This window comes from Pelobates fuscus, chromosome 4 (assembly GCF_036172605.1).
Source record: "Pelobates fuscus isolate aPelFus1 chromosome 4, aPelFus1.pri, whole genome shotgun sequence".
Classification (NCBI taxonomy): Eukaryota; Metazoa; Chordata; class Amphibia; order Anura; family Pelobatidae; genus Pelobates; species Pelobates fuscus.
Window position 1 is genome coordinate 322,393,196 of NC_086320.1, and position 144,179 is coordinate 322,537,374.

General features: G+C 42.0%; 1 protein-coding gene across 1 annotated transcript; it reads right to left on the reverse strand.

Moving 5' to 3' along the window:
- Window positions 1–6,521: 6,521 nt before the first annotated feature.
- On the reverse strand, window positions 6,522–110,356 carry STK31 (serine/threonine kinase 31). Its single transcript, XM_063453129.1, has 22 exons — window positions 110,312–110,356; window positions 110,062–110,213; window positions 99,904–99,978; window positions 78,641–78,790; window positions 74,679–75,043; window positions 71,562–71,685; window positions 65,021–65,136; window positions 62,286–62,445; window positions 56,483–56,605; window positions 55,185–55,364; window positions 49,973–50,089; window positions 48,762–48,881; window positions 46,525–46,656; window positions 45,227–45,328; window positions 44,628–44,708; window positions 33,438–33,563; window positions 31,561–31,686; window positions 30,499–30,585; window positions 15,599–15,748; window positions 15,165–15,284; window positions 8,694–8,762; window positions 6,522–6,880 (listed from the first exon to the last, which is right to left on the reverse strand). The coding sequence occupies exons 1-22, from the start codon at window positions 110,337–110,339 to the stop codon at window positions 6,713–6,715; spliced, it is 2,871 nt and encodes a 956-aa protein (XP_063309199.1). The 5' UTR covers window positions 110,340–110,356; the 3' UTR covers window positions 6,522–6,712.
- Window positions 110,357–144,179: the final 33,823 nt, after the last annotated feature.

A 144,179-nucleotide genomic window follows, 5' to 3' on the forward strand; every position in this document is an offset into this window, starting at 1 on the left:
CAGCGATGTCTCTGCAGTACAACAGTACACACGTACAAGTTTTATGGTGTTTTGGAAAGTCAAGAGATAAATACAGGCCTTGCAAATTAAATTCTCTGATATTTCTGCCTGGGTTGTCAGGCAGGTCCCTCACTATATAATCAATAAAATAATAAAACTACAAATAAACCATATATATATATATATATATATATATATAAAATCTTAGTAGTAGCTTGATGGGGTGAACATGAATAAAGGGTAGGGAGAGCAGGTCAGAGTGAATGGGAGAGATTCTAAGAAAAATAAAGATGGGATCTAATGGAAGCTGGCCAATAAGGTGACAGACGGCATTAAATGCCAATAGGGTGATAGACAGACATAGATAATGGCCAATAGGGCGAAGAAGAAACCAGGATAACCTGGGCTATCCCATGATGCACAAGTGAGAATGTGAATTAAAAGTTTGTTTATAGATTAAAATAAACAGTTCACTTTTATTACCTGTATTTTTCATTTTTCCTTACAAATATTTACACTCGAGCATTAAAGCCCTTGTCATACAGAGGACACTTTTGTTTAGCAATACTTATAGGATGGCAAAATTGTGATTTAATTATGTGCATATTATTCTGTGTGGGTATTTGTCCATGTGGGCATTTTTCTCGTAAGCATACATGATCATGGGTTTTTGCTGTAGGCAATTTTCATGTGCGCTTTTTTTTGGTCACCCTGTCTAAAATAATGCAAGGACCAGGCTTATGGTACAGTTCATGCATATATTGTCCTGTATATGCCTGAACTGCAACACTGTCTATTTTTCCCACTCTCTCTATTGGCTTCTCCCTATAAACGTTCCTCCCCTCACCCCCACTGAGCTCCTTTATAGCTGCCACCAACATGCTTGATGTCTCCTGATTTCAGAGCTTTCAATAATAGGTCCAATGATTAACCTATAGCACATCAACACCCTCGCAGTATTTAGAATGCCAATGTATGACTCAAACATACATTCACCATAACTGCTAAGGTGTAATCTTTTGAACAGGTATATATATATACAAAATACAGAATCCAGCGCACTTGCTTATTAACTAAACAGAGATTTCAAATCTTAGAGATTGTAATAGTTTTTTTAAAAACACCTCACCTAGGCAAAAAATGATGGGGGTTTAGTTACATTATATGATCATACATTGCATAAGCCTGCCAACTACGTCAAAGTACCCCATATTCGGCAGGTCCTATCCTAATAGCAGCCTAATGCTTGCTCTTATGAGATTAATCCACTTACTTGGGAAATACTTCCTTACTGGGACTCTCTGCAAGTCAAGGCTAAGTCCCAGTAAGGAAGTATTTCCCAAGTAAGTGGATTAATCTCATAAGAGCAAGCATTAGGCTGCTATTAGGATAGGACCTGCCGAATATGGGGTACTTTGACGTAGTTGGCAGGCTTATGCAATGTATGATCATATAATGTAACTAAACCCAGGGCCGGTGCTAGGATTTTTAGTTACACAGGCGAAGATGCATTTTGGCGCCCCCCAACCCTCATTAAAAAAAAAAAATGCATCTTCACCTGTGTGTCTTTCCTCCCAAGCCACAGGCACACAGGCATCATTTTTCAGTCACACAGTCAAAGTCATACAGGTACACTGTCATACAAAGACAGAAATAATCATACAGAGACATACAGACACATACAGTCAGAGACATACAAGCAGAGATATACATGCATATAAAGACATACATGCATACAGAGGCATACCGTCATACAGATACATACATACAGACAGGCATACAGAAACATACATACAAAGACATTCAGGCACATACATACAGACATACAGGCATAAAGAAACATACATACAGAGACATACAGGCATGCAGACACATACATACATACAGAGGCATACCGTCATACAGACACATACAGAGACATACCGTCATACAGACACATACATACATACAGAAACATGCATACAAAGACATACAGGCATACAGAGACACACACATACATACATACAGAGACATAAAGGCATACAGTTACATACATGCATACAGAGACATATATACAGACATTCAGAGACAAACATACATCCAGTTACATACATGCATACAGAGACATACAGAAACATACGTACAAGACATACAGACACATACATACATACAGAGGCATACCGTCATACAGATACATACATACAGACAGGCTTACAGAAAAATACATACTCACACACACACACAAACTCACAGACACATACTCGAACACACACACACACACTGACAGACACACTCACTGACAGACACACACACACTGACAGACACAGACACACACACACTGACAGACACACACACACACACACACTGACAGACACACACACACACAGTAATTAATTATCTAAATTAAATTTAAATTTCCCACCCAGCCTCCGTACCTGGAGTGCTGGCGTGGGTCTTTCATTGGTGGTCCAGTGGGGCTGCTGAAGTTGATTAGAAGGCGGCGAGGGAGCTCTCTGATCTCTCTGACCGGCTCCCTCGCAGGCTGTTTTCTGATGCCGCGGGAGCCGGAATATGACGTCATAAAGCAAAAGGCGCGCGAGGGAGCCGGTCAGAGAGATCAGAGCTCCCTCGCCGCCTCCTAATGAACTTCAGCGCCGCTCCGGGGATCCAGGAGGTGACCAGGCAGGAGGGAGCACTTCCCTCCTGCCGGTCACTGGAATTTTGCGCCCCCAGAGCCGGTGCGCCCTAAGGCGGCCGCCTGTGCCGCCTTATGGACGCGCCGGCCCTGACTAAACCCCCATCATTTTTTGCCTAGGTGAGGTGTTTTTAAAAAAAACTATTACAATCTCTAAGATTTGAAATCTCTGTTTAGTTAATAAGCGAGTGCGCTGGATTCTGTATTTTGTATATTTTGGCCCCAGCAGCACCCTATAATGTATGCATGTTTAGGTGAGTGCAGCCCTCTTGGTTTCATATATATATATATATATATATATATATATATATATACGCACACACACACATATATATATATACACACACTTATATACATATATATGTATTCTTATATTAGAAAATATTACCAATTACAGCGTACAGTCAATTGGCAAATCTCTAAGTATGAAGAAAAAAAAATTGTAGACAATCACAGATTTAAACGAAAAGAAAATGGGTATATATGGAATTGTAAAAAAGAATCCAGGTAGACGCTATTTTTATATTGGACTTATAAAAAAAAAATAATAGAAAGACCTGAAAATCCAATTTTTGACCATTCTGATTATTTGTTATAAAGTCATCAGAAGAACAGCAATTATGGGCAGGAAGCAAAACATGGTCCCCCATGGCACCACAACCGCTTCATTGGAATGTCGTTGATCTGTTGCCAGGACTTTTCTCACACCAGCTTACCTTTAGGGGTTAAACAGTTAACAAAACGGTCGAGCCCCAAAGTGTTGATTCTAGCACTGGTAAGCTCTGCCCCTCTGCTTCCACTTCTTGATTCAAGACTTGGATAGGGACACTGTTGGTTGGCTTAGAGCAGGCTGAACTACAACTCCCATAATTCTTTAAATGAAATAGATAGCCAGATAATCATGGGAGTTGCAGTCCAGCAACATTTGGAGAACCCTAAAGAGCATCAGTAGTTCCCCATTCACAAAACGGCTGGAAAATTTTTCATTTTTTTTCCCCCCCAAACAGTTTTGTAAAGGGGGAGTTACCAATTGGCTTACAGCATAGCTGACACCCCTGTCTGAGACTTCCTGACTCAAGAAATGAAAATGGAAGGAGAGGGGCAGAGCTATTTGGCACTAGATTTAACGGTTTTACTCCTAAAGGTAAGCTGGTACTAGGGACCTCCTGGCACCATAACATTTTAATTAGTTTGGTATGGTGCCTGGAGTTTCACTTTATCCTTTGTCATTAGTGCCCTTTAAACTCAGATTTATGTATATGTTACTCAAATTAATTTGAAATGTAATAACAAAAGCCAAAACTGCACAAGTAAATCTACAGATTTTCTCACACAGAATTCAATGTACTTATCTGTCTGCAATACTAAAACATACTTGAATATAGCACCACCAAGTGTCCAAACAACGCCTAGGATGTTAGATAAAAAACGCAGCATGCACTATGCGGTCATGAAGGAACAATATTTTAATGATTTTGTTTATATGTTCTCTACCAAAAAGGGGAATTAATCTTCCTTTTTAGAGTGGTTTAGACTGCACTTATTTTATTCTACTTTAACAAACATTACTCCAAATGTCTGAAATGGAAAATCCTTAGATTAATAAGACTGGTGCATATATATACATAAATTCAAAAGTACAATTTACGAATTTTAAGACCAGTCATTTATATCCAAGCTTGTTGAAAAATAAACAGGGTTATTCACAAAGTGAAACTTGCAGGGAAATCAAAGTGGATTACAAATTTAAGATTAAAAAAAGCTGAACTAGAAACATTCTCCCAGTCAGCGTTGCTTTCAGTTAGACTACTTTGGCATTCAATTTGAAATAATTTTGTATTCCCTAAAATGCTCACTTTGCTGAATAACCCAGTTTATCTTTATGACAAGCTTGGATATACAGGACCTGTCACAGTATCTTGCAGTGGCATAATGATGAAATAACACCGATAAGACCGTTTCAACAGCCCAAAGCACATATGACTTTTTTTTCTTTCAGCCAATTGCTTCTTACACCACTTTCACTCAAATATGGTATCCTTGCTAGTACAGGATATTGAAATAGGCAGATTATCTCAACGGGGTGGTGAGGGAAAGATTAGTGGAGAGTGTTGTAGTGCTTTCTATATTACTTTGTATACTGCCTAACTTCCACTCTTTTTTACTTATTAGATCTCAAACTGCTATTCTATGTGGATTTTTTTTCTGTCAGCAACATAATTATACTCTACAGTCTCATAGCACTGTTAGGCTGAATCTGTCTATTCTACAGCGCTCTAGCTTTATTGCCGTTCGGATTCTGCTTTGTGTCTAGGTTGGTATACTAGACAGCCACTAGAGGACACTTCCTGGTCCATAGCACAGAAAAACTGTGCTAGAGCGTCGCTGGACATCCTCACGCTGTGTGAGGACCTCCAGCGTAGCTCAATTCCCCATAGGAAAGCATCGAAAAGCATTTTCAATGCTTTACTATGGAGAGCTCTAATGCGCATGCGTGCTCATTAGGCCTCCACGGCCAGGATCAGTCTCACCCACCGGCCAACGTAATGAAGAGGAGGAGCGGCGGCGAGAAGAAACCCCCGCCGAGGGACATCGGCAGGGGTCTCAGGTAAGTGACTGAAGGGGTTTTCACCCTTTCAGCAACCGGGGATTGGGAGGTGGGAGGGGACCTGCAGTGCCAGGAAAACAGATTGTTTTCCTGACACTGGAGAGTCCCATTAAGACTGCAGGGACATGATTTATACACCAAACCTTCTTCGTTAAGTATACCTTTAAGCACCATTTAATGTGGAAATTAGTTTGCAGAAAGCAACAGGGTTGTTTCTGAAGTTTAAAAGGAACACTCCACTGCCCAAATTAAATAAAGATAAAATCAATATTTAGTAGATCTAATTAAAATGAAACCGCTTCCTGTATTCTAACAGTTTAGTACAGGAGTACAGATTTATATACCTAACACTATTTTAAGAGGACACTACGGGCACCAGTACAACTTTAAAGCATTTGATAGATTGCAAAACATTTCTTTATTTTATGTAAAAATTATTAAGCATGTAAATAATACAGCATATAATATGGGATAAAATCTATCAAAAATGCATTAAAGTTGTATAGTTAAGAAAATATTTTAGCGGTTCATGTAGGAATTCATTATTTACTTCCTTTCTGGTTTACAATGCTTTCATTGTAGAAGTAACTTTGGGCTAAACATTTTTGTTGATATAAGGATTGTGCATGACTCTTACTCCGATAATTTTAGGACATCAATATCAATATTGATTTTTAATTAATTTACATAAACAAAGCTAATGTTTTATCAATCTGTGCTGGGATTTGTTTTCTTTTGTCTATGTCTTTTTGTTTCTGTGTTTACCCCCTTATACCAGTTCCCAACACAGTATACAAGCCCATGTATAATGTTTCTCTATACACTCAAGGATTTGTGGGACGAAAGCAGTCCATGGAAATGAGATGTATGTTTAGCATAGTAATTAAGGCTAAGATGAATTGCTTGATTTTCGAGACAAGTGCACTTTGAGAAAAAAATAAAAATAAATAAACATTCTGTTTTCACAAAGACTGCCCACCTGAATTGGAAATAGCCCTCAGGTCAGCAAGTAGCTCCCCTATAAAGCATTGGACTAAATTTGCAGACAATAGCTTTTTTAATAGGATGTTGACGTAAGTGTAAACATAAATTGTCCACGCAAATAGGTTTTATTCTTAACTTTTCATGCGTGGTTACAAAGTTGTTTATGGTGTTTTTGCTGTCAATTGTTAAGTAAACTTCTCCCACCAATAAAAATTAAAAAAAAAAAAAAAAAAAGAGAGAGAGAGAGAGGGGAAATAAAAAAAAAGGAAACAAATACATCACAACACAAACATTTATAAACATTCATTGAAATGTACCAAAAGAAAAACATTTCAAAATTTTGACCAACATTAAATGTCACAGTGCGGAATGCCAAAGGTTTTTCATTCAGGTGACCAAACCAATGTGGAAAACATTAAATAAACTGTTTGTAAAGTGAACACATTTCAAGCAAAATCTGCAGGAGTATTTCTAGCAATGTCACTTTCTGTGTCGGGCAAAATGTTTAAAGTCTCTTCAGGTAACTGGAAGTATTCATGGGTTTTTACTTGCTCTGCTCGCATTCGTTCTTCCTTAGATAGAAGATTGGATAGAAGATCCTTCAGTTTCATATCCTAGAAAGGAGATTCAATTATACATGGTTAACAGTGTGTAGACACACATTCCTATAACATTTCACATGTGCTCTTGTGCATGAAGAAAACAAAGACTGACTTAATTTATATAGGCTGTGTAAATTATCTTCAAATATGATATGTTTAATTGTATATTTTGAGTACACTGTGTGACTCATGGATGAAACACAGTTACCACTACACATATGGCTTGCTTTAGCTTATATGCCTAATTTTTGTATTCATTTATTTTTAAACAGATTTTTGTAACTTAAAGAAAACTCTTAAATTTGAGGATTAAAGTACTACATCATATGTAGTGCAGTCAATAGAACTATAGGAACATAAATTGCAAGACAGGTTCCTTACAATTCATCATTAAAGGGTTACTCCAACCTCCATGACCACTTTTGCTTTTAGAAGCGGTTATGGTGACAGGAGTCTATGTGCAATGTTTTTCTAAAAACACCGCACATACTTACATATTTGCACTTTTGTGCAATGGGCTACTTGCACCCATGGCACAAGTGACCCAGGCAACCTGGAACTCTTTTACAGACTCTCTGTCAATTCTGTGCAAAATTTACATCCACTATCAGCTTGCAGGAAACAGTCATAATGAGCTTCTCCCTCGCAGGCAGTGCCTGCAAGAACCGTGCATCTCCCCTCCTTTAAACCCATTCCATCATCCCTGGCTCCCTATAATAAATGCATCTCCCCCCCCCCCCCCCCCTAATTTTAGGTATCCCTCTATGTCTACCCACACTGCCTCCCTTTCCTTACTGGTTCAGAACGGTTCAATCAAATGCATTTGACCACAGCATAGCAAACTACAGGCAGTCTCGGTGTAAATTTTAGGAATTAAAACATCCAATAAAATTATGATCAGATTACTTTGTTCTTGTCTTTAGTCAATGACATTTATTACTACCCCAAGTAGCCTTGGCTATGACAAAATGCAAGAAGTACAATTTCTTAACAGAACAGACTAATATCCATAAAAATTAAAGGTGCAAAGTCTACCAATGTCAAGGCTGCACTGTATAGCAGATGAATTAGCAGGATGGACCCCTCATCTGGTGTTCGCTTCAGAGAATACAATGGCAGAACATATCTACATAGAAGCAGACAACAGGCAGGGTACCAGTGCATAAATGTGTATTTAGTTTGGCAGAGTAGGCGAAGACTCTTCTTTTTAAAGAAGTATCATTCTACAAAATAAATATTTTTTTTAAAAGATGCTCATATTTGATGTTTTGCTATACAAATATGGTTCCTACTGCTCAAACTTTCTACCAGAGCAAACACCAAAATATTAGACATGCAGAAATCCAACTTCCATCTGAACAAATGATATACATGTAAAGGGTGATTTTCCAATTTTCATTTAAAAAAAGTGAATATACAATATAAGGTACAAACAAACTGTATTATGAAAGTGTAATAGATTTTCATGCAGCAATGCTTTAAATAACGTGGAGATTTTTGATTATATATATATATATATCTCTATCAGATTTGTTTTACACCCAGTTGTGACATCCCAGATCTCAAACCTTTTCCCACATTATTTTACGAGGCAAATGTAAACTATAAATGTAGATGAGAGACATTTGGAATAAAATTTGCAAAAAAATATATAGTCCATTCAAGAAAGGATGTATGGTCTTGCTACAGAAAAACATGAAGGCACACAGCATAGACTGTATTTTAAAGTATGCTACATATTTTTTGTGAAACATCCATTTGAAAAACACTGCACAGAAATGGAAAATGAAATCATAAAATCAGTACAGCATATGTGTACACATACCAAGTCCAGACCATTCAGATCAGGAGTCCCATCAGTTTTGACTGCAAAGTCTCGCTTTCTTATAGACAGCTAGAAATAACAAGAAAGTGTTAAACTTGTTTTTACTTCACCAGTACTGGAGTAATCCGAAAGCATAGAAGGTGTCAATATGGTGTGATTAAATATATTTATATTTTAATCTTATAACCAGTATTTCTCAAGACGTTTTCAGAAATGTAGAAATATATTGCTGACCAAAACATGGTGGTATTGACTATTGGGTAACTCATCCTTTCACAGCATAAAGGACAGGAAACAACTTTAAAATAAGTATAATGGATCCACCCCACCCATCAGATAGTCTCCTGTTGTTCACAGTAGTTAGAAATGAGCAGGGCAATAAAGTGTTTTAAAGTAACATGGACACTCATTTTGCAGGGTTCAGCCTGTTTTCTCAATGAAGACTCAATAACTTGCACATCTGAAAGAAGTTTTACTGTGTGTACCCATTTAGACTGAAAATACTAAGCAGGAAGGCAGTCTGTGTGTCATATTACCATTATCTGGTGGAACACAGGTCTGGCACAGACCATCTGCTCCTATCCCAACCACTTTGTTTTTTTCTGTCTCAAGGAAGTACATTATTAGTTTACTTGTTTAGCAGAGCTTAAAAGTGAAAGTCCTGTGCTACTAGCCAGGCCTTGAAAATTACTCTCCTCTGTAAGCCATACTGTACTAGCCAGGAATAAATATTTCAAGTCGCCAAATGATTTACTGGCCAATGGAAATTAGGAGCCCTGAGTTTAGTATGGGATGTTTTACAGGCATTTCCACAGCCTTATTTACTTCTATTAGGGCTTCCTTTAGACAAATTCATATACTTAAAGGGACACTAAGCACCATTTAAACTGCTTCATTAAGTTAAAACAACATTAGCTCAATGGAGCAGTTTTTGTTTATATAATAGATAATATAACTGCTGTCTCGCTGCTCAATTCTCCACCCCTTTGGAATCAAATCACATTATTTATACAGTTCTAGCTTCATCTAACCTGGCTGAGACTTAGCCTCCAGTGTGTTCACTTTTGGATGCCTTACCTCCTTGCTTTGGTAATTAAACTTTAAATAACACACACAGAAGGCAGATGTAGGCTCTGAAAGGGTAGCAAAAGAGTAAGAGCAGGTCATAAATTCTAAAGTAATCACACTGTGCAATAGGGAAAGACTCTTTTTCAGGACGTATGTAGGCAGGCTGTGTGAATCTTAGCCAGGATAGGTGTGGCTGTGGCTGCATAAACAAAGTGATTACAGCAGATTACATAGACTACATACACTTTCAAGCTCAGCTTTGCATGGTTGAGGGTTTTACTTTGTGCTCTGATTTCTGTTATGCCACTTCCTCAATTCTGACTGTTTCCATCCATAGAAGCCTTCTGGTCTACTGATTGGGGACGTTTTTGTGATCCAATTTTCTTTAGAATCTATACATTAGATAGTATAGTTACTTCCTATTATGCCCACTTTCTGTGTCAATTTGTGACTCCTCTTTTGACTAATTATAGGAGATTATTCGGTTTTCAGAAGTTTGGCTTGTGAATATCAAAGACTCAGGACAATTAAACGGTTTCTTAGACAAATAACTGACTAAATGACATGAGCAGCAGCATGCTTTTTTCCCCCCTACAAAGTTATAATGGAGATGTCCCATGGATTAAACCATTTTCATTCAAGCCATCCTGTTTAGGAATTTTAAATTTTTCTTCCCCACTGATATGGCACATTCTTGTTGCTTAATAAACTGGTACCTGGACATAGGGACTGTCTCCATACCACTGTAGACCTGGAATGTAAGCATGCGTGATTCGAATGCCACCGTGGAAGAGTCTCGCACAGCCACAAGTAGCACCATTTCATCGAGGTGAGTGACGGACTGGATGATCAGGTCCATAGAAGTGAGGTTTGGGCAGGTTTGCATATTCTTTAACCCCTTAACGCCGTTACGACGTTCTATGCCATCACGCTTTGAACGCCGTAACGGCTTTAAGTCCTGGAGCGCCCGGTATACTTACCTTACCGGCGCTCCACTTCGGGAGGACTGCCTCACAGCCCAGGCAGCCCTCCCACGGCAAGTCAGGCCCCCAGGGGCCATGGCCCCCTATAGCTGGCTGTGGATCTGCCAGCAGGGGGACTGTCTAAAATATCAGACAGTCCCCCTGCTGGTGGGATCTGTAAAAAAAAAAAAAAAATTAAACATGTTATAAAATTATTTATATATATATATATATATATATATATATATATATATATATATATAAAAATATTTATGTATATATATTATATATTATATATATATATATAATATATGTATATTATATATATTTAACGTCATACATAGTGTATTTTAATACTAATATAGGTACATATATTAGTATTAAAATACACTTAGAATGACGTTACATATATATATATATATATAATAGATATATACACATATATTATATATATAAATACGTATAATTACAATAATAAATAAATAAAATAATAAAATTAATAAAATATTAAAACAAAATGTAATATAAATTATATATACATATTTAATTTCATTCTAACTGTATTTTGTTAATATATATATGGGTAACAAAATACACTTCGAATGACATTCTATATATATCTATCTATATATAAAATGCAAATAACCGCAAATATATATATATATATATATATATATATAGAGATAAATACATATAATTACATAAAAGATTACATTAGTATACACGTAGAATTTAAATACCTATAAATGCATATATATTCAAATTCTACGTGTATATTTAAGTAATCTTTTAACATAATTAGGTGATTTGATTAATTAAAAATTGATTGACATACCTGACAACACAGGGAGAAAGTGCAGAGAATTTAATTCGCATGCACTATATTTGACCCTGTAACTCTCCAAGACAACATAAAACCTGTACATGGGGGGTACTGTTTTACTCGGGAGACTTCGCTGAACTCAAATATTCGTGTTTCAAACTGGTAAATTGTATTACAACGATGATATTTTAAGTAAAAGTGACGTTTTTTGCATTTTTTACAAACGAACGGCACTTTTATGGACTATATTATTGTTGTAATATGTTTTACCGTTTTAACACTAATATTTGTGTTTAGTGAAGTCTCCCGAGAATAACAGTACCCCCCATGTACAGGTTTCATGGTGTTTTGGAAAGTTAGAGAGTCACATATAAGGCTTGCATTTCATTTTTTTGACATTGAAATTTGCCAGATTGGTTATGTTGCCTTTGAGAGCGTATGGTAGCCCAGGAATGAGAATTACCCCCATGATGGCATACCATTTGCAAAAGTAGACAACCCAAGGTATTGCAAGTGGGGTATGTCCAGTCTTTCTTAGTAGCCACTTAGTCACAAACACTGGCCAAATATTTGTTTTTTGCTTTTTTAACACAAAAACAAATATGAACGCTAACTTTGGCCAGTGTTTGTGACTAAGTGGCTACTAAAAAAGACTAAACATACCCCACTTTCAATACCTTTGGTTGTCTACTTTTTCAAATGGCATGCCATTATGGGGGTAATTCTCATTGCTGGGCTACCACACCGTCTCAAAGGTAACATTACCAATCTGGCAAATTTCTATTTGAAAATGGAACGTTCTATATTTGACCCTGTAACTTTCCAAAACACCATAAAACCTGTTAATGGGGGATACTGTTGTACTCGTGAGACATCGCTGATTACAAATATGTGCATTTTTGTGCAGTAAAACCTAACAGTATTATGACATTCACAGCTAAAATGTCAGACGGAAATACAAATGTAAAAAAAAAAATCTTATTTTCTCACATTTTTTTTATTTTATTTTATTCATAATGAATTATGTTCCATATATGAATAGTTAATGATAAATTAAAGCCCTGTTTCTCCTGAACAAAATGATATATAATAAGTGTGGGTGCATATAATATGAAAGAGGGGAACTACGGGTGAACAGACATATAGCGCAAATTCTAGTTTTTGTTTACGTTTTGTTTTGATCAGAACGTGCACTATTGACTCCGTCCTGAAGGGGTTAATAGTATTACAGGAGAATGTTTTGGCCTGATGGGTAGCAAAAGGTGGTGGAATAAGGAGTGCAAGAAATGTGGGATATCAGCCATTTCCATAGAGCTGGCGATGCCCCAAATCTTAAAGCTTCTGCAGTGGCGCCTGTAGTCTTGTTTGGAATTTTAGATTTTTGATTGACTGTATAGCCTTGGGTTGCAACTCATTGTCAATGCGGTCATGGGCCAATCAGAAAAACAGGAAATATTTTCTATTCTTCTCAAAATTTTCTTTTTCCTGATAATTCACAATGGCAACATTATGTTCCCACCATTATTGTATAATGGATGTTGTGGAGTTTTGCTATAGACTGTTTGATAGGGTGAACTGGATTTTTCCGCAAATTCGCTCTCTAATCTTGCGCACTTGTGCTAGCTGACTGCTACAATAAGTTGGGCTGATTCTTGGAGACACCAGGGAGTTGCTAGGCTCTCTGGAGAAACTTGACCGTGACCTGCCCCAATTATTCTGAGGCCTACTGTGGGACACGCCGGGAGGGGCGGCTGACCTCTCTGGCAGGACCTTACGTGCCGATTCCGGGCAGAGTCCCGTATCCTCTCTCTTGGACCATGCTACTGCAACATCTAACTGCCGATACTGCCTTTTAAGCCCTACTTCTGAACCCGCTCGCATGCCCCAAAATAACGGATCCACTTGCAGGCACTACCACACAGCACAGGGGAGCTCTGCAAGACATAGTGGAACTCACCCTGCAACAGCTGGATGTCACTTTTGCACACTTCTGGGCAGAGCTGGAGAGCAGAGTAGCAACATCGCAACTGCTCCAGAGAGGAGATTGGCAAGCCAGGGGGTGAGTAGATCTCTTTGAGGCACAACCCCATCTGTCCATCCAAATTCTACTCTAGGCCACCTGGGCTACTTTAGGCATGATCCCAAGGTACCACCTGCATAGACTGAGTGTCGTCCACCACTGGCTGAGTAGGAACACCAAGGCCTTCCCCTACTGTGAAAAACACTGGGACTCTCAGAGCCACATGGTCCGCGGATCCACCTTGCTCCCACTATGCTTCTACCTTCACTACCCCCTCCGGGTTGCCAGTGCACATCTCAAGCTTGCGAATTGGCTGAAAGCTGAACAGCTACTTTCTCTGGCTATATAGCTTGAAAAGAGTGATCAAATTCTTGAAGGACGCTATCCTGTCCCCGTTGGACCTATTTAGCCTTGCTGTTTTATTGAATTTCCTTTGTCTTTTATTTTATGTTCTTCTATATTTACCACTCTCATCGTGTGTGCTATGCAGTTATTATAGTGACCCAAATATGCAAGATTAAATGCAATGTTGTGTAGCACTATCAATCAACAGTCACAAGTCTATTTTGTTTTATCACACACTTCATTTATTGAGCACTCCTAGTAAACGGAGTCATAATCGTGCAGGCGATATTGGTGCTCTTTCACGCTTTATGTTGTTGTATTGCATATGACCATTGCTTGCACCACAATAAAAACAAAAACAAAATACAAACAAAAAAACAGGTTGACAAAAATTAAATCTCAACTAAAACAAGTATTAAAACCAAGAAAATGTGCCACGGGTGGGAGGGGATTTGGAAGACATACATCTTTATAGCTCGTTCTACTATTCCCATTAAGCCCAAACTTTATGAAATGCAGCCAATGTGTTTCTGACATGTGCTGTGGGTTTGTCCATTAGGAATGCTTCTCATCTTTGAAATAGCCTGTGCTAGTGATGGGGCCTCCGATTTGAGCCATGGCTGGGCTTCTTTGTGGGAATTACCTTAATGGGTAGGATGGCTTTTTTAATACCAATTTCAAAGTTTTGTCCCAAGTCCTTTTTGCTATAAAGCAGTAACCAACGTAAAAGTCATGCTGTCATGGTAAATGATAAGGAATTTGAAAATTATGGAAGTATGGAAGCAACGTTTTGTGTGTATATCTGTTAAGAATATAAATCTGTAAACAAAACAGTACACACCACAACACAAGTCAGTTGGCAAATATAAGTAGGAAGCATGCAAGTGAAATATTTTATCTTGCAGAAAAGAAGTAAATAAATACAAAAAATAAAGTGTGCCAGTGTCGCTTCAGGGATTAACAGCAGGTCCTGGAACAGACATTTTTAGGCATCTGGTAATATTGTGTAATGTGTACACAGGAATACTAAGTTGACACCAGTGGACTGTCACATTTATTTTATAGTGACCCTTTTTCATTTTATCTATATGCCCTTGGATCAACTTAAACTGGCCAAGAATAAAGACAAACCAGACCAGTTCCATATATTGCTTAAACAGACTGCTATGGGGTAGTTTAAAAAAAAAAAACAAAAAAAAAAACATGCACAACCTATAGAGTCTTTATTTTAGCGTTTTAAAAATACAACATACCCACAAGAGGATGCAGCCGTAAGCATATAAATCTGAGGACTCTGAAGCTGGCAGCCCTAGCTTTAATTCAGGAGCTATCAAGTGTGGGAAGCAAGACCAGGTGACAGAACTCCGCTGCTCCTATAAAATTACGAATAAAAAATGATTACAGGTAATAATTAATTTTAACAAAATGTGCAAGCAAACTATACATATGGTACTACTGGAGAAAATAAATAATCTTTACCAGATACATTTAACCACAAAGCTTTCTCATTTAGTACTTGTTTTGGAAATAATTCCCCATTTACAGTATTTCTTATTTCTGGCAATAATGTCAATTCTAGGAGAGGAATGTATTTTCAATTTGATATTCTGATTCTATAAAGTGCATAGCAAAAAAAGTCCACTCAATATAAATGGGACTCTGTCAAACAGATTCTGATTTTACTTACAGCATCCTTGGTGAAGTCAAAATCCCCCACAATTCCTTTCTGCCGATTTACAACAAACACATTGTTTTCATGCAGGGAACCAATTATTATATTGGCAGCATGCAGCGTCTGCAGCCCTTGTGCTACTCCCCTCATCACTCTCACAATTTCCTGCAAATCATAAAATACATTCATTTAAAAGACATACATATGTCAAGAATAAAAAATAACGGTCAAAACCACTAATTTATTAATACTAAACCTCTATGAATACGGTCAATTCTGCTAACACATGTTAGCATCATTCAGTCAGAGGTCCTTGTAGGCACATCACCACCTTGGAAATATGCCAAAATGTATTCTTCAGATAAAATATTAGTTCAGAGATGCAATTACAGTATTCCAGACAGTAACCGTAAAAAAAGTGAAAAAAGGCAAATAAGCAAAATGCTATTGTATCTGTCATTTGCCCATCACAGGTCCCAACGAGAGCTAAATAAGTGAAAACAAAAAAATAAATTTTTACTTACCGTAAATTTCTTTTTCCTGAAGATTAGAGGCAGTGCTTTACCAATGGGGATTTCTAATCTGGAGGGAAAAATAGGCAGGCAATTCTCCAACTTTTTAAAGACCCTCCCCTTAATTAACTACATTCCTTTAAATAACATCTCACCTCAAACAACCCCAGAAAATACACAAGCAGATACATGCACAATGTATTATTGTGCATGTATCTGCACAATAAGAAAAAAAAAGGGGGGGGGGGGGGGAGAATTATAGCACTGCCTCTAATCTTCTGGAAAAAGAAAATTACGGTAAGTAAAAATTTATGTTTTTCCCTTCAGATTAGAGGCAGTGCTTTACCAATGGGATATGACAAAGCAATTCCAAAGGGCGGGATTTATTTCACCACTGCTTGTAGCACCTTTCGCCCAAAAGCTGCATCTTCTGAGGCCAGTATGTCTAACCTGTAATGCTTCGAGAACGTATGCAGAGAAGACCAAGTAGCCGCTGAACATATCTGAGAAGGAGTAGCTGCCGCACGCAGAGCCCAAAACGTAGATATAGCCCTAGTTGAATGGGCCTTTACGGGGCCTGAAATTTCCGCGTTGCTTGAGGAATAAGCCAAAAGAATACAATCCTTCAGCCATCTAGCCAGAGAACTCTTTGAAGCTTTCATACCTTTCCTTGTGCCATTGATCAAGACAAAAAGGCAGTTATCCTTTCTAAAAGATTCCGTAGATTCAAGATATTGCATAAGACATCTCTTCACGTCTAGGCAGTGAAACTTTCTTTCCAAGGCATCTGAAGGATTTTGGCAGAAAGTAGGCAATACCACTTCTTGGTTGATGTTAGAAGAATTCAAAACCTTAGGAATAAACGAAGGGTCGAGCTTTAAAACCACCTTGTCTTGATGAAAGACCAAAAACGGAAAATTCGCCCGTAGAGCTTGGATTTCTCCCACCCTCTTGGCCGATGTGATTGCCACCAAAAAAACGTTTTTTAAAGATAAAATCTTCAGAGATGCCTCTGCTAGAGGTTCAAAGGGCGGCTCACAAAGAGCGGATAAAACTAAATTTAGATCCCAGGGCAGACAGGTTTCTCTAATGTTGGGAACTAAACGGCCTAGAGCCCTGAACAATCTAGATATCAGAATGTTTGAGGCTAAACACCTGAAAGAAAAGAAACTGATAGCTGAAACTTGTAATTTTAAAGATGCTGGCTTCAAACCCTTTGCGAATACCATCTGAAGGAATTTGAGAATCTTTTGGAAACCGGGTCCTCTTTAAACCTACAACACCATTGACAAAAATTCTTCCAAATCTTGTAGTAAACCTTGGATGTAGACTCTTTGTTAGTAGCCAATACATTTTTTATGACCTCAGGATCTAGGCCTTTACTTTTTAAAATCTGGAGTTCAGACACCAAGCTGTCAACTGGAATCTCTAAAGGGTTGGAAGAGGAACCATGGAGGGATCTATAATTTCTTCTGACAGTGGAAGCTTCCAAAAAGTGGCCCCTGGAATATTTAGAAGAACCGAAAACCAACTTCTTCTTGGCCACCAGGGAAGGATTATGACAATTCTTACTTTTTCCAACTTGATCTTTTGAAGCACTTTGGGAATAAGAACTACTGGTAGGAATACATATGCAAGGTTGAACGTCCATGGTACTGACAGAGCATCTATGATATCGGGCTTGTCTGCGGGGTTCAGAGATGCAAACCGTCTTGTCTTCCTGTTTGTCCTGGAGGCCATAAGGTCTATTTCTGGACAACCAAAACGGTCTGAAATAAGCCTGAAAATTCTGCACGAAAGGAACCAATCTGTTTGTTTTAAGTGATGACGACTCAGGGCGTCTCCTAATACGTTGAATTTTCCCAGTATGTGAAACGCCGAGATCGATAGGAGGTGCACTTCCGACCACAGCATGATCTTTGAACAAAGATTTTCCAATTTTGTCGACCTTGTACCTCCTTGTTTGTTTAAAAACTCCACGGTCGTTCGATTGTCCGAACGTATCTGAAACTGAAAAGCCAGGAGAGCCATCCACACTGCCTTCAATTCTTTGAAATTTGAGGAAGTTCTCACATCCTTTTCTTGCCAAAGCCCCTGCTTCTTCAGGTCCCCCAAATGGGCACCCCAACCCAGTGCCGAGGCGTCTGTTAAAATTCTGAAGGATTTCATTTGGAATGAAAGCCCTACTTGCAGGAACCAAGACGAGGTCCACCAATGAAAACTCCTCAAAGTATGATTGTTGAATTTCATCATCCCGTCCAGGCTGTCTGTCCGTCGATTCCATACTTGTAGAATGTTTCTCTGAAGAGGCCTCATTCTGGCTTTTGCCCAACCGACGGCAGGGATAGAAGCCGTAAACAGACCCAGTAAACTTCTCGCTTCTCTGACTGAAAAAACACCTTTTTCTCTGAGTCTCTGAATTGAATGTTTTATCTTTAGCTTCTTCTCCTCTGGCAGGAAAATCTTCATAGAGATCAAGTCTAAGATTAGGCCCAAGAACTGAATCCTTTGAACCGGAACCAATTCCGACTTGCTGAAATTTATTAGCCAACCATGAGCTTGTAGAGCTTGTAAAGCTGTCAGAAGGTCTAGTTTTAGTTGCTCCTTTGACTCAGCAATCAATAGCCAGTCGTCCAAATAAGGGATGACATAAATCCCCAAACTTCTTAGATACGCTGAGATGACCACTAGCACTTTTGTGAACACCCTGGGCGCAGATGAAAGGCCGAATGGGAGGGCTTTGAAGGTAATGCTTGGTCACCGATTGGATGCAGATCGCAAATCTTAGTAGCCTTTTGCTGGATTCTGCCATGGGCACATGAAGATAAGCGTCCTTTAAATCCAGGGACGCAAACCAATTTCTTGGCTGAGCCAGAAGAGAAGCAGATTTTATTGATTCCATACGGAACCTCTGTTTTACAGTATACTTCACGGCCTTTAGGTCTAGTATGGGTCTGCAAGAACCATCTGGCTCTGGTACCAAAAATAGTCTTGAATTATGTCTTTCTCTTAGGGGTACTTCTTCCACAACTCTCTTCTGCAGGAGTTTTGACACTGCTTGCATCAAAGCTAACTCTGTTTCCTGTACCAAAAATAGTCTTGAATTATGTCTTTCTCTTAGGGGTACTTCTTCCACAACTCTCTTCTGCAGGAGTTTTGACACTGCTTGCATCAAAGCTAACTCTGTTTCCTGAGAATGAACTTTGGAACATAAAAAAAAAAAAAAATTCGGGGTATTTGTCAGTTCCAGACTGTACCTGTACTTTATTACTGAGAGAACCCAGCAATCCGATGTCGTACTTTCCCAGTGATTTAGGAAGTGAGACAATCTTCCTCCCACTGGCCTGGCGTCACAACATTTTATTTCTCTTGTCCGTGAGTCTTTTTTTCTTTCTATAATCGAAGACTTTCTTTTGTTGACCCCTATAGTAGTTCCTGCGAAAGGAACTTCTAAATGAGGGCTGAATCCCCACTTTACGGTTCCAAACTTGTCTCTTATGGGATTCAGGCAAGGCCTTCCTGCCTTCCTGCCTTCCTTCATCTGTTTTAACAGATCATCTAGTTTAGACCCGAATAATCACACAAATAATTTTTTGATGCCGCGTCAGCTGACCAGTTTCTAAACCAAAGTGCTCTTCTAGATACTGTCGATAGACCCAAATTCTTAGCAGACAATTTTAGACTTTCTGAGGAAGCATCTACCAAAAAATCTGCCGACATTTTGATATTTTTTAATAGCTTCACAGGATCTTCCTTTGACTCCCCTGCATAAACCTTCTCTAGTTCTTCTAGCCAATGTTTTTGGGCTTTAGCCACGGATGTTTCTGCGATAAGATCTTTCGCTTGGGCCGCTGAAGAAACAAACATCTTCTTTAAGGACGAGTCCATCCGCTTCTCCATCACATCCCTTAAACCACTTGAGTCACCAATAGGTAACGCCGTTTTCTTCCCAATCTGAGCTATAGGGACATCCACTACAGGGACTGTATCCAGCAGGCAGTCCTGGTCCGCTTCTATGGAAAAAAGAGTTTTAAAGTGTTTTGAAATAAAAGGTTTGTGACCTAGGTATTTCCATTCTCTTAAAACCCGCTACTTAAGTTGTGGATGTAAAGGGAAAACTTTAGTTCTTTTCCCAGACACTCCATTGTCCATAATGTTCTGCACTTCCTTTACTAATTTCCCTATGGCTTCTTCTGGAAAAGAAAATTCCTCCTCAGGTGAATCACTAGCTGAATCCTCTCCAGAATCAGAAGCACCAGTACCTGAGCTTGTATCTGAATCTTCCCAGGTTCTCTGCCTTTTCTTTGAATGTTTTACTACCTGTAAATCCTGAGAAACCGAAGCTTGGGCTGATTGCATAGCTGCCGTCTGCATATCCACAAATGTTTGCTGCATACTCTGCTGTAACCAGCTAAGAAATGTGGACATTTCAGATTTTTTAGCTTCCTCCGAAGCCTCTTTGGAACATATAGAGCAAAGTTTCTTTTTATATCCATCCGGCATAGGTTGGAAACATATTGAGCAACTTAAATGCTTGGATTTTGTAGAGCATTTCCCCTTTTTCTGTAACTTTCTCAGGAATCTCTGGATTAGACATACTGAGGAAAGAAAGAGAAAAAAATAAATGCATTTCCCCTTTAAGATTCAGGCTAGAGCCATTTAAAATAAAAGCTAAATGTCTTACCTTAAATGGCCTCACAGTGTGTTGGAGGGCAGTTGAGAAACACACTTGCAACAGATCTGATAGCTCCTGGCAAATAGAGGTTGCTGCAGGAAGTTGCTCCTTTAAGTCCTGTAGCCACTGAACGAAAAACGCCAAGTTCAGATTTGGCGCCTGAATCCAGGTTCGCATTGCGCATGTGCATAGCGCTCCGCGAATCCCTGGTGGAACGCAATGTAACCTGTACGTGCGTTCCACCGCAGGACCTCCCCAGCCGACGCACGCCTGCGTCCTTCGTCTGACCTGCACCTGGCGCAGATGATACGGCATAAAAAACGGCTGAACACGCCGTCCGGCGTTCCACACTATACTTACCTTGAAAGGAAGCAGAGCCTCCCGAGCCTCAGCCCTTCTCACCTGCTTCCTGTGGAGAAAAAACCTGCACACCTCCCCTGCCGATGGCAGGCAAAGAACTGGGGTTGTTTGAGGTGAGATGTTATTTAAAGGAATGTAGTTAATTAAAGGGAGGGTCTTAAAAAAGTTGGAGAATTGCCTGCCTATTTTTCCCTCCAGATTAGAAATCCCCATTGGTAAAGCACTGCCTCTAATCTGAAGGGAAAAACTGCAGTTTACACCTGGAATGTTATGTTGTGCAGTGCACATTGAAACAGGTTATGGCGACTGATTTTTGTCTGTTTATCTACCTGTATTGTTTGTATTGCATCCGTATAGCTAGATAATGAGATTACAAATACCCCACGTGCAATATTCGTGAGTCACAGGATCAAATGAGATGCTCTGCTGTTTCCAGTTTTGGGATAATATAAGGATTGATTTTTCCAGGCCCATTAATATAAAATAACCACCACCCTAAATTATATGTTTATTAAAAGCAGATAAAGGGACACCATAGCCACCAGCTTAATATAGGTGTTCTGGTGTTTTCCTGAAAATGTCTGCAGGGTCAGGGAGTAAACACTGCTTTTTCAGAGAAAAAGCCATCTATATACATATGCAGGCCACCTATACATTGTTTTTAACACTATAGGGTCTGGAATACGCATTTGTATTCCTGACCTATACAGTATACAGTGGGACCTCGGTTTATGAATTTAATGCGTTCTTCGGGACGTTTCTTATTGAGAAAAATGTGTAAACCTAAACGTGGTTTCCCATAGGAATGCATTGAAAACCAATTAATCCGTTCTGGAGGTCAGAAAAAAGTCAAAATGAGCTGGCATGGAAACCAACCCACAATGCAGAACACACAGTAAAAGGCATGCAAATGACGAAGCTCAGCTCCCTACATTTCCACCGATTGAGAAATGCACCAAATAATTTCCAGAATGGATCTAAAACGCGATGCAAAAGCTGCTTTAACATCTCCACACTTGACGTCACGTGCTACCCACAGACTCCAGCATGCACAGGGTGGTGCTATAAACCACCCAGGTGCAATGCATCCTGGGGAAACTTGCTTTGTTTTGCAAAAAAAAAAATATAAAAATATTGTAAACCCAGGCATTATTTTCAATGGATTTTCATTTGTAAACCGAAAATTATGTTAACCGAGGCGTTTGTAAACAGAGGTACCAGTGTAGTTTTATTTTAAGTATGCTTTCTGAAATACGTATATCTCCATGAGACTCACAAAATAGCAAACAGCAAACTGTAGAGCAGGGGTCGGCAACCTCTGGCACGCGTGACACTCGTGGCACGCGGGGTGCATATGAGCGGCACGCGAGGTTGCCGACCGATCTACACTGAGGGAAACCGGAAGGGAACTTGCGCGGCGGCGGAACTTCCAGCATCACAAGAACTTGCGATCTGGAGTTCCGCCACTCTTACCTCAGCTCCAATGATCTGTGCCTCGCCTCCAGCCCTCCCACTCTGTCAGCAGCATCCTCAGCCCTGCCTCCTGCCTAGTGATTAGCCCCGCCTCCTGCCTAGTCTTCAGTCCCGCCTCCTACTCTGTCAGCAGCATCCTCAGCCCCGCCTCCAGACCAAGCTTCAGCCCCGCCTCCTGTCCTACTCTGTCAGCAGCATCCTCAGACTGGATGATTTATTTACAGGTCTACAGCAAATCTGTGTGGGGCTTCTTGTTTATGGGAGCCAATCAGAAGCAGTAGTGATCACAGGAATCACTTCTGCTCCTGACTGTGTCACAAAATCAGAGATTGCCTTGTCCCTTGTGTCTGCTACTACCACTTCACTGTTTGCCTGTCAGTCCCTGACCCTGAATACTATCAGGTAAATTGCCTTAATTTACCTGGTGCCAGTGCCACATTATTTATGTTACAAATAAATCCTCATGAGGGCATACAGGAATGGTCCCCAAGAGCTGTCAATCTAACTCAAATTAACTTTAATGTGATACAAAAGTTTTATTATACTCATATATATATCACATAAATGTTAACTTGTGTTAGATTGTAAGCTGTACAGTCCATTCCCTGGGTGCCCTGGTCTCTATATGTAAAGGCTTAAGGGAATAGCCCCCAAAAGCTTGCAATCTAAGTCAAGTGAGCATTTCCTAATTATGTAAAAAATACAAACAGAAATACTAGCTTGAGTTAGATTGCAAGCTCTTGGAGCCATTCCTGCAATGTGAGAGACTAGGAGAGATCAGACATGAAGTGTGACCAGTACACTCGACTACAATGTGTCACATTACACTCCACCACTCACACACACACAAATCACACTCAGCCAACCATACGCACAACCGCTACCCTCCTCCACACACACACACACACACACACACACACATCACAATCAGCCGTTCAATACACAGACATCCCACACACAGTATTAGAACACTGATGCACTCTGAACCACATAACTGATTTTTATTGCTGCGGAGCTCTGTGATGAAATTATGCACTCACTTTGATGTGAGTTGTATCTCTGAGGGCTCTGATATATGTTCATACACTGCATTTATTACGTTCATATTATTGTGATTGTTTTTGCAGTTGAGCTGTGTGATACACTTCTCCTTACATACACGCGCATTTTATTGCTGTGGGGCTCTATAATACATTCAGCGATGCATTTACCGTGAGGCTAACAAGGTATTTGCGTTGGGCGGCACTTTCCAAAACACAGCTCCAAATGCCCATGCCTTGTTAGCCTTGTTTTATGGGGGCCCAAGAGCTGACCGGTTAGCCAGTTTTGGGCCCCCGTGGGGTGGACCACAGGTAAATTACCACAGGTAAATTATCCACCCAGCTTTCTCAACAGTAATGAGGCTGGGTAGATTTTTAATTTTTTTTTAAAGAAATAGCAAAAATTTGTGAGTGTTGGGGGAAAAATGTGTGTGTATGTGTTTGTCAGTGAATATATGTGTGTCTGTCTGTCAGTAAGTTTGTGTGTTGTCAGTGTGGGTCTTTGAGTGTGTGTATTTATATCTTTCAGTGTGTGAGTGTGTGTGTGTAAGTTTGTGTCTGTCAGTGAGTTTGTGTCAGTCTGTCAATGAATGTGTGAGTGTGTGTGCCTGTAAGTGAATGTGTGTGAGGGTCAGTGAATGTGGGTGGATGGGTGTGTGTGTCTGTGAGTGAGTTTGTGTATGTCTGTATGTGTGTCTGAGTGATTATACGTGTCTGTCAATGAATGTGTGAGTGTGCGTGTCTGTCAGTGCATGTGCGCTTCTGTCAGTGTGTGTCCGAGTTATTGTGTGTCTGTCAGATTGTGTCAATTCAATTTAAATGTCAATTCAGTGAGTGTGTGTGTGTGTGTGTGTCAGTCAAAATGTGAGTTAGTCTTTAACAGGAAAGGTGGGGCAAATTTAAATTAGAGGGTTCCCAAGTTCATCATGCCTTGGGCAGCACAAATCCAAAATACGTCACTGAATACATTAATACACTCCGTACATAGTTTGAACCTGTGATAAACTGTCAACTAAGCACTCTCAGTCAATCACTGTCCTAATCTCTGGTATGGCTTCAGGTGGAAGCATAGTTCTGTCTCCTCTGCATCATCATTTGAGGCCGGGTTACTGGGGACCAACCTGCACTGCTAAATGTTAGTGACGTGGATCCTGGCACCCACGGACTCCAGATAACATGACCACTTAAATACATTTAAGTAGTCATGGTTGTTTTTGGGGACCCTGCTGGGCCCTGCCACGCTCTAAATCAATATTGCAGTAGCTCTAACCTGGGCTTACCCGACTACTGGCGACAAGCTGTGATTGTGGCTGACAGTCCTGGAGGGGGCTCCGAGCATATTGCGGCCTGGTGTGAAGCATGGAAGGGAGGGGCGGCCAATCTCCCACCTGGAGCAGCCTGTGCTAAGCCAAACACCAGCTTGTGCCCTGTCCTCCCTCCTCAGTGAGCTAGGAGCACACAACACCACCACAAAGCCAACACCATGTGGCAACTAAAATTACAGCCACCGTGTGTGCTTCTGACCCAGGCAGTGGGAAATGGGATATGCAGGATCGGCTGAACCGGCTCGGACGCCTTTTGGGAGAAGCTGGCAGCTTGCCTGGAATCAGTGGCCCCAGCAGCAGCGATCCCACACCTAATGCCTATGGCTGAGGCCTTCTGGGTGTACCACTATTTTCTAGATCTAATTGACATTACATGTCTATTTTTGATTGCTCATCCACTACTACTGAAACAGACACAGACATGTAAACCTGGCCTGTTACTGCAAATAGTGCAGTATATAAAAATGGCATACAATCGTTTCATTATATGCCTTGTATGTGTTTTACTTCTCGCTGTTGTGGCAATAAAAGTTGAAATGTAATCTCATTCACAACAAAAATAAAGAATTATAAAAAATAAAAAAGGAAAGAGTATCTTTGTACTTATTTACCCTCTTATTGAAGCCCATTATGTCGCTGTGTCATTTGTTATATTCTGGTGTTATTAGACAGGGGCTGAACTCTACAGGCCTGTCTGTGGCATGTACACTGTACTAGTAATTTCTGACAAAATGGGACATTTACACCTCCTTTAATATTCCTTACTGCGCCTCTTGATTCATCTTATTTTTCTGTTCAATTTTTTTTTTGAGGGGATGGGAGATTGGTTCACAATTTTGTTGGTTCCAGTGTATAAAAGAGAGGTGCACAAATGCACCCAACAATATTTCCAACCACTGTCAGCGTGGCAGTTTTCGGAGAAAGAAAGGCAGCTTTTATGATGTTCATTTGTTTTGGGGATGTAATCAATGTTAAAAAAAAATAGAAGAACAAATACAAAATCCAAAAGAGGAATCAAAAGTATCAGAAATATGGATTATTGTGGCACATTATAGAAAATGGTTATTTTTGCTTATTTGCAGGATCCACAGGGAGCAATCACATTGTTTGAACGAACAGTTCTTCTCAGCCTTCTCAGGTTTAGATTGCAGATCCTACTTCCATTTGCTAAAATGTCTACCGCCAAAAAGCAAAAGCTTGACATCCGCACTTTTCAGCCTTCATGGACTGAGGAATATGGAGTTGTACAGCAGAAGGATCGTGCTGTGTGTGCATTATGCTGTGAAAGTATTGTTTGCCGAACATCAAGTGTCAAAAGACATTTTCAAACTAAACATGAATCGTCATTTAATAACATGGAGGACAAAATGGAAGCCATAAAAAGAGCAGTTTGTAGATATAAAAAACAAACCAGTATATTCAGCCAAGTAATTGGAGCAAAGAATAAAGCTACTGAATGTAGTTATAAAATTGCTCAGTGTGTAGCAAGAAAAGGGAAACCTTTCACAGATGGTGAATATATTAAAGAAGCCTTTATAAACGGTGCTGAAGTTTTATTTGGCGATTTGCCTAATAAAGATACAATATTATCACGGATAAAAGATATACCAGTATCGGCAAGAACAATAGAAAGACGAGTGACCGAAATGACAGACAATATACAAGATAAGCAAAGAAGAAGTTTAAAAGACGCTCTTGTCTTTAGTGTCGCTGTGGATGAAAGTGTTGATGTAAATGACATGGCTCGCCTCGCAGTAGTTGCTCGCTACTGTGAAAATGATCGCATTTATGAAGAATTGTGTTGTCTCAAATCACTTGAAGGAACAAAAGGAGAGGATATTATGTCTGCATTTGCCGATTATTTTGAAAAGCAGAGTATAGATATCAATAAAATATTCTGTATAACTACAGATGGTGCCCCTGCCATGGTTGGAAAAAACAAAGGATTTGTAAAACTTCTCCAAGAACGCATTGGTCGTCCTGCACTAAAATTCCATTGCATAATTCACCAAGAGAACTTGTGTGCAAAAATATCATCTTCATCCTTGAACTTTGTGATGGAAACAGTTGTAAAAATTGTAAATTTTTTAGTTAGCCGCTCTGCATTAACCCACAGACAGTTCAGGTCCTTACTGGAGGAACTGGAGAGTTCGTATTCTGATCTCCCTCTTTATAATAACGTTCGTTGGCTCAGTCGTGGCAAGGTATTGAGCAGATTTGTAGCATGCTTGGAGGAGATCAAGAATTTCACCAGTGAAAAAGGTCATAATTACCCAGAACTAAGTGATATTAACTGGCTTTGCAAGCTTATGTTCCTGGCTGATATAACTGCACACCTGAATGACCTGAATTTACAGTTACAGGGAGAAGGACAAACTGTTCTTCATCTTTATGAATACTGGAAAGGATTCATGGAAAAACTGAATGTGTATTGTCGGGATATCACTACTGAGACATACAAGTATTTTCCCAATGTAAAAGCACATTCGGCGCATTATCCAGTTGGCACAGAAGAACTGCAGAAGTACATTGGGGCGCTCAGAAAAGAGTTCACAGAACGATGTCAAGATTTTGAGATCCATGGGCCAACATTTTCATTCCTTATCAAGCCTGACTTAACCGAATCTACCTCATTTGGGTTAACTCTTTTTGAATGGATGAATGTTGATGATTTTGAAATCCAGCTTATTGAATTGAAGGCATCAGAATTATGGAGAACAAAATTTGAAGAACTGCGGAAAACTCTGGAGGGAAATTGCACAGATAGATCAGCTGCCATTGTGCAATGTTGGACCAGTCTACCTGAAAAATTCATCTGCTTAAAGAAAATTGCACTAGCGTTGCTTTCGGCCTTTGGGTCAACATATATATGTGAGCAAATCTTTTCACACATGAAGATCATTTTGAATCCGCATCGAAGCCGTCTCTCAACTGCTCATTCAGAAGCCTGTGTGAAGCTTAAAGTTACGCAGTATGTTCCTGACATAGAGGAACTAAGCAAGGAAAAGCAAGGACAGGGATCTCACTAAGTTTGTCCTGTAAAAAATAAAAAAATGCTGTTGTATGTTCTTTGTTATTACGTTCTAAAAATATTTTCAGCACGTGTAAATGTAATTAGAAATTACATTAAAAAGCAAAAGACAAATCAATATGATTAGTTGTTCTCTTAAAACAGACCTTCTTTATTTGTTGTCATCATTAATAAAATATTAAACTTTCTTAACCATGCATTCCTCATTGAATTTATTGCCGGCACACCAAGGGACGTCAAAGTTTTATTTTGGCACAGCACTACCAAAAGGTTGCCTACCCCTGCTGTAGAGAATTGAAAACTAAATACCATCATTCAGACCAAGATAACAATTGTTAAACCTTAACAACTCGGCAAAATTCAGGCTAAAGGCTTAGGAATATAGCAAATTATTTTTCACTAATAGTTAATTGAAAATAGAAGTCTTATTGCAAAGAAGATACCTTATTGAATTTTAGGCATTTAGTGTAATCTTTTCAACCAAGATAGAATGATCCTTCAAGGTTCTCCAATACATATTTAAATTCCAGAATACATGTGTTAGAGAGCAGGTAACTTGCAATAGCTTGGTACCACCGCATTTCACCACAGATGTTCAAATAAATCCGTGCTGTCAGACTTTCTTCAGTGAGGTGGGATGGTTTTTCCCTATTCACACTTTTAAATCCCTGCCTATATAGATTGCATTTCCGCTTTGATTATCTTTGGACAAATCCTTTAGACCCACAGGAAGAATTTAGCCCAGTGGGCCCATCTCTTATACCAAGTCACTGAATGGCTCCAGGGAGATGTACTATTTTTTTATTTTTTTTTGTGCATACGATTGACAGACATGCTTATTTTTTATACAGGCATTTCACAAGGTATAATACAGTGGCATACGAGAGAACTGCACATTTTTAAGTAACTAACATGTTAATATAGGTTGTGTCAGAGAATGGTAAGGCATTACGCACAGAATGTCATGACATTAGGTAAAACTGCACAATTTTGGTTAATAAAACATGGTCATACATTGTGTGTCAGTAGGTATGCTAGTGTGAGCGTTAATGCAAACAGGCTAGGTAACTGACCTATTGTTAGTCTTAATAGTATAGTATAGCATAGTATAGTATAACATGAGCACAATAGAGAACACGTCAGTAGTGAGTTAAGGGAAAACAAAATATGTCATGCTATGTTAACTGACAGTACTACTAGTAATGTTACCACTGGGTAGTAGATATTGGCTTTAGGGAAACACATTTGTGAACATAAATTAACACGAGACAGATTAGGCAAGTCGGAGGGCAGTGGACATGCTAGGTGAAACAAAAAAAGAAAGGCAAATGGAGAGCAGTATTATGAGGGAGAAGCCATGGGTTCCGGCATTGACAAATCTAGCGTCCCCTCACATATAGCCAACTCAACCTATGCCCGTGGCTGTTAGGCTAAGTTCAGATCGACCTGCATGGGGGCATTAGTCTTCAGGCGTCTCTCTCTGGTTCCTTGCGTCGACTTGCACTGGCATACCATACATGGGGTATGACAGGATAGTCGGGGTCTCTGTGGATTCTATATCCCACCTATATTGCCACCTGCCCTCTCCATCTTCCACTCGCTCTCTTTGCTGCATAAGGGTGCGTTCTCCGTGTTTCCGTGGGGCCCCTCTTCTCATGAAGGCTTGGGCTGCATGTGGCTTGGTGTTACCGTGGCTCCTTGCTAATCCGTGCCCTATGCGGGTTGTACCTTGCAGGGTGACCGGGATTTTGGCGATGTGGCTGTGTTCGAGGCCCCTGCCTCTGCTTTGCATTCCTTGGCTCTGCTTTAGTTTGCCCAGCGAGGGAAGGCCTCTGCATGGCCGCCATTTTTGATCCACCACGCGGTCTGAGACTCTGCCGATTTCGAGCTGTGCAGGTATGTATCGTCCCCAGTGAGGACCAGAATTACCCCCACTGGTCCAAAGGGGGGGGGAGGAGGGGGGAATAACAAGGTGTCTGTGTTGGTACCTCGAACCGCGTGGTCCCAAGCGGGAGACCAGCCGTGTCCCCATGCCGTTGGGTCTGCAATCCAGGTAGGCCGCAAGGCAAGACTGTAGCTTTTGGCTTTCAAGAGCAAGTAGTTTGGGATCCTTTGTGTCCCTGTTAGAGATGCCTGTTGTGTTAGATACTAAGCCTTCTGGCTGCTATTTTCGTGCAGATTTAATGGATTTAATGTTCGTGCTAGCAGGAGCTCACAGAAACACGTCTGGCCATCTTGCGAGTCAGGGCCCGCCCCCCCCCCGGGAGATGTACTATTTAATACTATAATTGTCCCTAATTTTCTTCTGACAATACCAATGGTTAAATATACTGTAAAGGGATACCCATCTAAAACGTGTTTAATGTTTTCAATCCCATCTTGGAAAAGGTATTCTTATACTATAACAGCATTTCACACAAAATAAAATCTTCACCTAGTAATAACACCAAGCAATTCCTTCATATATTTTGGAAGCAAATTGCAGTGGAATGTACTTACATTTGAGTCTAAAGATGAATTGGCTTGCACTGAACCAAGGCTTTCTCCAGGATAAAAAGGAAGCATTAAGTAAAGTAAGGGATCAGCCTGTATTAAATAAAAGATACATTTTCAAATTATAAATATAGATTTCACTAAATTTGCAAAAAGAGCTAAAAGTTGTCAAGAGGTGAGTGCACCATTATATAGGGTCACATTTTTAAATTAGTCAAACAGCTTCATCTGAACAGAACACAACACTTTAAAGAAAAGGAAAGAAATTACTTTATTAGTCATTTAATCTATCTGGTGATCTGGAGTCGAGATGTCATCATAAAGGGGTTTTATATGGTGGCTGAATAGCCTGACCAACATCCTGACTGGTCAGTGTTAATTTAATTAATAGCACTATAAAGGGATGCTCCATTTCACAAAAAAAAAAAAAAAAAAATACTAGTTGGTATATATACCTCCGGTGAAACACGCAAGCATTTAATTATGGATAATTTAATAGGGGGTATATCTAAAAACAAATTGCAAAAGCTACAGTTCTTGTCTGCAGCCTTTGCAAGCATTCCCGTTCTTCCCCAATTGTGACTTTCTGTGGCTGTCCAATCACAGACTTCCCACTGCAGCTCACAGAGACGCCTTTGCAAGGCTCTGAAAAATGTCAGGCTCTTGGTTTTAGCTCCAATTAGTTAAACTACCAGGAAGTAACAGGTCCACTAGTTTAAATGATAGCCAGGGTGTGTAACAAGGTTAAATTATAAAAGTGCCAATTTTTACTAAACTTTGAACTTTTTTATTTTTTTTATTTTACAAAGAGTACTCACTCTTCACACACTTTAGCAGATTGCTTTAGGTCATGGAGAGTTCCTTTAAACTGTGTATAATAATAACGGTGTATTGGGTACCTGTCGCCAGCATGCAAAGCATGGGTGGACCATCCCAGTAAATACTACTCTAATCAAAATCAGTGTTTTGAGGTTTTTTTTTGGTGGGAGTGATCCTTTAATGAAAATCAGTGGTGAAATAGGATGAATAAGAGTGCTAGTTGGTCATATTTAACCAAATAAAACTTACTTTGCAAAAAAATAGATTTAGCAATTCCATTATGCCAGATTCTTCCTTTTGTTTACACCATGCTGCACGATATTTTGAAGCTCTCTCTATTACTTTTTCTTCTGTATCCACGCCTACAGAATAACCCTAGGTATTTAAGGAAAGTTATTACCATTACAAAATTAAAATAAACCACAAAAATACAATACTACAAGCATCTTCCACCAACATCCCTTATATAACTTATGATGCAATCTGTAGCCTTGTATATTGTATTAACAGAATACATCAACAAATTCACAGTAAAAAATGTGAAGTCGAGCGAATAATATATTTAAAGGGAAATAGTTTTTTTTTTTTTCTCTTAACTGTAGAATCCACGTTTGCAGATAAGCTGAACTGCCTCTTTTTTGCCCAATGAATCAATTTAGAATCAGAAAGTGGAAAGTGCTCATGCCACTGTATCTCCAGAAAGATATTGATACTTTAGAGAGAGTTCAGAGAAGGGGGGATATGACAGAAATAATAATAACAAAGTATTTAACCAGGAAAGGTACATTCAGATTACTCTGGTTTCCAAGTACGTCCTGGGGTTGTTACTATCACCCAATTTAATGGTACTCATTTTATCTACCTCGGAAGGATGACTCATTTTATCTACCTCGGAGTCAACCCTGCTGTGATTTGAACCTGCCACCCAAGGGTTAGAACAGATTCTGCTGATGCATTAGCCCACTGAGCTATTTCACCAGCCTCATATTTAAATACATAAAGGGAATCAACACAGTAAAGGAGGACACTACCACAACAAGAGGATATAGTCTTAAATTAGAGGGGCAAAGGTTAAAAAAATAATATCAGGAAGTATTACTTTACTGAGAGGGTAGTGGATGCATGGAATAGCCTTCCAGCTGAAGTGGTAGAGGTTAACACAGTAAAGGAGTTTAAGCATGTGTGGGATAGGCATTAGGCTATCCTAACTATAAGATAAGGCCAGGGACTAATTAAAGTATTTAGAAAATTGGGCAGACTAGATGGGCCGAATGGTTCTTAGCTGCTGTCACATTCTATGTTTTTAAGTTTTTAATTATGACACAGCGAGCAAAATATAAGGATAAAAGTCAGTTTAGTCGATGAGCTCTAAACATTTGTAAACCATTAATGTGAAAATATACAGTAAATGCATTTTGCTGAATTTCTATCAATATCTAGATCTATATATTTCATAAGATCCTGTGGGACTGCAGTCGTGGTGAATATGGCAGTACCAACTGACTATAACATAAAGAAGAAGGAACATTACAATATGGACAAATATCAATGGATGTAGAAAGTGAAGGCAATAGTAGTCCCAGTTGTGATAGAAGCACTCGGGGCTGTGACCCCCAAGTTGGGGGAGTGGCTTCAACAGATTACAAGTGGAGCATCGGAGATCGCTGTCTAAAAAAGTGCAGTCCAAGATACTGCGTAGAACCATGCACAGAATATCTTACAAGTTAAATTAAACAAACAAAATACAATAATGTTGTGTTGTGAAGTCCTCTAACGCTTTGAATAAGAATTCTTTGTGTGAGATACTTACCTCACATTGGAGGCTTCTGGCAGGAACAATGCTTCCAGACAGCATGTGTAGGCAATAAGAGCTATGAACATTTACCACCACCGAGGGAAGTACTACCCAATTTTAAAAAAATATTCCAAAGATAGGGTCAAGACTGGTGCAAAACAGATATATTTTCAGGAATTGTATTGGGATGCAGTATGATTGACAGCAAGGGATGGTATGGCTATGGCTGAAGAAATAACAAAACTAAAATTTTAAGCACCAGACTACTGCAGTGATTGCCATCATATAATAATTCATACTTATACAACATTGATAGATCTTCGGTACAAACCTTCAACAACACCTGCTTATTCTTAATTTCGGACCTCACAAGGGGACGCTTGCTACTGAGCTCTTTCATTGGCTCACCATCTAGGAGGTCACGCTCCATACTATCTGAAAGAAGTCCTCCAGATTTCTAAAATAAATTAAAGAAAACCCATGAGTAGAACAACAAGTTATCTTGTTTTGTCACAGTTTTTATATTGTACTTTTATTTTCACATAAAAAAAATTATATATATACACACACACACACCAAGAATTTGAGCATATACTACATAATACAAAAGCAGAAACATTGCCTTTTAGAAATCAGTGAGGTACGAATGACAAGCAGTAAAACCATCGCTGCAGGAATCTGCGACAGATATATACAAAAACATGGATGTCCAACCTGGGCCACATTGAGCGAAGAGGAAAGGTCTTGAGCCAAACAACAAATATATATTATATAGTTAAAGGACCACTATAGGCACCCAGACCACTTCAGCTTTATGAGGTGGTCTGGGTGCCTGGTCCAGCTAGGATTAACCCTTTTTTTTTGAAATATAGCTGTTTCAGAGAAACTGCTATGTTTATAAATGGGTTAATCCAGCCTCTAGCAGCTGTCTCATTGACAGCCACTAGAGGGCTTCCGCGCTTCTCACTGTGAAAATCACAGTGAGAAGACGCCAGCGTCCATAGGAAAGCATTGTGAATGCTTTCCTATGGACTGGCTGAATGCGCGCGTGGCTCCTGCCGCGCATGCGCATTCAGCCGAAGAGGCGGAGAGGAGGCAGAGAGGAGGAGGAGAGCTCCCCGCCCGGCGCTGGAGAAAAAGGTAAGTTTAACCCCTTCCTCTCCCCAGAGCCCGGCGGGAGGGGGACCCTGAGGGTGGGGGCACCCTCAGGGCACTATAGTGCCAGGAAAACGAGTATGTTTTCCTGGCACTATAGTGGTCCTTTAACATACAAGTAATAAAACGTTAAAAAACCCTTTTCTTAATTTTCTATTTCAGTTGTTTAGTAGATAACTCCCTTATTACCCCTGTGGGATTGCCATATTTAAATATACCACATTAGGGAGCTATCTACTAAACACATGCACACAACCACAAACCCACACACATACAATCACAGATCCAAACAAAAATCACATTCGTACACATTTAGTACTTAAGAAGTCCACCCAACCTTGCTCTGGGAGGGCTATAGTGGAGCCTCGGTCCCTGGTGGCTAGGGGTTGCTGCTGTGCTGGGAACTCTGTGTTCTTCCAGCACAGGTCCCTGGTGTGCCCAGTAGTGATGCCGCTATGACGTAATTCCAGCTGCCTGCTCACTGCAGGGAGTTGTGCAGGAGGAGCACAGTAGATAAAGGGCTTCCTGCCTTCCTTGCCACCTAGCAGACCGAACGGTACACCGGGCCACAGGTTTGACTCACCTGTACTAAAAGTTTACCATCGTCTAAAGATATTATAGATTCTTTTTAAAAGCAATAAAGGATCACTATAGGGTCAGGAACACAAACAAGTATTCCTGACCCTATAGTGTTAAAACTACCATCTAGTCCCCCTGGGCCCCTGATGCCTCCAGCAATATAGCAACATCTTACTGTATTCAAGCTAGAAGATCTGCATGCTGTTTGCCTAAAACAAAAAACAAAAAAACAAGCAGTCTGCTGACATAATCAGAAGTGGTAGCCTGACCCAATCACAGTGCTTCCCCATAGAATTGGCTGAGACTGACAAAGAGGCAGAGCCAACATGATTCAAACACAGCCATGGCCAATCAGCATCTCCACATAGAGATGAATTGAATCAATGAATCTCTATGAGGGAAGTTCGGTGTCTGCATGCAGAGGGAGGAGATACTGAATGTTTGGATGCATTTTAGGCAGCCATGACCCAGGAAGGATACTACAGTAATGATACTACACACCAGAACAAATTCAATAAGCTGTAGTTGTTCTGGTGACTATAATGTCCCTTTAATATGTCAAACTATTCTGCAGAGCTATGTCAAAATAGCATGAGTGAAATTTCCACTTAAAGAAATATTAAAGGAAAACTATAGTGCCAGGAAAACAAACTTGTTTTCCTGGCTCTATAGGGTCTTTAGGTCCCCGTCCCCCGTCCCCCCACCCTCTGGGTCCCCCTCCCGCCGGGCTGAAGGGGGAGGAAGGGGGTAAACGCTTACCTTTCTCCAGCGCCGGGCTTCCTTGGCGCTGGGGACTCTCCTCCCTCTTCCGACGTCATCCGCTGAATGCGCACGCGCGCATATTCAGTCCATAGGAAAGCATTTCTCAATGCTTTCTTATGGACGCTGGCGTCTTCTCACTGTGAAAACCAGCGCCTCCACACCCTGTTCCAAATTATTATGCAAATGCTATTTAAGTGTCACAAAGATTAAATATTTTGTTTTTCAGTTTAACCCCTTAGCGACCGAGGACGGTTCAGGACCGTCATCGTCATTTTTGCATTGCCGACCGATGACGGTCCTGAACCATCCTAACGGTGCAATGTACTTACCCGATCGCCGTCGTTCCCCCGGCGGCGATCCCGGTGTGGGGAGACTGTCTGCAGCCCAGACAGTCTCCCCATGGCGAATTAGGACCCCTGGGGCCATGTGTTCACTCAACAGGGCGACCAAATGGTCACAATAGGTGTCCATGTGTCTGCCTGCAGGGGGACTGTCTGTGCTGACAGGCAGTCTCCCTGCTAGTGTAAAATCCTAAAAACTAAATAAAGTTAATGTTAATAATAAAAAAAAGTTATATATATATATATTATATTTATATAATATATGTCTATATATCATATATAATATCATACTAAGTGTATTTTTATATTAATATGTACATATATTAATATAAAAATACACTTGTAATTAAATTACACACGTATATAATAACTATATATATTGTATATATATTATTATAAAATACAAATAAGTAAATTCAATTAAAAAATTTAAAAATAATAAAGTACAAAAAATTACATATCTATATGAAATTTTATTCTAACTGTATTTTGATATTAAAATATATATATATTTATATCAAAATACACTTAGAATGAAATTGTATATATATCTATGTATATATAAATAAATAAAAATAATACGAAATATACATATGTCCATATACAAAATTACATAAATAATTATATAAATATACGTTGACTTCAAATATATAAATATGCATATATATTTAAATTCTACGTGCATATTTATGTAATATTTTTACATAATTAAGTAATTTTATTAATTGCAATTTGAGGGACCTGCCTGCCAACCCAGGACGAAATTCCAGAGAATTTAATTTGCTGGCACTGTATTTTACCCTGTAACTTTCTATGACACCCTAAAACCTGTACATGGGGGGGTACCGTTTTACTCGGGAGACTTCACTGAACACAAGTATTAGTGATTCAAAACAGTAAAACCTATCACAGCAATGATATTGTCAGTGAAAGTGACTTTGTTTCGCATTTTTCACACACAAACAGCACTTTTACTGATGATATAATTGTTGTGATATGTTTTCCTGTTTTGAAACACTAATATTTGTGTTCAAGAAAGTCTCCCGAGTATAACAGTACCCCCCATGTACAGATTTTATAGCGTTTTTGAAAGTTACAGGGTCAAATATATGGGTCAAATATTTTTACATTGAAAATGGCCAGGTTGGTTATGTTGCCTTTGAGAGCGTATGGTAGCCCAGGAATGAGAATTACCCCCATGATGGCATACCATTTGCAAAAGAAGACAACCCAAGGTATTGCAAATGGGGTATGTCTAGTCTTTTTTAGTAGCCACTTAGTCACAAACACTGGCCAAAATTAACGTTCAATTTAGTTTTTTCACACAGAAAACAAATATGAACGCTAACTTTGGCCAGTGTTTGCGACTAGGTGGATACTAAAAAAGACTGGACATACCCTATATTGAATACCCTGGTTTGTCTACTTTAAAAAAAATATGTACATGTGGGGTGTTATTCAGAGACTTTTGACAGATAATAGTGTTACAATGTCACTATTGATAAATTTGAAAAAATATATGTTTTGAAATCGCAATATCCTACTTGTACCTATAACCCTATAACTTGCAAAAAAAAAAGCAAAAAGCATGTAAACACTGGGTATTTTAAAACTCAGGACAATATTTGTAATCTATTTAGCAGTTTTTTTTTATTCGCTTTTGTAGATGAGTAAAAGATTTTTCAAGTAAAAGTCAAAAAACATGTATTTTTTTTTAAATTTTTCATCATATTTGTTTGTTTTTTAAAATAAATTACATGAGATTATATAAATAATGGTATGTAAAGAAAGCCTTTTTTGTCCTGAAAAAAACAATATATAATTTGTATAGGAACAGTAAATGAGAGAGCGGAAAATTACAGCTAAACACAAACAACACAAAAGTGTAAAAAGAGGCCTGGTCGCAAATGTACAACATCGCAAAAACTGTCCAGTCCTTAAGGGGTTAACTCCTGGATGGCATTGTGTCTCAGTGCTCTTTTGATCACTGAAAACAATCTCGGACACCTGTGATAATTAGATTGCCAGGTGAGCCCAATTTAAGGAAAAACTACTAAAGGAGGGTGTTCCACATTAGTAAGCAGAGCACCATTTTCATGCAATATGGGGAAGAAAAAGGATCTCTCTGCTGCCAAAAAGAGTGAAATTGTTCAATGCCTTGGACGAGGTATGAAAACATTAGATATTTCACGAAAACCTAAGCGTGATCATCGCACTATTAAGAGATTTGTGGCTGATTCAGAGCACAGACGGGTTTGTGCAGATAAAGGCACATTGAGGAAGATTTCGGCCAGATCCATGCATCGGATCTAGAGAGCAGCTGCTAAAATACCATTACATAGCAGAAAACAAATATTTGAAGCTGCTGGTGCCTCTGGAGTCCCAATGACATCAGTGGAGTCCTCCATAGTCTTGCAACTGTGCATAAACCTTCTATTCGGCCACCACTAACCAATGCTCACAAGCAGAAACGGCTGCATTGGGCAGAAAAATACATGAAGATTTATTTTCAAACAGTCTTGTTCACTGATGAGTGCCATGCAGATGGATGGAGTAGTGGATGGTTGGTGGACGGACACCCTGTTCCAACAAGACCTTTGGAGCATCCTCAAGCAAAAGATCTATGAGGGTGGGAGGCAGTTTACATCCAAACAGCAGCTCTGGATGGCTATTCTGACATCTTGCAAACAAAGTCAAGCAGAAACTGCCCAAACACTCACAAGTTCAATGGAACTTGTGAAGCTGCTATCAAATAAGGGGTCCTATGTTAAAATGTAACGTGACCTGTTAAAATGTTTAAAAAGTTAAAATGTTGTTATAAGTTTGATTGAAATAGCTTTTGATTTGCGTAAATATGCTGCAAACGCAACAAATTACAATTTTCAGTTCTTTACAACCTATAAAGTGTTTTGAAACTTACTGTGCGTAATAGTTATACAGCAATCTAACGAGTGTCATAAAAGGGCACTCAGAGTATCGTGTCCCAGTTTGACGAGTATATATAGAGAGCAACAAAGTTGGAAAGGTGCCTTCGAGGGCACCCGGGGATAGGAAAGGTAGTAACGTAGATAAAGGAGTACAGAGTTTGCTATAGGTATATTCACGTAAATCCACAAAATCCTGCTCATAGATAATAAATAAAAGGCTATTAGTTTGTCAACAAATGGACATGAAAGTCTATTTTGGTGCTAGATTGTTCATTAACACAGAGCTAGTGGTTCACTGGTACGTGTAATGGTGAACTGTAATGCATATTAGTGAGTAGCGGTAGGGAGCACCGTATGCCTAGGTCGGCTGGAGAGCTTGCGTGCCCCGGTTAGGTTATTGCCGTCCACTCTTGGTGCTTGACAATAGGTTACACAGCAATCTGACGAGTAGCATAGAGGAGCACTCAGAGTATCGCGATACTCTGAGTGCTCCTCTATGCTACTCGTCAGATTGCTGTGTAACCTATTGTTCAGCACCAAGAGTGGACGGCAATAACCTAACCGGGGCACGCAAGCTCTCCAGCCGACCTAGGCATACGGTGCTCCCTACCGCTACTCACTAATATGCAGGACGTTATTTAATCTTTCCCTGCACTTAGAGTAGACGGTACTTGCCATTTGGGGCACTTCAGACCTTACCGACCAGGGTATAACAGCGGGACGCGGGACAGATATATTTTTCCCGCATGTCCTGCAAATTGATGTAGACACAATTGATTGTCTCTTTGACGTGCCTTCTATAAGTTGTTCTGCTGTGTACACAGACTAGTCATTACAGTTCACCATTACACGTACCAGTGAACCACTAGCTCTGTGTTAATGAACAATCTAGCACCAAAATAGACTTTCATGTCCATTTGTTGACAAACTAATAGCCTTTTATTTATTATCTATGAGCAGGATTTTGTGGATTTACGTGAATATACCTATAGCAAACTCTGTACTCCTCCTTTATCTACGTTACTACCTTTCCTATCCCCGGGTGCCCTCGAAGGCACCTTTCCAACTTTGTTGCTCTCTATATATACTCGTCAAACTGGGACACGATACTCTGAGTGCCCTTTTATGACACTCGTTAGATTGCTGTATAACTTATATGTTAGCACTAAGAGTGGACGGCAACGACCTAACCGGGGCACGCAAGCTCTCCAGCCGACCTAGGTATACTGGGCTCCCTATGGCTACCCACTACTATGCAGGACTGAAGTTAATCTTCCCCTGCACTTAAAGTAGATGGTATTGGCCATTGGAGGCACCTCAGGTTCTATAGGAGACATCGGCTAAGGTAGACAGAGGGAACTGGCCACCCGCCCTACTACTTCACCAAATACGCAACCAGACATATGGTTTCCTTAAATCCGACTGCAGATTACAACGATAAAGTTGTCTGGGAACCACGACCAGGGTTGTGTTTTCATGTATGGGCATATGTCATATAGTATCAGACTGAGTCTCTTGATACATCCGACATTCTTAGTATCATATTTTGATTAATAGTGACATGTTGATATTAAGGGCCGTATCGCTATAATTACTAGGAGTTTCGCCCCCTGGTGGCCACAACAAGACTATATGGAAATTAACTTACTGCTCATTGAGCTGGGTTTTGGGTTTTAACCCACGGGTGACTGGTGGATTAGAATACTGAGAAAGTTTATTTACCCCAGTACCTGTCTACGGAAAATCCCCTACCGCCCCCTCTCTCATTAATTCCTACAGCGAGGGTCCGTCACCCAGCCCAGCACACCATACACTTGATATTTCAACCAGTGTATTTTTCCCCCTTACTTATGAATTTGTATTTCTTTACTGTATATTATGTTGTTGGTTCTCGGCTAGTTGACTGCGACTATTTGTTTTGTACCCAGTCAGACAACTATAGCCGGGATAGCTATTTTGATGTATATCTATAAATAAAGTATTTTCTTTTATCTGTAACTATTCTCTTTGAGATTTTGGTGCACACTCTAATTCAGGAACAGGTCTTTTTTCTCCCCTCCCCCTCCCCCTTTCTTTCTGTATATTCAACATATTGGGTTACCCCCATCTCTGTTCCCGGACCTCCTCTTTTTGCAAGACCTCCAACTTGGCCAATTCTTCATAATTACAGGTGGTTTCTGACATCGAGCAAACTCCACAACATATTCCTATCAGTGCCTGCAACCTGCTGGAGATGCAGTACTGCTGAGGGAACCATGACCAACATATGGTAGGAAAGCACAGCTTTTCAACCTTTATGGACAGAAGTGGAAAATATACTCTCCATATTGAACATCAAGGATATTCCCAAATCACCTTCCACATAAACTTTTTTTATTCCCCATGGGCCTTACAAAGGCTACCAAACTATAACAGCCATAATCATAATGGCAACTAGGAACCTTATAGCCCAGCACTGGAAGTAATAGGTTTGCCCCACTCAAAACATGCTACTATCAATTAGAGGAGGATAGACACAGAAACCAGAGGAACCATGACTACTCTACAGGATCATGATAAGACTGGTGGGATAGACTCACAATGGGTGGATATCAGCCACAGGCGACATATTGGGTTGCCCTACCTTGACTAACCAGCGGAACAGGTTGTGAGCTAGGGGTCGGTGTTTGGGCAGGAAAAACAATGTGCTGTATGTATGTTGATCACGGATGTCACTGTATGAACAAGATATACTGTGAACAACATTGTTACCCCTTTCTTTTTCTGAACCCCTACGCAACATATTTTCTCTATATACTATTGCGAACTGTATCTTATGTAATTGAAAAAAGCAAAAAACTTTCATTAACAGCAACAACAACAAAAAAAGCTACAAAATGTTTCAGAATTTTGTAATAAAAATAATGAATTAAAGCCTGCTTGCAGACCTAACCAGACGCCATTTCCTTAAAGGACCACTATAGGCACCCACACCACTTCAGCTCAATGAAGTGGTCTGGGTGCCAGGTCCCCCTAGTTTTAACCCTGCAGCTGTAAACATTGCAGTTTCAGAGAAACTGCTATGTTTACATTGAGGGTTAATCCTGCCTCTAGTGGCTGTCTCCCTGACAGCCACTAGAGGCCGCTTCATGTTGGACGTCCATAAGAAAGCATTGAGTAATGCTTTGCTATAGGCGGTTGGAATGCGCGTGCGCGTCTCTGACTGCGCATGCGGAGCCGACGTAGGCAGGGGGAGGAGAGGTCACCAGCACCGAGGGAGCCTGGCACTGGAATAAGGCGAGTGGCTGAAGGGGGGCCCTGAGGGACCTAATAACCCTATAGTGCCAGGAAAATTAGTTTGTTTTCCTGGCACTCTAGTGCTCCTTTAAGCTCCTCAAGGAAAACCTACAAACTGCTTCACATCGGCAAACCAGATGCCGATCCAGCCTTACAAACCCCACCACCGAATTATCCTGCCCAGGCTGCATCAATTGATGCCTTTCTTCCAGACCCAAAAGCAGCCTAAACGGCAACAGAGGTCTGGGGTCATCCACATACTGCCAATCCCTGGCCTCTAGGCCCTCCTTAGCAAAGACCCTGCTGACAGCAGGAGAGCCGCGCCACCTCGCCCCTCACGCTGCTCCCTGTACAAGTCTGCATGCCGGCAATGGGTTGCAGATCACAAAAACTTGCCCCCAGATCATAGACACATCTGGGCAATGCTGCAAAGGCCTGCACAGCCCAGACTCACTCTGGCGGAAGATTGGCATGAGGCGGACACCATATTGTGTGCCCAGGAACTGGAGGTACCGCTGAACACTCAAGCCCTCGACACCATACCCTCGGAACCCTCCAATGACTCGGACCCAACCACAATACAAGACCTGAGGTCCTTCTAACAGACATCCATAAGCTCCTGTCTGACTCCGCCATGTTTAAAACTGAGTCAGTGAAAGAGTAAGGCAACGGAAGAAGACATTGTGGAAACACAAACTAAGATGACTGCAGTACAGGACTCCAACTGTACAGTGCACCAACTCCAGACACACTAGAGGGTCATGTCTGCTAGAATCATGGCCATAGAAGACCGACAACATCGCACACATGTCAAAATCAGGGGGGTCCCTGCTCCGGTAAGCGCAGAGGAACTGCCACACTACATAAGGCATCTTTTAGCCACCCTACTACCTCCCACAGTGGCACGGAAAATGGCCATAGATAGACTCTACAGTATCCCCAGTAGAGCCCACACTAAATCAAACATGAACCGGGATGTCATCCTACGTTGTCTCACAGTCTAGGACAAAATACAAATAATGTCAAATCTAAAAAGCAAAACAGCTCTGGCCTTTGATAGATCCACCTTGACCCTTTTTCAAGACTTAACCAGAGCCACACTACTATGGAGAAACTCCTATGGATACGTTTCCTGCCATGTACGATCGGCAGGATTGACCTACAGGTGGAGGGACTGATAACTCTCTGGTGGTAACTCACTCTGGAAACATCCATGTTTTCTCAAATCCATGACTGATGCACCAACATTCAAGGAGAAATTGGGACTGCCTGGTCCAACCATGACCCTGACCACAGGACCACCCGGGAAATTCTTGGGATACGGATAATATCACCCCCTTTGTCCGATGTGCCAGAGGTGCACCAGTACCATGATGGTAAAAGAAGATAGTCTGTGAACCACCATAACCATTATCAACAGTAGATCCAGTATCACATGACCCAAATGGGCCACTGTTAATAGACTATAGCTCCACAGGTGGTTCTATTTGTTTTCTTTTGTTTTACTGTTCCATTATGTTTTGTTTACTTCCTCTCACATGTCGCATGACAATTGTATTACCTGTACCTTACCTATAAATCATAGGGAGCATAACTGATTAGAGCATAGCTGCTCTACAGGAAGCATCTGCGATTCGGGACTCAAAAAAAATGGCAAAAAATTTACCGACCCCAATTAACGCCTGGTTAGGGGTATTACACCCAATTGCATTTCCTTTTACCACACTATCCCAAATCTGGGGTAGTTTACCCTCTAGCATCTTGCCTAGGCCCTCTAGGTAACCTGCCCTTAATAATTTCATTATATATGCAATAACAGCCCTACCTGGATGCTAACATGATTTTACACTCCTGTATACGTCACTGACCACTTGATCTGCTATCTCTACCCTTATAATGCCCTCCATTACATATCAACAGCATTACTAATAGGACCTCACGTAAAATAATGGTTCTACTACTTTCTCTTCCCACGACGATGTTCTAAATAACTAGTTACCTTGTTACATTTAAAAAAATGAAAAGTGCATAACGCTAGATATGTATGTATTTTCAACACTGTCTATTGTGCAAATATGTCGTCGATTTGGTGTTGACCCTGCACTACCAACATAAAAAATTAAAAAAAAAAAATGTAAATGCATTAGGTTACGAATCTTTATGCATACATTTTTCCTCTTTTTTTTTTTTATTCATCAGAAAATTTTTGTACTGTGACTTTAATGGAACCTTATAAATGTGGATTTCTTTATTTTTTTTTTTTTTACAAATCTGAAACTTTTAAGGGCTATAGCTGTAGCTCCCCGCTGCACTGATGCTGTGCACACCCACCCAAACATTCATTGGAAACTGTCCTGTATATAAAACATTTACAAATGAGCATTGTTAAGTGTTAAGAGTGAGACATAACTTTGTTAGGTCTATAACAATACCAATTTGGACAGAGTCACAAACACACAAATAATGTATACAATTTCTCACCATGTATCTTAATATTCCTGCTTCTGGGTGAATAAGAGGAAGCTCAGGAAACCATTTCTGAACTAGTATACTCAATGTCCCCTATAAGAGATAAATTAGATTATCCAAGTGTGTATGTATATATGTTCTAGCAAAATGTAAATAAGTAATAATACATAATATATATATATATATATTATATAAATATATATGTGTTACATAGATTTGTGGTGCCAGGAATGCCCATTAACCCCCTCCCCCTAATAAGTCAAGCAGTTTAACAGTTGACAACTTACCTGGGGTCACCTCCTTAATGAATAGTGAAGCTCTCTGCTTTAAGCTAATGTCAGTGGTGCAGGGCTTAGCTCAGGAGAGCTAATGGAAACTCTGTGCAGGAGTATTAATGGAGGAAGTGACCAGCAAGTAAGTGGTGAAACAGTCATCAGCATGCTGTAGTGTTAATAGTGCTTGGAGTATTCCTTTAAATTAGAGACGGCAAAAAAAAAAACTTTTTTTAAACTAAATTCCTTATTTTAATTTAATACAGATTTTTTTATTCATATAAACGTGTTCAAGATTTTAAATATAAGAAATTATAGTAATTCAGTGTTTTTACTCACATATTCTTCTTGCTCTTGACTGATTTCAGAAAATATATTGTTCCTTAGCACTGCTATGTCATGACTTATCTCCGCAATTATTGTTTCACTGTATTCATCTGCCTGTAAAATCATAAAGGGGGCAAACATAACTAATGCTGTTTAGATGAAAACCTTTTCTTACCCGGATATGGTTTTTATTCGTAAACCGAAAGGAACATAATTATATGGGCTTCATGGTTGTGGGGATAATTTTTTTAATGAATGCACATTAATAAAAAAAAAAAACTTAACATTTCTTTTTTCTGCAGAAATAGGCATGAACGGATTAAATTTTTAACAAAATCAAAAAACAAATTGTTTGATGGATGAAATTAGTCCATGAAATGGCTAAATGTTTATGGAATTATATGGATAGAGCACCCGCTTTGTAATTTAATAACTTGAAAATGGAGGTGGCCGGCAGCTGACCTGTCTGCCATTCCCTTTCCCCAATCCTATGGATCAGTTTTTCCCAGTATCTCCATTTGAATAAAACAGGGAAATACATACATTCTAGATTGTTGGTGGTCCATGAGGACTTGTTTTTGAACCGCTGCTCTGGACAATATAATGTTGGGTATACTTAATGAGTGAGACCAGGTGCAGGCTCCCATCCCACAGATTAGTGTAATTTTTCAGCCAGGTCCCTCTCTCACTCTGTAACAGTTTATGACAGAAGTGCAAAACCCATTATGCTGAGCCAGCACTCCATGGAAATTTCACATCTGTCACATTAAACAGACCATTTCAGCTCAACAGACCTGTCCTTTTACATTGGTTTACATTGCATTGTAGGGTTAGGTCCACTATAGCCCATAGAAAAGCATTAAGTGCAGTCTTTTCCAATGGGGGAGCTTGAAGGCACTCAACGCGCATGCACATTAGGTCACCATTACTCCTCTATGAAGTTTAGGCAAGCAGTTCCGATGGAGCCTAGGTGGTGTAAATAGTAAGGTAAAAACTTTTTTTTTTTTTTATCTTTATTGTGATAAAAAAAAAAAAAAAAGAGGGGGGGGGGCTGGTGGAGAGAGAACATTACAGAATTAGTAATACAGGTTTGTACTCGTAGCGCTATAGTTTCCTTTAAAATAACAAAGATTTTTTTTCAAAATTATAATTCGATACTGCACTGTTTTTTTTCTTTTTTGTAAAAACACACACGACTATAAGGCAATCACGATTGCATGTAATTTAAAACATAACTAGACCATTCTAATCTGACTTACTGAATACTAAAGATTAGTTGAAGAAAAATTGTTAACCTAGAAGATGAATACCTCTTCCAAAGTGGTTCTCTCAACAATTTTCCATCTCAGCTGAGCTTTCAGTCGTTTGATATTCTTCTTGACTGACATTAAGTGGTCAACATTGGGGCTTTTATCAAGCCATTCAACAATGTTCTTTTTAAACTGTAATACAAAGCTTTATATTACAAATTTTGACAAAATAAAACAAATGTACAACATAATAGGAAAATTGCTTATTTTGAAAATAAAAAGAACAGAAAAAAGGAAGAATGACTCTAGAGTGACTGCATACAATTGCCTAGTTAGGACCATCCTGAACATGGCAAAATATTACTGTAAACAGCCAAATAGGTAGCCAGACAATCAAAGCCTAAACATTCTGTCAAGAGAAGAGCAGGGGGAGGAGCCACTATGTTGTCAGTAAAAGTGACAGATTCCTAAGTTATCTCCCAAGGTTCATAAAAGCTCTGTGCTCCCCAAATCTCTAGTCTCTGAAGTAGAGAGGTTCCTAAACATTTAGCAATTAAGCATAAATGTGCACTCATCCCTTTAATTTAAGTAATTTCAAGTAAAGACTCTTTGTGCATACAAAAGGAGGAGGGAATGATGAGTACGTATTAGTCTATACTCATAGCAAAAACACCCTTGGTTCACGTTAATAGGCTTGCTATAGAGATTTTTATTTCTGGTTATCGCCTTAAAGTTTATATCACACACTTTGGGCAAACACTTTAACATGTTGACTAGGAGCGAGATACCATCTTCTGTATGCCCACAGGTAAAATAGAATACCTGCAGAAAGGGAAATTCGCTTTATTCTGAGTAACTCCGTTTATGATAAAAGGCAAAAACTCATCTAGGAGATTCAACACCAAAAAACACTTTACTTGATCATAAGAAAGTGTAGACATGGATAGGCAATAGCTTTGAATGTGTGATAAAATTTTGCATTCCAATAATTAAAGGGACACTATAGTCACCAGAACAACTACAACTTATTTAATTTGTTCTGGTGGGTAGACTCCTTACCTTAGGGCTTTTTGCTGTAAACACTGTCTTTTTAGAGAAAATGCAGTATTTACATTACAGCCTAGTGATAACTTCACTGGCCACTCCTGAGATAGCAGTTAGAGATCCTTCCTGGGTCATGGCTGCCTAAAATGCATCCAACATTCAGTATGTCCTCCCTCTGCATGCAGACACTGAACTTTCCTCATAGAGATTCATTGATTCAATTCATCTCTATGAGGAGATGCTGATTGGCCAGGGCTGTGTTTGAATCATGCTGGCTCTGCCCCTGATCTGCCTCCTTGTCAGTCTCAGCCAATCCTATGGGGAAGCACTGTGATTGGATCAGGTTACCACTTCTGATGAGGTCAGCAGACTGCTTATTTTTTTTTTTAGGCAAACATCATGCAGATCTACAGCTTCTGGCTTGAATACAGTAAGATTTTGCTATATTTATGGAGGCATGAGGGGCACAGGGGGGCAAGATGGTGGTTTTAACACTATAGGGTCAGGAATACAGGTTTGTGTTCCTGACCCTATAGTGATCCTTTAACCATTGATTGATTAACCATCAATAATTTGACAATTGACAATAGATTGTAAAGGGTGTCCAGCAATGAACACTGAGTGGGCAAACTGTGAGACAGCTTTTAAATCACATCACAATATGAGTTAGCAGCTGAGAAGAGAGGAAAAAAAACAAGAAAAAACAAAACATACCCTCTAATGCTACCATAGTACAGTGCTGAACACTACAGAGAAATCCATCTGCTGATCACAGTGAGGCTTTAAATCTGCCTTATTCGAGCAATATTGTCTTCCCCAGAGTTTTGTTGGGACGGTTAAGCCTCAATAGTGTTTATACTGTGTGCCACAAAATAAAACAATATGTTGGTGTGGGCGCCATCTTAAGAAAAGCTGCTGCACTTTGTGAATATGGTCTGCGATATCTTAGGAAATAGGCGCAATCAGTGCTTTGTTTTTGAATTAATGGCAACCAAAGTTCCAATAATATATGTTACCGAAAGGAAGAATGTATTTAATTTTAATAAAGGTAGACGGTTAAGAATAATGTCTATCTCCCTCAGGTTCTAGCACTGCTCCTTAAATTAAAATATGCAGTTTCTAAAGTAAAATTTTTTTGAGAGAGGAGTACTATAATCATTCTTTTTCCATCATCTTGTATAGGAGGATGAAGATGTCAGGTATGTATATCTTCTTCTACACATTAAACAAAAATATTCTAGACCAACGCTTACCTCAACACTATATGAATATTTCGACTGAATAACTGAGATGAGTGCAAGTTCCTGATGAATCAATTCCACAACCCTGTTGTATGCATTTCTTATTATTTTCTCGTCTTCTTCATTTTGCTCCTGCATCACATTAAAACTAAGGTTACAATTTTTTTAAATTACATCATAATATATATTACTACATACAGGAATTGGATTTGAATTTGAAATTTTAGGCCAAAATTAACATAAAGTTGCTGGCTTTTTTCCAGATCAGACATTTTGTCCTAAAAATTTGAAATTCTCTTTTCATAACCTTTACATTAAATATCAAAATGGGCACATTTGTTTTAACATCTCTTCTCAAAGTAAGCTCAGCTAATTATAAGCCAAGTTCTAAATAAATGTTTGGTGTGATTTTTTGGGAAATTTGTCTATGTTGCTAAAGTTGAAGTAGATTACATTAATTACACAAATGCTTAATCAGAGGAAAGACTGTTCTTTTCTAGAGTTGAAGTTGTATTTGTGGGGGAAGGAGGGGTTGGCACTTGGCATGTTTTTGATTTTTAATTCAGCATAGCTTTTAGATGTACCTCAGAAAATAGATACTACTGAAAAGAAGCCACTGAAAGGAAAATAAAGCACCTCCTAAATAACAGAGTGCCGATATTGAATTTGATAAGCCACAAAAGGTACTCTATAGAGCCTGGAATGTGAAAGGGTCCATCTTTCTTTTTTGCCAAGAAAATAAGACTGGCAGGCCAAACTCAAAGTGAAAGAATGATGAAGACCAGGAGTGTTCTGCAAGAAGCAACATCGTTATTTGTGAGGAAACTAATGACATTACTAAAGATTAAATGTATGCAGAGTCCTTATGTTGTGTATTGAATCCTAACCCATAGAAGAAGAAGAAGAAGAAGAAGAAAAAAAAGTCAGTATAGCCCTGATTTGAACAAAGTATGGCAGAAAACATTGCAAAAGGTGGGGAAAATATATATCACTTTTCCTAGTGTGATACAGCTCATTTCACAGTGGATAGCATTCCACACAAGAAAGCAGTAGTAGAAGACCGGTAACCAAGAGAAATGTGACAAATGCAGGTACCAAAGGAGAGTTGGGACATGGCTAATTCAGATTAAGTGGGAGGAGACAAATGGGGGAATGAGAGAGAGAGAGAATCTGGGTAGAGGCAAGAGAAGAGAGCTAAGCAGAGAAGTGATTTACACACATACCATAAGAGAGATTTCAAGTTCTTTTGAGATGTCCGACTCAACTTTGTTCAGTATATCATCAATGTTTCCTACAACATCAGAAGCACTCATGGATGTGTCAGCTGTCAGATCAAAAAACTTGTGGAATAGAAAGAGCAAAAGACTTTTAGAGGCAAATATGCAAAGGTACTTTCCAAAGGCTAAGGGAGTTTGGCAAAACAACTTGGGAAAATATTTGGAAAATAACATACAAGCATAGATTTATAAAGGCTATAGGTGATGCCAATTTGCAGTTATCAAAGTCATCAGAATTGTACAATAATTTAAGTGTATATAGTTAATCTATAATCTTTGTCCTAGAAAGCTAATTTGAGGTACAATATATTCAACACATTGCTAGTTGTCATTTTAGAATTCTTTATTTTTCATGCCAGAGAAATACAACATTGATATCGACTATGCCACTATAGCGAGATGCAGTTTTGCAGTTTAGATTTTCACGAGACATGATGAAATGGCATACATTTTTAACATTAAACATGTTTGAACAACGTATATATCGAGAGGAGGTTAGCAGGGGCCTATGAGGCTTTTACAAAGATTGGTACGTTGTGGGGTGTTACAAGAGGATTGGTATAGAGTCAAGAGGTAAGGCTCAGTGTTAGTAAGAAGGCGTTGCGATAGAAAAAGAAACTCACTGGTGGAGGGGGTTATAACTTGCCAGTTATACTGGTTGGATATGAACCAGGGAGTTTACATGTTATAGGTATATCACTGAGGGGAAGTGGAGCAAAGTGTTCAGGGAGAATTATTGACCCTGTTAGGTAATCTAGGAGGCTGAACTTAGACAGTGCTGTGTGTTAGGGTTAGCTTAACAATTTGGTTCGTTAGGTACCCCTAATCTAGGGAGGAAGCAGGGGGGAGGGTATTACTTTTTAAGGTAGAGGAGCTTGTATAGTAGGCTCCTATATAGATTTATGGGGAGCCAGTTAGAAGTATTAGCAGTGATAGAGACATGACATTAATAAAAGTAGTAACAATATCTTGAGCAATGGCTGCAACGGTGAGCTTCCGGCTTCTCTCTGTTAGGATCGGTAGAGCCATCACGACTTTCGGGCGTAGTCAGGTCGTGGGGTGGTGCTTCGGTCACCGCTCTTGGGATGAATGGCGTGACCGCAGCTGGGTTGGAGCGGATGTCGGTATAGGCAATCCCAGGGATGTGAGGAGTGGTGGTGCTTCGGTCAGAGAGGTGAGAGTTTGTCCGTGGTGGATCACTAAGAGGGATCCCAGTGCACCCCATCGGTACCTCACGCCGGCCGCTCTTAGTTGTGTAGTAAGCGGTGCGAGTGTTCTGCGCCATTGTAGGGTTGATCTTTTCAGGTCCCAGTAAAAGGTCAGCTGTGATTATTCGAATGGCAGGGGCGTTTTGCCCCTCAAGGCCACCATGATGTGTCCCTTATCCTGGGATGTGGTGCAGTGCAATATGACGTTTCGGTCCGTATTTAGTGAGGCCCTGGTAGGGACTGAGATTCTATACACTCAGTCCATTGCCATTTTCTTTGCTACGGCCGGAGGTAGGATACTCGCCAACAACCTTCTCACATAATGAGGCAGTTCGTCGGGTGTGATAGTGGCCGGTATGCCATGGATTTTGACGTTGTTGCGTCTGTATCTATCCTCTAGGGAAGTCAGCTGCAGGGATAGCGCTTGGTGTGACTTGGTTAGCTGTTGTACCTCTGTACCTGGGAGAGGTCAGCATAGAGGTCTACAATGTCCTGTTCAGTGGCTCGCACTCTGTCAGTTGTGTTTTGCATTTCCGACCTTTAGTACTGCAAGTTCAGCTGCGAGCACCTTGTGGAAGTCGTGCAGCAGGACCTTCAGGTCGTGTTTAGTCGTGGGACCGGAGTCCTCCGCAGTCTCTGCAGGTACTCGTGGTGTGGGGAGTGTAGTAGCCCTCCCTTGCGAGTCCCGTTGCTCGGGTGCTACGGCCGGTGTGGCGGCAGGGATGATCTCCGCAGGCGCCATCTTGGGTTGCGCTTGTTTCTGGAGCAAATACTGATGTCTCGGTGAGCGGACTGAGTTTTTTGTTTTTGTGATCTCCGTCCCATGGCAGGCATACGGGTCACTGGTTCATGTTCGGACGATGGTCGGGGAAGGTAAGCAATGGTCATATACTCCGCTGAGGAAGGTCCCCAAGTCTGGGGTCTCTCGTGTGGATTAGGCCCCAGGCCTGCGTCTCCGCCTGGGTGCGTTTTTAGAGAGAAAGAAGGGCATCAATCGGTGCGGGTGTAGCTCCTGCATCCTTTACAGGGTGTTGGGCTTTCCAATTGTGTGAGTGGACTTGGATATAGGCGAGATTGTGATCGATCAGCCGGAGCTGTCTAGGCTTGTGTCCGTGCAGCACCGTTGCTAGCTCCGCCCCCCCAGTTGTCATTTTATAGCCAATTTATTAAGGACACATTCATGGGATAGCATTACCCTTGATTGTAAACTCACAAAAGATTTCTGTATCAGTATTTAGCCATGATTATTGTAGGCAATATGTTTACCACTGTACAGTCCAGAAACTGTTGGTACTTCGGAATGCAAGTGAAATGCCAAACATTAGTTGGCATTACTTTAACAATAAAATGTCCCATGCACCTTATGCTAACCGAAGTGCTGGGAAATGTAAATGTTTTTCTTTGTTTACTTTGTGTCCATAAACAGATTTAAACAGAGCAAATTTGTTTTAAGAGTGAAAGATGCAAAAGCCCAATCATTGGCTCAATAAAGGAAAGTGGTAGCTTACACAATGTTATGCTATTTTTATATAAAAGTTATTGAACAGAGTGGGTTTACAACATTAACAGTTCAGGCTAACTTAGTTAGTGCATCTTAAGAAGGTTAATTTTAGTATGCATAGTTATTTTCCCAAGGCTACAATTGCCAGGTCTGAGAGATTACACTTAAAATGAAAATGTTTACACCATGAGAACATAGTATTATAAACATGTGTGATTAAAAACTGGACACAGAAGGCGGAGCTTGGAAGCCATCCTGTTCAGACGCCATCTAAAACTGCTCTCCCGAACCTGGAGAGAATCTGTCAAATATCCATCAAACAAAGCCCCATCGAACCCCGACAAGCACCAAGCACTGACCGGCGATAAGTTCCGCACCGATTGATGCCTTTTTTCCAGGAACCCAAGCAGACCAGGCAGAGGCGCAAACTTGCAGCCTACCGCGCGACTCCAATCCAAGACCTAGAGGCCTACCTCGGCGGAAGACTCTTGGAATACTACCCATCCAGCCAGGACACAGGCGCCACAGCCATGGGCCGCCGCTCACACAAAGCCACAGCTGGCCCCAATACACAAGGCAGAGACATAGGGGAGATGTGGCTCAGGCCCGCACAATCAGAGCCAGTACACACCACACAACGACCCCCTGTGGACCGATCACCCGAACCCGACAGGGAGGAGCCGGTCGACATGTTGGTCTCCCAGACGGGACACCGACTGACACCGGAATCCCAGGATGATTCAGCCCCCGCTACTAAAGGGGACCTAAAAGCCCTCCTGAACAACATACAAAAATTGCTAGCGGCTGACATCGCAAAGGTCAATGCTGACATACAAAGTGTGCAAGAAAGGGTTAGAGCTGCGGAGGCAGACATTACCAACATTCAGGACGCAGTGTCCACCCTCAAGGACTGTCAACCAACTCCAAGCAGAGCAAAACGTACTAGCAGGTCAACGACTCAGGAGCTACCGCACTATACACAGAGACTGCTCACAACACTGCTACCCCAGGCATCAGCCAAGAAAATATCAATCAACGGGATATACAGAGTGACAAGCTCCACACACTTACCATCCAGCATGCCCAGGGACGTCATTCTACGCCTGGCGTCAGTGCCTGACAAGATACAAATAATGACCGCCATTAAAGGCAAAATGCCGGTGGCAATCGAAGGCACTCAGCTCTCCTTCTTCCAGGATGTCACTAGAGCCACACTGTTAAAGCGGAAGACCTTTGGAACCGTGACCACCGCGCTGCACAAAGCAGGCATCGCCTACATATGGGGGAACACTGGCGCCCTGCTTGTCCACCACAATGGAACTGCACACCACCTCGCATCCCCAACCAGGGCCCCCACCTTCCTAAGGGCACTGGGACTACAACCCCCACAACTCGCCTTCACGACCGCAAGTCAACCAGAGAGCTGGGACCCAGAGGACAGCTCTACTCCCGGACAGTCAACACGGGATCTACAGACTCTGGTCACTTGACTAGGCACGGGGACTGAACCCAGGGACAATAGGCAAGGCACGGTCGAAACCGCCAAACGGAAGTCCCAGACATCTCTTGACACAGAGTGATAACTTTAATGACTTAACTCCAACGTAAAATTTTTCTCTTAGGCTGGGCCCTCACATCCCACCCACCCTACATCACACTGCTTACATTTCCCTGTGCTCCTTGCCTTTTACTTTTCCCTCACCCCACTTGGGTCTGTCCTTTCTGACCTTAATGCAACCGCAGTTACGGGGCCCCTACCCTCACAGGAAAGGCAGACAATCCCTCACGCACGATAGTACATTGGCGCTCACTATGATTACCGCCACTCCGCCCACCCCCAGGGATAGGGGGCTAGATGAGATGCCACACAGGGTACGTCGCAAACCGGAGCGCCCTTCACACTTGTCATTCCAACCACCCTGGTACTAGAAAGAGCTCCGCAGGCGAGTACATACAGGCATCCAGATCCACAAATCTAAACCCGCTTGCAACAATCATATACATGCTCCCACACACACAGACACATCGAAACCCGAACCAGGGAGCACCCACACACTTGTAGTACACCATGGGAATAACTCACATAATACTGAACCTGATACAACCCTGCAGACCCCAGGTATGCCACCCAACGTGATGGTTATATGAAAATGTGCTTACAACCTTGAAACATCAATGTTAACAATATTTTACTGTACCGCTTTAAATTATCATACCACTGTTTACGTATGTTGCTGTTAACCTGCCAAACCAAGCTCACATAAATAAAAAAAAATAAAAAAACACAAATTGAAAAAGAAAACGGGTAACGCTAAAATGTGTTACCTGTTTTGCATGTAACTCATTTAAAATTAGAAAAATAAAAGCTTTGAATTCCAAAGTTGTGTCACGTTTCAAAAATGATCTATAAGTGTGTGTGTTCAGGATTAATATTTATTTTAAACAATACCTCTTTGATGTCATAGAACCATGAGGACAGGGATCCTAATGAATTGTTAGTGTCATTTTTGACACAGTTGAACTTCTCCATTTTGGCCTGCTTCCATTTGAAAAATGTATCAAACACAGAATCCAAACCTTCACTCTCAGCATGCGTTCCATAAACAGCACTAAGTGAAAGCAGCAATGCCTAGAAATAGAAGAAATACACAGAGCATTAAGCAGTACATCATAACTTGATAACAATTAAAACCCAAAGTGAGATGTATATATATATATATATATATATATATATACACACACACACACACACACACACACACATATATATATACACACACACAGAGAAATGTAGTAATGATAGTATCCTGACGAAAGTTCCATTAGAGTACTGAAACGTTGATCTACTACTGGCAGATGCCTGAATAAAAGCTTAAGATTTTTCACAATATATTTCTTTGAAGTCCTTGGAGTGCTATCCTTACTACATTTCTATTATTTGGCTGTTAAGCACCGGGCTCTAACTCTCTATCCTGGAGTGCAAAGCAATTGGAAATAAATATTATATATATATATATATATATATATATATATATATATAGTGTTAAAAGGCCATTAGGCCTGGATTTGTGGGAGGAGTTATGCCCCTACTTAAACTTCCAGCCCCTACTCACCTCTGCCGTTCAAGCTGATTGACGCCACCCACCTGCACCCATCACATATTACATTATCACCTTTGTGGGCCCTCTTTTATTACAGGCCTACTCGTTCGTTGGTTTCGGCACACCTCAACTAACTGTGCATCTTCTTATACATTCCATAACCTATTAAATTCCGAGCACAAATATATAGAATCTGTGTCTATGTACAGTAAATGGATTACTTGATACAATTTTTCTCTTTTTCCATATGTAAGAGTACTGTACTTTACTGTTAGATATAAAAATAAAGATAGTTAAAAATGAATATATATAAAAAAAATTAAAGATGTTAAACATTGAATTGAACGCCTGAGACCTGTACAAAATTTCTGACTTAATACAAATTTACGACAGTATACAATAAAAGTTTTTTTCACTAAAGTGAGAATTGCAAGCGATTCAAAGTAAATTTGACCTTTAAGACTAAAATAGCTAAATTGAAAAAAAGAATTTGTAGATTTTTTCTAATTTGACTACCTTGGCCTTAATTTTTAAATCTCTGGCTATTATCACTAAAGTGAACAGCTCTGTGAGTGTTGTAATGCACTTTGATTACTTAGTTAACCAATAATTATACAAATGAATCACATAACTCTAAAAGAGTTACCTTTAATTTTGTTTGGCGTCCTTCAAGCGGCAATTCATCGACTTCAAGAATAAATAACTCCACAGACGAGTGAAGAGTTTGCTGAATTTGATTTCGACTTGCCAACAATTCATCTAAAAAAACCTGAAAACAAAATGTTAGTAACTTTTGAAACCCCCAATAGTAACCAACAAAAACACAACCCAGACAGATTACTGACATCAGTGAGTTTACAGACTGCCAAGTGATGGCTGTACTTGCAGCATCTGATGAATCAGAGGTCAGTTCAAGGAAAGATGATCTGGTATAACCATATGCCCGTGGGTTCTTCTCCGTCTTGGACTAAGAATAGATCTGCCACTTCTATGTAAGTTTTGTATTGAAATTTTTTAATGCAATAAGAAGCAATACCAAACTCTTGATATATTATAGTTGGTCTTGGAGCAGAGCGCAATTATCTGGTAAACACCTTAAGGAATTAGCCAAAAAGAGCCCCATGACTGGCCAAAAGACTTTGTGTCACCAGATCTCTAAGTTGATTTCTAGGAATTAAAATAGTTTTTTATATTTGTAATTTATTTTTTGTATGTATTCTTAAATTCTCAACATGATGCATTAACCCCTTAAGGACTGAGGCAGTTGTATAAGTTGTGATCAAAACAAAACGTAAAACAAAAAAAAGGCGTAATTCACCTCTTTCATATTACGTTCACCCACACTTATACATCATTTTGTTCAGGAGAAACAGGGCACTATAGGCTCGTGGAGTGCCCCCGTCCCTTGGGGGCTGAAGGGGTTAAAACCCCTTCAGCCACTTACCTAAATCCAGCGCCAATGTCCCTCTGCGCAGGCTCGGGCACTGCCCACGCTCCTCCCCCGCCGACGTGAGCCAGCGGGGGAGACCTAATGTGCATGCGCGGCAATGGCCGTTTGTATTCCGGAAGCCCTATAGTGGCTGTCTGTTAAACAGCCACTGAGGGTAGACTTGGAGCTGCAATGTAAAAAATTTGAAATTTGTCAGACTGGTTATGTTGCCTTTGAGACCGAATAGTAGCTCAGGAATGGAAATTACCCCCATGATGGCATACCATTTGCAAAAGCAGATAACCCAAGGTATTACAAATGGGGTATGTCCAGTCTTTTTAGTAGCCACTTAGTCACGAACAATGGCCAAAGTTAACGCTCATATTTCTTTGTGCATGAGTGGCTACTAAAAAAATACTAGACATATCCCATTTGCAATACCTTGGTTTGTTTACTTTTGCAAATAGTATGCAATCATGGGGGTTATTCTCATTACTGGGCTACAGTGTCAAAAGCAACATAACCAATCTGGCAAATTTCAATGTGGGAATAAAATGAAATGAAAGCCTTATATCTGACTAACTTTTGAAAACACCATAAAACCTGTACATGGGGGGTACGGTTTTACTCACGAGACTACGCCAAACACAAATATTAGTGTTTGAAAACAGTAAAACATATCACAATAATTATTTTGTCAGTGAAAATGCTGTTTGAGTGTTAAAAATAAAAAAAAAAACAGCACTTTCACTGATGATATCATCGTTGTGATATGTTTTACTGTTTTGAAACACTCATGTTTATGCTCAGTGAAGTCTCCAGAGTAAAACAGTACCCCCCATGTACAGGTTTTGTGGTGTCCTGAAAGTAACAGGGTTAAATACAGGGCTTGCAAACCTTCTCTGGACTTTCTGCCTGGGTCGTCAGGCAGGTACCTCAAATTGTAATTTATAAAATGACTTAATTATGTAAAAAGATTATATAAATATATTTGTAGTGTTTGTAGAATTTAAATAAATATATATTGTATATATAGGACGGCATAGAACGCCCACCATCCTTAAGGCCCCAAATCAAAGCTCTACAAATCCCTGTTAAGTGAATATACACCTAATGAAGACATGCATTTAAAGGATCACTATAGGGTCAGGAACACAAACCTGTATTCCTGACCCTATAGTGTTAAAACCACCATCTAGCCCCCTGGGTCCCTCTTGCCTCCATAAATATAGCAAAATCTTACTGTATTCAAGCCAGAAGCAGTCAATCTGCATGCTGTTAGACTCGGAAAAACAAACAGTCTGCTGTCATCATCAAAAGTGGGAGCCTCATCCAATCACAATGCTTCCCCATAGGATTGGCTGAGACTGACAAGGAGGCAGATCAGGGGCAGAGCCAGCATGATTCAAACACAGCCCTGGCCAATCAGCATCTCCTCATAGAGATACATTGAATCAATTAATCTCTATGAGGAAAGTTCAGTGTCTGCATGCAGAGGGAGGAGATACTGAATGTTTGGATGCATTTTAGGCAGCCATGACCCAGGAAGGATCTCTAACAGCCATCTGAGGAGTGGCCAGTAAAGTTTTCACTAGGCTGTAATGTAAACACTGCATTTTCTCTGAAAAGACAGTGTTTACAGCAAAAAGCCTGAAGGTAATGATTCTACTCACCAGAAAAAAATGCAATAAGCTGTAGTTGTTCTGGTGACTATAATGTCCCTTTAATTATGCCTATTTTAATTGGGGTATAATCTAAAAAACAACTTGCAAAAGCTGCAGATCTCCTGTCTGCTGTCCTTGCAAGTCATTCCATTTGTTCCCAGACCAGACATAAAAGTATTCACAAAGTAGGTGCTGTGAGCAATTACCTGCTTCTTGAGGAAGAAATAGGACGGATTGTTTGATTGCCACCCAGTGGAGTGTAATAAGCTTAATTTATAGAAGTGACAATTTCTTTTAAAATCTGCATTTTTTGTAAAATGGGGAGGAAAAAATATTGGGTGTGGGACACTCTTCACACAAAGTGCTTAGGGGGGTGCAGTATTTCCCAAACTAGAGGTTCAGCGGACACACTTATGGCAAAAATCTGAGAATTCTTGTATACAGCATTACGCTCTACAACATTGTTAGGGGTGCCTAAACATCTTTAAACGGCCAATAACCCTACACTTCAATATTCTGTATTCTCACTTTACATTTGGTCCCATTTGGATTGATAGATTGGTCTCTCCCACCCTCAAGCTTCTTTTAGCATCCCAGTCCGCTCTTTTTGTCTTCTCCTAACATTTGACCTTCACCATTACATCAAGCTGGCAGTGGTAGAAACATAGAAACATGGAATGTGACGGCAGATAAGAACCATTCGGCCCATCTAGTCTGCCCAATTTTCTAAATACTTTCATTAGTCCCTGGCCTTATCTTATAGTTAGGATAGCCTTATAACTATCCCACGCATGCTTCAACTTCTTTACTGTGTTAACCTCTACCACTTCAGCTGGAAGGCTATTCCATGCATCCACACCCCTCTCAGTAAAGTAATACTTCCTGATATTTTTAAACATTGCCCCTCTAATTTAAGACTATGTTCTCTTGTTGTGGTAGTTTTTCTTCTTTTAAATATAATCTCCTTTACTGTATTGAATCCCTTTATGTATTTAAATGTTTCTATCATAGCCCCCCCCCCCCCCCAGTCTCGTCTTTCCTCCAAGCTATACATGTTAAGTTCCTTTAATCTTTCCTTATAAGTTTTATCCTGCGAAGAGTGACACCTTCACAATTCAGAGAATATAAAACTATTTCCAGAGCTCCAAAGGGAATAAACTTTTCTGCCTAAACGCTTTTCTATTTACCTCTGTGTGAAACAAATCCTTGTGGCACAGAATTTTTATTCAGTGGGTTTATCCAAGATGAATAGGGAAAAGATGCTCAAGCAAACCTTTGGCATATATACACTGATCAGCAACAACATTAAAAACACTTACAGGTTTAGTAAATATAATTGATTATAATGGCACCCGTCAATGGGGTGGCATATATTCGGCAGCACGTGAACAGTCAGTTCTTTAATTTCATGTGTTGGGCGCAAAAAAATAAAAAAAATGGGCAAGCGAAAAGATCTGGGTGACGAGTGGGTCAAAGCATCTACAAAAAGGCAAGTATTGTAAGGTGTGCCCCTTATGCAGTGGTTAGTACATACCAAAAATGGTGCAAGAAGGACAACTGGCGAACTGGCACCTGAGCTGACCTGTGTCCTCATTTATGGGCCTGACCCATTTAAATGATCTCTTGGGACAAGATACAAACTCTAATTAAAAGTTTAACCACAATCAGTCTCCTCATCCAATCACATGTTTACCTATTGGACCTGTTCTCAAATAGACTGTGTGGAGACTGTGTGGATGGATAGATATATATATATATATATATATATATATATATATATATATATATATATATATATATATATTTATATATTCCAGGTGCCAGCCATAGCAGCTAAATTTCATGTTGCAGCTGACTTTGATAATGTTTTAGGTGTCTTGGCTACTACATAGGTCTGCATAGAAGTATGTTCCATAATGTGACAGGCAAATTTATAAAAATATAATAAAAATATCCCCTCTCCCTCTCTCTAATAATATAAACTGCAGCATAAAGAATGCTCAAAACGTGCTACTTTCCAAGTCTAAGTGTTTCAGGTTTAACTAAGGTCTTGAGAAAGTGCAAGTTAAGCACAAAACATGTAAAATTGGGATTTGCATGTTTGGAGTTTATTTTATGCTACAATTTGTTTGTATTTTACTATTTGATGAAGGAATGGATTTTAAAGCAATGCATCAATGGAATGTGTCTGCTGATGCTGTACTCTCTCTATTCTTTTCAAGTGCATTTCAGTGAGATGACCACTCGCTCGACTACCAGGGTAAGAGGACACTATTGTATTTGCAAGCAGTGCCTTTAAAATATAAAGCAGGAAATGTGTTGAGGCAGGAGAAATATCGTCTTATTATTTATATGAACATTTTCCCTTTTTCCATTCTATTTCACATTTGTTTTATCTGCCAATAATGCATGTATTGTAATGTACAACTTGAAAACTTAAACAAAAATAGAAACATGAAAAGTTTGGAGTACATGCTCGCTCTCACTCACATTGGCTGCAAGCAATCAGGAATGATCCCCCTAAGTACAGTCACTCTTATGGAGAAGTCCTGACTGAGCGGTGCTGGGTGCGAGGGACCAGTGTGCTGCAGGCGCAATCTCCAGCTAACAGAAGCATATACATCCCTGGCCATCTCCTACTGGAATTTTGGAACCGGGGAGGGAAGGATCAGATGAACATACCTGGACTGCAGTTTCTTTGGGACTCTGTCTCTCCCTCTACTGGTATCAACTGAGGGGGGCATCTATACTATCTACAACAGTAAGTTTGGTTGAGCCTCTCTTAATGTGTAGTAGTTGTCTATCACCTTTAGAAATCTTTAATAACTTGCTGACAACTCTGATTTTAAGGCCTATTTTGACACCCCTATGTTTAACCCAGTTCTGTACCTTATGCATGTGTTAATTTGTCTTTTTATAAGCCTCACCCTCATTTAACTCCGTACGATATCATTTTAATGCACTATGACCCAGTGGATCCTAACTTAAGTGACTCTCATGTCTATGTGTCTAAACAAGAAGCTTGTAGTACAAGAATAAGTGGAGACATGTTAGACCTTTTGTTTACAGTTCTATTTACAAAATTGTGCTGAAAATCAAATGCCTGCTTTTATTTGCTTTTGTTGATATGTAAAAGCTTGTTTCTGCTGTCGTGACATTGCAGGCATCTTTGTATTACACTGCACAGCCAGAATAAAGAATATAAAAATAAATAACTAGAAACATGAGGGAAAATAAAAAGGGGGGGGAGGTCACTATAGTATCCCATAAATGGAAATATGTATAATGAACATAGGATTTCAGGGTAGATTTTCACACTTTTTTGTGGCAAACAGGTACATTTATTAAGAGTTTACCACATCTGAGCAACTCCGGATCTTTTCCTGTGAAAAGCTGTATTCAGTCCAGGTTTCCTCTAGTTGATTCAAAGAGGAAGGAGTAGAGATCCTTTCTTCAGTTACAATACTAATAGCCTCCAGAAGATCATCTCCAATTTTTGTGTTTTCATTTGTACATCTGATTAAAAAAATATTGCAAATACATTAATGGTAATTTAATATTCTGTAATACAAGTATCACACTCCAAATTCCAAGTAATACAATAAATATATTTTTAAAAGGGACACTCCAAATTTGTCCAGGAATGACTAGCTGTGGCACATGCAGCCCATGACCACTCAAACTTGTGGATGGATGTGTATGGCCCATGCTGAAGAAAAACTTTCACATTATCCTGGTGGCAGCAGAGTGGACTTGCTCAGGGTGCCAATACAGCACATTGTGTTTGACTACTTACACCACAACCACTAAAATTCCCCCCTGAACTTTCCCCATTTGTGAACATGCATTTAAAAGAAAAAAAATGTAACTTGAAAGCATAAACTATCACTCTTCTCTATAATATCCACCATACTACATTGGTCCTAATTACCTTATTCTCCTTATCTTACTTTGTTTCTGAACTATGCATGCTTTGTTCGTATCCCGAGACCTGCCTAAATTGATTTCCAAAAAAAAACCTACCTGACCTACTACTTCCTGTGGTTTACAATTCCCATTTTTATGGTCTCAGCTTATACCGGTTCGTTCTGGTATGTTTGCATAATATCACACCTGTCTCACTACTAAAAATAAGCATTGAGAAACACACAATCTGGGTGCTTTTTCATGATCCATACCAGATTGTGAACCCCAGTAGTGCCTTACAATCAACACCCAGTGATGATCTAAATGTAAATTTGAGCCCTTTGGATGCAAGATCTGGCTTCAGCAATTAAAAGCAAGAGTAACCTAAACATTTTTAAAAGAAAAAGATTATTTTCCAGATAGGACTACAAAATATGTGCAAGCTATCAGTTTGCTTATACAAGAATACCTAAAACAGCAACATGGGCATTTATAGTATTAGAATAACTAAGCCACTCATGGAACACACATTCTTCAAGTATGACACATTTTGCCTGAGTTTTTGTCATTAATTCCAACCTATAGCTTTGTTGCACAAAGGACTAGAGTCCACTGCTGGAGATAAATTGTCCACACTAGACAACAAAAGTAAAAATAATCTGTTAACACTTTACAGTGACTGGAACATTTTTTTCTGATTGGAGACAATTAAAGACATTTCAGTATGGGCCAGTCTCCGTTGATGTTCTTTTAGGAAACTTTGGAAATGTAGCAAGTCACCTTCAGGTCTAAATTATCTCTCTGGCTGTTCCTTGCATCTCATTTTCAAGAACCAGCTCATGTCCACTACTTTTTTTCTTTTGGGAGTATTCATTTTAATTCTATGAAGTCTTCATTTCTACACCATCTCGTGTCCTATCTAATAAGAACAGCTCTGCTAGAGGGCTAGAAGTGTAAGGTGTATGTTACAAACATTTTGTAATGTTTGCTGAACAGGTAATTTTAACCAGGTTATATAAGAAAACTCTGTAGATCTACTTTACACCGGTTTAATATGCTATTGTTTGCTGATCCAAGTATTTAAAAAAAAAAAAAAAAAAAAAAAGTAATATTAAATATATACATATATAAATATATATATATATATATATTATATATATATACACACACACACACACACACACACACACACACACAGGATACACTCTCAGGACTTGAACAAAAATAATGTAGTTTATTTAAATAATGTGCAAGACAAAAAACGAAGTTTCGACCTCTGCGGGTCTTTTTCAACCTTGAAAGGTCAAAACGTCAGTTTTTGTCTTGCTCATTATTTAAATAAACTACATTATTTTTATTCAAGTCCTGAGAGTGCATCCCAGGTCCTTCTTTGTTTGTATATTGGACGCACTATGGATGGCACCCAGGCAGATATACTCTTAGTAAGGAGAGTGCCAAGCTACTTATTATATATATATATATATATATATATATATATATATATATATATGTACATCAATAATCAAATCTCATTAAGGTGTTGCAAACCAGCCTTTTCTGTCTCGACATGCAAACCAGCCTTTTCTGTCTCGACATGCAAACCAGCCTTTTCTGTCTCGACATGGAAAGACTATGCAAGAGCTATAAGGGTCCAGTAAGGAGACAATTTTCTTACATACTGGAAGCATTTGAAACCAACTTGAAAAGGAAAAGTGAGTGAAAGAATTCGCTTTTTCACTCATTTTCTGAGTTAGTGATAAGCTGAGAATCTCAGCTGACACTATCAACTGCACCCAGCCTGAGGTTTCCTTCAAATGAAATGAAGTAGCAGAGCGATTGGGTGCCACCTTCCAGAGTTTAGTGTAAAACCATTAAAGAACAATCCATTGAAAAATTTTATTTATTTTTGTGAGACAATTTAGTATGGAGTCATGAGTGGTCTTTTATGAAGAAAATATTTCAAAACAGAAAACTGAAAACTGAAAAAAGTTTTGCCATCTAAGTACTTACAGAACATATATAAGAAAGACTGCAAATCTGCATTTTGCAGCTAGACATTTGCTTTTTGGCTTTTTAGATGTATTTCACAATCAAAAACTATATCACCCCACCACCCCCTCAAAAAAAAAAAAAAACAAATTAAAGAAATGCATTACAATTTGATTAGAGAGGGGAAGTACCCCACCTTACAGCTCTGAGAGCTTCAATCTTGATGGTTAACGTTTTCAGTTTGTTTCCTACTGCCAACTGCAAAGTTTCTTGCAAATTACCAATAGTTTCTTTCGATGTCTCCTTTTCTTTCTGTAGTAAAACAAAAATCGAAAAAGTAATTTATTTGAAATAAGGTGATTTCCATTTATTTTGTAGTACAGCGGTTCCCAAACTGTGTGCCGCGGCGGGCACACAGGGGCGCCGCAAGATATTTGCCCGGTGCTATGATCATATAATCATAGCACGGGAACCTGCCTCGCTTTTCCCTGATGATTATGCAGGGCCAGAGGGGAGATCAGAGATCTCGCTCACCGTGCTGCTAGCACTTTAATGCTGGCAGCCAGCAGGGAGGAAGGGAGAGAGGACCCGGGGGAGCTCTAACCTGCAGCTCCGCTGGGTTCTCCTCTTGCGAGCTCACAGCGTTGCCGTGGTTATCACGGCAACACTCCGTATCTCGTGAGAGTGAACTCGAGCAGCTCCTAAGGCTGCTAGAGTTCACTCTTACCACTGGGACCACTAGGGCCTCTCCACTGGACCACCAGGGATTGCCATGACCTGCCCCCCCCTCCCAGGCAAAGGTAAGCAGAGAGGGGAGGGGGTCGTCCAAATTATTATTATTTTTAAATTAAAATTATATTAATTCTTCTATCCTCCAACCCCACAATAATTATCCCCTATACACACACACACACACACTGCACCCCTCAAACACACTTTTCCCCCCCACAATACACACACACTGTATCCCTCACAACACAGACACAATGCACCCCTTACACACACCCCACATCTTTCACAAACACAATGCACCCCTCACACACTTAACCCCACACCACTGCCCCTATCCCCTACTATAGCGCCTAACCTGGTAGACCCCAGGTAAGTTGTCAAACTACTACTTCCCCTGGGAGGGCACCACGGCACTCCTGGCACCATAACCACTGCAGCATTCTGTAGTGATTATTGTGCCTGCATTCTCTTTAAATAATCTACCAGTGCCCCCCCCAAGATTAGGTTCTGGATCCGCCCCTGACAAGGAAACATTTCTGCTTCAACAGGGGCCCAGTATATGCCGCAGTTCTGAACATGTGTACAACCTAGAAATTGTTTTGACTTGGAGCGCCTTGGAAAAATATTGAAATATTAAGGGCTCCTTGAACATAAGTTTGGGAACCACTGTTGTAGTAGTATTTTATGATCAGGCATTAGATTAGCAGCAATTTGAATAGATATTTATTTAGCTATAAATGTATCCAAGTGGTTTCTATATATATTTGCAGCTGGTACACAAATGGCCATCCATTAGGGTTGGATTTTGTAATTATCAGATTGTCCAATAAGATCATCTCAGGTACTGGATGAGGGTTTAAATTTTGTTGCGGTACTATGCTTTTCATATATTGTCAATCTGAACTGTGTATACAAAGTTTTTTGGAATATTACATTATGTATAGACGGTAGTTAAAATGGAACAAAAAGTAATAGACGTAAGCAAGGAGAGGTAGCAAGAAGGAATGAAAAAGAAAAGAAAGGGGGGTGGGGTGGTAGAGATATGGGGACATGGTGGGAAAGACCACGTAACTCTAAAAGCCATCACAGTACCAGGCAGCCTCATGGGAAGAGACACTCCAGCCAAACTAATCAACTATACGTGAAGCACTCCTTGGCATAGACTACGACATCATCCTATGACTACAACATTTCTCAAATTGGCAAGTTTCCTCCTCCCTCATGATCCACTTTTTAAGGGATGGAGGGCAAGATCTTAATGAAAGAACAACCAATTTTGCTGCAGTAAGCTGTAAATGTGTGCATTTGTTCAAACGAAGTGCATTTCATCTGAATTTAGGCCAAATCAGCAATACTGCTGATACAAGCCCCAGCGTTCCCTTTAAAATTGCAAATACCATGTGTCCCTCCAATCTTGGCTGTGAGAGGTCAGATGTGATGCATCGACTAAACAAACTTTTTAACTCCTTTTGGGTGAAACTGGCTGCTCGTCTGTGCCCAATAGCTACAGAAGCCCTGCCCGATTGACTTACCTCAAGATCCAGCTCCAGAGGCTAATCAGGGGACCGCAAATTCACGTCCTCTACAGGATAGCCAGGAAAGAAAGTATGGGAGGGCCCTCATCTTGAAACCAGCAAAGCAGAACTTCTCAGGTGGCAGCAGTTACTTGAAGTCTGCTCACACGGCCCTTGTAGAACCACTGCCTAAGGGACCAAACCCACCCTACTCTCCGGCTGAGATCCAGCTTGCGCCTGCCAGTGAGCTAATCGCCCAAAGTGGAGATGGCCAGTGCGGGACTTTGCTGGGCCCCTTCAAGGAGTGGGACTCACTCAAACGCTGTGCCCCATCATTGCCACCAGTTCTTGGTTGAACGTTGTTTTCTGACCTTCCTGGGGGGTTAAGCTGGGAGAGAGAGAGAGCGCGCGCGCAAGAGACCTTCTGACCTTCCTGAGGGGTAAAGCGGAGAGAGAGAGAGAGAGAGAGAGAGAGAGAGAGAGAGAGAGGAGCAAAAGAGAGAGGGGGCAAAAGAGAGAGAGAGAGAGGGGGCAAAAGAGAGAGAGAGAGGGGGGCGAAAGAGAGAGAGAGAGAGGGGGGCGAAAGAGAGAGAGAGAGAGAGGCGAGAGAGAGGGAGAGAGAGAGGCGAGAGAGAGGGAGAGAGGCGGGGCGAAAGAGAGAGAGAGGCGGGGCGAAAGAGAGAGGGCGAAAGAGAGAGAGAGGGCGAAAGAGAGAGAGAGAGGGCGAAAGAGAGAGAGAGAGAGGGGGCGAAAGAGAGAGAGAGAGGGGGGGGCGAAAGAGAGAGAGAGAGAGAGGGGGCGAAAGAGAGAGAGAGAGGGGGGGCGAAAGAGAGAGAGAGAGGGCGAAAGAGAGAGAGGGGGGCGAAAGAGAGAGAGGGGGCGAAAGAGAGAGAGAGGGGGGCGAAAGAGAGAGAGAGGCGAAAGAGAGAGAGAGAGAGAGGCGAGAGAGAGAGAGGCGGGGCGAAAGAGAGAGAGAGAGAGGGGGCGAAAGAGAGAGGGCGAAAGAGAGAGAGGGCGAAAGAGAGAGAGAGAGAGAGGGCGAAAGAGAGAGAGAGAGGGGGGCGAAAGAGAGAGAGAGAGAGGGGGCGAAAGAGAGAGAGAGGGGGGGGCGAAAGAGAGAGAGAGAGGGCGAAAGAGAGAGAGAGAGGGCGAAAGAGAGAGAGAGGGCGAAAGAGAGAGAGAGAGGCGAAAAAGAGAGAGAGAGAGAGGCGAGAGAGAGAGAGAGAGGCGGGGCGAAAGAGAGAGAGAGAGGGGGGGCGAAAGAGAGAGGGCGAAAGAGAGAGGGCGAAAGAGAGAGAGAGGGCGAAAGAGAGAGAGAGAGAGAGGGCGAAAGAGAGAGAGAGAGAGAGAGGGGGCGAAAGAGAGAGAGAGGGGGGGGCGAAATAGAGAGAGAGAGGGCGAAAGAGAGAGAGAGAGAGGGCGAAAGAGAGAGAGAGAGAGGGCGAAAGAGAGAGAGAGAGAGGGCGAAAGAGAGAGAGGGCGAAAGAGAGAGAGAGAGAGAGGGGGCGAAAGAGAGAGAGAGAGAGAGGGCGAAAGAGAGAGAGAGGGGGCGAAAGAGAGAGAGAGAGGGCGAAAGAGAGAGAGAGAGGGCGAAAGAGAGAGAGAGAGGGCGAAAGAGAGAGAGAGGGCGAGAGAGAGAGAGAGGGCGAAAGAGAGAGAGAGAGGGCGAAAGAGAGAGAGAGAGGGCGAAAGAGAGAGAGAGAGAGGGCGAAAGAGAGAGAGAGAGAGGGCGAAAGAGAGAGAGAGAGAGGGCGAAAGAGAGAGAGAGGGGGCGAAAGAGAGAGAGAGGGGGCGAAAGAGAGAGAGAGGGGGCGAAAGAGAGAGAGAGGGGGCGAAAGAGAGAGAGAGGGGGCGAAAGAGAGAGAGAGGGGGCGAAAGAGAGAGAGAGGGGGCGAAAGAGAGAGAGAGGGGGCGAAAGAGAGAGAGAGGGGGCGAAAGAGAGAGAGAGGGGGCGAAAGAGAGAGAGAGGGGGCGAAAGAGAGAGAGAGAGAGAGGGCGAAAGAGAGAGAGAGGGGGCGAAAGAGAGAGAGAGAGGGCGAAAGAGAGAGAGAGGGCGAAAGAGAGAGAGAGAGGGCGAGAGAGAGAGAGAGGGCGAAAGAGAGAGAGAGAGGGCGAAAGAGAGAGAGAGGGCGAAAGAGAGAGAGAGAGGGCGAAAGAGAGAGAGAGAGGGCGAAAGAGAGAGAGAGAGGGCGAAAGAGAGAGAGAGAGAGAGGGCGAAAGAGAGAGAGAGAGAGAGAGGGCGAAAGAGAGAGAGAGAGGGCGAAAGAGAGAGAGAGAGGGCGAAAGAGAGAGAGAGAGGGCGAAAGAGAGAGAGATAGGGCGAAAGAGAGAGAGAGAGAGGGCGAAAGAGAGAGAGAGAGGGCGAAAGAGAGAGAGAGAGGGCGAAAGAGAGAGAGAGGGGGCGAAAGAGAGAGAGAGGGGGCGAAAGAGAGAGAGAGGGGGCGAAAGAGAGAGAGAGGGGGCGAAAGAGAGAGAGAGGGGGCGAAAGAGAGAGAGAGGGGGCGAAAGAGAGAGAGAGGGGGCGAAAGAGAGAGAGAGGGGGCGAAAGAGAGAGAGAGGGGGCGAAAGAGAGAGAGAGGGGGCGAAAGAGAGAGAGAGGGGGCGAAAGAGAGAGAGAGGGGGCGAAAGAGAGAGAGGGGGGCGAAAGAGAGAGAGAGGGGGCGAAAGAGAGAGAGAGAGGGGGCGAAAGAGAGAGAGAGAGGGCGAAAGAGAGAGAGAGGGGGCGAAAGAGAGAGAGAGAGGGGGCGAGAGAGAGAGAGGGGGCGAAAGAGAGAGAGAGGGGGCGAAAGAGAGAGAGAGGGGGCGAAAGAGAGAGAGAGGGGGCGAAAGAGAGAGAGAGGGGGCGAAAGAGAGAGAGAGAGGGGGCGAAAGAGAGAGAGAGGGGGCGAAAGAGAGAGAGAGGGGGCGAAAGAGAGAGAGAGGGGGCGAAAGAGAGAGAGAGGGGGCGAAAGAGAGAGAGGGGGGCGAAAGAGAGAGAGAGGGGGGCGAAAGAGAGAGAGAGGGGGGCGAAAGAGAGAGAGAGGGGGGCGAAAGAGAGAGAGAGGGGGGCGAAAGAGAGAGAGAGGGGGGCGAAAGAGAGAGAGGGGGGCGAAAGAGAGAGAGGGGGGCGAAAGAGAGAGGGGGGGCGAAAGAGAGAGGGGGGGCGAAAGAGAGAGGGGGGGCGAAAGAGAGAGGGAGGGGGGGCGAAAGAGAGAGGGAGGGGGGGCGAAAGAGAGAGGGAGGGGGGGCGAAAGAGAGAGGGAGGGGGGGCGAGAGAGAGGGGGCGAAAGAGAGAGAGAGAGAGGGCGAAAGAGAGAGAGAGGGCGAAAGAGAGAGAGAGGGGGCGAAAGAGAGAGAGAGAGAGGGCGAAAGAGAGAGAGAGAGAGAGAGAGGGCGAAAGAGAGAGAGAGAGAGAGGGCGAAAGAGAGAGAGGGACATTCAGTGAAATACCAACTTGTACTTGCATACTTTGTTTTCCAACTAATGTCACTGTACACATGCATGTGAATCACTGCACAATCAAAATAAAGAATGTAAAAAAAATAAAAAAAAATAATGACCCCATTTTCATTAATACAAGATTGCAAAATGAAAAATTTTTATAAAAAGGTGTGAGCAGATTTTCTGTGATCGAATGTACTTTAACCCCTTAAGGACACATGACGTGTGTGACACGTCATGATTCCCTTTTATTCCAGAAGTTTGGTCATTAAGGGGTTAAATGGCAAAAAAAAAAAAACACCATTAATAATTTAATATGAATAAAATCTAAAACAAATTATTTCAGGATGGCATTTTAACGGTGAATGTCATAACACTTACCGTACCTTTTACTGCAATAAAACACACATTTGTGTTTAATGATGTCTCACAAGTACAAAAGTAACCCTCTCATGTACAGGTTTTATGGGATTTTGGAAAGTTACATGGTCAAATATTGGGCCGGCCAATATTAGTTTTTACACATTGAAATTGGACAGATTGGTTATGTTTAAATACAAACCAGGTGGAGTGTAAGGTGGACCTTGAATTCAGGTATCACAGACAGCTTAAAGTACATATAAAAATAAAAATAAACACCACCTAGTGCAATATAGTCTGGTACAATTACATGTATAATAATCAACAGATGTTGTACTCACAAACACAGAGCCAGTTACTAGGCTCAATGTGCAGGCTGGTGGGAATATTAGGAGGGATCCAACTCCCTGGCTGAGCAGAATCAAGTTGTGTGCCAAAGATCTTCCACTTAACGCTCCAGGGCATTAAATTATGGTAAAAATCCAAAATTTATTAAACACATCAAAATAAAATAACCGGCAGTAAATACTGCTAAGTCTCTAGTGAGTTTAAATATTTGTACTTCCTTTTTCTCCTGACTGTATACACCAAAACTACTTCATGAAGCCAAAATAGTTTGGTAACTATAGTGTCCGATTAAATATATGGCAAGTGACACATCTGCATTCCTTCAATTGATTTTATTTAACATAGTAAAAGCAACATACAAACCTCTAAAGAATTTATCTTCTGTAGCAAAGCCTCCTTCTCCAATTTCAGCTCCTTATTCTCATCCAGTATTTTCTTATCAATTTTCATTCCATCACTGGTAGTCGTGTCTGTTTTACTCTTTAACCTGTGCCCAATATAAGATTATAAATAAGAGGACAAATAGGACGGTAAATAATGGCAATTTGCAATAATCATTCTGTCACTTTGTACTCCACAAATGGAATATCCCAGTGTAAATACAGTTTATTAACCCCTTAACACCGCAGCCAAATGTACAAGTTGTGAACGAAACAAAACGTAAACAAAACCTGGCATTTGCGCTATATGTCTGTCCAACCGTAATTCACCTCTTTCATATTAAATGCACCCCCCCTTATTATATATCATTTTATTCAGGGGAAACAGGGCTTTCATTTAATATCAAATATTTAGCTATGAAACATAATTTAATATGAAAAAAATGGGAGAAAATAAGATTTTTTTTGATTTTTTTCGTTCTACATGACATTTTAACTGTCAATGTCATAATACGGTTTGCTTTTACTGCAATAAAATACACATATTTGTATTCAGCAAAGTCTCACGTGTAAAACAGTACCCCCTATGTACAGGTTTTATGGTGTTTTGGGAAGTTACAGGGTCAAATATAGCGTGTTACATTTGAAATTGAAATTCGCCAGATTGGTTACGTTGCCTTTGAGACAGTATAGTAGCCCAGGAAATAAATTTACACCCATAATGGCATACCATTTGCAATAGTAGACGACCCAAGGTATTGCAAATAAGCGATGTCCAGTCTTTTTTAGTAGCCATTTGGTCACAAACACTGGCCAAAGTTAGCGTTTGTATTTGTTTGTGTGTGAAAAATGCAAAAAACGCCAATTTTGGCCAGTGTTTGTGACTAAGTGGCTACTAAAAAAGACTGGACATACCCCATTTGCAATACCTTTGGTTGTCTACTATTGCAAATGGTATGCCATCATAGGGGTAATTTTCATTCTTGGGCTACCATAGGGTCATAAAGGCAACGTAAGCAATCTGGCGAATTTTAATGTGAAAAAAATTAAACACAAGCCTTATACTTGACGCTGTAATTTTTGAAAACACCATAAAACCTGTACATGAGGGGTACTGTTGTACTCAGGAGACTTCGCTGAACACAAATATTTGTGTTTCAAAACAGTAAAAAGTATTGCAGCAATAATATCGTCCCTGTAAGTGCTGTTTGTGCGTGAAAAATGCAAAAAACGTCACTTTTACTGGCGATATCATGGTTGTAATACATTTTACTGTTTTGAAACACTAATATTTGTGTTCAGCGAAGTCTCCCGAGTAAAACAGTACCCCCCATGTACAGGTTTTATGGTGTCTTGGAAAGTTATAGGGTTAAATATAGTGCTAGCAAATTAAATTCCCTATACTTTCGGCATGGGTGGTCAGGCAGGTCCCGCTAATTGTAATTAATTAGGATACCTAATTATGTAAAATTATTACATAAATATATGTGTAGAATTAATATATGTATATATATACATATGTGTATATATACGTATATATATATATATATATTTTTTTTTAATATTTTTATTTATATATAGGTATATATATAGTGATATATACGTATATATTTATGTATATAGATATATATATTATTTCGTTATAAGTGTATTTTGATATAAATATATATATATTAATATCAGAATACAGTTAGAACGAAATAAAACACATCTATATATTTTTTAATATTTTATTTTTAATTATTTTTTTTATTTTATTTTTTTACGTATTTACATATAAATTTTTTATATTATTTATAAATATATATATAACAATAATTATATATATATTTAATCAGTATCAGTCTACGTGTAATTTGATATTAATATATATATATAATTATATATATATTAATATTAAAATACACCTAGACGGTGTATGTGTATGTGTGTATATATACTTAGATCATATATATATATATATATATATAATATATATATATATGATCTAAGTATATAATTTATTTATTTTTACACTGTTTTAAACATTTTTTATTTTATTTTCAGCCAGCAGGGGGACCAACTGTCATTACAGTTGGTCCCCCTGCTGGCAATGCAGCAGGCAGCTATACCGGCCATGTGATTGTGAGGTCCTCGCAAGGACCTCACTCTCACATGGCCGGGAGGGCTCCTGGAGGGCGGACGTGCCGCGGGGGGCTCCCTGGGAGTCCCCCGAACCGCGATCGCCGGCGTGGGACCGCCAGCGACCGGGTAAGTTACTAAAAACCGGAGGGCGTACTATTACGTCCGGCGGCGTTTAGAGACGCTTTTAAAAGGACGTAATAGTACGCCCTCCGGTCTTAAGGGGTTAAACAACTATTTGTATGAGAAATCCGCATTTTTATAAATCATTTAAGAATTACCTCTTAGGCTGTCAGCAAGCCAGGGAGGTATTATTTTTCTTCCGTTAGCTCCACTGAGCGAATACAAGTGCCAGTGAGCCTGTGCCTTCTGTCCAGCTTCAACATGCAGCAAGCATCCCCTCCCAGTTTAGAATCAGTAAATTTTGCAAGTTTTGAGATCGTTTTTTCTTTTTGCAAATCATACAAAGACACCCTGATAATGACAGACCCGCTGTAAGAGAATAAATCTGTATTTCCAATGCTATAATGCCCATGTCCATAGTTATATAGAGGGCTCCCTGTTTGTCATAATGAAATAAAATGTGTTTACTCCAATGCCAAGACTCCTACAGCGCTGCACACATCTCCACCTCCCGCAACATTATCAAGGAGTCACAGCTTTCTCTGGCAATGTTCCATTCCTAACCTAATGCACATGAACTGTGAGTGCCACACGCGCAACCAATGCTTGTCACATTGTAAGACAGTTTTATTCAGTCAATGTAGCTAAAGTGCCTTTCATAGCTGTTAATATGACCCTTTCAAGGTAAACACTGATCATTCTACAAAATGTTAATGTTATTCTCGAAGAGTTAAACATATAGGACCACTGCGTCCTTCATTGAGATGAAGAGGTGTAGGTGACTTTAGTGGTACTGAAGGGAAGATTAAACTGAAATGAAAGAGAAAAAAAAAAACATGACAGTCACTATACATACCTTACAGTCGACAAATTGTTGCCATTCAGATTTTCTTTACGCAATTCAGGTATTCTGTGGTCATTAGAGCAGGGATTAAACATTGGAAAAGATTTTGGTTCTCGCATAGGAAGTCTTTCTAACTTTTTGAACTTCCATGGAGCTTGCTGCTTTGCATTGCTCTGTTGATCATCTGCAATGTCTTCAACTTTATTTGGACTACTGACTATTTTGCATTTTTCAGCAAATCCCTTTTTGGCCATCTCCTCCCCAATATCAAGGTTTTCATGAATGACCTGGACAATAACAGTGCCGTCTTTGTATGTAGCTTTTTGCTGCACAGAGATTTGCTTATCAGCTATGAGAGTGGCGAGTAACTTCAGGCCCTGTTAACAAATTGGCAAAAAAATAAATTACAAAATTACAAAAGCACTTAACATACAAACATAAAATGTATACTGTCCAAACGTATACAAGAACAAAATTAAAAACAAACAGGAGATGTGTTAGTTTAGGCTTGTTCACCTTTTCTAACAATTCTAAATAATGAATTCGGCAGCTATACCTTCTTCTGCTAAATGGACATCCAGAGATCTTGCAGAGGTGGATTTGTATATCTGGTTTCTGACAGAGTATTGTACATTGTAAGATCTACTGAAGTCGACAATGCACTTCAAAAAGTTATTCAGCGACAAGTGTTAGGACAAGCTCTACCGCCCATCACAGAAAGCAAGATCTTCAGCATTTAAAAGGGATACTCTAAGCACCAATTAAAGTGTGAATAAATTATAAGTAGAGATGAAAACAGATACAATAACATACTGGCAAGGAGAAAAAAAAAACTAAACATAGCTAATTAAATTGTTAGGTGCAAAACCTCAAAGCATTCCCTCAAATGCCTTCAAAAATGATTTATAATTAACAAAAGAATGCACACTAATACACTAACAAGTATAATATACTTATAAATCCTTCATTAGATTTATGAATAAACAAATATACAAAAACGAAATAAAAATAAAGCGACCAAAAAGAGGCACTTGAGAAAGGCAGCAGGAGTGTTGCCTTAACGTTGGGGGATTGGTTACTTGGGTACTTATACTTTTAGTTTTGCCTCGTTTTGGTAGCTTTATTATATTATTAGGTTTTTGTATATTTGTTTTTGGTATATCTAATAAATGATTTATACCATTGTACTAAATACTTGTTAGTGTTTTACTGTGCATCCTTATTTTGTTGAATATAGAAAACAGCAAGATCAAAAGAGGCCATGATAAAATAAAAAAAGAGAATTATAGACATACAACACATGCATGGCTATTATTATGAACTACTATCCCAAAGCTGCTCTATGAATCTAGTGCCTCTCATGGTGGAGTACTGGATGCACACCCAGCCTCAGTATGTTTTGCAGGCTAACTACAGACATTGGTTCAATCACTGACTTTGTTTTAGTCCAAAAACACTAGTGACTGAGTCACTTGGGGCATGAGGATTGCAAAATGTAAGCAATATGGTTTCTCAGAAAAAGCCCGGTTTTCAATAGCAAGTCTGCAGGGGCAGCATCTATGTCCCAGAACACTTCATTAAGAGGACTTAGTGCTTAATGTAACTTTAATTAAAGTGTATCCTCTTTAAAACCTGTGTTGAGAAATACATTCCAACAGAATGTTCACCTCTTTGGCACATAAAATATATTTAATATCATTACAACAACCACAAAACAAAAAACACTTTTACTTATTTATATTAAGATACAAAAACCCTGGAACTTACTGTAAATTAATTGGAATAAAACTTTAGTAGAGGATAATAGGGATGCACCGAAATGAAAATGTTGGTCCGAAATCGAAAATTCAGGATGCCCTTGGCCTAAAAGGACTATTTTCCCCAAATGATTTTAAAATACTTTTTTCTATAAATTTATTAATATTAGACTTAATGAATCTAATATGGAAAAACAAGCCAATAAAATTAATAACCACACTTTTATTGAAAGTAACACACCAAAATTGGACAGAAAATAACTTTAAAAAAAATATAAATAAAAATCTGTTAAGTCTGTTTGTTATATAGGACTGATGAATAATATATTGTTGATATTAATTTTATATCAATATACATTCTTCATTCAGTTCAATTCAACAGAATCAGATTTAACAGATTTTTTTTTCTCTCTGTATTGCAGTCAATCAGTATCTCTGTATTGCAGTCAGTTTATAATGTAGATATGTGGGTGTAGAATAGTCTCCTGTCTGTAATGAACCTTTCCAGTCTCACTCACACCCAGTTCATGTGTTACAAAGCATGTCTTCATGTTACACATTGGTACAGTGTTATTGGTTAAAGAAATTTGCAGAGTCAAACAGTTCTCACACTCTGCCCATACTCTCTGTAGAGTTTAACAATCCTGCCCTCATCCAAAATGGCCGCTCAGTAACAACTACTTCCTGTTACATCATATCAGTGTTCTTTAATAATGTAGGAGGTGGGTATACTAATATCCATATTAACTGTGTTTATATAGCAATACTTATTGCGATCGCTGTAGGCCCACATCCGCCCACGATGATGACGTCAGCATGTGTGTGAAGTCACGAGGGAGACACGCGCATACGTTCTGGGGTCAAAGGCCAATTTCGGTCAATTAGAAGTGTTTAAGGCTTATTTAAACGCATACTTTCTTTCCCTCTTTGCCCAGTCATGGTTTCCATAGTGGTTGTCCAAGAGTCTGTTTCTGAGCGTTTATTTCTGGTATTTGATTTTGGCTTCCTTTGACTTCCCTGTATTCTGGTATCCCTGATTTTTGGTCATCGTTGTTTCTCATTCTGTGTCCCCAAACTCGACAAGTATTCTGACTATGGTACGTTAAGTCCGGTCAATCTAAGGCCCAGTAAGACTTTACCTGTTAGTCCAAGGTGTGATACAGTTCTACGTGCTAGATCAACTTGTAATCCTGACAATTAGTACCTACCAAAACTGGTGCAAGAAAGGAAAACCGGTGAACTGGTATCAGGGTCATGGGCGTCCAAAGCACAGCGATGCACATGGGGAACAAAGGCTAGTCTGTCTGGTCTGATCACACAGAAAAGTTACTGTAGCTCAAATTGCTGAAAAACTTGTAGGCCATGATAGAAAGGTGTCAGTAGATCGGTCAGAGTGCCCACGATGATCCCTGTCCATGGCCAAAAGCACCTTCAATGAGAAAGTGAGCATCAAAACAGGATCATGGGGCAATGGAAGATTGTCTAGACTGATGAATCAAGTTTTCTTTAAGATCAGGTGGATGTTGGGGTACGTGTGCACCATTTACCTGGGAAAAAGTTGGCCGCAGGCTGCACTATGGGAAGAATGCAAGCCGTTGGAGGCAGTGTTATGCTCTGGGCAATGTCTTGCTGGGTCCTGGCATTCATGTGCATGTTATTTTGTCATGTACCACCTATCTAGGGCTTGTTGCAGACCACGTACAAGCTTTCATGGCAATATTGTTCCCTGATGGCAGAGACCTCTTTCAGCAGGATTATGCCCCCTGCCACACTGCAAAAATTCTTTATGAATGGTTTGAAGAACATGACAGAGTTCAAGGTGTTACCTTGGTGTCCAAATTCCCCAGATCTCAATCCCTTTAAGCATTTGTGAGATCTGCTGGAACAACAAATCCGATCCATGGAGGCCCTACCTTGCAACTTGCAGGACTTAAAGCATCTGCTTCTTATGTTTTGTTGCCAGATACCACAGGATACAGAAGTCTTGTGGAGTCCATGCCTCAACCCATTAGAGCTGTTCTGGCAGACGTGGGGGACGTGCATGATATAAGTCAGGTGGTTTTATTGTTGTGGCAGATCAGAGCATATTGACAAGTGTGTGCAAATGGCATTACAACACAGAAAATGCAAACATAAGTGTCATACAAAGTAATATAAACTGCAAATTGTTAGCAACCATAATATCACATAAAAACCTGCAAACATTCAGCATATTACCTGTTCAATATCAGTGCGTGTTTTGAGCTGTAGTCCCCAGAGTCTGTATTTCTGGGCAACAGGTGAAAACTGCAAGTCTTCTGGAAGTTCAACTATGCTTGATCTGTTTAAAATTTCGGAATTTCCATAGTCAACATATGTGACAGAACACTAAAAGGTAAACATAGTAAATATGATTTTACAAGGATTTGGTTTTTTTTTTTTCTTTTTAACATAAATGTTTTGTTTTTTTTCATTCAAACCACAGAAGCATAGTCAGAAGACCATACAATTGAAAGAGATGGGAGCTTTATAGACAGTCAAGAAACAAAAGAATATGAATTCATCAGGTAAATATATATATATATATATATATATATATATTTTATTGTTATTTTTTTTTTATTTATTTTTTTTTTATTCTTTATTTTAAGTGTGCTTAGAATAACAAGCACGCTTATGTTGCCACGATAGCAAATACAAGCCGATGGAATAAACAAGATAATCAATAACATGGCAAACTTTAACAGCACATTTTTTTTTTTTTTTAACAAGAGAAGTCAGGTTAGGTAGAACTGTCTATGACATTACTTTCGTCTAAGCTGGCAGCTACGAGAGGCAAAATAGACATTTCGAGTAGTATCAGGAGCGTTTAAAGATTAAGCATAGTGTGAGCCTACGAGTATGGTGATGCCCCTAGGGCCGAGTAGTTGTATAAGCGTCGCTATGGTAGGTATGTCAGTTGCCCTGTGCCATGTGTGTAACAGGGGAGTTCGTCAAGGGAGTTAAGTGGCACAAAAGTAAGAAGCGTGATGTAGGTTGGCTGCAGGCATAAACAGTGTGGGTGTGTCAGCTAGACGACCTGTTGTGTGTGACATGTGGTTAAATACAACTGGTGAACTGCCACTGGGCATTCAGGTGAGGCAGGGACAGTACAGATAATGATTGTGATAATGCAGTGCTGTCTTGTAGCTCAGAGCCAGTCAACAGTGGGATAATGGAGATATGCAAAATGAAAGACAACAGTCCCAGACCCCGCGCACCCTGGTGAACCGGGAGTTAATGCAACATTAATACACCAACCCTGATGCCTATGCCATAGTTACAACAGCTTGAGACATAATGGTGTGATCCATTATGCTTTTGAGTTCACTGCAGGATGAAATTAAATAAATACCAATAGCAAATATTGAGTGATGCAATAATAAAACAAATAATCAGTGAACTAATTACAGACTGGCAATGCATATACTGTAAAACTGCAGAAATAGGGAAAAGCAAATCAATAGGGAAAAAAAGATCAATAAATGAAAAAATGAATGTAATGAATGCAAACTGAGCTCAGCTGCAGTTAACAGAGTCCTCTCTGCTGCAAACCTTCACCTGGTGCCACTAATGTGCTGGAACAGATAGTCCATTCTTTGGCCCGGTATGGTGATTGTTATTTTTTTTATTGCCTTTAAAAAAGGTGACTGTAGAAGAAGCAGCCAGATACACTCAATTCCAAACAGAACTAGCAGTTACAACGTTATGTGCATATTTCAAAACACCAGCTAAGGACAACTTCTCAGTATAAGAAGAACAAAGTGTGGGGGGGGGGGGGGGGGGCAGAGCAAAGCCATCGATGGAAGTGGACATGTGAGTCCTGAGCTCCCTCTCCCCTGAGCAATGAATCCGCATCCATCAGCGTTTATTATACACTTGAAAAAACAAATAACGGGGCTCAAAGATTACCTCGAGGCCCTCACCCAATGCACAAGCCCTCTTCCCGGTCAAAGAGAAACCGATGACCACTGCAAGAGATCAACTGCATACCTTTTAAGGACAACCTTTACACTTCTTCTAAGACCTGGCGCTTTCCACACTGCATCAAAGGAGGGAACTCAAGCCTCTCGCTAACGAACGGTCTCTCCAAGGATGGAAATATATGTGGGGTCGGGGGCGTGGCCTGACTGCCGATGGAGTGAGACGCATCTCTGCACAGCTCCTAGGCCCCAACCTGTTAAACCCAGCACAATAGCGCTACAAAACGGCAAAAATGGGGAAAACGAGGAAATCCCACAATGCTGACACCTCCGGGATGACACCGGCGAAACATAATCCTGGCCCGATGGACAGATTTTTACTGACCTCTCAGGGCCCGCGGGGCCTAGACGGCACTGCCACGCCGGCACCGTCCTCCAGCATAGCACTCTCGGGCAGGACCTCGCCGACGGCACCCACGCTGTCTCAGATCTCAGCCGAGCTTGCTAATATCACCGCCAACATGCTTACCCGTAAGGACAAAGCCGACATGGTCGCGGAACTGAAAGCAGTCATCCGGGAATAGATCACGGCAGTCCGAAGGGACCTTACGGCCCTGGAGCAGCGTGTGGACAATTTGGAGGTAGATCGCCTGCAAAGCACCCAAACGATGCAAGCGGCACGGCTGGCGACCGGGAGGCAAGGAAACATCCTCCTGGACATCCGCCGCTAAGTTGAGGATCTGGATAATAGGGGACGCCGCAAGAACATCAGGATTAGAGGCCTCCCGGAAACTGAGGGAGAGAATCCGCACGAGGTACTAACAGGCCTATTCACCTACCTTATGGGAGAATCGGCCCCTAATGACTTTGGCATAGAAAGGGCACACAGGGCCCTGCGGGCCCCCAGAAGAGATGGCCTCCCGCGAGACATAATTTGCTCCCTTGACTCCTTCCCACTAAAGGAGGCAATAATGCAGGCCGCAAGGGCGCAACAACGGATAACCTACATGGACTCCCAGGTCTCCCTCTACCAAGACCTATCCACGATAACTTTGGATGCCCGTAGAGCGCTCCGACCATTAACCAGGCTATTACAGGAACGGAGGATAGCCTACAAGTGGGGGTTCCCCTTTAGCCTCCAGGCGAGAGCTGGCAATGTGTGGCACATCATCCGCTGGCCGAACGATGTTCCTCGCTTTCTTCAGGCGGCGGGCCTGCCAGCAATGCAGATCCCGAATTGGATCCTGGAGGGACCTCCAGCCAGGGCCACGGGCCCGTTGGAAGTGGCGCATAACCTCAGAGCGGGCCCTACCCCGACACAGCGCAGAGGAGGCCCAGAGACTCCGGAAGAATAAACGGGTACAGACCTCGGCAGATGGCCTGGACTTCCATTCCGAATGTCCCAGCTGATTAACATCTTGCCCCGGATGCCTTCCCTGGGGTCCCCTTGCACCGGTCCCCACCGCAAGACGACTTACCAGGGGTATGTACTATCTTTATGCTCTGCACACTAGTATTAGCTTGGGATAAAGGGTGGGATCTACTTAGGTGGGGAGGGGGACCAGCCCGGGGAATTGAAAATTGGGGCAAAATACTCCCAGGTAACCTCCGATGCTGTTTCCCGTCATAGGGGATCCCAGCCAGGTTGGGGGGGTTGGGCCCTGTCTGGGGGTGTGACGGGACGCAGAAGCTGGTCTCCACTAATGGTAAACTGACACATTACGAATGGAGGTCCCCTGTATACGAACACTATCCATAGACACCCGATGGACCACAACCTGATTCATGGGGGGGCGGTGTGGGGGGTGTTGGGGGGGGCATGGGAGGCTGGGAGCTTGAGGGAGGGAGGAAACTGGGCTGTTTGTTGGGATTTGGATCTGATCCGGGGGGCTACTGTACAGCACAATGTTTTTTCCCTGTTTACACATGTTAAAGTTGATCGCTATGTTTGTGGGCCCCCATGTTTGATACACAGCCACATTGAAAACGCATTAGGGGTGTTTAACCTCGCACGGATGCCAGTCCGCACACACGTGCCAGCGGTAAACGTTGCACCTTACCGCACTACGCAACTGAGGCGATAACGCACCTCCCCAATCTAATATGCAAGCCAGAGAAATCCGCATAGGCACACTAATAGAAAGACCCCTTGACAAGACGCGTAGGACCCGAACTGTGACACCTTGCAACATCCCACGGGATCCTCACAAAGGGGGCACAGGGACTACGAATTGCACTGACACAATGAACAACACACAACCCCACGGATAGCACACGAAGGGGGAGATCTTGGTGGGATGGAGAGGGGGGGTACCTCCCCACACACACAGTACAGGGCACACGGAGGATTTTATGGCTACACGGGAGACCGGAGGGTCACGAACTTGCCTCGCACCCCCGATCAAACACTGCACTACGCTATGTACATAGATGCCTTCATCAGGTTGGGAGCTATGGGAGACGGTAGATTTAGAAGGACATATAGACCGAATCACTCCACTGGTTACGACGGACTCGACCTCACTGAGACTGACCCATTTGTAAATACCACCGGGGCTCCGGGTAGGGCTGACCGCCGACCTTTAGGATCCACGACAAACCGGTGCAGGGTCGCTGTCACACTAACGAGTACCCCACCCACGGGACTGACTGGACACCGGACCGTCCCCCCCCCCCTAGAACCCACTTCCACGACAAATCTCATCCCAGTAACTTCCCGGTGCGGCGGCGGGTGGGTCGTCCCCCGCCCCTTGCTTCACCCGTGGCATGACTACCGCACGGGGGTTTATCCCGGCTCAGTTGAAATATTGGTCCAATAATGTCCAGGGACTTAACACGCCGGAAAAACGGGCACATCTGCACCCCGACTATGGAACGCCAGAGCATCTGTAGCTTTCATCCAGGAAACCCACCTCAAAGGTGGGAACGCACCAAAACTAGAAAATCAGCGCTTCCCATTGGGATACTACGCGAATCACGCCGAAGCAAAAAGGGCTGGAGTCGCGATTCTGTTCTCGCACACTGTCCCATTCCAATGTACACAATCTCAGGCAGACCCGAATGGGAGATATCTCTTCCTGAAAGGCACTATTGCTGATCATGTATACACCTTCGCTTGCCTTTATGGCCCAAACAGGAAACAGCACTCTTTCCTTAGCCGAACGCTGTCCAAGCAGGAGAGGTTCAGGGAAGGCCTACTGATCATGGCGGGTGATCTGAACATGCCACTGGACCCGTTGCGAGACACATCCAGGGGCCAAAGCTCGATCCCCTCACACTGCCTGAGAGCAGCACAACGTTCCCTACGTAGGCTGGGATTAGTGGACTGCTGGAGGGCGTTTCACCCAGAGGGCCGAGACTACACCCATTATTCCTCAGTACACTCGCATTATAGTCGCATAGATTATTTCTTTATAGCGCAAGAGTACCTCAACTTGTTGATCGGCGCTGACATAGGCATCATGGACCACTCGGACCATGCGCCGGTGCAGATTCGCACACGCTCACCCCTCTTTAAACCGCGAGAAAGGCAGTGGAAGCTGAATGAATCTTTGTTGGAAGATTTGGAGTTCACCACCGTGATGACCCAAACTTTGACTGATTATTTTGAGACGAACGAAAGCCCGGATATGCAGCCTCTGACACTATGGGAAGCCCATAAGTGTGTAATACGGAGACACCTCATAACTGCGAGCACTAGACGAAAGCAGCAGAGGATGGCGCAAATTGCCGATCTGACGAGTAGAATTGCCGATCTGGAACAGGCCCATCAAGACTCCCTGGACGATTGCACCTACCTCCGCCTCACGGAGGCCCGTAGAGAGCTCAGGGATATTTTATCCCAGGGCCTGATCCACACAGCAAGGAAGTCATCGAGGTATTTCTACGAGCATTCGAACAAAAGTGGGAGACTACTAGCGAAGATGCTACAAGAAAAGCGGAGATCTCGGCACGTCCACAAGGTACACACTAAAACAGGGGACATTACACAGCTCCCTGAGGGCATCCTATCGACCTTCCGCGAATACTACGCGGCATTATATGCCCAAACGCAGACTAAAAAGGGGAATGGGGATGGACTCCAGCAGGCTCGGATTGCGGCATACTTAGAGGAACATGTCACACGCAAGCTGACCCCAGAACAAACGGACGTCCTGGAGCAGCCCATGTCAGTTGAGGAATTGGCGGGAGCACTGAAGACAACCAAACCGCACAAAGCCCCTGGACCCGATGGTCTTACAGTCGCCTACCTTCGAACGTTTAAAGACATCCTCTTGCCCAGACTCCTGACGGGACTTAATTCCATTCAAGGCGGGGGATGCTTCCCTAAAGACTCCCTGAGGGCAACGATCGCGATCCTACCGAAGGAAGGTAAAGACCCGACCAACTGTTCCAGCTACCGGCCGATCTCGTTGCTTAACGCGGACGTAAAACTATTCGCCAAGGCCATGGCTGCTAGGGTGGCAAAGACGCTTCCAGACTTGGTCCACACGGATCAAGTAGGGTTCACACCCGGGAGAGAAGCAAGGGACAATACCATCCGGGCCCTTAACATCATACACACCGTGGCAGCTGGCAAACGAGACGTGGTGCTCCTCTCTACCGACGCCGAAAAGGCGTTCGATAGAGTAGACTGCCACTATATGGCCACTACCCTGGATCACATGGGATTCGGGACGCGCCTGCGCACTTGGGTGGCGGCGCTATACACCGCATCCTCAGCTCGCATAAGGGTCAACGGAGTGTTGACAGACTCGTTTGACATCAGCAACGGCACGAGACAGGGATGCCCCCTGTCCCCTCTACTGTTCGCCCTTACACTCGAACCCTTTCTGGAAGCAGTCCGGCAGCACGGAGGGATCATGGGACATCGCATAGGAGGGAAGGAGCATAGAGTGGCGGCGTTCGCCGACGATATGCTCTTCTTCCTAGAACAGCCGAGAGTCTCGACGCCGAATCTCCTGGAAGCATTTCGTATTTACGGTGAAATATCCAATTTGAAGCTCAACTTGGACAAATCCGAGGCTATGCCAATCACCCAGGACCAGGCGCTCAGACATCACCTCCAAACGCAATTCCCCTTCAAAATATGCACCACCAAACTGCGCTACCTCGGCATCTGGTTGCCAAAGGACACAAAGGACATATACCAACTCAACTTCGCGCCCCTTTTAGCTGCCATACAGCAAGATATCAAAAGACCCTTTATATCTCGTGGTTTGGGAGGATAAATGCCGTAAAAATGAATGTCTTGCCTCGCATTCTGTATCTTTTCCAGACATTACCAACAGCTATCCCAAGGAGCTTTTTTCAATCGGTGTCGACCACCATCCGGCAGTTTGTCTGGAACCACAAGCCTTCGCGTGTGAAAAGGTCCACACTAGAACGTCCAAAGGCAGAGGGTGGTGCGGGACTGCCGTCAATCGTTATGTACTACCAGGCTACCCACCTCCATAGATTGGTCGACTGGCATGCCAGCCCGTGCACAAAGCAATGGGTTCACATTGAAATACAGCAGGCCCGAGGCAAGATCCCTGCACAATTATGGCTTGGCGACGCTTCACTTGGGGAGCTGCGCACAGGTAACCCAATGATAGATGCTACGCTGCGGGTGTGGTGCAATGTGCGCTATAACAGAAACCTCACGACATCCCCCAATCCGCTCACGCCCATCACCAATAACCCGAAACTGGCAGGGGGGCTCCACCCGGCCGACCTGCAGAACCTAGGTGCACGGGACTGGGTATATATTGACCAATGGTGTGTTGGACCGACTCTGAAAACGATAGCGGAACTGCTAAATAACCGTAGACCTAGCAGACTGGATGAATTCCGATACCATCAGGTTAAACACTATGTTACTTCAGTGGCGGGCAAAAACCACCTACATCGCCCACTGTTCCACCTGGAGAATCTTTGTGCGGCAAGACACCACCTTTCACATGGGGTCTCGACGCTATACACATTGCTCCAAAATAACGGAGGCAAAACACCCCTAGGATTCACGGAAAAGTGGGAAAGAGATGCGGAGGTCGAACTTACGGAAGAAGACTGGGGAAAAATTTTCCAACTAACGCACAAAGGAACTATCTGCACCAAATACCAAGAATGTAACTACAAAATCTTGACACATTGGTACAGAACACCGGACGTTCTTCGACATGTACATGATTCGATCTCAGGTGTGTGTTGGAGATGTGGCGCAGAGGAAGGGACAGGGATACACATATGGTGGAAGTGCATGAACATCATACCATACTGGCGAATGGTGCAAAGGACAATCAAAGACATCACGGGAACGGAGGTCCCCTTTCAGCCGTTACCTATGTTGCTAAATCACACGACCACGCCGACGAAGATATACAAGAAAGGTCTTGTTATACACTTGCTGACGGCGGCGAAAACACTCATACCAACGTTGTGGAAGAGCCCGGCAGTGCCAACGTACCAACAATGGATAGCCAGAGTGGAATCTATATACGATATGGAAATGATGACGGCATCCCTGCAAGGCCGCTCAGACAATTGCGCCCGGACGTGGTTCCCATGGATGGATTATATTTCTAGGAGAGCAGCGGAGGCAGATACGGAGGGGGACGGGGACACCATTGCCGCTGCACGGGGGAACCCGACGGGCTGATTTGCACCCACTGACTCTACTACACCCGACTAACCTCTCATATGACAGAACTCCCCCACGCTCCTCCTTATTCCTTTTTCCCTACTCAGGACGGTATGACGTTAGACGGACCAAGACAAAGGACAGGGGCACGACAGGTGAAAAATGGAACGGACACTGTATAGACATCACAAGGCGACTTCAACGACAAGTGAAGATAGACGGGATACATAGGACACCCTTAGATAACACGACCACGCACTGGCGCAAGCGGGGACCCCCGACGATGGGACTGCCCTGGTTCGACCACAACTAACAGAGACTGGCAAGGGCTACTAGCATCCACACCATGATAGGAAAATTGACTATGGCAGAACAATGAGTCATAGACAAAAGTCAGACACACTCTCGCATTCGCTGTGTGATACTGCTACACACTACCAAACACGTCCCACACCACCATGACTCAGATACATGTTAGCAGGCATACGCAGACCCGCACCGCTTAGGCCACCCCGACAGAACTCTCACGGAGCAGGACGGGAGCTGGCAACCGCCTGACTTAGACCTGAATGAGATTAGGTAGAAGAGAACACGCACATAGACCACAATGGCACCTCCCCAAACCCTAGATCCAAACTTCTCTCATAAATTCACATAGTCAACCACACTCACACTGCCACCACCTTTAGCGTTCAAAGACACGGAAGGGGATAGAAGGAGGATTAGTAATAAATACGCTAGCCACAACTAGGACAGTACAGCAGGGGAATAGTCGTGAACAGACACAACTTGAAATATACCCGACAGGGAAAGCAGACATTAAAGTTATCCGATACACCCCATGAAACTGGAGAACTGTAGAAAATTCGCCCAAGTGGGATGGGAGACATTATGTCACCTACACGGATATGATACTCCCCACTGTCTCCACCCGCAAACTACACTCGCGAGTATGAGGATGCACAGAATTAGGCACAACCCGCCTGCTTACCGAAGTACCTGTTACTGTCTCCGTCTAGAGTTTTAACAAACACCCACACATAGCGTGTAGAAATGTTTAATCGGGCTATTGGGTAATGAGACTCTTACAATACGAAACGTTGCCTTACTTAACTAAACAGTAACAGTTGGGATACTGTATATCCGCCCAGGTACCAGGCTGCCCGGCCCTGGGGCTAGGGGGTCCCTACGTGAGCCTATTTATGACACAAATTTTTTATTAATATCATACGTATGTATCTCACTGTGGTAACTGTTAACCTTATCTGAACCTATGTCCCTGTATGCGATTGTTATTATCTACTGTCGTGAATATGTACGCCTGTTTAGAGACTTGAGTGAAGTATTATTGTATTATCCACTATATTAACGTTGTTCATTTCACCAACATATTTGAGTATTGAAAAACAACAAATAAAGAATGTCAAAAAAAGGAAATATATGTGGGGTCATCCCTTTAAGGTCAACCAGACATACAAAATGACGGACTTTGCAAACCACATCGGCATAACACCAATCAACAACCACAAGGAACATCGGGCCAACAAAGGGACAATGGGCCCAGACCAGGAGGACATCCACTCCCGCCCTGTCAACACCAAAGAAAGAGGCCCCTGTCAAATCGGCAAGGAGCGCACCAAGGACTCACTTGATCCTACCCGTATGGCTATGAACACTCCTTACCAGAACAGCAGTTCTCATTCTGACCAAGTTTTATAACACCCCCCTCACAAAGTTCAAAGATATTGTTTATGCTTATACTCCATTTATGTTAACCCATGTTTATTCTATAATGGTATTACACTCAGGCCCAGGCTCATATCTAGCAGATACCTCGTCACCAGGTTCATGAGTATATACTACGCTCACCGCCTCTCCTGAGGCACCAAGCCTGGGCACCCACATATTTTAGAGTCATGCTTTATGCCGCAAACTCACCCGCACAATGTCACCAAGTGCGGACCCAAACCCATCTCATGCAGACAAATTGTTTGCCTACACAAGATTTTCTACGGCATACTGCCCCTAATGAGGCGACATACCCCAAGCTAAGAACCCCCAGGGTTAATGGTCAAACTTTATGTTTTACGCTACACCACGCTAACTTAACAATTGCAACAAAAGTGGTCTCGGACCCGTCCCAAGCAGACGCATTTTATATATGTTGATTCATTAATGTGTTCATACAATCATAATAAGCACACCACCTTTACTGAGGCAATGTACCTGGAACGGGGAACCTCCATTCTTTATAACCTTACTTTATGGTTTTATGCTAAACAATGTTGTTGTCCACCCGGGCAGACCTAGAACCGACCCACGAACTGATGTTACTAGGCTAATATGATTGTACGGGGCACACCATCCAACAAGACAATATACCCAGAGTCAGGGACGTCCACAGTATAGGCCCATATTTTCTTATATGGTATTTTATTTTATGCTACTACTGTAAGCTTTCCGTTTAATGAGGTATATAAAGGTGCCTAATAATGGGAGCCGGGGTCCGCTCTTAGCAGACAACTGGTCACTACGTCCACAAGGGAAAACAAGGGAATCCATCTCTACTGAGGCAACACACCCGGTGCTGGGTATAACCGTAGTTGACATGGGCGACATTGGACACTCCCCGGGCACCACCTACTACCACCCGCAACATGTGGATAACCACGGGAGGATAGTAACCCCTTAAATAGAAACCCCTCTGGGAGGCCAATGATCCCCTAGATCAGGGTTTCTCAACAGTCCTCAAGGACCCCCTACCAGTCCAGGATTTAGGGATTACCTGGGTGTGTCTAAGGTGTTTTTTTTTTTCCCTTTTTCTAAACACTTTAGGCACACCCAGGTAATCCCTAAATCCTGGACTGGTAGGGGGTCCTTGAGGACTGGGTTGAGAACCCCTGCCCTAGATGGACGGGGGCCATGGCACCACTAACAACCGTGGACCAGCCATACACACCTCCCGGGAATTAAACCCTCCGTTCGCCACACAAAATACCATTGGGCAATGGGTTACCTGGCCCCTCCTATCACATACCACCTACACCCGGTGCAAGCCCCGGCAGCAAGAGGATACAGGAAATAGTAAGACGCTACCCTTGACCCTTACAAAGACTCCTATAAAGAACGAGTCTCAGGGCCACATCGGTGTCCCCCACAAGGGACTCTGGTCCCCAACGCCTAACAGGGGATAGCGCATCCACTAAACAACAGACTACGGGATGCCCCGCAAGACGGACGGGCGAACCAACCACTTGACAGTGGACACAGACCTAAACTAAGTTACTACGGACACCATCTAAATAACAAATATGTATGTACCACCCTATTCTTAGCAGTGGCAACAGACAGCAGCAGCCACCCCCCAGCCCTCTGGAGATCCCACGCACGCACATTGCATCCAAACGGGTACAAACCCTGCAAGCTCCCACTGTGACAGTACTGAACGGTAAAGATATAGACTGTTCATATTGTTGACAAAGATGTAAACACACACACACCAGCAAGGCAGACCAGACCTAAGCCTGACACCACTCTAGCTCTCCCGAAAGATTTGCTCTCTGACTTACAGGAACACACTCCACACCCATACCATCAGAATGGGTGTGGAAAACGAGATCCCCACACACAACTAGCACACACTACACTCGAGCAAACATACTGCCTTACATAATTACCCCTAGCAAATGTGAAAAACATCGCCTGAAAGGCACAACAGAGCAATACCGACCTCTGACGTGTCTTCAATACACAAGAAACTTATTAAACTGTTAAATGCAAGCTCAGAGGGAGGAATGAGACAGTGTGCCTTACTGTACATATTACATCCTCACTCCTTCCTACAAAATTTCTTCTGCAGAATATTGCTATTTCCCCCTCCCCCCATCCGGCCTGGGACCTTATTTCCCAGAAGACCGGACCTACTCTGCCTTCTCAAAACCTGACCACTCTGGTATAAGTCCAGGCTGTATTTTTCACATACCCCGACCTCCTTACTTTCTCCACACCCTCTACCCCAGCTCCGTCTCCCCCAACCTCACAGTCTTTTACCCCTACCCCTCTAAGCTAGTGAATTCCTCAGAGGCCAGACCAGTCCTCAAGACGCACACCCCAACACTTCCCTGAAGGGACATATCCCACCACTGAAGAAACACAGCCCAACATGCCATTGTCTCTGTCCTGCGTATTTATCAACTGCAAGGGTTTGAATAACCCCTCCAAATGCCACCAACTCATGAGATGTGCAAACAGAACCCACTTCACCCAAGCCAGACCATTCCCTCTCCTGAGCCGGCATTTTAATAAAGGTTATCTGGCCAGCTCCCCAACTGGAAAACAGAATGGAGTTGCGATTCTCCTTCATAAAGCATGCCTTTTGGCGGTGGACCAAACTATCATTTACCCCCTGGGTCGCTACATAATAGTCGCGGGCCAAATAGGCCCCCTAAAATACTCACTCAGCTCATTATATGCACCTAACAGCTCCTTCTGGAAGACCATGCAAGCTCACCTTTCGCTCTTCTCCTCACACCATTTGATAGTAGAGGGAGATTACAACGTCACCCTAACCCCCTCAATGGACAGATGCAGAGCTATATCTTCCACGAACCGCCAACCCCCTACGACTAAATCAGACAAACTCTTCCATCCCGCACACACCTGCTAGACGGCTGAAGAGTACAACAAGCAAAATCCAGGGACTATTCCTTCTTCTCCCACCCAAACCAATCACACGTAAATATGGACCATTTTTAATCTCCCCCTCCCTGGCACCCATGGTCTCATCCATGTCAATTGGCTCCATAACATGGTCTGACCATCAGTCTGCAAATTACATTACCCGATACGGCTAAAACCTGGTCCTGGCAACTCGACCCCACCACACAACCCGTACATCAGGGAAGCCACCTTACGAAAATCTCCAAATGCCAAAATACGATAAAAGCCCTCCAATGGACCAGGCAGCTATATTATTAAAAGTCCAACAAGGCAGACACCCTCCTAGCTCACAAACTTAAGCGCAGAACGCAAACAGATAAAATCGATTTCCCGGATGGCCAAACACACGACCTCACAGACTAAATAGCTAAAATCTTCCAGGAATATTTCACCACCCTCTATGATCATAGCCCGCAATCACGCCTCACACCGGAGGTGGCCGCATCGCAGATAGACACTTACCTTAACTAAATTAATTTGCCATCCCTCACACCCGTGGGGGCCAACAAACTGGCAACTCCTATCACACTGGAAGAGACCGCCAACACCTTCAAAACCCTTAAACCAAATAAATGCCTGGAACCAGACGGTTTTCCAGATTACATTATATAAATAAATGTAAAAAAAAAAAAAAAAGCTCAACACCTAACATATTACGGCAACTGAGGAATTCACTCAAAATACCCCTTCTCCTAAACATCCTACAGTCTTATCCCCTACTCCTCCATTCCCACTGCTTCCTCTTCGCCCCTTTATATACTTTCCTTCTTCCATTACCTACCTACTTGTCCCACACAACCACCCCAAAAGTACACAGAACCAGCTCTTACCTCCACTGAACGGACAAAATCCCAGTAATCACACCATGAGCTACGCAGGCAGGTGGGACAATATGACTGACCCCCTGGGCTTGCACAATAGGCCTCGTTAGGAGGACCTAGGGCACAACAAATCCCCCCCCCCCCCCATAAAATTGTCCTCCGACTTCGTATACTAAGGTAATAGGGTATACTACATTGCCATAAGAAATTTAAAACACTTATATACCTTGTGACACAGAACAAAATGAAAACTTTACCTGTACAAGGATGTCATTGACTACTATTGCTTAATATTGAACTATGTATAATTATCGTGAATACTCAATGTACATTGTATCCCATTATAACCTTCTGGATCCTTTCCTTTCTGTACCCCTTCGCCCCCTATGCAGAAAATTTTGAAAAAAACTTTCCACAAATAATGTATAAAAAATTCAACAACAAAAAAGACAAAGTGGCCTCTTTGTAGATCTGTATCAAAAGAAAGCCCAAATAAGATCAATAGTAAAATGGACTTTTTCTTGTTGGTCACTACAGAAGCATTCATAACAATTCTAGGCCCCTAAGAGAATTCCGGAGTTGAAGGTTTCCAATTCAACTATTCGGTCCTAAATATTTCATAGTTAATTTTTTTAAACCTCATGATTTAGTGAAAAATGCTTAGTATCGGTGTTGCTTTGGCAGTCTTCACATAACACAGAAGAACTCTATAACCATATCCAGACGGTAAGGAGAGATTGGTCACTTATGTCTCAGATAAAAAAGAAAACAAAATCCTGAGCTAAAGAGGCAACAAGCATTGACCAAGGATAAACTACAAATCACTGGAGTGATAAGAAACAATATACAGGAAATGCATATGTGCACAACCCCCATATGCAGGAGGTGGGATAAGAGGCAAAATGAGGTGGGGACAAAACACCTTAGCGCAGGTTCCAAAGAGATAAACTCAAACAGACTGACAAAAAAATTACTTTAAAATTACTTTAAAAAGCGCTCACAAAAAGAGCACCAATTTAATCTTCAGAGTTCACCAAGCAAGCTTACATGCAGAACTAGAAAAAGTGCGGGGCAAACTACAAAACAGGGATAGAAAAGCATTAGATAAAAGGAAAGGCGAGAAAAAAACGACGGTTTTCTTTAGAAGAAGAAAGAAAAGAAAAGAAAAGGGCACCTCAGAGGGGATATGATGGCACTATACAAATCTCTACAGGATCAGTACAAACTGCTGCAGGATGTGCCATCCTGTTTAGTAGCAGTAATATACAACAGACAAAAGGTCACCCATTGAAACTGGAAGAAGGGTGCTTTCACTTACAGCAGAGGAAAGGGTATTTTATATTAAGAACAATAAAAATGTGGAGTGCTCTGCCTAAACAGGCTGTGTTATCAGATTATATAGATAGTTTAAAAAAAAATAAAAAAAATAAAAAACTTGAATTATGCATAAGCTTAATGCGAAAGCTTGCATAAAAAAAAGTATTTAAGAATATAATTGATATGTATGTAAACAGGTTGCTGATCCAATGAGAAATCAGCATTGTGGAGTCAAGAAAAAAAGGTTTCTGAAATTAGAGGGTACTCAACAGACCAGGAAGTCTGTTTAGTCTTGAAAAAATAATCCCATCATGTGGTATTTTACCAGCAGAGACAGTTTACCTGCTGGTAACGGAGAAGCCCATGTATCATGATAGCTTAGGATCCCCTCTATAAACTGGTGTTCGAATTAGTGGCCCCAGTTTGACAATGCGGCGTGAGCATGGTGAAACCCCTGCTAACACCAGGGAGTCCCAGGTATCAATCGATACCTGGGGCCCATCTCTGTCAAATAGGGCCATAATTAGTGGCCAAATACTTTTTGATGAGCTGTTTGCACAGTTTTAGCTTAAAATTCCTTCGCTAATATCAGCACCAAAAGTAACAGAGGGAAACCCCTGGGATTGGATGAAAAGAAAAAAAAAAGTATGGATTAAGATAAGGTTTGGGAAAAGTATTATGGTTATGGTTAGGATTAGATATGAGATTAGGAATTGGATGGTTACATTGCAAAAGTGCACACATGGGGTATTGTACTCAGGAGATGTTGCAGAGTACAAGTTAGACAATTGTATTACAGTGGGACACTTAAAATTTAAAAATTAAGCAGCAAAAATACAAAGTATATGTAAAAGTTCAAAATACAATAGAGCTCAAAATATATCATGTGAGATTTTTGCATATTCAAATACGTAAGCTACCAAAATGCACCATGGACCAAATCTTCAATTTGCCTTTTTTTTTTTTTTTTTTTTTTAAGAAACTGAACTAAGCAAGTTATAAATTCAGCCCGCTTGTTTCACAAAAACTTGACATTGGTACATAAAGGAGATCATTCTGTGCTCAGGAGATACAGCCGAGAACAATTTAGTGGATTTTAATACAGTAGCACAAATCAAGTTTACAAAATAAACTGCTAACTTGCAATGTGCATGGAAAAAAAATAAAAAATAAATAAAAGGGGGGAAAATACTTCTGTGAATAAGTAAAAACTTAACATTTGTATGTATGTATGTATGTATATATATAAACAAAATGTTCAGAGTCTGGCACTCTACCTTTAAATAGAACAACAGGGAAAAAAAGCCTCGGTGCTGCACAGCGTAAATGTATATCCAAGAAAAGAGTAGAGCACTCCAGAGGACTTGTTTCAAACAATTTATTCCGTGAAGAAAATCGACGTTTCGACCCGCAGGTCTTTATCAAGATACAAAACAGAGTACAACCGTGTCCTTATATACCCTAACAAATTAAAGAGTAATCACTTACCCTGAAAAAGCTGTGCGCCCGAAAGCCATGTGTGCTCACTGGACTGTGATTGCCGAACCCGCGGTGGTGATCCCGTCGGTGTGTGATGACGTCACCAATAGTGCGACAGAACGAAAAAAACGTGGTCATGCGTCTAGGTAACCCAGGGAACCAAGTGTGGGCAAAAATTTACGTGATATATGTGAAGTGCGAGCATTATGAAAGTTAAAGATATATGGGAAAAGAATACTTTTGATAATAAAACCAAGTATTGAGATGGGCGTGTAGTGTATGCATAAACGTAATGATCCTGCAGTTTAGTCAACCCAGTGCAGAGCAACATAGTATGTATGTGTAATGCACATAGGATAAGTAATGTAAAGGATACTGGTCACAAAGGGCAAGTGTAAGAGAAAGAGGGCTAGATATGCAAAGAGTATAGGAGAATGGGGAGAAGCCGAGTGTGTGTAGCAAACGTGATAAAACAAAAAAACGAAAACGTGACCATAACAATGTATCTATAAACGAACCTGTGGAGAGTGGTCCTAAAGTGCTATGTGTGTAAATAAGAGTGTGTAAGGCACTGATAGAGAAGTGTGGTGACATGTAAAGAGTTATACAGCTGGTGGTAGCGAGCTGGGAGCCAAGTACTGAGTGTAAAGCGAGGATAATAGTAGTGAGAAAGATAGGAAAAAAGTAAAAAGAAAGTAGAACCCGAACAGTGACCATTAAATTGATTTCATGCAATACCCAAGTATATACAGGTAGATATATGCAGATGTATAAAGCAGGATCCAGCGCTACAACAGGAGCGTGCACCAACGCCCAACATGATAACAGACGATATTATACAGAGGTTAGGCAGATGAATGAACAGATGGATCAAGAAGGGGTCAAAAGCCCTGATCAAGATGAAAACATAAGAAGATATCCAAATACAAATGAGTATGTATCATAAGAAAGTAAAAAAGTAAAGAATGGATAAAAATAACACTAATGAACATGAAAGGTAAACGTAAATGACGAATGTAAAATAGTAAATAATAAATAGTGAAAAATAAATAGATAGTGAAAGGTAATAAATAAAAAATAAAAAACAACTACAAATAAATACAGAAAATACAAAAAATAGATACAAAAAATGCAAAAAATACAAAAAATAGATATCCCAAAAAAAGAAAAAATAGACAAAATAGAGAAAATAAATAAATAAAAATAAAAATAAATAAAAATAAAAACAGAAATGAGAGCGTGTATAAAAATACTATAGACGGCCATAATAGAAGCTTCTGAGTACCGATAGACATCATGATGCACAAGTTTTTGGGAAAATATTCAAAAAATTCAAAAGATTCAGAAATTGTTCCAAAAAGGGGGACTCAGCGAGTGTCCAAAAAGGCATGAAGGGAAATGTATTCGTTAAGTCCCCTCGGATGTACGGTGTCCAGTGTCTTAGTCCAGTATGCCTCCCGTTGGAGCAGGATCCTGGAACGATCACCCCCCCTAGACAGAGGGGGGATGTGATCAATAGCTGTGAATTTAAGCGTGGGTAAGCGGTGGTTCATCTCCAAGAAGTGCTTGGCCACCGGTTTGTCTGTCTTGTTGTCCCTGAATGCAGTCATGATTCCTGAACGGTGGCCCCGCATTCTGTCTCTTAGTGTAAGATCAGTTTTTCCCACGTAGTATAGTCCACAAGGGCAAGATATTAGATAGACTACGTGGGTGGTGAGACAGGTGATGTGGTGTTTGATGGGATATCGCTTCCCTGAGTGTGGATGAGCAAACGAGGAACCTGTGAGCATATGGCCACAAGTGACGCAATTGGTGCATTTAAAGCAACCTGTTTTGCTGTGAGTTTTTTGTGTCCCATATTGATCAGTGCAATCGTTGTGGACCAGAATGTCCCTAAGATTCCGATTCCGTTTAAAGGCAATACGGGGGGGCTGTACGAAAGCCGAATGTAGTGTAGGGTCCGAGGATAGTATATCCCATCTTCTGCGGATAGCCTTGGCAATTTGGTCACTGGTCGTGTGGTATAACAAGGGTAGTGTGACGATCCTAGGTTTATTGGACAGCGTCATGGGCTGTGTGCAGGGCTTGTCATGGATCTCCCAAGCTCTATCCAGTGATTGTTTCAATATTGGATGTGAGTATCCTCGTTTCAAAAACGCCTGTTGCATCGAAGAGATCTGTGTCCTAGTGTTGTCCAAGTCTGAATTATTCCTCAGAACTCTGAGGAATTGTGAGGTCGGGAGTGATCTCTTAAGTGCCCTGGGATGGAAACTTGTTGCATGCAGGACCGTGTTACGGTCCGAGCTTTTTTTGAATAAAGTGTATCCAATAGACTGTTGGGAGCGGAAGATTTCTACATCCAAAAATTGTATCCTCTCAAAGTCGCAACAATGGCTAAAGCGTACCGGTGAATTAATCGTGTTTAGCTCTTGGATCATGTTCTCAAAGGACAAGGGGGGACCTGACCACAGCATGAGGATATCGTCCACATATCGAAGATATAGAATGAGATTGGACTGGTATCTTGATAGGATATGCTTCTGTTCATAAGAATACATATAACTGTTGGCGTAGTTAGGGGCTATAGCCGATTCCATCGCCGTTCCCGTTTGTTGCACATAAAAAGATTTCTCAAAACGAAAATAATTGTTGCTCAAAGTAAACTCAAGGCATTCAAGGAGAAACTCGATAGGGGGTCCCGTATATAGATCAGACTGAACGAGGACCTGTCTCATAGCTTCTATCCCATCGGTATGGGGTATGATTGTATAAAGATTTTTCACATCTACCGTTGCCAGAGTGATGGGGCCTTCTGGGAGAATAACATGTTTAAGGTGGGCAAGGAGATCTTGTGTATCCTTGAGACACGTGGGTATTGATAGCGTGGGCATTTTGCAATGATGGTCAATAAATTTGGCCAATGGTTCCAAAATTCCGCGTTTGGCGGAGACGATGGGGCGTCCAGGAGGATTTCGGGCATCCTTGTGTACCTTCGGTAAGGTGTACAATAAAGGAATTTTGGGGTGTAGATCAATCAAGTAGTTAGCAGTTTGGTCGTCAAGCCAACCAGCCGTAGCGCCCCTGTTGACCAGGGCTTGTAATTTTTGTGTGATGGTCTTTGTGGGGTCAAAAGCAATTCTCTTATACGTAGTCGTGTCGGATAATTGCCTGAGAATTTCCATACGGTAAGATGCGTAATTCTGTATGACAATTGCTCCGCCTTTGTCGGCAGGTCTGATGGTAATGGTTTTATCATCAGCAAGATCCTCAAGTGCCTTATGTTCCTTCATTGTTAAGTTATGTGGAACGGGCTTAGGATTTGAAATAATTTGATGTACATCATTCTTTAATAAGCTGGAGAAGAATTTGATGGAGGAGTGGGCCGTTTTCGGTTCCCATGTGCTTTTTAGGCGGAGGTGATTTTTAGACTGTGAGTACGAATTGGGTACTAATGCTTGTAAATTCAGCGTGCGTTCCATCTTGTATAAATCTATGTCCGTTTTAAACGTGTCGACTTTTGGAGTTGGAACAAAAGTGAGGCCTTTCGACAGGACTTTGATGTGTTCGGAGTTCAAAGTCTTAGAGGATAGATTAAAAATAGGCATTAATTCTTCCTGTTCAATATTCTTGGCCGTGTGCCGGCATATCTTGCCCCCCTGTCCTCGTCTAGTGACTTTGGGTTTCTTAGATCTTTGCGCCCTCTTGTATTGAATCCCGGAGGGTCGTTGGAGTGTTGGTCCTGGGGAAAAAAAGGCGGTCATGTAGATTTCCTGGATGGCATCTCTGAAATGTCCTGGGACGCTCCCGCTCCCTCGGTTTCAGATGTGGAATCTTTAACTTTCATAATGCTCGCACTTCACATATATCACGTAAATTTTTGCCCACACTTGGTTCCCTGGGTTACCTAGACGCATGACCACGTTTTTTTCGTTCTGTCGCACTATTGGTGACGTCATCACACACCGACGGGATCGCCACCGCGGGTTCGGCAATCACAGTCCAGTGAGCACACATGGCTTTCGGGCGCACAGCTTTTTCAGGGTAAGTGATTACTCTTTAATTTGTTAGGGTATATAAGGACACGGTTGTACTCTGTTTTGTATCTTGATAAAGACCTGCGGGTCGAAACGTCGATTTTCTTCACGGAATAAATTGTTTGAAACAAGTCCTCTGGAGTGCTCTACTCTTTTCTTGGAGAGATATATATATATCTATATATATATATATATATCTATATATATATATATCTATCATCAAATTCCACAGCGCTGTAAAATAGGTAAACAAAACAATATAATCTAAGAAAACGTGATTGACAGCTCTAAAGTTTTTCCGATGTACAATTTATGTATTTTAGCAAATATTTCAGAAGGTTTCAAGTCTTCCGTACCCGCATGTATAATAAATATAAGGTATGACCACAGATGGGGAGATAACATATGTAAATGATTTTATACAATTATAATTCATATATATTGTTATAGTGCAAGACAACTCCAAATCAGGGTGACAATATAGTGTAGTAAACTTTTATATGTAAATGTATTAAAACACTAATAAGCAAAGCAATATCTTCCTTACCTGTTCATCATTACCAACATAGTGTAACTTACATCTGTACCAGCAATTGTCAGCAGAGAACAATCCAGCATAAATCTGCAAAGTTTGAAAAGGATAAATATTTACATTAAAAATAAACGCCAGAAAGAAAAATTATATATATTAAATGTGACTTAATAGATTAAATAAAAATCTATACCAATGTCTATTTTTGCATGGTAGGATATATATTGAGAGTAACATCAGGTAGTCTGAGGCTCCACTTCTTCCTACAATGTGGTAAACTATTCTAACAAGCATTTAAGGATAGGGGCCCACACCATCTTAACACTAAACCCACACTTATTGCAATTTCATGAGCACACACAGCCATTAGACAAGCATAGATCTGTTCCCAGGTTAAAGGACCACTATAGGTACACACACACACACACACACAACACTTCATCTCAATTAATTAGTCTGGGTGCAGTGGCCCTGGACTTTTAGTCCTGCATTGTAAAACATTGATGTTTTGTAGAAATGGAAATGTTAAAATTGGAGGGCTAAACACACCTCTAGTCAATTGACGCTTTCCTATAAGAAGCATTTGACTGGACAGGTGCGGTACATGCCGCTCATGAGCTTCTTGTTCCCATTGCAAGGAATGCTAAATCCCCATGTTTTGACCATTTCACTGGTCAGTAAATCATATCAAGAATGATGGTTTCAATGATACCATCCTATTGCCAGGATAGCAACGGAAGAAACCCAGAATGCAGAAATGGACTAAAGGAAATTAAGCCAAAGCAAGGTACCAGCAAAGAAAAGATGCATCAAAAACAAAGATGAAGCTCAGTTCAGACAGCAAAGGTACTTAGGAATAGGATAAGGCACAGGTCAAATACCAAACAGAAAATAGGAGTGTAAACTAGGCAACTTGTTCACAGAACAGGGAGCACAGAAGTGCTGGTGACTGGGCTTTATATAGGGTGTGGGGCGGGGGGTGTAAAGGATACACATCATCATTGCCCCCTTATTGTCACAACCTCCCCTTCCTCTACAAAATCTGCCATGTTCAGCCCATGCTCTCCTTGAATGTTAAAATAGGGAGCCCTGCTCTCCACCATACTCCATGGCAGATTATGCCACAAAATAAATCCCTTAACCCCTTCAGGACGGAGTCAATAGTGCACGTTCTGATAAAATAAAAAAACGTAAACAAAAACTAGAATTTGCGCTATATGTCTGTTCACCCGTAATTCACCTCTTTCAAATTATATGCACCCACACTTATTATATATCATTTTGTTCAGGAGAAACAGGGCTTTAATTTATCATTAACTATTTATATATGGAACATAATTTATTATGAATACAATTTTAAAAAAATGTGAGAAAATAAGATTTTTTTTTTTAAATTTGTATTTCCATCTGACATTTTAACTGTGAATGTCATAATACCGTTTTGTTTTACTGCAAAACAATGCACATATTTGTAATCAGCGATGTGTCACAAGTACAACAGTACCCCCCATTAACAGGTTTTATGTTGTTTTGGAAAGCTACAGGGTCAAATATAGAACATTCCATTTTCAAATTGAAATTTTCCAGATTAGTAATGTTACCTTTGAGACGGTGTGGTAGCCCAGGAATGAGAATTACCCCCATAATGGCATAGCATTTGAAAAAGTAGACAACCCAAGGTATTGAACGTGGGGTATGTTTAGTCTTTTTTAGTAGCCACTTAGTCACAAACACTTAAATTCTCTGCACTTTCTCCCTGTGTTGTCAGGCATGTCAATCAAATTAATTAATCAAATCACATAATTACATTAAAAGATTATTTAAATATACACGTAGAATTTTAATATATATGCATTTATAGGTATTTAAATTCTACGTGTATACTAATGTAATCTTTTATGTAATTATATGTATATATATATATATATATATATATATATATATATATATATATATATATATATATATATATATATATATATATATATATATATATATAGGAAAAGTAGATAGCACTCCACGGACTCGCTTTGTTAAATAAAAATTAACTTTTAATGCTCCAAGTTAAAAAAATCGACGTTTCAGTCTGACCAATCAGACTTTCATCAGGACAAGGTTAGCAACAGACAAAGTCCCACTTATATACCCCACCAAAACCCTTAATCAAACAGTGTACTCACCACACCTGGCTAAGTGTAACTCCCACAAGCTACTCGGTCAATTGCCCCGCCGAGAATGCCGGTCGCGTGTGGATGACGTCACCACGCATCACGCACGCGTCCGTCCAGCGCACAGCACTGCCGGGAGCGTCTCCATAGCAACCAGACGCTATCCTGTCTCTGCGGGCGCGGACCGGGGCTTGCAGGATCTGTCACACAATAAAGCACAGTGTGGTCGGATTCACCTCATACCACAATAAAACAGTGTCAATAAACACATATAAAAAAGGAAGAACATTCAATATTTATGCATAATTCCTATTACACCTAAAAACAAATATTACCGCTGGGGGATTGTCTGAAAGGCCCTATCTCATGACATAGAGGGTATGGCTGCTCTCTTAAAGGAACATCAAGTTATGGGATAATACTGTATGAACTACGTTTCTCGTTTAAACACGGTCACTGAAGGAAAAATAGGTGCCACACCGACACTCTTCTATTTATTATAATCCTGCCAGTCACTTCAGCTGGCTGGATGGTGAATAGTGTGTGCCTATGCAAGGCCATATGCCCGCATTAAATTATATAGGCACAAACTGCCCCAATTAATCTCGTGCAATATATCCCCTCTCTACTAAACATCGCACCAGGCGATCAGTGGTCCAACAAAGAAGTTTTATTCTATGTAGTGATATGGATCACCTACTGGAATCTGCGCTTAAACCTAATTATCCTTTACTAGCATAAACCAAAATTAAGAAACACCAATTAGGTCCAAATCAAGTCGCCACATATAAAGGAAAAGTAATAATCAGACATATAAACCGACCTAAGTAAACACTGATCACTTCACCTACATCTATTAAAGAAACACAAGGCACAGGTTGCAGCTAGGATCCCTGCGCAACTGTATCCCTCAGACACGTAGGGCTATATTTACTCCTCCATACTCTGAAGGCTCATAGCTTATCCCCCAGGGTGGGCTCATGAGTTGATTCAGGGGTATCCTGGATTCATTGTAAAAAACCCTGAACCCTAAACACATCAAAACAATTATAAAAATACTGCTAAAGAGTATTTCTCATTGAGTCCCTTTGGTGCAATCGTGTCCAAGGTTCTGATCCAGTGGATTTCTCTCTGCAAGAGCATTTTCTTCCGATCTCCCCCTCGCCTTGGCAATGGAATATGGTCAACCGCCATTAGTTTGAGTGACGGAAGCGTATGTCCTAGTTCCAAGAAATGTCTGGAGACTGGAAACTCTGATACCCCATCACGGTATGCGACCCGTATATTTGAACGGTGGTTTCGAATCCGTTCCCTTAACGGTAAGTCAGTTTTGCCTATATAAACCAGGCCGCAGGGGCATGACAGCTTGTAGATGACGAGGTCACTGGTACAAGTTAAACAATGTTTAATGGTGTACTGTTTACCAGTATGGGGATGCGAGAACGTACGTCCTGGGACCATATGTCCACAGGTAACACAACCCAGGCACCGATAACACCCGTAATTACTCTTAGTTGTTTTGATGTCATAGCAATGGGAAGGATCCGTCTTCACAAGTAAGTCTCTCAAACTCTTGTTCCTCTTGTAACTCATCATTGGCGGAGAAGCAAATTCCTCAGGAAGGCTGTTATCATTGCTAAGTATCCGCCAGTTCTTATTGACCGCTCTTCTCAATGCTGTGGAGGCCGTGTTGTAAATTGTCGGAAACACCAATCGTTGGGTTTTGTTGTTAAAACTTGTCTCCTGCTGCTGGCATTTCAGTAAAGCTTTATCCAAGATTGCTTCCTTATAGCCCCGTTCAAGGAACTTGTCCCTCATGGTGTTAATTTGTTCCTTTGCTTTAAAAGGATCTGAGTTGTTCCTGAAGACCCTTAGGAACTGGGAATATGGTAAGGAAGCTTTCAGATGGCTTGGGTGAAAGCTATCGGCATGTAAGAGTGTATTGCGGTCCGTGGGTTTGGTGAACAGGGTATGAGTAATTCTACTATTTTCAATCCCCACTCTCACGTCAAGGAAATCCACAGTGGTTCTACTGGCTGTCATGGTCAGTTCGATATTGGGGCTCGCCATGTTGATTGTGGCTACCATATCGGAGACGGTTTCTGGATCGCCTCTCACTATGAGGAACAGGTCATCAATGAAGCGTGCATACAATATTATATTGGTCTTGAACGGTTCCAAGATATGTTCCGTTTCGAATTTATACATATAACAGTTGGCATACATGGGTGCCATGGCTGCCCCCATTGAAGTGCCCGCTATCTGGCGATACCAACTGTTCTCGAAACGAAAATAATTGCATGTTAGCACTGCTTCCAACAGTTCCATTACAAATTCGATGGGCGGACCCCGATAATATGGAGATTGTGCCAGTACTTGTCTGGTAGCAGCTATGCCGTCAAGATGGGGAATGACAGTGTACAAGCTTTTGATGTCACAAGTCAAGAGCATCACAGGTTCAGGGGGTAGATCCACTGCAGAGATTAGTCGTAAGAACGAAGGTGTATCCTTCAAACATGTTGAGAGGTTGACCACTGTCTCCTTCATGAGAAAGTCGAGCCATTGGGCTATCGGTTCCAGGATTCCCTCTTTGGCTGACACAATAGGACGACCGGGAGGTTTTTCGATGTTTTTGTGTACTTTCGGTAAGGTATACAGAATAGGTGTCCTTGGGTTTGACGGTGTCAGAAACTCATATAGTTCCTTAGTTAGTCGGCCTCCAGACCTCTTCTGAGTACCATCTCCAAGTGGTTCTGCAATTGCACCGTGGGGTCCATAGGGAGCTGAAGGTATGTTTGCTGGTCACCCAATTGATTAAGAATCTCTTCACGATAATCCACATAGTTCATAACAACTATGCCTCCCCCCTTGTCAGCTGGTCTTATAACGATTTTGCTGTCATTAGACAACGATGTGATGATCTCTCTGTCCCTGGCCGTGCAGTTAGAGTGTGACTTGTGCTGTGTGCCAAAAATATCTCTTGCTTCCTTCTCCACTGAACGTAGAAAAGTTTTGATCGTGGCTTGGTTGGATATAGGATCAAATGTGCTCTTAGGTTTAAACTTTGATATTTGATCTGTTGCCTGTGCTGGATGGTTTTTGAAGAAATCTTTGAGTCGCATAGTGCGTCCGAATTTAAATAATTCACTCTCCCACTGGAGTTGATTAGGTCCGTTGGTGGGGACAAAGGATAACCCTTTGCTAAGTAAATTAAGTTCATCAGGAAGGAGTTTTCTGGATGAGATATTGAAGACCGGTATTACATCTGGAATCGAGGGGGCCTCCCTCTTCCCCCAGAAGGTTCTCCCCTTCTGGCCCCGTCTCGTAATGAGCCTCTTTCTGGTGCCAGATTCCGATATTGGTTCCTCGTCCGTATCCCTGTAACTTCTTTTTGTGCCCCTTCTAAAAAAGGCTCATAAGTAGTACTTCTCTCAGGGTAGGTGTCAGACTCCGAATTTGACTCCCCCGATGTTTTGTCGATTGTGAATTGTCGCGGTTTACGTATGAACTTGCGTTTCCTTGCAAACCTCGGACGTTCGCTGTGTCCACTCAACCACCTGTACACAGTGTGCTCTTTATAATCAGCCGCTACTTTTTCCTGTTTCTCTCTTTTGAAGCGTACCAAATCTGTCTTATACTGTTTCACATTTTCCTCTAATTTCAAGAGAGTTGGTGCTGCTTCTACTGATGACAAGAGGATTGTTTGTTGTGTCTCAAGTTCTGTGATCCTTCTCCGTATTTGGACCAGATCTTCTCTCACATCCTCTATGATCACCAGCATCAAATCAAGGGAACACTTGTTCAAAACGGCCACCCATTTTCTGCATACTTTAGGCTTGAGTCTCCCAATGGTAGGAACGTTTTTCACTCTAAAGCCCCTCGGGATCTGTAGTTTCTTATGATACTCTGATAAGAATAACCCGTGTAGGTCCAGATCAGTCTCACGTTTCTTCAGTCTGAGTAGTTCAAAATAAATTTCCCGTAGCGTGGTAGTACTTGGTAAATCTGTCGTGGTTTCTGACCATCGAATCCTTTCTGCATCAATGTCATTATATTGCCATAATTCGGCCTGTTCGGTCAATCCCCCAGCTAGGGTAAAAAAATCCTCCATGAGAAAAATCACTCGCTATCGGCCAGTACTATGCTCCAATAGGTATGAATACTAATCCAAAAAAGGTATACAGGGTACGGTTATATAGGGAATATTTGTTTTTAGGTGTAATAGGAATTATGCATAAATATTGAATGTTCTTCCTTTTTTATATGTGTTTATTGACACTGTTTTATTGTGGTATGAGGTGAATCCGACCACACTGTGCTTTATTGTGTGACAGATCCTGCAAGCCCCGGTCCGCGCCCGCAGAGACAGGATAGCGTCTGGTTGCTATGGAGACGCTCCCGGCAGTGCTGTGCGCTGGACGGACGCGTGCGTGATGCGTGGTGACGTCATCCACACGCGACCGGCATTCTCGGCGGGGCAATTGACCGAGTAGCTTGTGGGAGTTACACTTAGCCAGGTGTGGTGAGTACACTGTTTGATTAAGGGTTTTGGTGGGGTATATAAGTGGGACTTTGTCTGTTGCTAACCTTGTCCTGATGAAAGTCTGATTGGTCAGACTGAAACGTCGATTTTTTTAACTTGGAGCATTAAAAGTTAATTTTTATTTAACAAAGCGAGTCCGTGGAGTGCTATCTACTTTTCCTTTATATTTTTGCCAGACAAGCACCCGGCAGTGAATATTTGACCACAGTGAGTGCAACACTACTTGTATTTTTTTTTTTTTATATATATATATATATATATATATATATATATATATATATATATATATATATATATATATATATATATATATATATATGCGGTTATTTGTATTTTATATATAGATATATATAGAATGTCATTCTAAGTGTATTTTGTTACCGAGATTATAATTATATATATATATATATATATATATATATATATATATATATATATATATATATATATATATATAGATAGATAGATGGATAAATAAAGTAAAGCAAGCTGCACTCACGGACTTATGAATTCAAATGGTGTTTATTCCATCGAAGGTAGAAAAAAAGAAGATCTTTTTTTCTACCTTCGATGGAATAAACACCATTTGAATTCATAAGTCCGTGAGTGCAGCTTGCTTTACTTTATTTATCTACAATTTAACTCCCTAGAAGTCTGGCACCCGGCAGGCCTTTTAAGGCACAACTTTATACTTTGAGCGTGAGTGCTGAGAACTGTTGTATTTCTATATACCGTATATACTCGAGTATAAGCCGAGTTTTTCAGCCCATTTTTTGGGCTGAAAAACCCCAACTCGGCTTATACTCGAGTCAGAGTCTGTATTATGGCAATTTGCATTGCCATAATACAGACTGGGGGGAGAGGGGGGCTGGCAGAGCTGTACTTACCTTTCCTGCAGCTCCTGTCAGCTCTCTCCTCCTCCGCGCCGTCCGTTCAGCACCTCGGTCAGCTCCCAGTGTAAGTCTCGCGAGAGCCGCGGCTCTCGCGAGACTTACACTGGGAGCTGACAGAGGGAGCTGTACAGACCGCGCGGAGGAGGAGAGAGCTGACAGGAGCTGCAGGAAAGGTAAGTACAGCTCTGCCAGCCCCCCTCTCCCCCCCACTGAACTACCAATGCTGGACCACCAGGGAAGGAGAGCCCCCCTCCCTGCCATATATCAAGCAGGGAGGGGGGACGAAAAAAAAAAAATATTAATAAAATAAGAAATAAAATAATAAAAAAAATTAATAATAATAAAAAAAAAGGGGTATAAGGACCACTATGGGAGGGGGGGGGGTATAAGGACCACTATGGGAGGGAGGGGGTGGGTTAAGGACCACTATGGGAGGGAGGGGGTGGGTTAAGGACCACTATGGGAGGGAGGGGGGTATAAGGACCGCTATGGGAGGGAGGGGGGGTATAAGGACCACTATGGGAGGGAGGGGGGGGGGGGTAAGGACCACTATGGGAGGGAGGGAGGGGGGGGGTAAGGACCACTATGGGAGGGAGGGGGGGGATAAGGACCACTATGGGAGGGAGGGGGGGGATAAGGACCACTATGGGAGGGAGGGGGGGGATAAGGACCACTATGGGAGGGAGGGGGGATAAGGACCACTATGGGAGGGAGGGGGGGATAAGGACCACTATGGGAGGGAGGGGGGGATAAGGACCACTATGGGAGGGAGAGGGATAAGGACCACTATTGGAGGGAGGGGGGTATAAGGACCACTATGGGAGGGAGGGGGGGTATAAGGACCACTATGGGAGGGGGTGGGATAAGGACCACTATGGGAGGGAGGGGGGGTATAAGGACCATTATGGGAGGGGGGGTATAAGGACCATTATGGGAGGGAGGGGGGGGGGTATATATGGACCACTATGGGAGGGATGGGGGGGATAAGGAACACTATGGGAGGGAGAAGGGGGATAAGGACCACTATGAGAGGTAGGGGGTGGGATAAGGACCACTATGGGAGGGGAGGGGAAAGTAAGGACCACTAGGGGAGGGGAGGGTAAGGACCACTAGGGGAGGGGTGAGTCAGGACCACTGGGGGGGGGGAGTGAAGGAACACGGGGGTGGGGAGGTAAGGACCACTGAGGGAGGAGGAGGGGAAGTCAGGACATATGGGGGGGGAGGGGGCGGCAAAAATGTTTTGCCTACGGCGGCAAATATCCTTGCACCGGCCCTGCACACACTGCATTCATGCACACACACTCTGCATTCATGCACACACACTCTGCATTCATGCACACACACTCTGCATTCATGCACACACACTCTGCATTCATGCACACACACTCTGCATTCATGCACACACACTCTGCATTCATGCACACACACTCTGCATTCATGCACACACACGCTGCACTCATACACACACGCTGCACTCATACACACACGCTGCACTCATACACACACGCTGCACTCATACACACACGCTGCACTCATACACACACGCTGCACTCATACACACACGCTGCACTCATACACACACGCTGCACTCATACACACACGCTGCACTCATACACACACGCTGCACTCATACACACACACATACGCACACACTGCATTCATTATACACACACTGTAAATAAATATTCAATTAATATATTTTTTTTAGGATCTAATTTTATTTAGAAATTTACCAGTAGCTGCTGCATTTCCCACCCTAGTCTTATACTCGAGTCAATAAGTTTTCCCAGTTTTTTGGGATAAAATTAGGGGCCTCGGCTTATATTTGGGTCGGCTTATACTCGAGTATATACGGTGTATATATATATATATATATATATATATATATATATATATATATATATATATATCTCAATAACAAAATACAGTTAGAATGAAATTACATATGCATATATCATTTATATTAAATTTTGTTTCAATATTTTATTTAATTATTTTATTTATTATTTTAATTATACGTATTTATATATAATATATATGTACATCTATTATATATATACATATTATATATGTAACGTCATTCTAAGTGTATTTTAATATTAATATATATACTTATATTAATATTAAAATACACTTTGTATGACGTTACATATATATATATATATACACATATATACATATATTTAATTTATTTTTACATTTTTTATTTATTTATTTTTTTTACTTTCCTACCAGCAGGGGGACTGTCTGATATTTCAAACAGTCCCCCTGCTGGCAGATCCATAGCCAGCTATAGGGGGCCATGTGATCGCTCTTTGAGAGCGATCACATGGCCCCCGGGGGCCTCATTTGCCGGAGGGGGGCTGCCTGGGCTGTCATGCAGCCCCCCAGAAGAGGATCGCGGCGGAGGTGAGTACACCTCTCCAACAGGGGCTTAAAGCCGCTACGACGTACCATGCCGCCACAACGGCTTTAAAGCCCACTTAAAGCGGGACGGCATGGTACGTCGTAACGGCGTTAAGGGGTTAAACAGATTCAACATAGTAAATTTCAAGAATAATAGTTTTACCTTGTCAAGATCAGGAATTCCAAATACAGTATTCATGGACTGGCAAACCTTGGCTAAGGATTCACTCAACTTAGAAATGTCATGGATTCTAGACAATGGCTGTGCCCAAAATGTAACTGCATCTTCCACATGTGAAACATATACATTCTCTACTGCAAAATAAAACAAGTATCCATTTAGGTTTTTACAAATCTGTAAAACTATTGGTATTTAAATTCTATTACAAAATGTAAGTCAAACAGAAAATTACCTTTATTGAATACAGGCTCTCCCTCCATATTGCTATTCAACCGGAATCTTAGGGGAAAATGTATATATATATATATATTTAATATAGGTATAGAAAAATTAAAATAAAATAGATAGATACACACAAACTTTTTTTGAAAATTGTTCAGAACCAAAGTGCCACCAAGTGGTAAAAAACTGCAAGTGTGGGGAAAGTTGCAATGGGATGATATAGATGAGGAGGCTGCAAAAGTACAGGTAATACTAAAATCATTTTAGAAAAGAATATATAATCTTCCCTGGATAAAATGAGCAGTCTGATATTATGCATACTTGAGGGTGTGGACAAATGTAAAGTTCTAAATGTCAATAACAGTTGGTGTCAAGAAATATATATATATTTTTTAATAATGTCATAACTGAAACTAGCATGCTTATTTGAAGGAGGAGGGGAAAAAAATCTATATTAAATCTATATACTGATGAATGGTACACCTATTTAGGGGACTTTTCCATCTAGGTTACAAGTACAAACTTAACATTTCATCAAATTGAACCCATCATGACAGATATGTTTGCAGTTTTCTAACCATCTGGCTTGACGCACGTTATATAATTTCCAGATTTTCCTAGTCATTCCAGCTTCTGAATTTTTTTATTTATTTATATTTATTTTAAAGACAGGAGGAAAATATTATGCAAGGCCTTTTTTTTTTTTTACTACCTCAAATATTATTGCAACAATAGCTATGCTTATTACTTCACAAGCTCACTAAGGAGTTATGAGGAAATATGTATACTATAGTCATGTTATTGTGAATATAGTATAATATATTTGTATCTGTTATACTGTAGGTTATTGCTTATCAACTTTAGAATAATCAATGTATTTTAAGATTTACATGTGTGGTTGTTAAACGCTTGTACTAGAATCCTATAGGATCCCAAACCCTATTATTATAGGGTGTCCCCTATAAGTGGCAGTACTACGTCATATAGGCAACCCTTTCAAAGACTGATTTCCGTCCAGTCTGTATGTTTATTTCATAATATTGTTTGCTGTGAAAAAAGTGCACGTGATCTCAGCAGACACAAGTTCAATTAATTTGGCTTAATTTGCCAAAAAATTAAACACTGCAAGAATATAGTCTCATGCTACATAACGAATCCCAGTTTTGTGCTGAATAACCAATAACCTTTGTACTTTAATTTTTAGAATGATTTTTCAACAAAAACCTGTACAATTCTATGGGCTTTGTGAGCCATATAAGCATTTCATTATGTTCCCATTGCAGTGTCTGTACTTCAAATTCCGTATGACATTCGCATTATTCTGTATCTTGAAGGGAAGTTTTTTACCATGTCCGCTGTGCTGGTTGACATTCAAAAATAAAGCATTCAAAAAAAATAATTAATAACCTTGTCTCTTAGATACGCACTTCGGTACGATCCCTGTGTAATGATACAGGTATTAAGCCTTTCCCTGATTTACAAAAAATAATTCTCATTGCCACCCAGGGAACTATTCACATACCTGTGGATCAAGGCCATCCCACATGACAAACACATTAAGGCTCTTGAAATTAAATCACTTCCACCCTTTGCTCAAAAGGTGTATGGGGGCTCCCCCAACCATCAAAACACTTTCCCTCTGCTATAATACTCATCACCTTAGGCAACGCTGGGAAGCTCCAGTACATGCTGAGGTGGGAGAGAGATATAGGCAGATAGATTCCCTTGTCATCATGGAAACAAGCTACCGGTATACAAATTACTAAAAAGACTTCTAGCAGCTTGTACCACTGGGAGGCATATTGCAAAATCCTTATGCGATGGTACTTGGTATTTGCAAAGCTATCACACATATATGTTAGCGCCTCTTCCACGTGTTGGAGATGTACAGGCCAAATAGGCACCCTACCACACATTTTCTGGGACCGTCCGTCCATAACACAATTCTGGCTAGATATTAGCACGTTTTTCCAGGAGGCATTCAAAATTAACATCCCACTATAACCATAATGTTACATACTGCATGTATTGCCTACCTCATTACCAGAGGATGCAAAAACAGTGGTGTTAAACTGTCTAATAGCTGTGAAAACCACAATTGCCTACAGATCGAAACAGACAAGTCCCCACACTGAATGACGTTCTAAACAAACTTGATACCTCTAGCCAATACAAAAAAAAAATGCCTGTCTTTTAAGGGTAAGAAGGGGAAATATCTAAAAAAAAAATAAGTGGCAAAAATGTGGCAATAAGGAACTCGCATATGTAAAGTTTAAAAAGATATACATTTTTTTAAAAGCTCCAGGCGCTCTTCTTTTTTCTTTTATTTCTCTATGCAAAGGTTTCTACAGCATATGCTTATACAATTGTGCTACACAAATATATGGATGCGCCCAATGCTGGGATGGCTATTTTCACACTCAGGTGACGCATGACTGGCATTATAGGGTCAAAGTGAGTCAATATGAAAAATAGGTCACTAGGAATGGGGCTGTCGGGTGGTAGGTGTCTGTGCTGCAATTAAAACAGATGATGATACTAAATAGTGCGCTCACGCATGCTTTGCTCCCAGGGCCGGCCTTAGGGGTGTGCGAGCTGTGCGGCCGCACAGGGCGCCATGGTGCAGGGGGCGCCCTGCGGCCGCATAGCTCACACGGCATGTCTGTTAGCCGCAATGCTAACAAGGCATTTGCCTTGGGCGTCATTTTCCAGTCGGGCGGCACTGGCTGGCGGCTGGCGAGGGAGCACTTCCTCTGAGCTGTATGCTCAGCTCCCTCGCGCGCCGCAGAGTGAGGCTGGGAGCCGGAATATGACGTCATATTCCGGCTCCCAGCCTCACTCTGCGGCGTGTGAGTGAGCTGAGCAAACAGCTCAGAGGAAGTGCTCCCTCGCCAGCCGCCCGCCCAGCCCAGCAGCCACTGGACCACCAGGGAGGAAGAGACCCCCCCTCCCCAGCATTCCCAAAGGTAAGGAGGCTGGGGGGGGGGGGTGTCTAAATAAATTTTAAAAAATGTGTTAATGTTAGTGTGTGTCTGTGTATGTTAGTGTGTGTGTGCGTGTGTGCGGCTGTCTGACACTGTGTGTGTGCGGCTGTCTGACACTGTGTGTGTGCGGCTGTCTGACACTGTGTGTGTGCGGCTGTCTGACACTGTGTGTGTGCGGCTGTCTGACACTGTGTGTGTGCGGCTGTCTGACACTGTGTGTGTGCGGCTGTCTGACACTGTGTGTGTGCGGCTGTCTGACACTGTGTGTGTGCGGCTGTCTGACACTGTGTGTGTGCGGCTGTCTGACACTGTGTGTGTGCGGCTGTCTGACACTGTGTGTGTGCGGCTGTCTGACACTGTGTGTGTGCGGCTGTCTGACACTGTGTGTGTGCGGCTGTCTGACACTGTGTGTGTGCGGCTGTGTGTGTGTGACTGTGTGTGACTGTGTGTGTGTGACTGGGTGTGACTGTGTATGGGTGTGACTGTGTGTGGGTGTGACTGTGTGTGGGTGTGACTGTGTGTGGGTGTGACTGTGTGTGGGTGTGACTGTGTGTGGGTGTGACTGTGTGTGGGTGTGTGTGACTGTGTGTGTGTGTGTGTGACTGTGTGTGTGTGACTGTGTGTGTGTGACTGTGTGTGTGTGACTGTGTGTGTGTGACTGTGTGTGTGTGACTGTGTGTGTGTGACTGTGTGTGTGTGGCTGTGTGTGTTTGGCTGTCTGCCTGTGTGTGTTTGGCTGTCTGCCTGTGTGTTTGTGTGTGGCTGTGTGTTTGTGTGTGGCTGTCTGCCTGTGTGTGTGTGTTTGTGTGTGACTGTCTGGGCAGACTAGATGGGCCGAATGGTTCTTATCTGCCGTCACATTCTATGTCTGTGTGTGTGTTTGTGTGTGGCTGTCTGTGTATGACTGCCTGAGTGTGTTTGTGTGTGTGTGTGTGTGTATATATGTCTGCCTGCCTGTGTGTGTGGGAAGGGGTAAGGAGTGGGGGAGGGCGCTGTGAAGATTTTTTGCACAGGGCGCCCAAATGCCTAAGGCCGGCCCTGTTTGCTCCTCCCCCCACCATATACTGTTTCTTTCCCCGTCCCTTTTTCTCCCCCCATTTTCTTTTTCCCTCATGTTTGACAGCTTTCCTTATCATCAGTCAGTCACTCTGTTTTACATGCTGTAAAGGCACAAAGGAGACAGAGATACATGTTATAAATAACATCCTGACAGTGGACCACCCACGACAGTACATTAATTAGTACTAAAGACATATATGCTATACTGCTCAAATCTACCTATGGACAAGTGATGTCTAGCTAGATATGTTTGCTTACTGATCCAAACTAAGGAAGTGTCATTTATAAGCAATGTTAGACGCATACATTTGTACGAATTATGTTACTACACAATTCACCTGTATAATGTCCACTGGTAAACTCTGTATTAATTTGTGCTACATGAAGCAACTAAGTAATAGCAAGTATTCCCCAATACTCCCCTTACCTTTTGTGTCACTTTAACCCACTCCCTCTAGCATGTAAGCTTATTGAGCAGGGCCCTCAACCCCTCTGTTCCTGCGCGTCAAACTTGTCTTGTTACTATTACATATTTGTTAGTCCACCCATTGTGCGCCCAAAGCGCCGCGGAATTTGTTGTGCTATATAAATATAATAACAGATATTATTTGTAAAATATGTTCCTTGTAAAAAAAAATGCAAAAATTCTCAATGAAAACCATACATGGAAAAAAATATCCAATTTTTTTAAATCAGATTTTTATCCACCCTGCCTTGTATAAATAAAACTGATCAGTTCTCTCTCCATTCTCAGATTGCCTGTCCAACACTGCTGCAATAAATCATTCTGAATGATGCTTTCACACACAGCCTCATTCCCTTTGCAAGCTTTGCATTGTGCTTAAGAAAAGCAGGAGAGATGCCAGAGGATGGTTTCCCGAATAACAGGCATGTACCGCCTTATTATCTCTGTGCCAAATGGCACAGTAAATGGACTGACAGGAGTGGTAAGGGACTATAATTTAATGTCTAATTTTAGAGAAATCTAGACATTTGCTAGCAGTTTTACTAGCACATTGTATATATGAAATTGGATTCTCCATCATTTAATATTAAGTAGTATTTGTCATGATAGGTACCATTTAAAGGGGCATTCCAGGCCCCTAAAGCATTTTGGCTTGCCAATGTGCTTTATCTGTGAAAATTTTACAAAAAGTGCAGATTTCAACAGAAATTGTCACTTTTATAAAGTAACCTGGTTTGCTTAGCCCTCCCCCCCATCCCACCCAGACCCGTGAACAATGAGTTAAAAAACAACCAGGATTAAATTTATTGGAATTTTTTTCACAGTATGGAGTGCAGAGTGTATTTTAGAGTGACCACCTGCTATGGGAGGCAGCAAGTCTACGTTATCTGCTACAGGAAAGGGCTGTGTTAATGTAATCAGATATTGGTCTGAAGGGACTGTAGGTCCAGATATCTACATGCCCAATCAAGACAAGCTTTTGTTGTTGGACTTGCAGGGACCTATGTAAGTTGGATGCTTCTACAATAAAGAGTTATTTTGAGTTGCTAAGAAGAAGCTGGTGTTGTCTCTTCCTTGAGGCATCACAGGATATTGGTATTCACTGTTCTCTATAGAGTAATAACTAATAAGAGGATTGCTAAAGGACTAAATGGATACAATGTCATATAGTAACCAGACACCGGCACAGTAAATCCTGCATTGCCAGTGCATATTCTACCAAAGATGAGTCCTAGCATTTAATGGAGTAGTTAATGTAAAAAGAATACGCACGGGGGTCGGGGTCTGACCATCATGGCGGAGAGTCGTTTTTTCCACGAGCTCCACACAATCCACAAAGCCCTGAAAGTGTTTGTTCCACACAATCAGGGCAAAACAAGCGAAATGTGGCCCATTCAAGCGACACAAACGACAATCCCAGACATCCACTTGCCAACCACGACAGTGGGCACACAATGGGATGTCATGCGACCAGATTGGGGCCAGCTGAACCCACGACCGACAACTGCCTGATATGCAGCGGGCAGGGGAGGCGGCCGCTCCCCTGACCCGGAGGTACCTCGAAGCTGCTCACCGCACAAGCAAGCCCTCCCCCCCCCCCCCCCGGTGGGGGTGATCCCGGTCCAACCTAGGCTGGCGACACCGAGACTGATGAGAAGAGGAATATCACCAACAAAAACAGACGGAGACTTACCTAAAATGGAAGACAAAACATGTGCCGAGAACGCAAGCGACGCCTCGCATGATATGCTCACTCGAATACACGACCATTTCGATGCATTCTGGAGGAAGCTGGAGGGTAGGCTGCTTCAAACTGCCCCATCACGGCCCCCCACTCTAACAAAGAGCACATCAAATACTCCTATCAAGCAAACAGCCGCCCAGCACCCACAACCACCCGGTCAGAAATCACCCTGCCAGACTAGCTATCCACCGCAGCGCCAGACACAGAGAAGACCCTGTGGACCTGGAACGGTTACAGGACTATGCTACCCGACAGCAGACAAGGTGCAAGAGAGCGGAAGACATGGGAGCTGGAGACGCACAGACATGCAGAAGGGAGTGACCCCAAGTTTCTCCCACAAATTCCCAAGCCTAGGAGTGGGCTAAAGCTGAACGCTGTCCTCTAGATCCAGGACTTGGCACAGACAGTTTGAAACTGGCCCCCAGTACATGACCACTATGTTCTACTTTTAGTTTAAATCTTGATGTTTGTCTTATGCTCTGCTCAGATGCCTTTCACACAGATGCGATCACCCAGAGTGACGGCCTAACAAGGCTTTACATAAGCGCCTGTCAAATCTTTAGTGAGCCCGCTATAAGTATCCCTGACCATAGCACTTAATGAGTTACCCCGGGCACCCTAGGCAGATCTCCTCAATTTGCCCACTACCATAAATGTATGGGACCTCAGCGGTTCTCCTCTCTAGCGTCTCCAGCTAAAACTCTAGTACCGTCTCTCAGGGTACACAGCCACCCCATATGCACTAGCTTGGTTTCACAACTGCCATATCACCATCTAACATTGTATCTCACCGTTTTAGATAAGCAGAGCAGGAGACAAGGAGACACCTCTAGATGAACGACACTTAGATATGTTCATGCAAACGCTATAATTAACCTTACGTGTGACTATAGGTAAGCTTCTTAGCTTACCATTATGCTTTTCAAAACAAAAATGTGCAAATTCTCTATGCCACTCTTTCACCTATGTTCAAATATAAATGAATGCTGTTGTGGCGTATGACTATGCTTTGTAACAACCAGCACAACAAAAATAAAGAATAAAAAAATAAAAAAAATTTAAAAAAGAATACTCACGAATGATAGGGCCGCATCTACATAAGAACAATAGTGCCACTTTAAATTAACTAGTTTTAGATATATCTAAGTAAAATGGACGGTTACAGATTTAGCATAATCTTTGGAAATGAGAGTAGCATAAGCAAAGTTCCATTCCAGTAGCTAAACTAGTCAATCCACAATCGCTCAATCATAAGAATCCCACATAAGGCAAACTGAAGACATCAAGGACAGATGAGTTGAAAATAGCTGTTCCCAGATATTGAGTTCAAGTAAAAAAAAAAAAAAAGGCTATATATATATATATATATATATATATATATATATATATATATATATATATAAATGCAAGTGAAGAATGATTGGGGGGAGGGCATAAAGAAAAGAAACCAGGAGAGAAAAAAATAAAGGCACACACACATGACAGTGCCACTTTAATTACTTTTTAATGAAGCAGTCCCCTACTCACATACTTTCTCATGGTATTATACATAAATAATATATTGTCCCCATTAATATGGTTGTAATTTTATTTCCTTTTTTCGTCCCTCCACATCACCCCTTATAACACTGGAATACTTGGTGAACTCACACTATATGCATCTCTGAAAAATTGAAAAATTATCCTTGAAGGTAAGACCTGCAGGATTTAACATTGTCGGTGGTTTTACACAACATTTGCCGTTTGATTTTTCTATCCCTCTACTTCCCTCTTAGGTTTTTGTTCCTTGTAACCAATTTCTACACTTTTGTTACGTTTTAGATCATCAACAAGTATAGCACTAAAAACAAATACATTTTTTTTAAAATATAAACACAAAAGGTGTTATTTGTTTTCAATAACAGGTTTTCAAAACAGAGGAAAAGCATAAGTTCATAATGTCAAGATTCTACAATAAACCAACAACTATAATTCAACTGGATATAAAATCACAAAAACAAATCACAGGCAGTGGAAAACTATGTGTAAAGGTGTTAAATCAAACCTACTGGCTCACATTTCCAAGAAAAAAAAATATGCCAAGACACCCAAATAACAATTCCTCTGCGTTAACATTAAAAGGCACACTTGTGCGGTCATGTGAACAGAATACATAAATGTATTCACTCCCTCCCCCCCTGAAGGTGCTGCTTTGCTGGAAGGTAAACAAACATTAAAGTAACACTCCAAGCATAATAACTGCTGGTCTTAGCTGAGACAGAGATCTTACAGCTCTCCACCATAAGTAATAGAGGTAGGGACTGGTGGACCGCATTAAATAAGTCAAACAGTTTTAAACTTGCACCAGGACACTCATGCTGTAGTGGCTATGGTGCTTGAAATGTTCCTCGGAGGGATCTATGCAGGTGTTTATAGGATTTATACACTTTAACTTAGAAAGCTATAAGCAATCCTGGGTAAAGTTAGGGACCACAGTGATTCCATTTTTTTTGTAGAGTCACATCTATTACCCACTGATATACAACTTTTTAATGTGTCTGTATGGTAAAGCCACAAGATGACAAAACTTGACAAAAGGCGGAGCTTCTACGGTCAAGTTTTGAAAATTCACTTAGCCGTTAAGTTGTGGGATTCAGGGACGTCACTCATTGCACAAGCTGATCTATGGAGGACCACACAGTCCTCTCCATATGTCAGAGTAGAGTGGAATAAACAAACACCACCAGAGATGCAAGAGACTTTAGTCCTTTTGAAATTCTTTTTTGACTGGCACATTTATCTTCTTCTAGAACCTTAAAGGACCACTATAGGCACCCAGACCACTTCAGCTTAATGAAGTGGTCTGGGTGCCGGGTCCATCTAGGATTAACCCTGCCTGCTGTAAACATAGCAGTTTACAAATGGGTTAATTCAGCCTCTAGTGGCTGTCTCATGGACAGCCACTAGAGGCGTTTCCACACTTCTCACTGTGATTTTCACAGTGAGAAGACGCCAGTTTACATAGGAAAGCATTGAGAATGCTTTCCTATGGAGCGGCTCTTGCCGCGCATGCGCATTCAGCCGATGACGGCCAAAGGAGGAGGAGAGTCCCCGGCAAACAAGTTTGTTTTCCTGGCACTATAGTGGTCCTTTAATGCTTTACAATGCAGGGCACTCCCTGGAGGAAGGTATATAGGTCATGCAACACGGGAGAATCTGGCTGCACTAGCCTGCCGCTTTTGGTCTCATGTTTACACATAAAATGACACACATATATTCCAAACACTTTCACTCCTGGTTACAACAGGTGCAGGTTTGGCAACAATTGTAGAAAAACCACACTAAAGGGACTAGTATTGCAAAATATAAAACTTCGCTTTTATTCACATGTTCCAATAAAATTTCAACGTTTCAGCTCCCATCAGAGAGGTTCATCGTTTATTGGTATGTTGTCCTGATCAAAGCTCTCTGATGGGAACTGAAAATAAAAGTTTTATACTTTGCAATACTAATCCATGGAGGGCAGTTTTTCCTTTTTTTTGTGTGTATATATATATATATATATATATATATATATACATACATACACACACACACATACACACAGCAAATAAGGGAAATCCTCTGTATCCGTCCCTAGGTCTGTGTTTAACCTCTGTCAATCACACTCTACATTTAGGTTTGCCCTAAGTTATTGATTACCAGTTCCATGATATTTACCAGGACATATAACATTTTACACCTATTGATGCACTGTATATTATTACACTATGCTTGCACTGTATATTATTACACTATGATTGCCCTGTATATTATTACACTATGATTGCACTGTATATTACACTATGATTGCCCTGTATATTATTGCACTATGATTGCCCTGTATATTATTGCACTATGATTGCCCTGTATATTATTGCACTATGATTGCACTGTATATTATTGCACTATGATTGCACTGTATATTACACTATGATTGCACTGTATATTATTACACTATGATTGCCCTGTATATTATTGCACTATGATTGCACTGTATATTATTGCACTATGATTGCACTGTATATTATTGCACTATGATTGCACTGTATATTACACTATGATTGCACTGTATATTATTACACTATGATTGCCCTGTATATTATTGCACTATGATTGCACTGTATATTATTGCACTATGATTGCACTGTATATTATTGCACTATGATTGCACTGTATATTATTGCACTATGATTGCACTGTATATTATTACACTATGATTGCACTGTATATTATTACACTATGATTGCACTGTATATTATTACACTATATATTATTGCACTACGTATCATTAAAATGCTGGAAGTATTGTGCAGCCAATGAGGACCCCCTGGTACATTAAAGCACAGCTCACGGGTGGAGTACTATGAAACCCCTCACATGTCTAGGACACTATCAATCTCTGTTCTGTGAGAACGTTCTTTATTCATTCCCATCAAACACCGCGTTTAGACACAGCTCTCGGTACACGGGGATCCTACACGGCGCCATTTCCCTCCCGTCTCTGCCCACTCACCTTACCACAGACTGCGCGGAGGCACACGGGTTTGGGTTGGGGGTGCGTGTGCAGCGCAGTGATACACACTGTGCGCACGATGAGCTCTGCTCGTGATAGGGCGGCTGCGCGGGTGAGGTGGGCGCGGTCAGCGCGCGCTCCGTGAGACGGAATGACGCCACGCCCCTGCGTGCCTGTCACTTCCCGCCAATCAGCGTCTCCCGCGCTAACCCTCGCGAGACTCGCTGGAAGGGAGTGCCCGAGACTGCTAGGGGCAGGGGCTAGTGCACACAGAGCATCTTTATCCCCTCAGGCAGCTATCTGCCTGTGTTAGCAATGAGTGCAGGCTCAGGGGATGTGGATGGTGGGTACCTGAGATGACAGGAGGGTCCATGAGCTGCATTGCTGGAGAAACTTTGGCTTAAAGGAACACTATAGTCACCTAAATTACTTTAGCTAAATAAAGCAGTTTTAGTGTATAGATTATTCCCCTGCAATTTCAGTGCTCAATTCACTGTCATTTAGGAGTTAAATCACTTTGTTTCTGTTTATGCAGCCCTAGCCACACCTCCCCTGGCTATGATTGACAGAGCCTGCATGAAAAAAAAACTGGTTTCACTTTCAAACAGATGTAATTTACCTTAAATAATTGTAACTCAATCTCTACATTGAACTTTAATCACATACAGGAGGCTCTTGCAGGGTCTAGGAAGCTATTAACATAGCAGAGGATAAGAAAATCTTAATTAAACAGAACTTGCAATAAAGAAAGCCTTAACCCCTTAACACCGCAGCCAAATGTACAAGTTGTGAACGAAACAAAACGTAAACAAAACCTGGCATTTGCGCTATATGTCTGTCCAACCGTAATTCACCTCTTTCATATTAAATGCACCCCCCCTTATTATATATCATTTTATTCAGGGGAAACAGGGCTTTCATTTAATATCAAATATTTAGCTATGAAACATAATTTAATATGAAAAAAATGGGAGAAAATAAGATTTTTTTTTATTTTTTTCATTCTACATGACATTTTAACTGTCAATGTCATAATACTGTTTGCTTTTACTGCAATAAAATACACATATTTGTATTCAGCAAAGTCTCACGTGTAAAACAGTACCCCCTATGTACAGGTTTTATGGTGTTTTGGGAAGTTACAGGGTCAAATATAGCGTGTTACATTTGAAATTGAAATTCGCCAGATTGGTTACGTTGCCTTTGAGACTGTATAGTAGCCCAGGAAATAAATTTACACCCATAATGGCATACCATTTGCAATAGTAGACGACCCAAGGTATTTCAAATAAGCGATGTCCAGTCTTTTTTAGTAGCCATTTGGTCACAAACACTGGCCAAAGTTAGCGTTCGTATTTGTTTGTGTGTGAAAAATGCAAAAAACGCCAATTTTGGCCAGTGTTTGTGACTAAGTGGCTACTAAAAAAGACTGGACATACCCCATTTGCAATACCTTTGGTTGTCTACTATTGCAAATGGTATGCCATCATAGGGGTAATTTTCATTCTTGGGCTACCATAGGGTCATAAAGGCAACGTAAGCAATCTGGCGAATTTTAATGTGAAAAAAATTAAACACAAGCATTATATTTGACGCTGTAATTTTTGAAAACACCATAAAACCTGTACATGAGGGGTACTGTTGTACTCAGGAGACTTCGCTGAACACAAATATTTGTGTTTCAAAACAGTAAAAAGTATTGCAGCAATAATATCGTCCCTGTAAGTGCTGTTTGTGCGTGAAAAATGCAAAAAACGTCACTTTTACTGGCGATATCATGGTTGTAATACATTTTACTGTTTTGAAACACTAATATTTGTGTTCAGCGAAGTCTCCCGAGTAAAACAGTACCCCCCATGTACAGGTTTTATGGTGTCTTGGAAAGTTATAGGGTTAAATATAGTGCTAGCAAATTAAATTCCCTATACTTTCGGCATGGGTGGTCAGGCAGGTCCCGCTAATTGTAATTAATTAGGATACCTAATTATGTAAAATTATTACATAAATATATGTGTAGAATTAATATATGTATATATATACATATGTGTATATATACGTGTATATATATATATTTTTTTTTTAATATTTTTATTTATATATAGGTATATATATAGTGATATATACGTATATATTTATGTATATAGATATATATATTATTTCGTTCTACGTGTATTTTGATATAAATATATATATATTAATATCACAATACAGTTAGAACGAAATAAAACACATCTATATATTTTTTAATATTTTATTTTTAATTATTTATTTTATTTTATTTTTTTACGTATTTACATATTTTTTTTTATATTATTTATAAATATATATATAACAATAATTATATATATATTTAATCAGTATCAGTCTACGTGTAATTTGATATTAATATATATATATATTAATATTTAAATACACGTCGTGTATGTGTAAATGTGTGTGTATGTGTATATATATATATATACTTAGATCATATATATATAATATATATGATCTAAGTATATTTTATTTGTAACTGTCATTTTTTTTATTTCTTTTTTTAACTAATATTTTATTTTTATTACAGGACAGGGGGCAGAGACAGTGTCAGCCAGTGATTTCACATCACTGGCTGACACACAGGATCAGTGATCACAGTGACTGCCTGTCACTGTGATCACCTCCTGCAGATTGGGTACAGGGGGGAGTGCCTGGGTGGTACAAGCACTCCCCCCTTCCAATCTGCAGGGGGATCACTGTGCCAGTTACATGTGTCAGCCAATAGGCTGACACATGTAACACTGATCGCAGTGACAGGCTGTCACTGCGATCAGAGAGCTCTGAGATCGCAGTGACAGCCTGTCACTGCGATCAGAGAGCTCTGAGATCGCAGTGACAGCCTGTCACTGCGATCTCAGACTTAGCAGATCGCGGTCACTGACCCCAGGGGGACTGCCTGGGGGGCCAGGTAAGTGCCCCGACCGCGATCTGCAGAAGGGGAAAGCCGCCGGCCGCATGTGTCAGCCGATTTGAAATCGGCTGACACATGCTTAATACTGGTCGCAGTGACAGCCTGTCACTGCGATCAGAGACTGCAGATCGCGGTCACCGGCCACAGGGGGGGTTGCCTGGGGGGGCAGGCATCCCCCCCGACCGCGATCTGCAGCGGGCGATTAGCGCCGGCCACGTGGGCGGCCATTATGGCGAGGACGTACTATTACGCCCGCCGGCGTTTAGAGCCGGTTCCTGCAGGGCGTAATAGTACGTCCTCCGGATTTAAGGGGTTAATAGGGCTCTCTTTACAGGAAGTGTTTATGGAAGGCTGTGCAAGTCACATGCAGGGAGGTGTGACTAGGGTTCATAAACAAAGGGATTTAACTCCTAAATAGCAGAGGATTGAGCAGTGAGGCTGCAGGGGCATGTTCTATACACCAAAACTGCTTCATTAAGCTAAAGTTGTTCAGGTGACTATAGTGTCCCTTTAATTTAACAGTTTTAGTGTATATAGACCATACAGGCCTCTATAGTCTCACTGATTAACCCCTTCTGGAGGGAGTCAATAGTGCACGTTCTGATCAAAACAAAATGTAAACAAAACTGGAATTTGCGCTATATGTCTGTTCAATTTATTTATTTATTTATTTATTAAAAATTCTTAAGAAACGCAGTCTTATTACCCATAGGGTCTCGATGCGCATACCAGCAATAAAACAGACAAAACAATATCCAGCAAACAACAGCATTATAATCACATGCATTTGAACCAGGTTAAAAGTTTCATGTCATCCCATACGCCTGAGCAAATAAAACTGTTTTTAAGCTCCGGCGAAACTTCAGTAGATCATTCTCAAGTCTTAATGTCAGAGGCAGGGAGTTCCAAAATTGCGCTCCCTGAACATCACTCGTTCTCCCTCCGCACTTTTTAAAATTTGGAATCTTCAATAAGGCTAAATCAGCCGATCTCAAGGATCGACTGGGAGTATAGCGTGTGAATTTATCCTTCAGATAGTCTGGTCCCATACCATGGACTGCCTTATATACCAAACAACCATTTTTAAACAGAACCCGTTCACGAACGGGCAACCAGTGCAAGGCTCTTAATGATGGAGTGATATGGTCATTACGGGCCACACCCGTAAGTAGCCTTGCAGCTGCGTTCTGTATCAACTGTAGCTTGTGTATGATGTTCTGAGGCAGTCCAATGTACAGAGCATTGCAGTTGTCCAATCGGCTACTGATGATGGCGTTGACCACCGAGATTTGATCGGAGGGGGCAATGAATCTGAAAATAGACCTCAGAAGCTTCAGGTGGTAGTGGCAAGAGCTTACCACCTGATTAATCTGAGGCTTCAGTGTCAACCTGGAATCGAGAATGACTCCCAGATCTCTGACCTTAGTGGCAGGACTCGGAGATGGAGAAAACGAGTCCGGCCATGAGGGAAAGATACTATTCACCTCCTGGTTACTGAAGATGATGCATTCAGTTTTGGAGCCATTAAGTTTTAAATAATTGGCTCCCATCCACGACTGGATATCCTGTAGGCATGAAGAAAGATTGATTTGATCCTCCTTTTTCTTGGCCAGGCGAAAGTACAACTGGGTATCGTCGGCATAGATATGATAGGGAAGCATGTGGCGGCGGATGATATGGGTCAGTGGCCTCATATAGATGTTAAACAGGATTGGAGATAAAGCCGAACCCTGGGGGACTCCACACGTCAGGGAGATGTTAGAGGAGTAAAATGTCCCCAATTTTACCCTTTGAACCCTGTCGTGGAGAAACGAGGTCACCCAAGCTAGCGCCCTGTCATCCACACCAGCCACAGTAAGTAGCCTCTCTGTCAATCTATCATGATCGATGGTATCGAAGGCCGCCGATAAATCCAGGAGTACCAGGGCAATTTCCTCCCCTCTGTCCAAAGCCCACAGGAGATCGTCGTGGACTTTAACCAGGGCAGTTTCTGTCCCTCTACCAGGTCGAAATCCCGATTGGAAGTCATCCAGAATGTGATTAGATTCCAGGTGAGGCTGAATTTGCCATACCGCCGCTCTCTCGATGATCTTGGCCAAAAAAGGCAAGGTGGAAATAGGTCGATTGTTGCTCAACTCGCACCCACACTTATTATATATCATTTTATTCAGGAAAAACAGGGCTTTAATTTATCATTTACTATTCATAAATGGAACATAATTTATTATGAATAACATTTTAAAAAATGTGAATGTCATAAAATGCACATATTTGTAATCAGCGATGTCTCACGAGTACAACAGTACCCCTCATTAACAGGTTTTATGGTGTTTTGGAAAGTTACAGGGTCAAATATAGAACATTCCATTTTCAAATTGAAATTTGCCAGATTAGTAATGTTACCTTTGAGACGGTGTGGTAGCCCAGGAATGAGAATTACCCCCATAATGGCATACCATTTGAAAAAGTAGACAACCCAAGGTATTGAAAGTGGGGTATGTTTTACATTTTTAATCAGATGTGACAGCACAGTATGTTTAATTTAGAAATGTTAAGCTCCTACTCTGTTACTTGAGTTCTGTTTTTTAAATGCATTATTCATCCAGAAGGACAAGTGCTTGGCATTCAGTGGGCAATTGAAAACGACACTTTCAGTTTCAGCGTTGACATAAAGGATCAACCCTCAACTCGTCATGGTGTTTTCTCTCTACGACCCTCTAGGCTTCATTCATAGCTCCCTTCATATTGAGGGGCAAGTGCATTCTCCAAGAGCATTGCCGCAGGGGCATCAGTTGGGATGAAGCACATACTGAGAGTGTAGGCCTATGGTGGGAGGCTTGGAAGAGTAGTCTGCAAGCTTTAAAGGAAATCAAGATAGCCAGATGCTACCATCCTTCAGACTTCAGTAACACAGTAAAGGTGGAACTAGACCACTTTTCTGATGCAAGAAATGTAGGATATGGTGCCTGTTCTTACCTTAGGTGAAAGAATGACAGAGGTCAAGTCCATTGCAGCTTTGTAATTGCCAAAGCAAGAGCTGCGCCAACAAAGATTGTAAGCATCCCATGGCTGGAACTCTCAGCTACAGTCACTGCAGCAAAGTTGAGTGTTATGCTAAAGGAAGAACTTGAGATAGAAATTGACAAATAATTCTTCTGGGCAGACTCCCTGGTAGTTTTAGCATATATCAGCAATGAAGCAAGAAGATTTCACGTGTTTGTGGCCAATTGTGTTCAACTCATAAGAGAAGCTACAAATCCAACTCAGTGGCATTATATGAATACAGCACAAAACCCAGCTGACAATGCCTTCAGGGTCTTCACGTAGCAGATATTTCTTCCTCAAGCTGGTTATCTGGGCACAGTTTTCTATGGGAATCTGAAGTGCTCTCATTTCCAAGTCCTTCAGCAGAGCTGATTGTAGACGACCCTGAAGTTAAACTCCTCACAACCCTTGTCACAAGTCAGCGAGCAAACTGGAGTTCTGAATCGTCTGAACAAGTTTTCCAGTTGGCAAATACTTATCAGGGTGATTGCAAGAATCAAGAGACTAAGATCGAAGACACATGACATCGGCAATCTTGTGACCAGAGAGGAACGTACGAAGGCTGGGGAAGTAGTGATAGGTCTAGTTCAACAGCAAGTTTTCCCCCAAGAGCTAAACTTCTTCAAAAGGAAGACAGTCTTTCAAGTGCAAGGCCTCTTAGTCACCTTCACCCTATTCTCGTTTAGGGACTTCTTCGTGTTGGTGGAAGGCTGTCAAGATCAACCCTTAGTCAAGAAACAAAGCACCCAGTCATCCTCCCAAAAGATGGGCACATCACTCAGTTAATCCTGTCCCACTACGATGCAGCCACCTGTCACCAGGGCCGCAAACAGACTCTAACAGGACTCAGAGCAAATGGATTTTGGGTACTTAGTGGAAGCAAGTCAGTTGCCAAGTTGATACATAAATGTGGGCAGTGTCAAAAGCTCCGGCGCACCACAGAGGAGCAGTGTATGTCAGAGCTGCCTGAAGAACGTGTAGAAGCTTCAGCTCCCTTTACGTACTGTGGAATGGAGTGCTTTGGCCCCTTCATCATTAAGCAAAGACGTAAAGAATACAACTTCACATGCTTCTCCTCACGTGCAGTCCACATTGAGATGCTTGAAGATTTATCCACAGACGCCTTCATCAATGCCTTAAGGTGCTTCATCAGCCTGAGAGGTGCTATCTGAAAACTCCACTGTGATCAGGGTACGAACTTTACAGGAGCTAAAACTTAATTAAAAGAAGTTCTAAAGAAATCTGACACCAAGGCACTGGAAGCTTTCCTAGCTGATAAACAGTGTGAGTTTATCTTTAATGCCCCCTCCGCAAGTCATACAGGTGGAGTCTGGGAACGTCAAATTAGGACCATTCGTAATGTGTTAAATGCCACAACCGCTCAGTGTGCAAGTAGACTGGACGATGCCTCTCTTAGAACAACCTGGAAACAAGTTTGTGAAGGAGGATGTATATGCAGCTAAAAGGTGTCGTAGAGTACAGTATCTGGCATAGCAGTTCTGGAGTAGGTGAAAAAGGGAATACCTCATGAGCGTTTCCACAAGACAGAAATGGCACACACCTCAATGCAACCTGAAAGTAAATGACATAGTCATAATTATTATTATTATTATGTTATTATTTATATAGCTCCAACAAATTCCGCAGCGAACATACATGTAGTTGTAACCAGACAAGCTGGACAAACAGGAACAGAGGTGTTGAGGGCCCTGCTCAATGAGCTTTCATGCTAGAGGGAGTGGGGTAAAATGACACAAAAGGTAAGGATAGTATTAGACTAATGACAGTTGCAAAAGAGGAATCAGTTGGGAGCTATTAACAGTTTAATTGATACGCTTTTATGGAGAAGTGTTTTTTTTTATTCTTTATTTTCCATTGTGCAGGAGGTAACAGAACATTTAACAATGCCACAACGGCATACATAAAAAAGATTACAACACAGTTTTTCACATTTATGGCATGTAAATATCGGCACATTTTTTAAATAAAATTATAAACAGGCTATGCATACACGTTTGTTTGTAAGTTTCAACAGTTTAAGGTTGATTAGAAATCTAAGCACACTAGACGTGGTGAGTAGTATGCTAAATGGAGTGAGTGTCATGAGAGTAGGACACAGGTTAAGGACATTAGTGTACTTAAGCACATAACTGCAGAATAATCATAAATAAATAAACTGGAATAATTATGGAGTAAAGCTTGAGATTTAGATCAAATATTTCCCATTACACTGTGAAGACTTAGGTGTATTAGGCAACTGCTTAGTATACCACCCCAGGCTGTTCTAGGACGTGTCAGAGACACCCTCAATCCCCAGTCATTAATGCAAATGCAGTTTCTGCTTCAAGGCACAGTATAGGGATAAACATATGGTATAGGCAAGGAAGAGAAAGTGAAATACTATTGCGACAGGCTATTCTGTTATGGTCATAAATGGTATATCTCATTGCTAAACATATATAGAAGAAGTGGGTTTTTAATAATTTTTTTGAAGGAGTGGAGACTGGGTGAGCATCTAACGGAGGAGGGAAGTGAGTTCCACAGGAACGGTGCAGCCCTGGAGAAGTCTTGAAGGCGAGCATCAAGGAAGATTTGTCTCCTAGATGCCAGTAGCAGTTAGGACGTGTGATTGAAACTACAATAGAAAAGGACGGTTTAGTTTGTCGAGTCAAAGTGTCAGTAGGTGATCGAAAATTGCAAGATAAAAGGGACTATGCATCAAAGCCCTGAATAATTGAGTGCCCTATTCAGAAATTAGTAGTTCTTATAGAGAGTGAATAACTTATCAGTCTCAGTGATACACTAGTACAAGACCCATAACTCAATAACCAGTTACAGAGGTACCTATAATCTATTTTATTTACAACTTACATACATAGTGGTCCATTTGTTATGTTCTGTAAAATATGTATGACTCTTTAAGTTTATATTCATCATAACATAATTTGGTGGGAGTGTAAGTGTCCGCTAGTAATTTTAAATCGTTGTTCCGCACTGACGTCATCAGAGCCGCTGCCCCGGAATTTGTACAGTCAAGTAGTACCTCCTTCCTCTATATCCTGGCGGCTAAAGCTGTCTGTGACACAGCGTTTTACATGCCAAGCAAGCTAGCAGCACCTCGTGAGAAGGTGATTGATGTCAAAGTTTTCTAAAGTTCCAAATTGCACCCCTTGGCAAGCGGAGCAAAGTACGCTATAAAAGTATTTATGTTTTAGACATTAAAGCGTGTTCATGCCGTTAACTTTAAAGATATGTTGTATATTAGTCAATGTTTGTATATTAGGTACTGCAGCCCAAATCTTTGTACATGTGAATTGTATTCCATTAAGATGATTTGATGTAATTTCGCTGTGTGTGTCCCAGCAAGGGTGCATATTTCATTACTGCACTATGGAATATTGTCCCTTAATGTAATTTGTGTAGTGCATAGATAATCTGCTTGCCTGGTAGAGGTGGTATTGTCAATGTCAAAAGGGGTTAATTTGATTGTATGAAGGTTTATAGTATTTAATTCCTTTTGAAGTTGGGATCCCCACAGAGGTCAGATGACAAAAGGGGTAATGTAAATTGCAGAGGAATGTGAAAGCTGCAAGCAGCCACATGTCCTGTACCTCTTAATTGACGAGTCAATCTCTTTGATATGTTAATGGCGATTAGCCTTGTTCCAGTATCATATCCAAAAGGAAAAACATTAATATTTACCCACAGAATAATAATTAAGCCTCATTTTTGTTATATTTGGAATGTGACAAGCGCCATCTTCTTGAGTGGCATAACGTAACAATAGGGGAGTGGCATAACATGAGTGGCATAACGTAACAATAGGGGAAGGAATTGTGAGGTCTGCCATATTGGGTAATGCGACATATGTATAGAATGGGAAAATAATAACAAATTTGTAGATGCAATGATTATTTCTGTGGCAGGTACATAAGAGAAGATAGAATCAAATGTTTCCATTTGGATTGATGTTGGTCTGGAACACAGGGGGGTGGTCACTCATTATCTCTATAGATACGCCTAACTCCACCTCTAGACCATGCGTGGTAATCCACAGGGTATATATCCAATGATACTGAAATGTCTTGGTACTTGCTTGGGGCCAAAATCTAAGTCTAAGTGAGTCACCATCTTTCTTACCAGAGACCTTCTGGAGCAGAAGTGTTACTTTGAAAAATTGAGTAAGTAATTCAGACTTCTGTTATTTCCTCCCTTTTGTTTTTATCTGTTCTTGGTGTAAATAATTTGATTGTTATCTATATTTTTTTGTATGCACTCTGACTATTTTTGTTCATAATAAATATTCTTTATTAAGTTCTGCCTTTGTCTGGTTAAGAATCACGTTACCTGAAGAGACTAATTAGTATTTTTGCAATTCCTTAAATATTGTGCTAAGTTATATTTGGTGGGTTTTTATTATTAAGTTTACCTGGGAACCAAGGCACCCCATTTATGAATTGTCTTGGTGGTGGCAGCATTAAAATAGTAATAGTTATATTATTATGTTTAAGTGTGGGTGGTGTTAAGGGGGATTTTGTCTTTATTTCCGGTCTAGTGCAGACAAATAATTAATTTTAACCCTTTCACCACCACAACCACGTCATGCACACTCTTGAAGTAGGGTGCGTTCATGACATTGTGTATGCAAGTAACTAAACTCCACTGTATAACTTTTCACGATGCTAAAGATATTGACGTTGGTGATGTTCAGAGCATTCCTGCACACTTTTATGCAAAGAATAAAATACTGCACCCGTCAGAAGCAGGATCCCCTGCTGACACATTTTTTAAAGCTTACTGGAATGTAACCAGACATTTAAAAAGTTGCATACAACTCCTCTGTTCATCTGGGTCCACTAATTCTTGTCCCAGCTGATGCGTGAGGTTACCAGGAAACAGTCACTGCTTAACTGGTATTAAGGTAAGGATAAACATGATGGAATAATTCTGTCATGCACCATTAAGGGGTTAAAGGGACACTATAGGCATCAAAACAACTTTATTGTAATAAAGCAGTTTTAGTGTATAGTTTTTCTGCTATTTAGGAGTTATATCACTTTTGTTTGTGAAGCTCTAGCCACACCTCCCCTGTCTGTGACTCACACCGTCTGCATTAAAAATGGTTTCTTTTTCAATCAGATGCTAACTTGCTTTAGAAGTTTTTATCTCCTGCCGTGTAAATTGAACTTTTTCACACAAATGAGGCCCCCCACAGAGAGGAGAAATAAGGTTTTAAACTTACCATTTCCCCCACACTGGTTGGCCCCGCCTCCATGGCTGAAATCATGAATCTTGACTATCTCATATAATTCAATGCTTTCCCATAGGAAAGCATTGGGGAGCTATTGCGCAAAATGCTGTGCTTCTTGTAACTAAAATATACCCCAACACGCAGGATTCAGCTAAACAGAAGACAACACAGAGGGGAGATACGTCTACCGGACCTTAGAGTGGCCGGACTCGACGTATATAGGAGAAGTACAGAGTCAGGAACGATCCGAGGTCAAGGGCACAAAGAGACAGCGTAAACTAGGACTAGCCGGGGTCTGGTACACAGAAAACAGCAAGCAGGCAAACAGAACAGATAAGGATAAAGAGATAACGTAGTCAGAAAACAAAGCCAAGGTCAAGTACGAAGGAATACAACTGAATACAACAAGCGCTAAAGGGAACTGAAACAGAAACCACGATAGGGCAAGGAACCAAGGTGAGTATAAATAACTAAACATCTATTTTTATTGGTCCCTGTCATCTCCACGCCCCCAAAAGGTAAGTGTATGGGGAGTGTGGCATGACAGACACCAATGGGAGGCCTTTTCCAATTTAGGCTCCCACTGTCCCTTTAAGAGCGCGCCCGAGACCCGCGGTGCACTCTTAGAGTCAGGCAAGACACGTGACCGCTTCTCGCGGTCACTGCCCGCCTTCCTGTTCCTGCCTTCGGATGAGCCGCGCGTGGCTCGTGCAGCAGCAGGACCGCGCGCGACTCGAACAGAGGACTCCGGCCGGCCCCTGGAAAAGGTAAGTACCGCTACAGTACCCCCCCTGAGGACACGCCCTCCGGGCGGGGAGGGCCAAGCCTGGCAGGAAAACGAGAATGGAAAAAACGCACAAGGCTAGGAGCGTGAACAGCGTCAGCGGAAATCCAACTGTGTTCCTCAGGCCCATAGCCCTTCCAATGCAGCCAGGTACTGAAGTCGACCTCTAAGGAAACGAGAGTCAAGAACAGCAGAAACTTCAAACTCCTCATGACCCTCCACAGAGACAGGAGGGGGAGGAGGAGTATGCCGGGTAAAGCAGTTGCGTACGTAAGGCTTCAACAACGAGGTGTGAAAGACATTAGGAATACGCAGATTCTTTGGAAGACCTAAGGCATACGAAACAGGATTAACCTTATGCAAAATACGATAAGGACAAATAAAGCGGGGAGCCAATTTCATAGAAGGCACCCGGAGGCGAATATTCCACGTGGAAAGCAAAACCCTGTCCCCCAAGACATAAGAAGGAGCCGCCCTGCGATGCTTGTCAGCCTGCACCTTCTGGCGAGCAGCGGAATCCACCAAAGAACGCTGAACCTGCTCCCAAGTATTACATAAACCAGCTAAATGCTCATCCAGAACTGGCATGCCCTGTGTCTCTAGCAAAGATAAGTGCCAGTTCCCTAGACGTGGGCAGCTTGCGAAGAGACACAAAGTGGGCCATCTTGGAAAACCGATCAACTATCATTAGGATAACAGTGTTACCATTCGAAGGAGGTAATTCCACAATAAAATCCATGGACAGGTTAGACCAAGGCCTCTCGGGAACGGGTAGCGGATGCAACAGCCCACAAGGAACCCTACGAGAAGATTTCATACAGGCACAAGTGGTACAGGCACCTATATAGTCGGTGACATCCTTGCGCAAGGAATCCCACCAGAAATACCGAGAAATAGCCGACACCGTTTTGGAAATACCAGGATGTCCAGCAGTCTTAGTGTCATGATATAACAACAGAATATCCCGTCTCTCGGGAACATCAACGAATAGTTTATCAGTAGGCCTCTCGCTAGGAGCCATGCTTTGTTTCGCTTGTATGGCCTGCAAGAGGGACGAGGAAATAGACAAAATAGTAGTAGCTATTATCCTGTCTGGGGGAATGACAGGAGTAACATCAATCTCCTGTTTGTCAGCAGTTTTGAACTGTCTGGACAGAGCGTACGCTTTAGTGTTGCGATCACCCGGCCTATAGGTGATAATATAATTGAAGTGGGACAAAGACAGTGACCACCTAGCCTGCCTAGAAGACAATCTTTTAGCCTCACTAAGGTAGGATAGGTTCTTGTGATCCGTAAATATGAGGATAGGATCCTTGGTTCCTTCTAGCAAATGCCTCCATTCTTTAAGTGCTAAAATAATAGCAAGGAGTTCGCGATTACCCACATCATAATTCTTTTCCGCTTTGGACATCTGTTTGGAAAAGAAGCCACAAGGATGCAATGGCTTTTCAGGCGACTCTCTTTGGGATAAGACAGCACCTACCCCGATATCGGAAGCATCAACCTCAAGAATATAGGGCAGTGAGGGGACAGGATGCTGTGAGATAGGTGCAGAGGCAAACGTAGTTTTAAGAAATTCAAAAGCCTGAAGTGCCTCGGAAGACCAGACACGAGTATTGCCTTCCTTTTTTGTCATACGGGTAATAGGTGCTACAATAGACGAAAAACCTTTGATAAAACGTCTATAATAATTAGAGAAACCAAGAAAACGCTGAATGGCTTTCAGACCTTGTGGTAGAGGCCATTCAATGACAGCAGCAAGCTTCTGGTGATCCATACGAAAACCTTTAGCAGAAATCAAATTCCCCAAAAACTGGACTTGGGATTGGTCAAATAGACAATTTTCCAGTTTACAATAAAGACCATTAGCAAGAAGGGTCTTCAGAACTGTCGTAACATGTCTGTGATGAGTGTGTAAGTCTGTAGAATATATTAATATGTCATCCAAGTACACAATTACAAATGTGTGAATAAAGTCTCTTAAGACGTCATTAATAAAATCTTGAAATACTGCTGGGGCATTGCAAAGCCCAAATGGCATAACAGTATACTCATAATGGCCTGATCTAGTGTTGAATGCTGTCTTCCATTTGTGGTCTTTCTTGATACGTATTAAATTGTATGCACCTCTAAGATCCAGTTTGGTGAATACCGTAGCATGTTTGAGCCTGTCAAACAATTCCGTGATTAATAGTATAGGGTATGCATTTTTTATGGTGATTTTATTTAGACCTCTATAGTCGATACACAGTCTTAAATCACCTTCTTTCTTCGATACAGAGAAGAACCCCGCTCCAGCCGGAGAAGAGGATCTCCTAATAAATCCCTTGTCTAGTGATTCCTTAATATATTCCTCCATGACACGGTTTTCTTGAACCGATAAAGGGTACACCCTGCCCTTTGGAGGTATAGTGCCAGGCAATAAGTCAATAGCACAATCGTAGGGTCTGTGAGGCGGTAATTTGTCAGCTTCCCTTTTATCGAAGACAGTCTTTAGAAATAAGTACTGAGAGGGTATAGCCGTAGACAAAGGAGGAGTGGAAGGAACATTAATGGAATTCAAAGGTGTGACTTCAATAGTACAAGACTCGTGGCAGGCTTCTCTCCATGATTTTATTTGCCCTGTTTCCCAGTCAAAAATGGGATTGTGAGCACGTAACCATGGGTACCCTAATACTAAGTGTGAAGGGGGAGAGGTGATGACCTGGAACCGAATGGTTTCAAAGTGTAAAACCCCTGTGTACATGTGTAACGGTACAGTCTCATGAGTAACAACTGGAGAACTTAATGGTCTACCATCTATGGCCTCAACGGCCAAGGGTATCTCCTTCTCTCTGATGGGAATGTTGTTTTTCTTCACAAAACCAGAGTCTATAAAATTTTCAGCTGCCCCGGAGTCAACCAGAGCGTATATGTGTTCAGCTATACAACTCTCTCCCATATGTAAAGAAACAGGGAGAAGCAAACGGTTAGGAGGCAATTTAGGAGACTTAGATATCACACCCAAGGCCAGTCCCCTATAAGGTCTTAGGTGCGAGAGTTTTCCGGAAGCAAAGGACATTCCTTTACCATATGGTCTCTCCTACCACAGTATAGGCAGAGTCCGTCCCTTCTCCTATGTAATTTCTCAGTATCAGAGAGTTTGGCAACCCCTAATTGCATGGGTTCCTCATCAGATACTTTGACACTCTCCGGTATATTAACTCTGGGGTTAATAGGTGTAACAAAACATATATTCCTGTTCTTAGGATAGAGCCTGTAACGAATCCTATTATCTATATCAATGAGGTAGTCAATAAGGTCCTCTAATGCAATAGGAAGCTCATTAGCTGCTACCTCATCCAAAATAGTGTCTGATAAACCTTCCATGAAGGCAGTAGTTAAAGGAACACTATAGTCACCTAAATTACTTTAGCTAAATAAAGCAGTTTTAGTGTATAGATCATTCCCCTGCATTTTCACTGCTCAATTCACTGTCATTTAGGAGTTAAATCACTGTTTCTGTTTTTGCAGCCCTAGCCACACCTCCCCTGGCTATGATTGACAGAGCCTGCATGAAAAAAAAAAAACTGGTTTCACTTTCAAACAGATGTAATTTACCTTAAATAATTGTATCTCAATCTCTAAATTGAACTTTAATCACATACAGGAGGCTCTTGCAGGGTCTAGCAATCTATTAACATAGCAGGGGATAAGAAAATGTTAATTAAACAGAACTTGCAATAAAGAAAGCCTAAATAGGGTTTACAGGAAGTGTTTATGGAAGGCTGTGCAAGTCACATGCAGGGAGGTGTGACTAGGGTTCATAAACAAAGGGTTTTAACTCCTAAATGGCAGAGGATTGAGCAGTGAGGCTGCAGGGGCATGTTCTATACACCAAAACTGCTTTATTAAGCTAAAGTTGTTCAGGTGACTATAGTGTCCCTTTAACCCATTGTTGGTCCAATCTACCTGTGAAGCAAGGGTACGAAACTGAATAGCATAGTCAGCCACAGACCTAGAACCCTGTTTAATTCTCATTAATGCTCTTGCTGCATTTTTTGACCTTTTCGTTGTATCAAAGGTTCTACGAAAAGCCGTAAGAAAACTGTTGAAATCATGCACCATAGGTCCATTAGCTTCCCAAATAGGATTTGCCCACTCAAGTGCTTTATCGGTAAGTTGGTGCATAAGGAACCCAACCTTAAACCTCTCTGTGGGAAATGAATGTGGATACATCGCAAAGTGGAATTCTATTTGATTAATTAACCCTCTGCATGTCTTAGAGTCCGCTCCATACCTAGGAGGAGGTGTTAAATGGGCCGAAGTATTAGGCAAAGTAGATACTTCAGGAAGAAGGGGTGTAGGAGGGTTAGGTGTGGTTGCTGGAATGGTTCTAGATAAGAGCGTCTGGAGAGCCTGGGCTATCTGATCCATACGGTGATCCTGCTCTACAAATCTAGCCTCATGGGACGCCATCTGTTGAGCTAAATCTGCGGGGTCCATGGCCCTATCGTAATGTAACGAGATTATACCCCAATACGCAGGATCCAGCTAAACAGAAGACAACACAGAGGGAAGATACGTCTACCGGTCCTTAGAGTGGCCGGACTCGACGTATATAGGAGAAGTACAGAGTCAGGAACGATCCGAGGTCAAGGGCACTAAGAGACAGCGTAAACTAGGACTAGCCGGGGTCTGGTACACAGTAAACAGCAAGCCGGCAAACAGAACAGATAAGGATAAAGAGTAAACGAAGTCAGAATACAAAGCCAAGGTCAAAACGAAGAAACACAACTGAACACCACAAGCGCTAAAGGGAACTGTAGCAGAAACCACGATAGGGCAAGGAACAAAGGGAAAGAGGTAAGTATAAATAGCCAAACATCATTTATGATTGGTCCCTGTCATATCCACACCCCCAAAAGGTAATTGTATGGGGAGTGTGGCATGACAGGGACCAATGGGAGACCTTTTCTAATTAGGCTCCCACTATCCCTTTACGAGCGCGCCCGAGACTCGTGGCGCGCTCTTAGTGTCAGGCGGGACACGTGACTGCTTCTCGCGGTCACTGCCCGCCCTCCATTTACAGCCGTCGGATGAGCCGCGCGCGGCTTGAATAGAGAACCCCGGCCGGCACCCGGAAGGGTAATTACCGCTACAATGTGAGAGGTTTGTTATAGGAGTTTATTCCTAGTGCACATCGCTCCTGTTTGATTTTCCACATTTGACCCATAGCTGTTTACCTGGAATTACCTTGTTGCTCGTCTGTAGCCTCTACTTTAAAGGTATGGATAGATTACTTAGTGGTTGTCGTAGAACATGCTACTGGCAGTATCATTCTTAAAGGAACATTATTGTGTCAGTATTACAAATATGTATTTCTGACACTATAGTGCTGAAATGGACCCCCTCTCCATGGAGAGTAAAGGTTATAAAACTTACCTTTTCTCACACGCCACACCAGTTTTGCTGCGACACACATGCAAATGCAGACACACAAACTAACACAAAGATATATACACGCAGACACACGTGAAGATACACAAATACTTAAGTACAAACATTCATATACACAGAATGACACTCATACAGATACAAACAGTGACACACATACCGATATACAGGGCACACACTGGCATACAGATACACAGACATACAGATACACATGCAGACAAATAGATACCCACACAGATACACACACAGATACATACATACAGAGACATACACATACATACAGACACTGTAACGGCACCCCCAGGCATAAAAGGACTAAACCGCCGTTTAGTAGATCTTCCCCTTCCAGATATACAGGCACAGCTACTGCAGAACACCAAACTCCCGAACTGGATACAAAATAGCACTCCGAACTGGAACCTCACGAATAGCTGCTAGCAGACGAACAGGAAAAGTAGACAATCAGCTTACACTCCTGGCAATCAGTCTCTATCAGCATACAGTGAATCCCCCCAAGAACGAGACAAGGCTCCGTGTTGAGGGTCAAGTAGAGGTCTGAGGTGCTGGCACACCCAGTCTGGTTTTTATTACAGTTGTTGCAAATACAGGTCCGCCCACAGGGAGGTACAAAACAACCAATCACATCACAGTTACATCCCACATATTCCCTCCCCTTATCCTGAGAGGAAACTCAATTACACATACAGTTAAAACATACTTTCTACCCAACTTTCATAACTCTAAAACCATACATCACATTCACATACAAATACATATCCACAATCAATCCATTCAGGGGAACAACATATTAAAAAATGGCATGAATCAGACCAGGGGTTCAAAAGTTAGTACAAGTATATTTTGGACCCTGGCTGGCAGCAAACAGTTCACAAAATCTGGTTCAAGCAGGGTTTACAGAGGCCTCTATCCTGGAGACAATGGGGGAAAGTAATCCAATTATCTAGGGCTAGAGGCAGACTCCATTGAGCACATGGTTGCAAAAAGACATAAACCACTTTAAAATACATAAAGTCACCTTTTACACATAACACACAGACATTTCACATATCCCCCGATAGCTGGGATCTGAGCGCACAAAACTACCGAATAGCGCTCAAATCCTATTCACACAGTTCAATTGCCATGGAGCTAAAGTCTTTCCCATAGTCTTTCATTACCGTTCACACAGGGCAAGTACTGAATGACCCCACTGTATTCAAAGGGCCAGAATGAGTGACATACACTCTGGTATGGCCGAATACTGTTTTTAAAGGGCCCAATCTCCCAGGGACCATAATCACATGGCAAGAGGCTGGCAAGCAGTCCTCTCCAGGCCCAAGTGGCGAAGGGCACTTCGTCACACATCTTCCCTTTGGGGGGAAGACTAAACAGGTACCTGACCTTCTGCCGGTCAGTACCTAGGTTAGTCGGGCAGCCCACCCACAGTAAACAGTTCACAGAGTAACCCCCCCACAATAAATGGTACTGGCCTGTAGGTTCCAGGTTGTAGTGGGACAGTTCAGCCTCCTCGGTCTCCCTGGCGCAGCTAGGCAGACAGCTGGGGTTACTTGGGGGGCAGAGGCCAGCGGCGCTCTGCTCTGCTGCCAGCTCTTCCGCTGGGTTAGCCTGCGGTAAATCAGGCTCTGGACCAGGGAAAAAGGGAGGGCAGAGGCTAGCAACACTCTGCCCGGATGCCAGCTCTTCAGCTGGAAGGGGGTCAGTAGGTATCATCCACTGCCCCCAGGACCCGGTCGGGATGTAGCAGGGGAGGGGAAGGCTTGCTTACCTCCTCCTGGTATCCCTGCGGGGAAGGTTGGGGATCTGGACCGCCCGTCGAGCATCCCTGTAGGACTGGCACAGAGACTGCGGTCCCATCTGTGCCAGTGTGGTTAGGGTTGTTTTCCCCCTCACCCGGTATCTCCTGCTGGGGTGGGAGGGGGAGGCCGGCTGCCCCCACCCCCAGGACCCTGGTTGCTGTAAGGTGGAGGGGATCCACCATCACCTCCTCCTGGAACGCAGGCTGCCGCTGGGAAGAGAGACCGGTTGTCTCCTCTACCTGTGAGATGCACTGCCGCTGGGGATCTGGGCCGGGTACCCAGCATCCCTGTAGGGCCGGTGGAGAGACCTCGGTCCCATCTCCACCTGCCATCTGTGTGTGTCTCCAGGAGAAATCTATGAGGTCCACTACCTCAGGTACCTCTGGCTGGTGGAGGAGAGGGAGGCCGGTTGCCTCCACTCCCCAGGACGCTGGTTGCTGTAAGGTGGAGGGATCCACCATCACCTCCTCCTGGAACTCAGGCTGCCGCTGGGAAGAGAGACCGTTTGTCTCCTCTTTGGCTAAACAGCCCGGTCGCTGGGGGGCAGGACCGACCATCCCTACCCCCTGTGCTGTATGTGCAGAGACCACGGTCCCATCTGCACAGTTGTGGGGCTTACTGTCTCCCCCTGGTACATTAAGCTGCCGCTGGGGAGAGGGGGTAACCAGCTCCTCTCCCATACATACTTCCAGCCGCAGGGGAGGGAGACCGACTGTCTCTGCTCCCAATACAGAGTCCTGCTGCTGGGGAAAGGAGACTGGGCTCTCTATTCCCGGTAGGACACTCTGCCGCTGGGGAATGGAGACTGGGCTTCCAATTCCCTGCAATATCTCCCGCTGGGGAATGGAGACTAGGCTCCCAATTCCGTGCATATCACACTGCCGCTGGGGATCTGAGCCGACTGCCCAGCATCCTTGTAGCTCACCCTGCCACTGGGGAGGGAGGACGCTGCTCTCCTCTCCCTGCAAGGTACACTGCTGCTGGGGGACAGGACCACTTGTCTCTGCCCCCTGTAACTCAGCCTGCCGCTGGGGAATGGAGCTTGGGCTCCCAATTCCCTGCAATACCGGTGGAGAGACCTTGGTCCCATCTCCACCTGCCGCCTGGGGTTCCTCCCAGTAAATCTCAACAATATCTTCCCAGCTGAATGGGTCTGGAACTGGATCTGTCACCTTGCTGTCCTGCTGAATCTTCTCAATGGAGTGGAAGAGAACTCGGTAGTCCTGCTCCAGTTCCCACTCCCGGGTTGCTAGGTGAGCCAGGTCTTGCTCAATTTTGTGAGTGTCGTCCCAGTCATACCAGCTCTCCCTCCACTCCAAGAGATCACCGAACCGGGCTTGTGTAGGGCTCCCAAACTCAGGCTCTGCAAAAGCCTCCCATAACAAGCCAGGACCATCAAACTCCTCTCCCTCTGGCTTGTCATGCTCGGCTGTCCAGGGCAGGTACTGTGCCCCATACCACCAGAGCGCCTGGTAGGCATCTTCCAGCCAAATCTCCTGCCATACTCGGAGCTCCAATTCCTTCACCCATTCCTCCAGGGGCTGCTCTCCCAGGAAGGGCATCCGCAGGGCCACTTGCTTCTGCAACCGCTGCTCTTCACTGGGGAGACTCTCCCCCCGCTGGTATTGTACATTATCCAGGGCCTGGTACCAGATGCTTTTCCTTAATGCATCCCGACGATCCAGGTCCTCCTCCTCGTATAACACTGCTGGTTCCATTCTGTTGCTTTTAGAGTCGCTGTACTGGAACATGCGTTGCCCCCACTTGTAAATCCAAAGAAATGGTGTTTCCTGTAGCTGTCCTTCTGGCTGTAGGAACGATCCCACCGCTGCCACCAATTGTAACGGCACCCCCAGGCATAAAAGGACTAAACCGCCGTTTAGTAGATCTTCCCCTTCCAGATATACAGGCACGGCTACTGCAGAACACCAAACTCCCGAACTGGATACAAAATAGCACTCCGAACTGGAATCTCACGAATAGCTGCTAGCAGACGAACAGGAAAAGTAGACAATCAGCTTACACTCCTGGCAATCAGTCTCTATCAGCATACAGTGAATCCCCCCAAGAACGAGACAAGGCTCCGTGTTGAGGGTCAAGCAGAGGTCTGAGGTGCTGGCACACCCAGTCTGGTTTTTATTACAGTTGTTGCAAATACAGGTCCGCCCACAGGGAGGTACAAAACAACCAATCACATGACAGTTACATCCCACATATTCCCTCCCCTTATCCTGAGAGGAAACTCAAATACACATACAGTTAAAACATACTTTCTACCCAACTTTCATAACTCTAAAACCATACATCACATTCACATAAAAAATACATATCCACAATCAATCCATTCAGGGGAACAACATATTAAAAAATGGCATGAATCAGACCAGGGGTTCAAAAGTTAGTACAAGTATATTTTGGACCCTGGCTGGCAGCAAACAGTTCACAAAATCTGGTTCAAGCAGGGTTTACAGAGGCCTCTATCCTGGAGACAATGGGGGAAAGTAATCCAATTATCTAGGGCTAGAGGCAGACTCCATTGAGCACATGGTTGCAAAAAGACATAAACCACTTTAAAATACATAAAGTCACCTTTTACACATAACACACAGACATTTCACATATCCCCCGATAGCTGGGATCTGAGCGCACAAAACTACCGAATAGCGCTCAAATCCTATTCACACAGTTCAATTGCCATGGAGCTAAAGTCTTTCCCATAGTCTTTCATTACCGTTCACACAGGGCAAGTACTGAATGACCCCACTGTATTCAAAGGGCCAGAATGAGTGACATACACTCTGGTATGGCCGAATACTGTTTTTAAAGGGCCCAATCTCCCAGGGACCATAATCACATGGCAAGAGGCTGGCAAGCAGTCCTCTCCAGGCCCAAGTGGCGAAGGGCACTTCATCACAGACACACACATACATTAGTCACCCTCCTGTTTCCTACCTTTTAGATGCAGGAGGGTGACTTCCCTGGGGTCCAATGGTGGCTCAGGCTGATGGGAGTCAGAGTTCCCACTCTGACTCCCTCCTCTCCTTCCTGCCGTGCGGTGCTGTGTGTAAGCTGGAAAAGGAGTGACCGGAGCAGTCACTTCCTCCCAGCTCTGATGTCATCACAGGGGGCCCGGTCGTGCTGGTAAAGCGCCACAGCGCTGACCGGGCCCCCTGGTAATACTTTGCCATCGGGTGGCCCTAACAGCATGGGCCACCTGATGGGCCCCTTAACATAAGGCCCACGGCAGCTCTAACACACAGGCTGGGGACGCAACACATGGTGGCGGGCTCCCGGTCGCAGGGGTCCGCAGGGCGGCCGGACCCCCTGGAGTGGCACTGGCGGCTGAGCATTGGGACGCTATTACACATGCGTGTCAAAAACGCAGCACTCTGCCAGTCATCAACTCCTTACAGAGATGCATTGAATTAATGCATATCTATGTGGAATGTTCAGCGCCTCCATGCATAGCATGTAAACACCGGACTAGGAAGCACCTCTATTGGCTGTCTGAGTGACTGCCACTAGAGGTGTTACAAGGCATCCATGTAAACACTGCCTTTTCTATGCAGGGGCAGGATTTACAGTGCTCAGTCTCCAGGGACAGGCTATAGACACCAGAACCACTACATGAAACTGTAGTGGTTCTGGTGACACTATGTCCCTTTAGTTATTAGGCACAAGATTGATAGCTTGTTCATAGTGTTTAAGTTACATATTCACTTTTAGTGGAAGCTGGTTCTGACTGCCTTTGAAAGGTGTTACGAAACAAGTTAAAGGGACTTGCCCAGCACCAAAAATGCATGTAATAGAG

Bases quoted from the DNA above. Each gene is read 5' to 3' on its own strand.
- STK31 (XM_063453129.1), bottom strand. From the start codon at position 110,339: ATGGAGGGAGAGCCTGTATTCAATAAAG. The intron at 56,606-62,285 runs GTAAACTCTTAA...TTTTGTTTTCAG, and splicing joins TCCGGAGTTGCTCAGATGTG to GTTTTTTTAGATGAATTGTT. The intron at 15,285-15,598 runs GTAAGTAAAATC...GTAATTTTATAG, and splicing joins TTGACTTCACCAAGGATGCT to GAGCAGCGGAGTTCTGTCAC.